Source organism: Delphinapterus leucas, chromosome 7, assembly GCF_059928025.1.
Source record: "Delphinapterus leucas isolate spDelLeu-1000000601 "Yukka" chromosome 7, BTC_Dleu_Yukka2, whole genome shotgun sequence".
In the NCBI taxonomy this organism is placed as follows: Eukaryota; Metazoa; Chordata; class Mammalia; order Artiodactyla; family Monodontidae; genus Delphinapterus; species Delphinapterus leucas.
The window spans coordinates 96,390,050-96,533,152 of NC_143135.1; the positions used below are offsets into that span (position 1 = coordinate 96,390,050).

Here is a 143,103-nt window from a genome sequence, read left to right on the forward strand (position 1 = left end):
GGGCTTCCCTGGTGGCGCAGTGGTTAAGAATCCACCTGCCAATGCAGGGGACACGGGTTCTAACCCTGGTTCTGGAAGATCCCACATGCCGCAGAACAACTAAGCCTGTGCACCACAACTACCGAGCCTGCACTCTAGAGCCCGTGTGCCAAAACTACTGAAGTCCACGTGCCTAGAGCCCGTGCTCCGCGACAAGAGACGCCACCACAATGAAAAGCCTGTGCACCACAATGAAGAATAGCCCCCGCTCGCCGCTACTAGACAAAGCCTGCACGCAACAATGAAGACCCAATGCAGACAAAAATAAATAAATAAAATAAATAGATTTATAAAAAAATAATAATAATAACTGCTCTACTCCAAATACCACACATACACACAAAAAAAACCACTGTGGGCCCTCACTCACTCACGCCAGCAGAGGCCGAGTGGGGAACCTAGACTTCCACCTTTGCAAGACTGTAACAAGGTGTCCCAGCACACCTGCTGGGGTTGAGCCAGAGAAGACGGAGTAGGAAGCTGGGACTTTCATCCCACCAGCTGGTAACAAACACCCCATCCCCCAACCACCACCACATGCAATGTCAGTGGAGATGACATGGGAGCCTGCACTTCCACCCCCACCCAGGAGTAATGAGGTGCCCTTCCCCTCCCCTGCTAGAAGAGGTCTACTGGAGAGTCAGCACATTCACCATTTCCTGCTGGTAACAAGGCCATACCCACCATGGTGTTGATGAGGACTGTGTGGGGATGTGTAAATCTCAACCCCAACCACCAGTAACAAGGAGCTCCTCCCCCTCCCCACACCCATATCAGGTGTCGACAAAGGCTGAGTGGAGAACCTGGACTTCCGCTTCCATGTGGCAGTAGCAGACAGAGAAACAGAAGGTTTAAATAAGATCCAGAATCTCATAATGTGAAAATATCCAGGTTTCAGTTGAAAACCACTTGTTACACTAAGAGCTAGGATGATCTCATACTGAATGAAAAAAGGGGACTAATAAATGTCAAAATTAAGATGAAAGAGATGTTAGACTTATCTGACCAATATTTTAAAGTAGCCATGATAAAAATGCTTCAATGAGCAATTAAAAACACACTTGAAACAAATAAAAAATTAGAAGTCTCAGTAAAGAAATCAAAGATATAAAGAATAACCAAATGGAAATTTTTGAACAGAAAAATATAATAATCCAAATAAAAGGCTCAGTGATGGGCTCAGTGAAGAATGGAGGGGACAGAGGAAAGAATCAGTGAACTGGGAGATAGAAAATAGAAATTACCCATTACAGACAACAGAGAAAATGATTTAAACTAAAAATGAATGGAGCTTCAGGGACCTGTGGGACTATAACAAAAGATCTAACATTCATGTCATTGGAGTGCCAGAAGGAAAGGAGAAAGAGGACAGGGCTGAAAAGTACTAGGAGAAGTAACGACTAAAAACTTTCCAAATTTAACAAAAGATATCAACCTAAAAATTCAAGAAGCTGAGTGAATCCCAAACAGGATAAACTCAAAGCAATTATGATGCAAACACATCATAATTAAATTTTTGAAAACTAAAGACAAAAATTCTTGAAAGCAGCCAGAAGAAAATAAATGACACTTTATCTATAGGGTAAAATCATTTGAATAACAGCAAATTTCTCATCAGAAACCATGGAGGCCAGAAGGAAGTGGCATAATATTTTTGAAGTGCTGAAAGAAAAGAAGTGCAACCCAGAATCCTACAGCAAGGAAAGCTATCCTTCAGGAATAAAAAGGAAATCAAGACATTCTCACATGAGAGAAAACTAAGAGAATTTGTCAGCAGCAGCCACCTAAGAGAATGGCTAAAGGAAGTTCTCTAAACAGAAAGGAAATGATAAAAGAAGGAACCTTGGAAGATCAGGAAAGAAGAAAGAACATGATAAGCATGGGTAGACATGGGTAGGTTTTCCTTTTTTTCTTGAGTTTTCTAAATTGTTTTATGGTTGAAGCAAAAATTATAACACTGATGTGGTTCTGCATGTATGTAAATAAAATATTTAAGACAATTATACTATAAATGGGAGAGGGTAAAGTGATGTAAATCTACATTTATAGAGCATTCCACCCAACAACAGCAGAAAACATATTTTTTTCAAGTGCCCATAGAACATATACCGAGATAGACCGTATCTTAAGCCATAAGACAAAGTTAACAGAATATGATTTCAATTCTCTTAAACATAATTTAAGAGAATTGAAATCATACAATGTATTCTCCAACAACACTGGAATCAAAATAGAAATCAACAACAGAAAGAGAGCAGGAACATCACCAAACAGATGGAAACTAAACAACACACTTCTAAGCAATAAAGGAAGTCTCAAAGCTAATTTTAAAAGTATATTGAGCTGTATGAAAACTGTAAATACAACATAGAAAAAATTATGAGATGCAGCTAAAGCAGTCTGAGAGGGAAATTTATACCACTAAAATGCATACATTAGAAAAGAGGAAAAAGCTCAATCAATAGTCTAAGCCCCCACCTCACGAATCTAGAAAAAGGAAAGCAAAATAAACCGTAAACAAGAAGAGAGGAAATAACGCAGATGAGAGCAGAAGTCAATAACACTGAAAAGAGAAAAATAATAGACAAAGTCAATGAAACAAAAAGTATTTTGGAAAGATCAATAGAATTGACAGACCTCTAGTAAGACTGTCATATTAAAAAAGAGAGAGAGAGAGAGAGAAATCACAAATTACCAACATCAGGAATGCAACAGGCAATATCATTGAAGATCCTACAGACCTCAAAAAGATAATAAGGGAATATTATGAACAACTCTACACACATAAATTTGACAACTTAAGCAGAATGGACCAATTCTTTGAAAAGGACAAACTACCACTATTTACCCAATATGAAGTAGAATTTCACTGAATAGCCCTGTAACTACTAAGAAAACTGAATTCATAATTTTAAAACTCCAAAAAAAGAAATATCTAGGTCTAGATGGCTTCATGGGAGAATTCTACCAAATACTTAAAGAAGAATTAATACCAATTTTATAGAATCTCTTCCAGAAAATAGATGAGGAGAAAATACTTTCCAATTTATTTTTTGAAACTAGTATTATCCTGATATCAGGCAAAAACCATACCAAAAAAAAGAAAGAAAGAAAGAAAGAAAACTATAGACCAATATCGATCATGAGTGCAGACATAAAAATCCTTAACAAAATATTAGCAAATAGAATTCAGCAATAAATAAAAGGAATTGCCATAAATTGGGGATATTTTATTTATTTATTTTAACATCTTTATTGGAGTACAATTTTTTTACAATGGTGTGTTAGTTTCTGCTGTATAACAAAGTGAATCAGCCATACATATACATATATCCCCATATCTCCTCCCTCTTGCGTCTCCCTCCCACCCTCCCTATCCCACCCCTCTAGGTGGTCACAAAGCACCGAGCTGATCTAATTGGGGATATTTTAGAGGGAGCAAAGCTGGTTCAATGTTTGAAAATTAATATGATCGACCATATTAACAGAATAAAGAAGAAAAATCAGGTGACATATTAATCAACTTGATAAAGAGCATCTACCAAAAACCTACAGCTGGGACTTCCCTGGTGGTGCAGTGGTTAAGAATCTGTCTGCCAATGCATGGGACATGGGTTCGATCCCTTGTCCAGGAAGATCCCACATGCTGCAGAGCAACTAAGCCCGTGTGCCGCAACTACTGAGCCCATGTGCTGCAACTACTGAAGCCCACACACCTAGAGCCTGTGCTCTGCAACAAGAGAAGCCACCACAATGAGAAGCCTGCGCACTGCAATGAAGAATAGCCCCCGCTCGCCACAACTAGAGAAAGCCTGCGAGCAGCAACAAAGACACAACACAGCCAAAAAAAAAAAAAAAAAACCTACGGCAATCTTGTGGTTTCTCACCACTCTTGCTCAACACAGCACTGGAAGAGCTAGCCAATGCAATGAGATAAGTAAATGAAAAGAATAAGATCAGAAAGAAAGAAATAAAACTATCCCCATTGGCAGGTGACCTGTCTATGTAGAAAGTCCCAAGGAATCTACCAAAAACACCTCCTAAAACTAATAAATGAATTTAGAAATATTGCATGATACAAGAAAAACATACCAAAAAATCAACTGTATTTCTGTATACTAGCAATGCCCATGTAGACATCAAAATTTTAAATACAACACTATTTACAATAACTCAAAAAAAATTACTTACCTGTAAAGCTAACAAAACATGCACAGGACTTGTATGCTGAAAACTACACAACAATGATGAAAGAAATCAAAGATCCAACTAAATGGAAAGACGTACTATATTCATGAGTTGGAAGACTCAACACAATAAAGATGTCAGTTCTCCCCAGAAACAATTTTCAGAAAAAATAAAGTGGAAAGAATCAATGTACCCAATATCAAGACTTACTATACAGCTATAATAATTAAGACTTTGTGATACTAGCAAAGGGATAGACACATAGATCAATGGAACAGAATAGAGAAGCCAGAATTCGACCTACACAATTATCTCCAACTGATTTTGACAAAAATGTGAGAGCAATTAAATGGAGAAAGAATAACCTTTCAACAAGTGGTACTAGAGCAAATGACATCCATAGGCAAAAAACTGAACATTGACCTAAGTCTCACACCTTATACAAAAATCAACTCAAAATGTGTCATGGACTGAAATATAAAATGTAAAAATATAAACCTTTTAGAAAATATCATAGACAGAAATCTTTAGGATCTATGCCTAAGCAGAGATTGAAGACTTGATACCAGAAGTACAACTCATTAAAAAAAAAATTGATAAACTGATCTTCATCAAAATTAGGAATTTTGGGGGCTTCCCTGGTGGTGTAGTGGTTGAGAGTCCGCCTGCCGATGCAGGGGACACGGGTTCGTGCCCCGGTCTGGGAAGATCCCACATGCCGCAGAGCGGCTGGGCCCGTGAGCCATGGCCGCTGAGCCTGCACGTCCGGAGCCTGTGCTCCGCAAAGGGAGAGGCCACAACAGTGAGAGGCCCGTGTACTGCAAAAAAAAAAAAAAAAAAAAAAAATTAGGAATTTTTGTTCCATGAAAGATACTGTTAAGAGGATGAAAAGACAAGCTACTGAGTGGGAGAAAATATTTGCAAATATTTGCTATTAGATATACCACATATCTGACGGGGGACTGGTTTCTAGACTACATAAAGAACTCTCAAAACTCAACAGTGAAAAAGCAAACAATCCAACTAGAACATGGACAAAGACATGAAGAGACATTTCACCAAAGAAGATCTACAGCTGACATATAAGCACCTGACATATAAGCACATGAAAAGATGGTCAACGTCATTAGCCCTTAGGAAAATGCAGATTAGAGCCAGTAACAATAAGGTACGACTTACTACACACCTATCAGAATGGCTAAAATAAAAAATAGTGACAATACCAGATGTTTACAAGAATACAGGGAAACTGGATCACTTATATATTTCTGGTGGGATTGAAAATGATATTGCCATTCTGCAAAACAGTTTGTCAGTTTTGTAAAAAAAAAAAAAAAAATTAAACGTGCAATTAATTACCACATGACCCAACAGTTGCATTCCTGGGCATTTATCTTAGAGAATAAAGATTTAAGCCCACACAAAACCTTGTATATGGATGTTATAGCAGCTTTATTCACCATAGTCCAAAACTGAACACTGCAAATGTCCTTCAACCAGTGAAAGGTTAAATAAGCCGTGTCATATCCACACCATGGAACACCTACTCAACACTAAACAGAACAAGCTGGGTTCACGTGACAACCTGGAGAATTATGCTGAGTGACAACGTGAGGGATATTTGTGGTGATGGAATCAGTGTCAGCGTTCTGGGTATGACACTGTACTACAGTTGCATAAGATGTTACCGTCAGGGGAACCCAGGTAAAGGGGACAAGTGTACATAGGATCTCTCTGTGTTATTTCTTATTACTGCATGTGAATGTACAATTATCTCAGAATAAAAAAGTTAATTTTTTTAAATCCCATGCTGTTTATAATTTCATAGTGCAAACTCCAAAGATTATATGGGCTTTTTAAAAAGTGTAAATTATCTGTATATGTGTGCGTATATATATATATATATATATATAATGTCTATAGTTATACACACACACACGCATACACAAAGACAGAAGTATGCATGGGTTTCTGCAAGTTCCAAAGTGACGGAAAGTAGAAAAGGATTATGGGAAAGATTGTCTGGACTTAGGGGTTAATAAACGCTCACCTCCCTGACGTCCCTGTAAGGGGCATCACGCGCACCCTTGGACATCTGTCTGCCACCTCCAGTCATATACAATGTCCCTGTTTCCTCTCTTGGTCTTCACTTGCCCTTTGTCAGTGTCCTTCACTCACAAAGCCACTAGAGAACTCTGTTAGCTAGGATAATTAATGGTTGCTGCTAGAACAAAACAACTTCCAAATCCCAGTGTCTTTACATAGTAAAAATTACTTTCTGCTCACCACACGCATTTGGGACGTTCCTGACTGGGCAGCTCTCCTGGGAGGTTCTCCTCTTAGTGGTGCTGTGGCTGTATGCTGCCACCATTCTGTGGCTTCACAGTCACCCCAGCATCGTCCAGTCAGCAGAGGAAAGAGAGTGTAGAAACTGAATTTAATGAGAGGGAGGTGAGGCCTAGGAGTGGAGCACATCACTCTGTCCACATTCTTAGAAAAATGGTATCACCTGTTAGGGGGCTGGGACATGTAGTCCCACTGGGTACCTTTATAGCATTGTTTCTGCCGTAGGCCCCTTCCTAGTTGGCCCTACCAGTGGTCCCCATCATGAGAGCACCAATGTCCACACAAAGATCAATCTCCTGATGCTCCCCACCATCCATCTTTGAGACACCGGAGCAGAGTTTGCTCCTTCAAAAACCATTGTACTTATGGAAGCAGCTCCCTCAACCTCAGGCCTCAACCCTCTCGCCATCCCAGTTCCCACTCCCAATAACCCATCCTCCCCACAATTGTCCCAATCACCTCCTTCCACTTGTCCCCTCAACCTCCCTGAAGACTCATTTTTAAAAAGAACTTCTCTCATCCTCTATTAGCATAAAAACAAAAAGCTTAGGGAGAATTAATATCCCCAGGGGCCCCAGTCCTCCAAACATCTAAGTAGCTGAGCCCTGCACCTAGCCTGGAGTGGCCTGGGAGCCCTGCTCCAGGTCACAGAGGTGCATGGGCCCAAACAGGGAAGGGGAGGAGTAGAGGGTGGTAAGAGGGGGATCTAATGTGTTCTGACTCAGACTTCTTGAGCTCACCATGCCATAGATACCAGGTGCATGTACAGGTTTGGAGCTCAGAAGAGAAATCTAGACCATATATCTTATATTTGATAGGATACAGATTCAACTACTGTTACAAAACCCAAAATAAAAGTGGCTTAAATAGGATGAGGTTTCACTCTCTCTCATAAGCATAAGCAATCCAGGGCTGATGTGGAGCTCGAAGGGGTCAGGGGCCCGGCTCCCCCTGTCTTGTTGTATGTGCATCGTCCAAGATGGCTCACTACCATCTGCATTCCAGCCAGTGGAAAAGGGGCACTGGGCAAGGGGAGGGCAAGCCCCTTCCTTTTAGGGACATAACCTTGAGAGATGCACACACGACTCTGCTCACATCCCAGAAACTGGTCCCACATCAGGGTTAAAGGGAGGCTGGGCAACATATTATTCCAGGCAGCCGTGTGCACAGTTTATTGTTACTACAGAAGAAGGGAAAAACATATATTCTTGGATGGCTAGGAATCTCTGCCACATACCGCATTAGTAAAACATTTTTGAGCACATACCCCCCCAATATATGTGTATTTGTACATAATTTTTTTTCAAAATTATGTAGTAACATATATAATTAGCATGTATGTCAATATGTATATTATATACTTATAAAGCTTATTTTCTTTCTTTTTATTTTTTTTATTTATTATTTTTTTTTGCGGTACGTGGGCCTCTCACTGTTGTGGCCTCTCCCGTTGCAGAGCACAGGCTCCAGACGCGCAGGCTCAATGGCCATGGCTCACGGGCCCAGCCGCTCCGCGGCATGTGGGATCCTCCCGGACCGGGGCACGAACCCGTGTCCCCTGCATCGGCAGGCGGACTCTCAACCATTGCGCCACCAGGGAAGCCCTCTTTCTTACTTTTTAGATAAAAATTAAAACAATATTTTCTTCTTATACCTCAAGAGATCATATAGCACATAGCTTCTTGCAGGCCACCAGTCTAAAGATCTAGATTTATAAATCAACAGCAAATAGGTAGTGGCTGAAGCTCTGCAGTTGGATAAAATCACATAAGGAGAGTATGGACATGGAGAGAGAAGAAAGCGCCAAGGATGGAAAATTGGGAAACATCAATATTTAAGAGTTGGATGGAAAGAAGTAAGCAGGAACGATCTGAGAAACTGGGCAGGAATTGAGGGGAGGTAGGAGGAGAACTGGGATAGAGTAGTCTTAAGGAAGTCCAGGGTGAAGAGAGTTTCAGCAAATGTAAGGACTGAAAAGGAACCATTGATTTGTATATGGGAAGGTCATTGGTAATCAGCTGAGAGAGAAGGAAATTAGATAATACACTGGCTTCTATGTACTAGAAAAGAGGGAGCCATGAAAGATTAATAATAGGGGAGGCACGGATGACAGCTGAATGCAAAGAAGATTCTTTTGGACATTTGTATGTAAAGTGGATTAGAGGGACCAGAGCCTGAAGTCTGAAGGCCCGCTAGGATGTAAACCCAGCCCAGGTTGACCAGAGTAAGAATGGCCTCAAACACATTGCTTAGGAGAAATGGAAATGACCTAGTGACCAACTCAATATGGAGACATGGAAAAGAAGAGAAAACTGACTCCAAGGTTTTGGGCCCTGGAAGCTGGGAGAAGGGAAGTGTTATTAAGACCACTGTTTGGTGAGGTTCTGATGGGTAAAGTGTGTCTGGTGGGGTTGTTCAGGAATGCTTTCTGGGGAAGGTGCTGTGAGAATGGCAATCCCAAAGTGCCTGGTCTTCTATCCCAGGCTCCTCCCACACACCTAGGCATATAAGCTCTCAAGTTCATAGTGCCACACCCCCCTTCCCCGCAGTGCCAAGGATGTGTTCATGACTGGATGGATGGTGTCCTAAAGACCCTCTGACCAGCCAAACCAACTTTAATCTGGTGCACAGGGGCTATGAGGTTGTCGCTGAGGGCAAAATGAGCTGCTCCTTCCCATGCAGGGTCAGCTCTGTGATGTGGCCAGCAGCAAAGGTTCTATCAACTGGCATTGAAGCAGGACACAGCAGGGCCACAGTGCAGCTCATCTCCAAGGCAACCACACACGGCTGACAGTCAGCATTTGCTGGAACCATACTCAGCCATGGACATGGCCTTCATCTCTTGCCCACCTCCCAGCATCAAGAAATGTGATAAAGAAAGAGAATGTAGTGGATTTCTTTAAGCACTTGAGGAAGGAGGATGCTGATCTCAACGGCAACAGTGTAACTAAATAATGACCCTCCACTGTGCCCTACCCCCAAGGGCCTCCCTGCAGGATTCTGGTCCACTTGGCTTATTGCCTATGTGAAACAGGACTGCCCCTCAGCACCCTCCCTGCAGATGCTCCATGTCTGCTTCTCTCTCAGGGTCCTCATGGGTTGGATGGGGTTGCACTGCAAGACAAAGATGATGAAAAGAATTTGGGAAACTGTTCCCTTGGACCTGGATGAATCTGGGCGCCAGGGGGCAGGAACACCATGTTCCCAGCAAATCTGGGCCTGGCCTCAGGCTGGACCCGGTGCTCTCCAGAGCCAGGGACTGCAGTGGACTGTGGATGCCGGGGAGGCCTCCCTTGGGGGTTAAGAGAGCCCCTGGGCTTCCATGATGTTTCTCACTAGAGACAGTAACGGGGGCATCCACCCACCTCCTCACTAGGAACAAAGGCTACAGACCCAGCTGCCTCTGAATTGACACATCCTCCAACAAATCATTTTAAAGATAAAATAGGAAACTATGAATCTCATAAAAAAGAGTTGAGCAGGTCCTGATATTTAAGCTAAATCATCAAGTATAAACTAGCCATATGATACCTTGGATACACTTGTGTGGTCGATCCTGAATTTTGGGGGCATCTCAGAGGGTGGGATTCACTTCACACTTAGTGAGCATATCCACATCTGCACCAGGCCCACCCGCTGAATCTTGGAGGATGAAGAGGAATAAAGGAAGATGGGGAAGGTGTTCCAGGCTGAAGGAACAGCAGGTCCAAGGAACCAAGTGAGAGAGAGCATTCCAGGCCAGGCCAGCAGGGTTAAACACGCAGTCAAATTTTAGATCAGTCTGGCCACAGCGGAGCGGGGAGGAGAGGGGTAGTACCATCTGGAGAAGTAAGATCTAGCCGAGATCGTGATGTTCTTATGTGGTGGGGGAGGCTTGGGTTTTATCCAGAGGGCAGTGGGGAGCCACTGAAATATTTTAAGCAGAGAGCAGACATGATCAGATTTGTCTTAGAAATGTAGCAGGGTGGTTTGTTAAGAATGTAATGTGGCAGAATAGCCTATTGAGAGACTAGCTCTGTCTTGTTTTCTCCATTGTAGGCTCCTTGGTAAAGAATGAAAGGTATTTCCACCCCTCTTCCTCCTCACTCCCACCACAGCAGGGAAGCCAAGCCATCGTACCTTTGAGGCCTGGGCTTTTCATACGCACAGGGAGAACTGACAATATCTGTGTGTTTTATGGCAGAAAAACCAGGTTGCCAGGTCAATCTGCCTGTTTGTTTTGGAAGGCTTTGGTCAAGCCAGGGAACGTCGAGGTTGTGCTGAGAGTTAAGGAGGGAAACAACTAGATTCAGAGAAGTTATGGGATGTGTGGGGTCTTCCAGAGAAGCCGAGGTCTCTAGCCCTTGGGTATGGGGGCTAGGAGAGGATGGAACCACGACAGTCTCCCAGGATTCCAGCAGGACTAATAGAAAGATGGATGGTGGGACTAGTCACTGAGTGGAGAGGAAGGTATCCCCAAAGATCTGGGCAGCAAACAGCTATAAGCATGTAACTGAGCAGGACCCTGTGGGGCCCTCCTGGGAACAAAAGCCTTTCTGTGTCCCCTGGTTCTTATTTGCAGGATAAAATCTTTAGCTTCCTAGACCTCTCTGAGTCCCAAAGAGCAGATTCAAACAGTGGCTACTCAGGGAAATAAGGGAATGCAGAAACAAAGAAGGAACAATCCATAAACTACAGTGCAGGGAATTAAAGCAGGATCTTGGTACCTTATCAAGGGATATACATAACTATATCTCTGAGTTCTTCTACAGGAACTTAGGTCCCCCCCTAGGTGGAGGATGGTAACTTCAGGCTAAGCACAAGGTTCCTGGAGCACCACCCTGTGGCCTCACTACCAACCAATCAGAAGAAAGTCACACACTCTGCAGCCCTCACCCCAAATTTTGCTTGTAAAAACTTTTCCTTGAAGACCATCAGGGAGTTCGCATTTTTGGAGTACAAGCCACCCATTCTCCTTGCTTGGCCCTGCCATCAACCTTTCTCTGCTCCAAACTCCAGCATTTCATTTTGTTTGGCTGCACTGTGCATTGGACACATGAACTTGTGTTTGGTGACAAGCACAGAGCCTAGACTCCCACTTCAACTGGGAGCTGACAACCCTGGGGAGGGAGGAAATCTCGTGGCTGCCCTGCTTCCACGGCCCTTTTGTTTTCTCCTGCCTGGGCAGGGCATTGACCAGTAAGAGGATCTCCAAGGCCAGTGCTGAAGGGAGCTGACCCCTCCTTGCACCAATGGGAAACAGCCGAGAGAGCTCTCTGGGACTCAGGTGCAGTGTGAGATGGAGCGCATCCCATGGACTCTCAGGCCTCCTTCTCCTTGTTGGTAAGACAAGTGCTTTGGACCTGATGTTCCACACAGCTCCTTCTGGCCAGCACATTCTGTGAGGCTGTGTGGATGCTCCAGTGCCAGATGGAGCAGAATGCATCGTCACGGAGCAGAATGCACGGAGCTGCCTGGGGACGTGACCAGACACCCCCCACCCCCACCCCCAGCTCCCAGGGTCAGCAGGGAAGGATTCTTAGAGAGCGAGCTTGAAGCCTGGCCATGGGTCCCTGGATTGTAAGTAAATTGAGGGCAGCCTCCATTCTCTCCACTGCCTCCTTCATCTCCTCTGCTGGGTGTAGGAGGGCTGCCTGGCATGGGGCAGGCTCTAGTTCCTGCTCGCTACTCGCCCAGAAAGCAGACCAGTGTTAATACCCCTTACTCTGAGCCCACAGCTTCTTCCACGCTTCCCACCACTTCTCAGGGATACCCTTACAATAAAAAGACACTTTCAGAGGCTGTGGCTCATTTTCCGTTCCCTTTCCCAACCAATTCTCCTCTCCCTCCCTGCTCTATTATCCACAAGTCTTTGCTTTCCTGATTGCTGAATTCTTTTCTGATTACCTTCCCCAGGGACTGAACTCCCCTGAGAGAAAAGAGACTATTTGACCTGTGGTCTGACGCCCTGGAGGGATGGGAAGGGAAGAAGTTAATGACAAGAGAAATGTAACTAACTTTTGAGCAAACTCTCAAGGGCCAGGCTTTACAATCTCCATACACAGGATAGCATATGAGGGACTGTTATCCCCATTTTACAGATGAGGAAACTGAGTCTCAAAGAGTGAAATAACTTGCCCAAGATCACAAAAGCAGTACGTAGGAAAGAAAAAAAATACTTTTCTCTACCCATTAGTTCTCCAGCTGCTGGGTCCCCATAATTAGACTGGCCAAAGACAGATTGACAAGAGAAAAACAAACAAGTGAATTAATGTGTACAATATGCATGCATACATGGGAGCACCCAATGATGACTAACCCTCAGGGGTGATTAGAACTTGGGCTTCTATACCATCTTAGTTTACACAAAGGAAAAGAGGGCTTCAGGGGGAGTGGGAGGAGGCAAGTTATGGGAAGGTGGCCAGCAACAATATGGTAAGCAGAGTTGTTTAGTGACGTTAGTGATGCAGTAAGTCAGTGCCTTCTCCACTGAATAATAAGAGCTGTTAAGTGTCCTCTTCCTGCTATAGGAGAGGGAGACATTTTTACAAGTGGAAATTTCCTTTCCAAAAGGAAAACTTGTTCCCTGTTTCTAGAGTTTTTCCTGCGTCTGCTGATTCTTAATGGATCTTAACTCTTTAATAAACCCTGTGCCAAAGAGGCATATCATGAGGTGGTATATTCAACCACAAGTCAGCATTTAAGCCCAAATATCCTTGGCTTTCTTTGTATTTCCCTTCCAGTCTCTCAAAATCTATTTATTGGCCGTCTACTTTGTGCCAAACACTGTTACGTCCCTGGGGAGTCAAATACAATGAAGCTATGTGTGCCCTTCAAGCACCTGCAGGATGGACAGGAGACAGACACATAAACAGTGAGATGGGTGGTACTCCAGTCATGTACAAAGTCTCACAGGACCTCAGAGCAGGGACAGGCTAAGCAAGGCTTTCCAGGAGAAGTGACATCTCAGGGGGTCCCAGAGGATGAGTTGCAGTCTACCAGGCAGAGTAGGGGTCAGTGTGTGTGAAGGTACCTGAGCGTGACAGCATGCAGCCTGAATGGGCTGAATGAATGCCTTTGCACCTCCTGGGCAGGGATGCTTCCCCTCCCACACCCCGCCCCAACCTGTGGATGCCAGGACCAGTGTAAGATCAAGGTGATGCCCTTCCGCCCCTAGCCCCTTCCCAAGAGGCCTGGGCTCTGCCCCAAAGCCTGGCTTCCTGGGGGATGGCTCTGCCAATGCCGGATGCCTTCCTGATAGCCACAGCCCCCTCCTTCAGCGGATCTTCAGTTTAGCTAAACAGCTATATCCTTTTGGGTTTGATACCATCTAATTGGTTGTAGCTAATCTCATATTAACTCTCCCCGAAGAAGCTACAGGGCCTCCCCCTCCCCGCTCCCTCACATCCCAGCTCCTACAGAGGCTTCTGTTATCGCGTTTCTGAACCGCCACAACCACAGACAGGCAAATTTACATATAAATAACCTGCCAACACAGGAGGCTGCAAGAGGCACCTGGTAACGACTCTGTTTATTACTCTGGAGAGAGAAGGGGAGCAAGAAGGTCTTGTGCGCTGGGTGGCCCAGGTGGGATGGCTACATTGCCACACGCTGATTAGCTGAGAGAGAGTCAGTGACCCTCAGACTGCAGAGGAACAAGTGTAACTCCCTTAACAACTCCTCTTTGGAAACCCTGCACCGTGCAGCCCAAGGCCTGAGATTGTAGGACCCACCAAGGCTGGGGCTGCCTGGAAGCTCATTCATGCATCCAGGTATGGCCCTGGGCTTGCTGCAGTGGGAGGTGTGCAGTAGAGGTCCTTGAAGAATAGACAGACTTTGCCTGGGTGGAAAGTAGAGAGGAAACATTTCAGGCCAGAGGGAATGAGGTCAGTTTAGTGAATGCATTGTTGAGTGGACTATGGGGGTTGCAGGGTGGAGGATCCGAGAGATAAAACTGGAAGAGCAGCAGAAGGTATGGCAGGAAAGGTAGGCTTGAGTCAGCCTCTGGGGTCCCTACATGACTAAGTTGTGACCTTACCTCCTAGACCTCAAATGTTTTTAAGTAACATCAGTGGGGGCAGCTCTGGGGGCTAAAGCTATAGCTGCTGAAACCTCCCTTAAAATGTGGACTGGCCTAACGGTTTCCTAAGAAGGCCCGGTGGGAACACCCTTAGCTGTGGTCTGACATCTATTAACACACCAGCAAGTCTTAATGCAGATCAGAGGCCACGCCCCACAGAATGAGAAAATGGGGGTCAGCGGGAGTCTGGAGTCTTAGAGGAGTCAGGGGTGAGAAGAATGGAGTCAAAATGCAGAAATCTATGATTGGAAAGACCAGGCAAGGCAAGGGGACTGTTGGGAAAATAGAATTAGGAAAAGGGATCTTCTCCCAACACAGAAAACCTCTCCACAAAGGCAGTGGAGACAGAAAACAGTTTTCTCATTGGGTGAGCATTAAACCAGAATGCGATGAGCATCATAGGCAATCCGCTAAGAGACGGCACAGACAGAATGAAATCTCACCCCCTTACACAGAGGACGGGAGGTAACCCTCCTTCCCTCTACCCTCCTACGTTCAATGGCTGGGGCCTGAGAATCAAACTGATAAGAGACAGATTAACAAGAGAAAAAAGCTTTAGTGACATACACACGCACAGAAACTCACCAAGAAAGTGTGGCTTAAAGAGGCAGCCAGAATTTAGGGGCTTATATATTATCTGAGGCTAGAAAAAGGAAAAGGGGTTTGGGGTTGGGGGGCGTGGAGGTGAAAGTTATGGGAAGGTGACAAATGAAAGTAGGGTAAACCAGGGTTGTTTAGTAAGATTTGTTATGCAGATTGAAGTCAGCGCCTTCTCCTTTGATAAGAGCTGTCAAGAGTCTCCTCTTCCTTGCTACTGGAGGGAGACACTTTTACAAGTGGAAATTGCCTTGACAAAAGGGAAACCTATGCTCTGTTTTTAGAGCTTTTCCTGCATCTGTTGTTCCTCGAAGGCTTTCAGCTCAAAAATGATCCATATGCCAAAAAGGCATATTTTGGGGTGACATATTCTGGCCCCGCCCTTGATAGCCAAGCGGATATAATCCATTACAGGCATAGCCATTGTTTGTACATCAAGATAAGCAAGAACTAGTCCCTGCCTGAGAGGTCTTGTCAGCACCGTTTGTCACACATAGTTCATCCTGCCTTTACCTGGCAACTGGGGTGACATCTGCTTTAGCTTACTGGCTTTATCTAGAGGAAAAACAAACTCATAACTATGACAGGAGGAAGCTTTGCCAATGGGAGAAAGGCTCCCACCAAAGTTAGGTGCCTACCCTCCCATGGGAACTGGGACAGAGGGTGCTATCTCTCTGGTTGTTTACATTTCAAAAAGATGGTCTTGGGTCCTTGAGGAAATACCTGCATTGTGAGACTGGTTAGAAACTTACTTAATCATTATAAAGATTTATGTACATTTGAAAAGGACAGAGAAAAAAATTCTGAAATTAAAAGGAGGGGGAAGGATGTCTCTCTCCTCCCTTAATTCCCTTAAGAGGATTAAATCTCTTAGTTTAATTTATATTCACCCTTCCGGGACCAATGGGCTCAAAAGTAGCTGGGTCCTCATGGGAAAAACGCTGAGCGCCTCGTCAGACCTGTTCCAATCCACCTCTGCCTTGTGCTAACTGGTGGACAAGTCGACTCTTGTCTCTGCGTTGGTTTTCTCATCTTTGAAATGAGGATTATAATTCCTACCTCATAAGGTCTTGAGGGATAAATGAGGTAATATTTTAAAGTCACCTGGAACACGGCAGGCACTCCGAAATATTCATCTTGGAAATTAAAGTATATAATATCATGAGGGTTGGAAGGGTGGGATGAAGAGTAATTCACCAAATCTCCAAATCCTGAACCTGGGAGATCCCTTTGACACCTACGTCAGATGGTTACAGGGCAGATCAGAGGGGAACACTCCTCAGACCAGCTGGGAATAAATTCAGGGACCTCAGTTCCCTAAGAAGTGTCACAGCATGAAAATACAAATAGGTTAGGGAAGGGTTTAGGACACTCATGAACGCTAGCTCTCAACGGGCTGTTAGGGAAGTGGCAGGTGTTGGGACATGACTCTGATGTTGATAGCTTCTAGGATAAAGCCTTTCCCGTGAAGTGGTCTGGGAAAAACTGTCACAGGCGAGCTCTGGCCAGACAGATGTATCACGGGTTTGGACTTAAAGGATAATTCTTCTATTTCTGTGCTCCACATCCCATGGGTCCCCCATACCCCCAGGACGACAGGCTGAATTTGCAGTGGCACCCCTCTACTGCCCCCTTGCCAGTTCTGCCACAAGGCAGCATCCTTCGCCCCCCCACTCCCAGCCCCCGCAGGACGCTTGCCCACTTGTGCTCCTGGAGGGCCACTTCCCTTGAGATGGGGGAGGAAAGCACAACACAGACAGCCACAGTGGTCAAGTGTTATGTCCCCCTGCACTCTGCAGGCCCCTACCCTCTGCACCTGTAGGGGCTGCCTTCCTGTTGCCATAGCAACCAGATTCCCTGGCAGGGCACATGGGGGCCCCCCGCGGTGATCTTGGGGAGCTGCTGACGACATACGTTCTCAAGATGGCTCTGTTTCTCCCAAGGCCAGATGGCACAGCCCCAAGGCGAGACTACCGCATTTACCAGGAGACAGTGTCCTAGAGTGAAGCCATACTCTTTGGGGTTTCGACTGTTTGAGGCTGGGGAGAAGCTGGGAGGAGCGGCAGGCCACAGTGACCCAAGGCCCCTGGGGATTTTCCCAGCTTGCTTTGCTGAGTTGACCCCACCGTGACCAGCACCTGAGGAGAGTCTGGAGCTGAAAGGAAGAAAGCCCCCCCGCCCATCCCTCCCACCTTCCCACAACCCTGACGTCCTGTCCTCACCCAGAGTCAGAAAGTGGCTAGGATGGGCCAGCCAGTCACGCTGGGTGGCAAAATCTGATGTGAGAGCGGGCGGGTGGGGAAAGAGGCCAGCGGGAGTGACAGCAGGCAGTCGATGTTCCCCTGGGATGGCTGCGGTGGGAGAGTGGGGGCTGGTGGAGCAGATGGCATGATCAGGGCAGGGTGAGGGCGGGTGAAAGAGCTCACGGGGAGGGCTAGAGCAGCGCTACACCGGGCGCTGAGAGCGGCTCGGGAGGGATTGAAGCCAGAGACGAAGGATTTGCTGCAGAGCCTCATGGAGCACGGGGGACACTTCGATGCAGGAGATAGCCGGCCGCGGCCCCGGGGGCGGGGGCGGAGGGGTGATTTAGCACCTTGGAAAACCGGAGCGGCAGGACCGGTGCTTCGGGGGACGGAGCCGCGGGGCTGAGCCCATCCATCCCGGCCGAGGGCGCAGCGACAGCGTGGAGACGTGCGGAGCTGGCTCCGGAATGAAAGCCCGCGACCACATTTTGCCCGCAACATTCAAAGTTCAAGGCAGATTTTCTCCGGGAAAAGGAAATGTGGTTCAAAGAGAACATAATGAATTGGCTGAAGTAAATGGCTAATTGGTTCCAAATAGCATCGGAAGCTCAGAGAGCGCGCGGAGCAGCGCGGCGGGCACGCAGCCACCTCGCCGCTGCTGGACAAGCCCTCTCGCGTGTGCAGGGTGTCATCGGGCTCAGCCCCAGAGTCAGTCCCAAAGCCAGAAGCCTCAGACAGCAGCCTGCGCAGACTACAGCTGCTCCTTAGCTGTCTGGACGGCCCCCATGGCCATCACTGGGAGGCCTGGTGGCATTAGGGAAAGAACTAGGCATCTGGAAACAGCCCCTGAGGGATTCAGTCCAGGCTTTGTCGCTGCCGCCTTAAACAGCTTGATTGGCTTCTCTGAGTGCCAGTTTTCTCAACTATAAAAGGTGATAAAACCAAACTAATCCTACCCTGACTGGTCCCAGGGCTTTTTCAAGAATCAAATGAGAAAAGGGTTTTTTTCCACATTTTTCACAGAACTAGAACAAAAAGGTTCACAATTTGTATGGAAACACAAAAGACCCAGAATAGCCAAAGCAATCTTGAGAATGAAAAACGGAGCTGGAGGAATCAGGCTCCCTGACTTCAGACTATACTACGAAGCTACAGTAATCAAGACAGTATGGCACTGGCACAAAAACAAATATAGATCAATGGAACAGGATAGAAAGCCCAGAGATAAACCCATGCACATATGGTCACCTTATCTTTGATAAAGGAGGCAGGAATGTACAGTGGAGAAAGGACAGCCTCTTCAATAAGTGGTGCTGGGAAAACTGGACAGGTACATGTAAAAGTATGAGATTAGATCACTCCCTAACACCATACACAAAAATAAGCTCAAAATGGATTAAAGACCTAAATGTAAGGCCAGAAACTATCAAACTCTTAGAGGAAAACATAGGCAGACACTCTATGACATAAATCACAGCAAGATCCTTTTTGACCCACCTCCTCGAGAAATGGAAATAAAAACAAAAATAAACAAATGGGACCTAATGAAACTTCAAAGCTTTTGCACAGCAAAGGAAACCCTAAACAAGACCAAAAGACAACCCTCAGAATGGGAGAAAATATTTGCAAATGAAGCAACTGACAAAGGTTTAATCTCCAAAATTTACAAGAAGCTCATGCAGCTCAATAGCAAAAAAACAAACAACCAAATCCAAAAATGGGCAGAAGACCTAAATAGACATTTCTCCAAAGAAGATATACAGACTGCCAACAAACACATGAAAGAATGCTCAACATCATTAGTCATTAGAGAAATGCAAATCAAAACTACAGTGAGATATCATCTCACACCAGTCAGAATGGCCATCATCAAAAAATCTAGAAACAATAAATAAACAATAAAGGGTGTGGAGAAAAGGGAACACTCTTGCACTGCTGGTGGGAATGTGAATTGGTACAGCCACTATGGAGAACAGTATGGAGGTTCCTTAAAAAACTACAAATAGAACTACCATATGACCCAGCAATCCCATTACATTACTGGGCATGTACCCTGAGAAAACCATAATTCAAACAGTCATGTACCAAAATGTTCATTGCAGCTCTATTTACAATAGCCAGGAGATGGAAACAACCTAAGTGTCAATCATCGGATGAATGGATAAAGAAGATGTGGCACATATATACAATGGAATATTACTCAGCCATAAAAGGAAACGAAATTGAGTTATTTGTAGTGAGGTGGATGGACCTAGAGTCTGTCATACAGAGTGAAGTAAGTCAGAAAGAGAAAGACAAATACCGTATGCTAACACACATATATATGGAATCTAAGAAAAAAAAATATCATGAAGAACCTAGGGGTAAGACAGGAATAAAGACACAGACCTACTAAAGAATGGACTTGAGGATATGGGGATGGGGATGGGGAAGGGTAAGCTGTGACAAAGTGAGAGAGTGGCATGGACGTCTATACACTACCAAACATAAGGTAGATAGCTAGTGGGAAGCAGCCGCATAGCACAGGGAGATCAACTGGGTGCTTTGTGACCACCTAGAGGGGTGGGATAGGGAGGGTGGGAGGCAGGGAGATGCAAGAGGGAAGAGATATGGGGATATATGTATATGTATAACTGATTCACTTTGTTATAGAGCGGAAACTAACACACCACTGTAAAGCAATTATACTCCAATAAAGATGTTAAAAAAAAAAGAAAAAGAAAAGGTTATGGTACAAAACTGGCAATGGTACGCGTTAGACACTAACCTCCATGAGAGAAGGGGGTCTGTTTTGCTCACTTCTGCACACCCTGCTTTTGACATAATGCCTGGCACAAGAATTTATTGAACGTTTTGAATAAATATGGACTATTCACCACCCCACTGGTACCCCTGGTCATTTGCAGGTGCACTGAGTCTAAGAAAGTTAGGGGTCCAACCCAGGGGTATTCGGTGTGATACTGCCCTAAGCCAACCTCAAATGCTGTTTGGATTGGCCTTCGTTTTGAGTTAACTATATAGCTCTGTTGTCCAGGAAGATGGAAAATGGGGAGCTATTTAAAGTTTAATGGAGAGGGAGGCCCATGAACTAGATTTCCCCTCCTTGGTCCAGGAGCCCCTGAGTCAGGAGCAGAGCTGGGCTCCTGCCCCGGGAGCTCCCTGTCTCCTGTCCCTCTTCAGCTTTCTGATTCACAAGCAGGGATGGGGAAGGACGGGGTCACTCTATGATCACCATACTCTATTCAGTCTGATAGTTGGGGGCCACACAGAACGTCAATCATCTCAAATTGCATACACATTTTACATTAACTATAATTTAGATATAACTAGGAGTTAAATTAAGTGGCACTTGGCTAGTTGACATGTTCTACAGACATGTAATCAAACATGTATTAATTTTGATTTTGGAGTTTTCTTTTGGCATCATGAGGCCAAGTAATTCCTTGAAAAGTTCAGAGGACCCAGGCACCCAAGCAGCTGGGGAAATGAGAAGCAGTGGAGGCGCCAGGACAACCCATGTTCCTCTAGAGAGGGGAGAAGCAGCCTGGCCTTTGGCTTCAACACTTTTCCAGGAAATAGGAGACCTGCATCTGTGCCCAGAAACAGCCACTATACACTGTGTGATCTTGGGCAAGCTGCGTGGCTTGTCTGGGCTTCAATTTGGGAGCCCTTGGAATAGGGCTTGAGAAACGGGGATGGAGTCTACAGGGGAAGATGGTCACCAAGGCTTCTCTCCCCCAAATCAGAAGGTTTGCTCAGGGCAGGGTGGTCTGGATGCCTGGAAACTAAGCTGAGGGTATGCTTGTTTCCCCCTGGGTGGCAGAGACCCTTTGCTACATGGGGTGAGCTAGCCCTCCCCCTACAGTCCCTGCAGACCAAGAAGAGGCCCAGTCAGACCCCAGCCCATTACACTAGCTCCCAACCTCCCCCTGTAAGTCAGTGACAGCAATGCCAAGGACAGAGTCCTTGCTTCACAGTGGTTTGTTGCCAGCACTCTGGGGTGAGAAAGAGGAGGGAATAACAAAAGACAACACGTATTCAGAGTTTCCTGTGGACCAGGCACTGCTCTAAGCATTTTACACATATTATCGTATTTAATTCTCGCAAAAGCCCTAAGATGCAGGTACGATTATCATTCCTGTTCTACAGATGAGGAAACCGAGGCATAAGGTGAGAAGTAGCTTGCTCAGGGTCATGCAACTATAAAACAGCACTGTTTCTGCTTTCAGGGAGCTCACAATTTAAGCAATGCGTAAGAGTGAATTGAGCACCAGCCTTGTACTAGGTACTATGGGAGATAAGTGAGAAGATAAGATTTTGACCCTGCCTTTCAAGGAGTCTGACTTGGGAAGTACGACAACCAATCGCTAAAATTCCCTGAGACAGAGACCCATCTGCCTGATCATGATTCCATCTCCAATACTGGCATGGTAAGCTCAATACATATTTCTTGAACGATTTATTGGAACAAATATATGTATTAGTTTTCTATTGCAATGTAGGGTCTTTTTTCTGATGCCAAATGTGTGTTTTCCCACACCGCAACCAATGCTGCAGTTCTGATACCAAGATCGTCCTACAGTTCAGTTCTCTTCTGACACTAAGTACCCGGAGTTAGCATCAGACCCCGCAGTTCTAAGGGTGTAGTTGCACGAGACTGCCCCCACTTCCGATCCCAATCACGAGTCCTGGGGGCCTCCCGTACTTCCAACTGCCTGGCTGTAAATCAGGGGTTCTCCCAACCTCCTCTCAGGCGCGATAATTCCATAGAATGACTTGTAGAACTCAGAAAAACATTTTATTTATGTTTACCTATTTATTATAAAGGACACAACTCAGGAACAGCCAAATGGAAGAGATGCATAGGGAAAGTTATGGGGGGAGGGGTGGGTGGCAGGGCTTCCATGCCTCCTGAGGTGTGCCAACTTCCAAGCACATCACTATATTCACCAACCTAGATGCTCTCCAAACCCTATGGATTACAGGTTTTGGTGGAGACTTCTTCATCTAGGAGCTATTGATGAAATCATTGGGTATTGGCGATTGAGTTTAATTACCAGCCCCTCTCTCCTCCCTGGAGGTTATCAGGATAGGACTGAAAGTTCTAATCTGATGATACAGACTGGGTATTTCTGGCCATCTACCCTCATCCTGAAGCTATCTGTCCCCCTCCCCACCCCACATCCAACCGAACTAGAGTCATTCAATTAGCACACAAGACACTCATCACTCAGGAGATACTCTGGGTTTTAGGAACACTTTGCTAAGAACCTGGTACAAAGATCAGATATGTATTTTTATTATACCACAGGCAACTTGCAGCATCATCACCCTGCAGTCCTTAGAGGGAGGACCAAGTGTGGGCTGAGCTTGGGTTTCTCCAAGATCTCCCCAATGCACATCTGTGGGCCACTCCGCGGACCCCAGGCTTCCTTCGAGTGGGCTGTTTTCTGGCCAGCCCCATCCTGCACACCACCTTGGTAAGCAGGCCCTTAGAGAAAGACCTGGAGAGACAGAAAGGAGGACAAAGATACTCTCCCATCTTCGCTGAGCCCCTTCATCGAGGATGAAAACATCTGTTCCCCTCCACTTTCCAGGCTGAATTTTTGTGTCTCAAAAGCAGGACCCACAGCCCCTAGTTGCAGTTTTTCCAGGAGCTCACCTGGTCTGGACTCAAGAAATGTATGATGAGAACCTCTCTCCATCCTCTTCCTACCCAAACAGGCAAACATCCCATCTCCCCAGAGGGTGGAGAGACCAGAACAAGCCTCTGGGAGCGTGTGGACAGAGAGATGAAAACAAACGTGGCCTTTGATGATTTTCCTCTCTGGAATTTATAAACCAGCACAGTCTCTGAGTGAAATCTGATCCATGTAGTCCTGATTCATTTGTACATTGGGAAAGGGTTTGTGCATAAGAGAGATAGGGGTCCCAGGGTCCCCTTTTAGTTGATTTAACAAATCCCTTTCAAGCTTTTATTTTTTCATTATGAAGGAGAAGTTGCTTGTTCCCAAACCACACACATACGTACATGCACATATACATACACCCCACTGGTTTCAGTACCTCTCCAAGCCCTGAAGACTGAAATACCCCCATGAATCAAGAGTTAGGGAACACTTTTCCGCCTTCTCCATTTAGCATCTGCTGGGAAATGGCCCAAAAAGGAGTCTAGGAAGAATTTGCCAGAACCAGGAGGACAGAGACAAAGTGCCCCTCCTGCCCTAGGAAGCCAGCAGCAACCTCTTTTAGCTGGCTCCAGGCCTACCTCTTGAGTTTGGGTTTAATTTTGGTTTCGGTGGGAGGGCCCTGGGCTAAGAATATAGATCCAAAGGAGTTTGGGTTTAATTTTGGTTTCAGTGGGAGGGCCCTGGGCTAAGAATATAGATCCAAAGGAGGTGGGGGGGCTCTGAGACAGGTTTCCCATCCTCTCTGCTGGGCAGAACCTTCCAGAGGCATCCACAGCAGTGTTTCACGTGCAATGCCAGACACAGCATGAGGTAGATGGAGAAGAAATGGGGTCCAGAGAGCTCAGCTGTGGCTCCAACTCCCCAGTTACTGGCTGTGTGACCGTGGTCAAGTCACTTAACCAATGAGCTTCATTCCCTTGCCTGTACAATGAGTATAATGGAATCTGATACCTTACTGGAACAAATGGGAATGGATTGAAAATGCTTTTAACCTGCCAGCTCCTATGCAAAGGTGAGCTATAGCGGAACCTCTCGGATGGTGTCAGTAACAGTCCTATTTGCAAATGTCTTCAGGAAAAAGAATCCTGCTGCTCTCCCCAGGAACAGCTGCCCTTGTCTCACAGCTGCTTGCCAAGTCCTTCCTTACATCCACCTGCATTCTTTCTGAAACAGCTACAGTTTAAGTTGTAAGTGGACCTGAGCTTGGTGAGGTGGAGGAAGGCAGGATTCCGGGAGCAACCCCGTTACCCCAAAAGTCACAGAGTGGAGCCAGACTGCCAGAAGTGTCTCTCCAGTTTCCTCATCAGAAGGAAGGTCATCTGAGCAGCTCTGACTGTTTTTCAAATGAATGGGTGTGAAAATCCACCCAGAACTTGGGTTATGAAATGTATCATTTTTACCTGTGAAATTTGCACCCACTGACCTCATATCTTCCCCGAAGATGGGGAACTTTCTCACCTCCTCCCTCCAATTTAATATGCATCTTATATGCTGGCAGACCTCAGACCCATCTGCATCTCTTGGAGTCATTTCCTTCCACTTAAGAGTTAATGACGGTTCCAAGGAGCTGGGCTGATGGGAACAGCACACTCACCCCAGGGAAGGGGTGGGGTCGTGCTCCTTCTCTCTCGGCCTTTCAGGACCTCACCTAGCACACACAGAGGCTCCAGCACTCCGAGATTTGCAGCCTGCCTCTGTACGCACCCACAGTTCAATCACACCACCCTGCCTATGAGCAGCAAAATGGATTTTCTCTCCTAAAGACTCCCTTAACTGAGCTGATGGCGGCTCTCCCTCAGGGCCCCGTGGGTAAGAGTGCTGGAGAATGTTGACCCCCTCGCCTCTGTGCCCCTTTCCCCTCCTCCCCTATGTCTCTCTGAAGCAAAGGTGCCCAGGTGGACACATTCCCCGGATGTGCCCAGAGCTGAGAAGGAGGAAAGAGTAGGCTGAGTGACAGGAGGTAGGCTGCATGGTCGCCAAGGGCTGTCCCTCTCCTGGCAGCTCTGTCGCAGTTCCATTAACCTTGCTCTGCATGTGCTACGTTAATGGACTGGGAAAGACAGATCCTGACCAGAGGAAGGGTCTGCTACTTGTTGCCAATCTCAGCATTGACATGGGTGCTCGGAGGGCTGCCTTGTGGCCTGTGTCCCCAGCTGCCTGACTTCAGAAAGGAGGGAGCAACTCCCACCCCTCTCCCCCACCCCCCATGGCTATATGATGGACAGCTGAGATGCTGACGGGTCTGGAAGGCAAGATGGTAAGCTGGGGGACTGGAGTCAGGATAGAATGGGCTGGGGCTTGGCCTCAGGCTGTCCCCTGTTTAGAACCACATGACCTGGTTGAACATGGGGTTGGGCACCAGACAAGGGCAACCAGTTCATAGGCTGACCAGAGGCCTCTGAAATGACCAGGTACAGAAAGCAATTAGCTCAACCAATCAGGCTCCCTCTCTTTTTGGAAAAGGAAAGAATAAAGCCACTGGCAGGCACAGGAGAAGTAAGAAGCCACAGAAGAGAAGACAGATGAATCCTGTTGGTGGTAGCGTCTGGAGGAAAGAGTCACAAACGCTGGCTGTTGTGGGTCCTCGGAGAACCACATCCTGAGAGCTACCTTGGACTCCCACCTCACCCCATCTTCCTGTCTAAGCCCCATGCCACAGCTTCTGTCCTGAGATGTAATCATGAATATCCTTGCAATAAATCTCCATGCTCTGGACAGGCTCCTGAGAAGCTGGGGAAACAGCACGGTGTGTCCTAAATTTACCTGATTAAAAATCACACAGGCAGTTAAACCTACAGACCCCTGGGTTCCTTCCCAGACCACTGAATCTGTATCTCCAGGGTGGGCCGGGATATGCACTTTTTACAAACACCCAGGGTGGACTTATGGCAAGTTAAGGAGACCCTGGTTTACTCCCATCCTCCTGTTTCTTCTGTGTGAGTCAGGTGAATTGAATATGCAGCACCACATTGCTTAAAAAAAAGAGGGAAAATGCCCATTTTGGGGTACAGCCAGGCAGAAAAGGCAGTTACACAAATTTCTTATCCCCTCCATTCATCCCAGCCCCAAGATAAGATATTCTAACAGTTGGAACAGTTTCCCTCAGGATGGATATGATATCAGTGACACTTCCAGGACCTTGAATTAGCTCCTGCTGGGCTATCATCTTCAGTGGTAGAAACCACTGCATTAACCCTGGCTGTTCCCAGATATTCATTTTTCTCTTCTTCTGTGGTAATAGAATTTTTAGCTGGACACATAGCAGCCCAAAATAAAGAATGTATTTTGCAGCCTCCCTTGCAGCTAGATGTGACCATGTGACTAAGTTGTGACCAATGGGATGTGAGCAAAAGTAATGTACACAACTTATAGATCAGGGCTTATGGAAAAGGCGTGTGCCCTTTCTACCCCTTTTTTCCCTTTCTATACTTGTTGGAATGCAGAGCTGGTGGTGAGACATCTTGGACCACACCAACAAGGTTTCTCCAGAGAAACAGAACCAGTAGGATGTGTGTGTGTGTGTGTGTGTGTGTGTGTGTGTGTGTGATATGTATATATTATATATTTATTTTATATATTTACATACTCACCTTCATATATACAGAGATATAAGGAATTGACACACTATTATGGATGTTGACAAGTCTGAAGGTCTGCAGTTGGCAAGCTGGAGACCCAGGAGAGCTGCTGGTACAGTTCCGGTTCGAATCTGAAGGCCTGAGAACTGGGAGAGCCAATGGTGTAATTCTAGTCCAAAGGCCAGCAAGTTCAAGGCCCAGTTCAAATCTGGAGGCGGGAAAAGACCAATGTTCCAGCTTGAAGGCAGTCAGGCAGGAGGAATTCCCTTATTGGGGGGAGGGTCAGCCCTTTTGTTCTAGTCAAGCCTTCAACTGGTTAGATGAAGCCCACACACATTTGGGAGAGCAATCGGCTTTACTCGGTCTGTCAATTTAAATGCTAAACTCACGCAAAGCACTGCCACAGAAACACCGAGAATACTGTTGACCGAATATCTGGGCACCCCATGGCCCAGGCAAGTTGACACATAAAATTAATCATCATGAAGGGCAACTCCAGCGATGCCAGAGCAGCAAGGTAGAGGGGCCTGGGTTCCTATACCATGGAGCTACTATTCCAGCCCAGTTGCAGGAGAGAGAAATAAACTATTTTGTATAAGCCACTATTATTTTGGATTTTGTTATAGCATTACTGCAGCTGAATCCATATCTTAACTGTAGGGTTTTAGTGCAATTTTCAACCAGCGGTATGTTCAGCACAGTTGTCCTACTTTATGGCAAGGCTCAACCCCACCCCTCTAGAAGATTCCCACACATCCCTTCTGTCCATGAGAGCAGGTCCTGCACCTCACAGGTGCTTGTTCTGAGGGGCAGGACATCAGAAGCAGGTGCTGACTCCCACTGGCTTGTGCGGTGGCATCCTAGCATACTCCACACTCAGAGTGCATTTTTTAAAAAGTCCTTTCCTCCATTCAGCAACGTTATTTTCAGTAATAATCATGAAATAAACAAATAATAATAATGGCCAGAAAAGAAACACAGTGAAAATGTTCTTTTATTAAACCTCATATATATAAGCATGCCAATAAAAAAATAATATTTTAGGTAAATAATTTTCTAATGATTAATAATTGAATTTTAATAAAACCCAAGCATTTGCAAATGGCACAATTTAGGCAATATTAAATTGCACCAATGATATTATATTTTATATCTTGGAATCATTCTTTAGTGTTAAAACAATTAGTACTTTTAAAAGAAAAATAAATTTTAAAGATATTATTTAAATTAAGCAAAATATTTCACATGTGAACGAAAATTTGCACTTAGCCGAACAAAAAGTTACAATTCATAACTTGCACTTTGTTTCATTGTTTTAAATTTTAAACACAAATAAAAATTCCAAGTGGTCACATAAACTGAAATAACTCAAGATCTGGGCTCTTCTGTAAAATTGCTGTGCTGTCACTGTTGATTGAGAGTCTACCGTTTAAGTGCAGGGATATGTCATACCCCAGGGGTTGGAGACAAACCCCACCTGAAGCAAACTCAATCCCAAACAATTATGAACTGACCTGTAAAACTGAGTCCATGTGTGTCAAGAGGTGACTGAACACTAGAAATTCTCCAAATTAACTTCCATGTGCATACAATGTTTATTAAAGAATAAATCATAAAATTGTGCTAATTTGAAGCTTACATTTATTTATTTATTTAGATATAACTGACATATAACAGAGTATTAGTTTTAGGTGTACAACATAATGAATTGATGTATATATATGTATATATATATATATATATTGCAAAATGATTATCAGAATAAGTTGAATTAACATCCATCACCATACATAGTTGTAAATTTTTTTCTTGTTGGGGAAAGTTTTAAGATCTACTCTCTTAGCAACTTTCAAATATGCAATACAATATTGTTAATTATGGACACCATGTTGCACATTACATCCCCAGATTTATTTATCTTATATCTGAAGGTTCATACTTTTTGACCACCTTCACCCATTTTGTCCAACCCCCAGCCCCAAGACTCTGATAATCACCAGTCTGTTCTCTATTTCTATGAGTTCATATTTTTCAGATTCCATTTATAAGTAAGATCGTACAGTATTTCTCTTTTTCTTTCTGGCTTATTTCACTTAACATAATGCTCTCAAGATCCATTCGTGTTGTAGCAAAGGGCAGGATTTCTCTCCTTTTGTAATGGCTGAATAATATATATATATATATGGATAATACATGTTTATACATTTTAAATTCAATCATCCATCAATGAACACTTGTTTCCATGTCTAGCTGTGGTAAATAATGCTGCAATGAACATAGGAGTGCAGATATCTTTTTGAGATAGTGATTTCACTTCCATCAGATAAACACCCAAAAATGGAATTGCTGTATCATGTGGTAGTTCTACTTTTAATTTTTTGAGGAACCTCCATACTGTTTCATATTCCCACCCACAGTGCACAAGGGCTTCCTTTACTCCACATCCTCACCAACACTTATTATTTCTTGTCTTTTTAATAATGGTCATTCTAACAGGTGTGAGGTGATATCTCATTGTGGTTTTGATTTGCATTTCCCTGATGATTAGTGATGTTGAGCACCTTTACATGTACCTGTTGGCCATTTGAATGTCTTCTTTGGAAAAATGAAGATTTTTTCTCCCATTCCATAGTTGCCTTTTCATTTTGTTGATGATTCCCTTTGCTGTGCAGAAGCTTTTCAGTTTGGTGTAGTCCCACTTGTTTATTTTTGCTTTTGTTGCCTTTGTTTTTGGTGTCAAACCCCCAAAATCATTGCCAAGACCTATGTCAAAGAGCTTACCCCGGGCTTCCCTGGTGGCACAGTGGTCGAGAGTCCACCTGCCGATGCAGGGGACACGGGTTCGTGCCCCGGTCCGGGAAGATCCCACGTGCCACGGAGCGGCTGGGCCCCTGAGCCGTGGCCGCTGAGCCTGTGCATTCGGAGCCTGTGCTACACAACGGGAGAGGCCACAACAGTGAGAGGCCCGCGTACCGCAAAAAAAAAAAAAGAGCTTACCCCATATGTTTTTTTCCTAAGAGTTTTATGGTCTCAGATCTTAGGTTCAAGTCTTTAACCCATTTTGAGTTAAATTTTGTGTATGGTTTAAGAGAGTGACCCAGTTTCATTCTTTTACATATGACTATCCAGTTTCCCCAACACCATTTATTAAAGAGACTATCCTTTCTCTATTGTATATTCTTGGCTTTTTTTGTCATAAATTAATTGACCATATACACGTGGGTTTATTTCTGGGTTCTTTATGATGTTTCATTGATCTATATGTCTGTTTTTATGCCAATACCATACTGTTTTGATTACTATAGCATTGTAATATAGTTTGAAATCAGAAAGCATGATGCCTCTAGCTGTGTTCTTCTTTCTCAAGATTGCTTTGGCTACTCTGAGGCTTACATATACATTATTAACACTCAAAAGTAACTGTTGAAATTATTTAGAACTTAGGCCAACAGGAGACTTCCCAGGGAGTATTTTATCACCAATGTTTAGAATTTCCGCTGCATGATGGTACTAGAAAGCTGACTGATTTTTAGTCGGTGTTGGTGTTTCTAAATTCTCTGCAGACAGCATGCATCCTATTGCTGGCATCTGGGATGACCACTACCACTGCCCCACCTTACCACACCACACCACAGTTTTTTGCCCTTTAATCCCCTCTTTAGATGTGAGGACCTAACTATTTTTGGCTCAACTGCTTTATCTTCCTCTGGAAGACAAAGTTGGGGCACACAAGGACTCAAAACACTCTAATTTTCAGGTCTTGCCAACCAAAACACATGTGTTATTTGTACTTTGTTTTAAATGGTAATACTCGCATTATAGGTATGAGCTGATGGTTAATTGCCCTTCTTTATTAGCCAAGGTGAATAACCACAGCAACGTGCATTAAAAATGACGGTATACACTCTGGCAGGAGCTTGAGTGAGTTTTTGTTAGAAATCAAAAGAGCCTTGGGAGGGCAAGAGCCCTGATTTGGGCTGAGGAGCCCAAAGTGGTGGGTGAGGAGCAGTGGAGACACACAGAAGAGTTGGTGACTGAGGGTGGGGGAGGGGGCTTTGATGGGACATGGCACCCAGGAGAAAAGTGGGACAAGCAAGCAGTCCAGGGTCAAGGAAGCCAGCCATTGTCAATAACAAAAGCTACTGTTTAGCTTTTTTTTTTCAATGTTTCTCTTTTTATGTCCCCAACAACTCTTCAAGATGAGCTCAGGAAGTTAATTAATATTTGTCTAAGGTCTCTCAGCTAGAGAGGTGGGATTTGAACTTATGGCCTTGCCACTTCACCACAGGGCCTCCAACACCAGTTCCTATGCTACCCTGTAGTCCAGCCCGGGCACTGGGACTCGGAGGTGGCCTCCAGGGGCCAGGCACCGTGACTGGGTCATGGAAAGAGTGAAACTGGCATGACTCCGTGTGCCATGCCAAGCATGAGATTTGAACACATGCCACAGCAAGCGCCTGGTTCTCAGATCTGAGGGGCAGGCTAGGGCCTCATTGGCAGCCAGCATAACTTGAAGCAGAATCTCTGGGCACCAAGGTGGAACTATTAATTCCCTCCAGCTGGGGTCAGGATTCATGTGAGGGGGGACTGTGTCAGGACTTGGAAGGATGCTGAGGCCTGGAGCCAGACCCGTCCAGGTCACACTGGGTTTCTCCTCTCGAGAACACTGTTGAGAGCACTGAACCACACAGAGTTCCAGGTGAGGCCCCAGATTTGACAACCCCGTGGCCTCTTAAGAAGCCCCTCCTCCCGAGAGTCGGACCTGGGTGAGAACAGGAGGAGGGGCATCTTCCCAGTGAATTTCAAATCACAGAAAAACTTTTGGATTGATTTTTTGAAGACTGAGAAGGCCAAATGCCTGTATTTCTTTGTTTCTGGCAGCAAGGGCCTAAAACGACTCAGGAATCTTTCACCATCAACATCCTTATCTACGGCACCAGTGTTCTATTTATTCAACAATTACCTGTCGAGGGCCTGTTATGTGCCCGGCACTGTTCTGGGCATGGACAACTCGAAGTGAACAAAACAGAAACTCCTGCCTTTGTAGAGCTCAGTGCTAATGGGGGAGAGAGATCATAAACAAACAGGAAAATATGGGAGTGAAAAGTGCTATGGAGAAACCTAAGTCAGCTAAGAAGGTGGATGGCACCAGGGGTGCTGTTTCGATGGGGTGGGGGGTCAGCGCAGGTCTCTGTAAGGAGGGAACTAGTTGCCAAGTACCCCATTTCCTACCTCCCCAGCTCAGGTGTCAGGCCAGATCTGAGCACCCGTCACTCGGAGTGATGAGCAAAAAGGACCTGTCTCCTAGTTTAGAGGCACAGTGTGGGGACACAGGGACAATGAAGAGACAGCCACTGCCTTCAGGGGGATGGGGTGAGAACACTAGGAAGGGCACGAGGCATGCACACAGAAACAGAACAACAAATGACAATTAGCATGAAGCACACTAACCAGCTGTCAGGCAGGCTGCTGGGGCCGGAGGGAGCAGCAGTGGTCTCCATGGCAGCTCTATCACAAGTGCATCCTGAGCGTCCCAGGCTTCCCCAGCTGGAAGGTGAAAAGCCGGTCTCACTAACATTTGTGCCGAAACCTTGGTGCTGCAAGTGCCCAGCTGTGTGGTGGCAAGAAGTCCAGTTTTCCAGGGAGTAACTTCTGTCTATTCCTGAGATGCTTCAGGGAGGTCCCAGGTGACACAAAGCCTCCCTGCCCTGTTGTTTACTCCCACCAACCAAGTACCAGGCCCAACAGCATCCCTGATGTATCACTTCTAGGACCTCATTGTACTCCCAGTATTTTGCCACTGCCAGGTCCATGACTCTATAGTGAAGCCCAAAGTCAGTGGCTGGGGAGGCTGTGTCTATGAGTTTGCCACTACTGGTGTTGTCGCTCTCGCAAAGTAAAAGGGAAATGCTCAGAGCACAGAGAGTGAAAAAAAGGCTGGTACCTGAAATGCTATTCAGTTGGTCAACAGCTCTTCTCCTCCCCCAAACAGGCTGGGGGTGGGCCTCCACCATGGCCAGAGCTTTCACAGTCCAGACTCCAATGAACCACCCCCTGCTTCTACCCCAAGGGCAACTCTGACTTTGCAACCAAGGAGAATGCGTCATCTCACGCAGACAAGGGTGTCACACAGCAAAGAGTTTTGATTAGCTACATGTTCCAGATTTTTCAGTTCACAGGCACACAAAGCCCCTTTATCTCAAACCACACAAGTCACCAAGGGGCTGGGACAGGAAGATGGGGTGCAAACACTCCCCTATGAAGAGTGCAGTCGGTGACTGGGCCAGGTTTCCTATTCTAGACACCCTTCTCAATTAGGTGAGTGCATTTTGTGTGCCCTCGTCATTCTCCCATGTTATCTGCTTTCCTGTGGCTCTCATCCCACCCACTGCTCCCTCCAGCTCCCCCTCCATCAGACGTGTCTATGCCCCAACAGTACCCAAGATTTGTCTTATAATTCCAGACAGCTCCCTGTTCCTCACGCAAATCAGCATACACACTGGGAGAGGTACTGCTCAACAACTCCAATTAGCAGAAACACCCGACCTTAATATGAGGGGTGGCGGGACTGACTCCTAGCTTATACCAAGATGCTCAGAACGTCCTGTGGCACATAATGTGCACTTAGCTTGCAAAGGTGGAGAAAGTGTCAACATCTTGAAAAATAAAATATCTTTAGAAGCAATTGCTTCCATACACTCTGGTACATACACACAGCACGATGCAACTGTAAAAAAAAAAGAGGAAGTCACTGTGAACTGATATGGAATGATTTCCAGATGTTATTAAGTGAAAAAGGCAAGTACAAGAGAGCACAGATGGCATGCTATCTTTTGTGTAAGAAATAAGGGAGAATAATAAAATGTGCCTATATCAGCTTGTGATTGCAAATAGGAACACAGGAAAGATAAAGCAAAAAATAATGACGGTTATCTACAAGGAGTAGGAAGAAATGGTGCTTTAGACTGGAATATTTGTACCCCCCCAGAATTCATATGTTTAAACCCAACATGATGGTGCTGGGAAGTAAGGCCTTTGGGTAATTAGGTCACGAGGGTGGAGCCCTCATGATTGGGATCAGTGCCCTTGTAACAGAGGCCCCAGAGAGCTCCCTCGTCCCTCTGTTATGTGAGGACACGAGAAAGAAGATTGCAGTCTATGAACCAGGAAGTGGCTTCTCTCCAGACATCAAACTCTGCCAGGGCACTTGGACTTCTCAGCCTCCAGAACTGTGAGAAATAAATTTCTGTTGTTTATAAGCCACACAGCCTATGGTGCTTTGTTATGCGAGCCCAAACAGACTGGGATGGAAATTCGTACCCAGATGTGGGGGCGCTGCTGTAACAAACACACTTTTAAATGTTGACGTGGCTTTGGAACTGGGTAAAGGGTAGAGGCTGTGAGAGTTTGAAGCACATGCTGAAAAAAAGCCTGCATTGCCGTAAATGGACCATTAGAGACTCATTCTGGCAGGAGCTCAGAAAGAAAAGAGGAGAGCTATAGAGAAAGTCTCAATCTTCTAGAGAATACCTAAGTAACCCTGAGCAGAGTGTTGGTAGAAACACGGCCGGTAAAGGCCATTCTCCTGAGGTCCCAGAAGGAAATGAGGAACATGTTCTTGCACAATAGAGGAAAAGAGATCCTTGTTATAAAGTGGCAAAGAACTTGGCTGAATTGTGTTCTGTGGAAGGTAGAACTTGTGAGCGATGAAATTTGATATCTGGCTGAGGCAATATCTAAGCAAAATGTTGAAGGAACAGCCTGGTTCCTCGTTACCGCTTACCGTGAAATATAAGAAAAGAGAAATTATTGTCTATATTATTTATACACATACACACACAAACGGGACATTATTCAGACATAAAAAAAGAAGGAAATCCTGCTATTTGCAACATGGTTGGACCTTGAGGGCATTATGCAAAGTGAAATAAGTCAGACAGAGAAAAAACAAGTACTGTATGATCTCACTTACATATGGATTCTTAAAAAACAAAAACAAAACAGAAACCAAACCCACAGATACCAAGAACAGATTGGTGGCTTCCAGAGGTACAAACTTCCAGTTATAAGTCCTGGGGATGTTACAAACATATGTATGTATGTGAAGTGACTATAGTTGATAATGCTGTAGTGCACATATGAAAGTGGCTAAGGCAGTAGATCTTAAAAGTTCTCATCACAAGAAAAAAACACTGTACCTCTATGTGGCGATGGATGTTAACTAAACTTATTTTGGTAATCGTTTCACAATATATACATATAGCAAATTATTATGTTATACACCTAAAACTAATACACTGTTATATGTCAATTATATCTCAATTGAAAAAAGAAAGAAAAAAGACATCCATTTGTTAATCAAAATGTAAGCAGAATTTAAAGATGTGTAATATTCTCAGCCTATCCATACTGAAAAGAATGAGAAAGGCTGTTAGGGAGAGAACACTAAGAAGGTGGCCAAATGACCATTTGATAAGGAGATTAGTCAGCTCAGGATAGTGGAAGAATGAACCCCCTAACCTCCAGGGTGATTTAGGCCCTGGTACAGCTCAGCCTTGGTGGCTGCACTTCTTGGAGGGCACTAGATACAGAGTTTGGCAGATTCCCCACAGGACCATCTGGGGCCTACACACTGAGTACACGAACCATGGAGGCATGGCTTCCCCCACCTAGATTTCTAAGGTTACCTGGCAGAGCCATAGGTTCAGAACCCCACCCCAGGAGAGCCACTGCTTGGGACCCCAGCCTGCAGGAACAGGGTCCAGACAGAACCACTGCAGGGACAAGGGCAATGCCCAGTGGAGTGGTGGGGCAGGGCTACCCAGAACATCAGGTGCTGAACCCCTGTCTAGCAAAGCTGCAGAGGCAGGACCCCTGCCCCAGTGTGTGCAGTAGAATGTGTTCTCATGCCTTAAGGGCTAATGGGCTAATTCCCTGTTGGGTTTTGGACTTGCTCAGGACCAGTCACTCCTTCCTTCTTTCCTATCTCTCCGTTTTGGAATGGGAATGTCTGTCCTGTCCCACCATTGTATTTTGGAAGGATATAACCTGTTCGGGTTTACACGTTCACAGCTGGAGAGCAATTTGCCTCAGGATGAATTGTACCTCGAGTCTCACCCATGCCTGACTTAGATGATACTTAGGTGAGACTTTGGACTCAGACTTTACAGTTGATACTGGAAGGAGTTAAGACTTTGGGGGCTGTTGGGATGGAATGAATGTATTTTGCATGTGAGAAGGAAATGAATTTGGGGGGGTCAAGGGTAAATTGGTATACACTGAATATTTGTGTCCCCTCAAATTCATATGTTGAAATCTAATCTCTAACGGAGTAGTATTTGGAAGTGGAGGGCCTCTGGGGTGGTAATTAGGTCATGAGGGTGGAACCCTCATGAATGGGGTTAGTGCCCTTATAACAGGACCTACAGAGCTCACTTTTCCCCTTCTGTCATGTGACATTACAGCCAAAAGAAAGCTGTCTGTGAACCAGGAAGCAAGCCCTCAGCAGACACTGAATCTGCACGGGCCTTGATCTTGGACTTCTAGCCTCTAGAATTGTGAGAAATAAATTTCTATTGTTTATAAACCACTCAGCCTATGCTATTTTGTTATAGTAACCTGAACAGACAGGGACACATGGGGTGGAAGGGATATGTGAAGAAGTGGTACTTCTCTGAGTATATCTTTTAAAAATAATTTTGACTTTTGTAAGCAAGTCAGTACTCTATAAATTCTAAAAACAAATGAAGTTGGTAAGACTGGAGACAGAGAAAAGATGGAAAGTAAACTGAAACAAATGAAACTATATATTTCAAGTGAGGATTATAACCACACAGAAGTGGGGGAGGGAAAGAACTAATCCAAGTGACTTAGGAAAGTAGTATTTGACCACATACCCTCAGTCTGGGGTAAGATAGGGCGTGTATATATGTATGCGTGTATTGGGGTGGGGGGAAGGGTGGGAGGGGAGGAAGTGCAGACAAATCCTGGCTTCTTTAGAGGAGATTTGTTTATTGTAGTGGAATGAACTGCAGGGTTCTTACTGATGAAAAAGGGATGTGCAAATACGGGAGGGGTAAGGCAAGAACCCCGTGGAAATAGACTTGAATGGGAAGTACTGGTGTGAACTCATGATTTCTAAAGTATGTACGTATATGAATGTTCACATGCACGTGTATAATCTAGGTACGTGTGTATGTGCATCTGTATACGCATGCATATATTTCCTAGTTCAACCACTGAAATAGCCAAGAAGCAAAGATACCCCTGTAGCAATGAGTACACTTAGCCCCCGATCTTGGTCTCTAATACTATTTTCCACTAAAAGGAACCATGACTCCCCAAAGAAGTAGCTGATTCCAGGACGAGGGCAGAGTAGCTACAAGCCTGGAACATCTTATGCCACAAAGTAAAGGATTGCTCCAATAATAATAATGATAATAATAATGGGGCATGTCACAGAACAGAGGAACCACATTGAAGGGGTTCCCAATGGCCAAATCTGGGATAATTTAAACAACAAAATAATGAGCTAGAGTAATGGATTATAAACCACTGAAAACATAGGAATTTATGAGCGCATAGCAAAAATATATATTTAGATAGATAGGTAGATAGATGATAGATAGATAAACAGATATGAAAGGAGGGCTCTTGCTTAGAATGCTGAGGGCAAACTGGCAAATGCTGGAGTCGGGAGATTAGCATCATGGTAAAGATTGGGTCAGTCAAGAATCATCAATGGATATTAAATCTAGCAGAAAATTTTGATGACAAATGGTAAGCTGTCTCCCCACAAACTGCTTACTAGTTGCAGCGGAGGGAGAAAATGGTAATTAACAGTGGAGAAAGCAGGTAACACCTTGACTGGACAAACAAAATTAAGATCACCTGCGAGGGACAGATGGACATTACATGCCTCCAGATGTGATACCCCAAGAAGTATACATCATCACCTACGTTGTATTGTTACTGAGAATGCATAACCCCACTCTAATCATAAAGAAATATCACACAAACACAAAATGAGAAACATCCTATTTTAAAAATGGAGCATTGTATTCTTCAATAATATCAATATCGTGTAAGACAAAGGAAAGGCTGTGGGAATGTTTCAGATTAAAGGAGGCTAAAGAGACATGAAATCAAAACGCTATACCTGACGCTAGACTGGATCCTACACTGGAGCGAAAACTTCTCTTATTAGATCAAGTGAAAAAATTATAATATGGCTGACAGTTTAGATAATGTACATCAATCAGGTTGATAACTCTACCGTGGTATGTAAGAGAATATTCCTATTCTTAGGAAATATACACTGAAGTGTTTAGGGATAAAGAGCTCTGATGTATATAACTTATTGCAATGTTCAGAAAAAAATTATGTATAGACATATATAACTGTGTGTATGAGAGAGAAAATACAACATAAAGTAGATGGGGTAAACTGTAAACAATAGGTAAATCTGGGTACAGTGTATACAGATGTTTTTGTGTGATTTTTAGTTTTGCAACTTTTTGCGAGTTTGCAATTCTTTCCAAGTAAAATGCTTAAAAATGCCTTTCCATTTGCCTTGCACTTGACCGTTTTCTAGCATGTTCATATGCACTGGTACTTTTGATCCTCCCAGCAGCCCCATGAGGTTGTCAGGACAGGCATCGTTATTACATTTCCCATTTTATAAATGAGGAAGTTGAGGCACAAAGATGTTGAGTAACCTACTAGGTATCACATCCCAGACACTCACCTCCAGGTGTCAAGTCTAGGCTTCCCTCTCATAATAACCACATATGCTCTCCCGTCTATCAGAAGCCGTGTACAATTCCTGCTAGTAATCTCTCCAGGAGGTAATGAGCTCCATAATTCTATCTCCATGAGTTTATTACTCAGCCTTCAAAACCCACCGTAAGAGTCAGTTTCGTCCCTGATCCCCTGCTCCAGAGTCCCAACGGGCTCTCATCCGTTCTCTGCAGCATTGGTACATACATTTACTTCAGAACTGATGGCACATCTTGTTATTTCCTATTTGTTTCTGTTTGTCTCCCTAAAGGGCAGGGACCAAGTATGGTTCCTCTGACCCCCGGCCCCAAGCTCTGAGCCTGGCTCCGATTGTTTGATGAATAACTGACTGTGGAGCTGAATGAAACCTCCTCTTATTTGACCGAAACTCACCTCAATCAAGTCTCAAAGTGAGCCTTTCATCATGGAATTAGAATTAAATAGGATTAAAGTTAACGCTGTCCTGGCTGGCATACCTCCCCGGCCCCATCCCTTTCTTTCACAGGGTAGCAGATGAAGAGAGGGGACAGGTCATAGGGAAGCAGTGTGGTGTTTTTCCTAATACAATAAAGAATAGCTTCCTATGAACGTAGCTTAGTGGGGAGGTCCCCAATCTGGCCGACATGCAAGAAGCAACAATGTGGCCAGAGTTTAGGGGAGGGAGTAGACAGAGGAGCAGAAGCCTCCTGGGGGTGGGAGTTAGTAGGAAACTACTCCTGAGTCACAGATTCCAAATCAACTCATGTTCAGTCCTCTAGGGAAATGAGGAATTTGGGTGCAGCAAAATTTAACACAGTTCAAGTGACCACCTGCCCCATGTAAGTAGCCCAGAAAATAAGCAACAAAGGGACATTGCACAGCCATCTCGGGAAACCTGATGGATATCTACCTTCCTGATTCATCACACTCAGGGCACCGGAGGCTATGATCTTTCCAACACAGCTCTGTACAGAGTGTGAGAAGATAGAACTTCCAAATAAACCCCTGGATTTGAGACAAGGCTGAAATCTGCTTTGAAGGGATTTGCTTCGATTTCATTTTTTAAAATGCATTTTTAATAACAAGCCTATTCAATCAAACAGCGGCATTAGAGTGCTTGGAGCAGCAGTGAGATCCTCCTCAATGTAATTTGGACCCTTTCCTAAACCCACTGCCCTTGATTCTGCCAGCTCAGATCTCTCCTCAGTCAGTAACTCACAAAGCCTTGTCATCAGTGGTGTGGAAGAAATGCAGTTAGGAGCATCCCTAAATACATCTCCGGACCCATCCCTGTAAAGCAGGAGAGTGAGTTCCCATTCACTGGTCACCAGTGAGTGACATTATGCATATGCATTTAATGCTATAGGGGGACGGATCCTGGGTCACATGGGCCCAGCCCCTCTCATAGCATTGAGACCCACATGGCCAATCCAGATTGGGCCAAATCGGTCTCGCTTTAACTTTGCTCATTGGTACAAATTTATGACATATTCAATTCACTGTTTTCCTAGAAATATTCCAATCCTAGTAGAGTTTAATCTGATAATCATGCAGACCGTCTCCAGTCCAGTGACAAGGACAGAGTGAGGACCTAATCTAAGGAGACAAGGTCTAAAATTTAAAATATTCTCAGCACAGCAGCCAGAAGGATCCTGTAAGAGCCTATAGAGTATATCCCTCCCCTGTCAAACCTCCCCATACCTTCCCATTGCACCCAGAAAATCCCTACAGTGGCTGCAAAGCCCAGGGCGATCAGGCTCCTGGTTACTTCTTGGACCTTGTCCTCTGCGGTTCTCCCCTTCTTCACCCCGTTCCAGTGATGCAGACCCCCACCCCTGTTCTCCCAGCACACCAGGCCCATGGGCTCTGGGCTTGCTGTTCCCTCTGCCTGGGTCTTCCTCTCCCAAGCATCCCCATAGCTCCAGCCCTCACTCCTTTACTTTTTCACTGAAGCATCATCAAAAGCCTGCCCTGCCCATCTGTCTTAAACTGCAGCGCCTCCACACTCCCTCTGCCCCTTTCCTAATGTAGCCCTTATTACCATCTGACACACAAAGTGCTTCAAAGATCTGCTTACTATCTGGGGCCCCCAGTAGAAAGTAAAGCTCTTGCAGTGTCGGCATTTTTGTCTGTTTCACTCACCACTGGCTCATGAGGAGCTAGAATAGAGCCAGACACAGAGTAAATACTCCAAATAGGTTTGTGGAATGAATGAAGGGGAAGAAGGTGGAGACTATTCGCCCCAAATCCCACCACCTTCTAACAGGACTCCTGCCCTAGGCTTGTTTGCCTCAGCCCTGGCTCCTGACCTCCCTACATGCCTTCTGCCTCTCCCATTGCCCGGCTCAACTTTGACCCATGCCGATGACAAGAGAGGGGCCAAGACGTGTGGAAGTAACCTCAGCATTTCCCAGAGCAGTGGATTCACTTGTGTCTATAACAATCTCCCTTGATTTGGAGACTTTTAATTAGCTCTCCAGTCCCTCATTGCTTCTCTGTTTCAGGCAGAGAAACCCCAATATCTAAGAGAGAGAGAGGGAGAAAGAAAGAGAGAGAGAGAGAAAGAAGGAAGGAAGGGAGGGAGGGAAGGAAAGAAGGAAGGAAGGAAGGAAGGGGAGGGAGCGAGGAAGAGAGGGAGGAAGGAAGGGAGAAAGAAAGAAAGAAAGAAAGAAAGAAAGAAAGAAAGAAAGAAAGAAAGAAAGAAAGAAAGAAAGAAAGAAAGAAAGAAAGAAAGAAAGAAGGAAAGAAAGGATGAGAGAAAGAGAGAAAGAAAGGGAGAAGAGAGAGAAAGAAAGAGAGAAAATCCCTCGTTATTTTATTTAGGGAAATAAGCCATTGGTTTGGCCAAAATAGGTGATCCTGAGGCACACCCAGCAGAGGGCTTGACGGGGAGGCAACATTCCTCCTGGTGCTGGGCCTCCCTCGTAACCCTCGCAGTGGGCAGCCCTGGCCAAGACCTCCTCTCCACACACTCACCACAGAGCCAGCTCGAAGAAGAGCCCCTCTTTGAGACTCAGTCAAAGACGTGTATGCTTTCAGAATCGTAAAGTACTTGTAGACACGGAAGAGAAATTCACCAGACAGTCCCATTCCGCCAAGGCAGTTCTTTCGAGCCTCACTGACGTTAACATCAAGAGCTGGTGCCTAAACAGCCCCACACAGACACGAGGATTTCTCAGAGCAATAGCGCAAAACAGAAGCTCCAGCCATCTGTCTCTTGAAATTATCAAGGAGGGGGCACCCCTTAGCTGGGAAGATGCATTGAGGCAGGTTTCACGTCTGAGATACATCACACCAGGTTATGGGACAGAACTTTCAAGAGGCCTTCCCTCTGATGCCATGAGTGTCAAGTGGGCAGACTTCCCACCCACCGCCAACACCCCTCCCACCAGTGGCCACAGCAGTTCTAGAAACCCGTGGGAATAAGGATGGCGGTGAGAATGCTCGCGTGAAGGGTTGGGCCACAAACCCTGCCTGGCAGTGTTCCCAATCACTCTAGACCAAATTCTGTTGAAATGAGACACTTTTCAAAGACAATTTCTGGGTAAGTGGCGGAGAAAATAAGATCACCCTGAGTACATGGAGGAAAGGAAGGAGCCGCCCCCGGAGGGCAGAGATGGGTCCTGGTCCACTGGTGGGGCGAGCCAGAGGATCGTTTCTCACATACCTTCGCGAGAGGCATCGGTTCAGACGGTGACTTGTGTGGGTTGCCATGACAATGAAATTGAAACTGGGGTAAACAATAGCCACTCAGCCAGCAGCCTAACCTAAGAGCTGACCCGTCATTACGATGGTAGCCACCTGGGCCTCACGCAGACATCAGGGGATGAGCATCTCTGGGCAGCTTTCATAACAGGTGGCTAAACAGGACGCTGGAAATCAACTAGCTCTTTTTGCCCTTTCTTGAGCTAAACTAGGGGATCGAGTGGCATCCTAGGAAAGGTCCCTAGAGCCTGTGGAGGGACAACAAAGCACAAAAAGCTAATGGAGTAGCCCCAAAGACCCACAGCACACAGGCAGGAAAGGCTAAGCACTGGTTCCCCATCCTAAGTTCAGATCCCTCCGAAATCATTGCTCACTGGGGGTAGCACTTCTAAAGCCCGTTGGGGCTTCCCGGCATTCCTCACCAAATGGACCAATGCAAAACTGAACTATTGTCTCTTTTAGAACTTGAACGTGCCTTTGCAGTTCCAAGTCAAATGCAAATTGCCCGGCTCCTGTGGCACTCTGTGGCATCCTCCCTTCCATCTCTGCTAGCCTCAGACACGGAACCTAAGCCCCTCTCCATAGCCTCAGAAGCAGAGCATCAGGAAAGAGAATAGAATATGCCCCAAAGGGCCCAACTTGGCTTTAAAAACTGGTATTGTTATTTATATTTAATAGCAGCTTCAGATAAAGCTGCAAATCCTAGGGCATGGCAGAAATGTAAATGCTAACTGATTGTTATTCTTACAGAAACTTAGAATTCAAAAATTTAATCATCCTCATTAGCATAATTTGGGCGACTTCAGTCCATAACCTCACCCTGGAGTTGATTATTTATGGCGCCTTGAACAGAAGTCAAAAATTAACATTGATTTAATGTAACAATTCCATCCCCAATATAATTCATAACGCAGATACGTTTGTCAAAAATAAATCAGGCTGCTTCGCCCATCTCAGAACAGGAAATCAAGAAAGGAATAGAAAGAGAATCCGTAATCTTTCGTTTCTGTGGCTGTTCCCGCGCAGCCTTCCCCTCGTCAAGTCCGTGCCTGCCCAGGGACGGCTTTGGAGGTGGCTGAGAGCTTCAGAGTACACAGAAATCTATGAATCAAGACAGGCCAGGAAGCAGTAGGGTTCCCCAGGGATGGACTCCTTGCTCCTCCTGAGGGTTTTATCCAAGTAAGCAGCTTTCTAACAAAATCGAATGAGAAAAATGATCACACGGCGCTGGTCTGGTGGAAGGCTGCATGTGGAGAGCCATCATCTATGCCTTGCCTGTGTTTGAGGTTTCTCAGTGTATAGTTTGCCTTCACCTGCATCACCGCATTCAATCCTCACGACGATAGATAAGGCCTGTGGAAACTGAGGCCCGGGGAAGTTAAGCAGCTTGTCCACATTCCACACGGTTTGTGCCAGGCAGTGCTGCCCTGAGATGTCTGTCTCCTGGCTCCACACGCAGTGCCCTCCATCTGCCAGCAGGTGGAAAGAAAGGCACCTGGCTGAGCAGCCTGTGTCCCAGCCAAGGACTCCATCAAGGGCTTGGGGTGACAGTGGGAGACAGTACTCCTGGAGCAGGCAAGAAACATCCTTAAGACATCACCAGCTCGCCAATTTCCAAAAGTTCAGAAATGGCATTCGTTACCTCAGCTGGAAAGGCTCAGAAAAATGTAGGATCCCCAGGCACTCGGCAAAATGTCCCAGGAGGAAACTCCCAGATGATTGGGGTCATAGTCATGCTGGGATCCTCTTTACCCCACGTCATATAAATTTGCGACCAAGGAAGAGAGCATGGGTAGCACCACGGGTGCTTTCCACAGGGAGTACCAAGGAGCCAGACCGGCGTTGCGGAACAGGCACTTCTCCTGTGCTAATTCTCTGTCTGGACGGCTAAAGCCGCTCAGACGCGCCAAGTTTTAGTGGCAACAGGTTTGCCTGCCAGGAACCAGCCTCCTCGGCCTCCTGCCTCAAGCACCTACCTGCTGGACAATGCCAGCTCTCCCCTTCCCGTGCCAGGCCGAGTGGATGAGACCTCACAGTGGACAGTAGGGTACAGTGCCAACAGCCAGAGCCTTGCCCAATGACTGGCAGGAAAGGGACCAAGCTCAGACTATGCCATTTGGCTCTTCGGCGTGTGCCGTGGAAAAGAACTGGCTGAGAAGAGGTAAAAAGCTGTTGGCAAAACATCAAGTTCGGGTTCTCTTGGTCCCAGCTCAGCAGCGATAATCATGAACTGGCTTGGCTTCTGTGTGTGTGTGTGTGTGTCTTCACGCTCAATCACATGTTTTTAACAGTTATAAAATGAAGACAAAATCAGGCCAAAAGTTCACTTGTGAAAGAGAAAGCCCCCGGGGTCTTGGATAAAATCACGACCATTCTTAGATTGGGTCACCAGGATGCCGGAACAATGAACTGATTCATCCAATTAGAACAACCAATGGGTTCCTTCAATTCAAACAACCACCTGATCCCACCAATGAAAAAAATAAATGTCAGTTGTTAGAGCCTTTGTTGACCAAACACTCAAGGAGCTGGCTGAATTGATCTTTTACCAACTAAATGTTGTGACGCAGTACAGATACAGCTTTGGAATCACCTCTTCCAGGGTGTCACTTTGCTGAAAGAAAGGTTTCCTGCTTCTATTTCTAAATGTGTAATATTCACGATAACAATAACAATAATGCATACATGGGTACATCCACCATGAGTCAGTACTCCATTGTGTACTTCATATACTTTCTTTCAAGTCATCTTCACAGCCCTATGAAATCAGTATTATCATCATCTTGACTCTGAAGATGAGAAAACTGCAGTTCAACACAGTTAAGTAACTTGCCCAAGGTCACACAGCTAGCAAATGACACGTCTAAGGCTCAGACCCAGATCTATCCAGTTTTCCTCTTTATACTTGTTCACATGTATGCCCTTGCCTCTCCACCTAGATTGTAAGCTCCATGACACAAGGGACCTCGATTCTCACATCTAAAACAGTGCCAGGGACTTCCCTGGTGGTCCAGTGGTAAAGAATCCACCTTCCAATGCAGGGGATGCGGGTTTGATCCCTGGTTGGGGAATTAAGATCCCGCAAGCCTTGGGGCAACTAAGGCTGCGCACTACAACTACTGAACTCGCATGCTTCACCGAAAGAGCCCACGTGCCGCAAACTACAGAGCCCACGCGCTCTGGAGCCTGTGCACCATAACTAGAGAGAGAAAACCCACACACCCCAACCAGAGAGAAGCCCGCGCGCCGCAACGAAGAACCCGCGCTGCAACGAAAGATCCTGCATACCGGAAGTAAGACCTGACGCAGCCAAAAAAATAAAGAAAATAAATATTTTTTAAAATAAATAAATAAAACAAAAAAATAAAACAGTGCCAGCATACAGGCGGAGAAGAGGCTCTCAATAAATATCTATTGAATAAGTGAATGGTTGAATGAATGAATGAATCAGCTCCACCGTAACTGTATCATGAAACCAATCAGCTCCACATCCACCCCCTGACCTGAAGCCCCAAACACAGAGAGTATCCAATGATGGGCATCGGGGCATGGCACTCCCAGAGGGCAAGGGTGAGGTATGCCCATGTTCTCTGCTGTCAGCAGGGGACGGGAGAGCAAAGACTGCCTGCCTTGCTGTCTCCTGGATATTTACTTTATCCCATCCCAACGAGAGTTTCCCATCAGTCACATGTCTCCCTGATAGGCCCCTGTGCTGGGAATGCCCTGTGCCACTCGGCACCCATTACCATAGCACTAGCATCCATGCTCCATCTTGCCAAACAGCTGTCAGAGTCGGGCAGTGGGTGGCCACGGCAATCTTGGCAATGCAGGCAGACAAGTTTCTACCTGAACTTCGGCTCTGCCAGTGACTGGATGGAGGACCCAGAATGGAGATCTAGGCAAAGGAAGGTGCCTTCTCATTTCTGATTCCCAACCATACAGGACCAAGGGAAAGGGATGTGCTAATGGTGGTGGGGAAACACCAATAAGAGGAGACATTCTTTGGGCAGATAGGAGCTCAGATCTCCCCATTCATCCCCTTGCTGCCAGGCTCGCCTGCACACAACTCACCCAGGACAGACCTGTTCCTCCACGGCCCCCAGACAGAAAGCTCCTCTGATAAAATGTCTCATCAGCCACATTCAGAACTGCAGACCTTCCCAATGGGCAATGGCACAGGAGTGGAGAAAACCAACAGTCTGATGACCTTCTCCTGCCACAGGATGGAGAAAGCACCAATCCTCAACTTAGCCTCTCAAATACATGTGCTGTTACTGATGCTGTTTTCAAAGACCCTGGCCCTACTTATGCCTTGTCCCGTGCACTTCCCTCTTAGGACACGAGAGACAATAAAAAGGAAGGCGGGCTTAGCCCTTCCCTTGACAGGGATAGGGGCTTGTCAGAGATGAGTAGGAGTGAGTTTGCAAGATAAATACCTTGGGCTTGCAAAAGGCTTTATATTTGACAAAGCTTTTTCTCATTTGAGCCTTACAGCTGTGAGGTGCTTAATACAGCATAAGTCCATATTACAGATGAGAAAACAGAGGCTAGGCCAAGGCCACAAATGCTGTTCTAAGCCTCCTTTCCTCTCCTCATTACCCAGGTTCTAGGTCCCTGGAGAGTAGGAGAAGAGAAACGCTGGTACTAACAGGCCATGTTAATTGCAGCATTGCCCAGCTGGTAGAAGGTTGTGTGTTACTCAGTCTGCTGCATCCTGTTCTCCTTCTGCTCTGTGACATGAAGGGCCTGTGATGGTTAATTTTATGGGTCAACTTGACTGGTCCATGGAGTGCCCAGATATTTGGCCGAACGTTATTCTGGGTGTGTCTGTGAGGATGTTTCTGGATGAGATGAACATCTGAACCTGCAGACTGAATAAAGCAGATTGCCCTCCCTGGTGTGGGTGGGCCTCATCTAATCAGATGAAGACCTGAATAGAACAAAAAGGCTGAGTAAGAGGGAACCCCTGCTGCATGGCTGTTGAACTGGGACATTCATTTCTTTCCTGCCTCTGAACTTGAATGGAAACATCGGCTCTTCCTAGGTCTTAAGCCTGCTGGCTTTCAGACTGGAACTGCACCACCAGCTCCCCTGGGTCCCCAGCTTGCCGACTGCAGGCCTTGGGACTTGTCAGCCTCCATAATCACATGAGCCAATTACTTATAATAACTCTCCTTCTATATCTCTATAGCTATAGTTATGCATATATCTTTTGGTTCTGTTTCTCTGGAGAATCCTGACTGCTTTCAGACAGGCTCTGATTTAGGAGATGAGCTGGAAAACTGGGCTGGACTGAGGCAGGAGGCCTCCCATCCCCACATCAATCGAGAAAGGAAGGGTTGTCTGCTCTTGCACAGACTCCTTGGAGAAGTTGCCCTCCCTCCCACAAAGAATTTCTTCAAAAATATTTACTTACCCCTACCTTGTGGCAGACACTGTTTTGGGAGTGTGAGTATGTCAGTGAATGAAGCAAAGATCCGTGCCCTCGTGACACTCAGTTTCCATTGCAGATGTAATCAGGAAATTAGTATATTACAAGGTGGGAAATACTATGAAAAAATTAAAAATTGATCAAGCGGGGTTGGGGGGGATCAGGTGCATTGGAGTGGGAGCGAGAGTGTTGAATCAAGGACGGCCTTGATGGGGAGGTGAGATTTGAGTGGATCTGAAGGAGGTGAAGGAGCGAACCAGCAGATGTTTGAAGGAAGAGCATTCCAAACAGGAAACAGCCAGTGCGAAGTCCCTAAGAGGCGAGGTGCTTGTGAGCACAAGGAACCACAAAGAGGCTAGCTCGGCTGCCTCAGAGAGAGAGTAAAGAAGGGCAGAGCGGCAGGACACAGGGATGTGGTAGCAGGAGGCTGGGTCATGCAGGGCTGTTGTCGAGATTTGAAGGGAAGCCACGGCAGGGCTTCTGGTAGAGGAGGACATGATCTGATTTTGTTTTTTAACAAGATCCCTCTGGCTGGCTGTTGAGAAGAGACTGTAAAGGGGGCAAGGTTAGAAATGGGGAGACCAGTTAGGAGGCTCTTGTCAAAATCCAGACAAAGATGATGTTGGCCCCTCCCAAGGTAGTGTCAGAGGTCTGATTCTGGATGGAGTCAGCCAACAGGTGGAGACACCCCGAAAGCAGAGCAGGCAAGTTCCAGGGTCTTGGGTCCTTCCTCTCTCTGCCCAGGGATGTGTCCCAAGGACAACTTCTCTCCTGGGGCGCAACTAGGAATCCACCTTCTTTGGAGGGGGCTGTGGAGGAGGACGAGACAGCCAAGTTCTAGCTCCTTCCTCCACACCTGGTGCAGCCATTAAAGGCTGATGACACCATACAAGTCCTAGAGCCAGAGTGAGGGGCAAAGAGGAAGGGGATGAGGGTCTCTCCCATAAGTGCAGTCAGTGGTGTGCTGGTAAAGGTTTGACAACTGGCTCTGCAGGAAAAAAGAAAAGTGTGTGAATATGGGTGTTTGTGACTTTACTGATATAAAGGGTGCACTGCATATATTTTACAAAAATAATAAAATATACAACCCTCTTTATTGTAAATTCCACATATCCAATTGGTTTTCACAGAATGCTTCTGCTGATTTTTGCAGAACTCTTCTATCCGTAGCCAACCTATGGCTGCAATTGACAAACGAGTGTAGTTCTCACATGAATTTTGGTTAATATTTGCATTTACATTAACGGGTAAAAGGAAAGTGAAACGACAAAGACACTTGTGGGAACCTCCTTCGTCAATGATGTGGCTTCTTTGCTGCAAGAATATTTCCTCAATTTTTTTGCGCTATTTACAATGTAGTAGCTACACGCACCACATACTTTTAGGTTTAACCTGCATCAGTAAGATCCCCTCCATCACTGTTTTTAAGTCTAAACAAATAACAGAACAATGAATGAAGTCCTGACTTAACGGCATTTGCCAATTTCCATGTTGCGAATCCCCCCACTCTGGCTGATTTCAAGCTACCAAGGTGATGTCATTGAATGTGGAGTTGGAAAGAGATGCTTAGCAGTGAGTCATTGCACAGCATTTCCAACAGACAGATACAATCGACGTAAATAACCTCAAGAGCACAGATAATAGTAAAGTAATTAAGAAGTAGTGAGTTTTGAGTATTTATTACCTTTGTGTTCAATGTAACTTATTTAATTGTAAGTTTATATAGTTTAATTTTTAATAATGGCCATGTTTATCAACCAGCTGGCAAAAATCACTGAAAGTTTAACAACTGACTCTTGTGAGTCGATACTAGCCGACTCTGGCACCCTACTGACTGTATGGTGCTTTCACAGAAATCACCCATCTTCTCAACTGGGAGACCAAAAATGGAGAAACTGAGGCTCAGAGGGGTGAGGTGATTTGCCCAAGGCACCTGGCAGCTGATGGCCTTGAGCGAGGGTGGCCTTGGGTGTCGGGTACGGGGTGAGGGGAGGATGGTGGAAACCCCAGGGAGCCAGAAGAAGTTTCATACAAGGGCAGGGAGGGTGGATAGAGGCTGTGGATGGGAGGGACCCTCAAGTCCACACCCCCATTGCCACCACCTGCTCCCCCAGCTGCCAGGCTAGCCTCTCAGGATGGGACCTTGGTGGATTTCCATGGAGAGACAGCCACACCTAAGTTGCATAGCCTGTGGTTGATTAACAAATTAGCTGTTAATCATGCACCAATCAACGTAAATAACAAGTTTGTCCACAGGATGGAAGATGTGACAGGGCCAGCCTCTTTGGTTGGGCTCGTCATGAAGTCAGCATGTGGGGATCTCAGGCCAAAGGGAATTAGGTGGAGTGCCCGCTGGCCCAATGCACTAGTGTTTCATTGTCCCAGAAATGAGCTAGGGGCCAAGGGAGCGGTTGAGAGGCAGGAGCTAGCCCCCAAAGATACCAGCTGCGCCTGGGAGGACAGCCCCCTTTACCCCCTTAAGTCATCAGCATCCTGTTTTTGTTCCCCAAGTTCCTTCTCTACCAATCACTGCCTCCAAAATGCCTACTTGACCCTCTGGGTCCCAGAAGTGAGAGTTATGATAGCAAGGCCAGGCCCTCCCCAGCCTCCCCAGGCCCACCCAGGTCCTGGATGTGGAGGGAGGGGCAGTGTGTAGTCCTAAACCCCAGGGAGGCCTTTGGTGGGGTCGCTCTGAATTTGACCCAGCTCAGAAGCTGAGGGCAGAGCAAGCCTCCTGAAGTTGGGGATGCTGGAAGGGGCAAGGGCAGCAGGGAGAGTGTAGCCAGGGACTGGCCAGAGCTTGGCCCACACCCTAGCTTCTGTGCACAGGACGGAGAGCCCACCAGCCTAGAGCTGTATTTTCTGAATCCATTAGCTGTGTGACCTTGGGCAAGTTAAAGAACCTCTCTGAGTTTCCATTTTCTCAATGTCAGAAAATGAGTTAACAATACACTAAATTCCAGGTTTTCATAAATTTTCTATTGTTTTTAACTTAATGATCTGGATGTTTTTCTGGGCAGTACCCCCTCGTGGGCCCTGTTTGCCTTCCCAGAAGCCCTTGGTCTCCTGCTTCACTAGCTCTGATAGGAGCATGGAAAGAAGGATTCAGTGTCTGCTTCTAGCCTCCATCCCCTGACTGCTCGGTCCAGAAGCTCACTCCCCCTGGATTTTCCTTTCCCGCAGGATCTAGAATCTGCATTGCGGCAGCCGGTGCCTTGCAATTGGTGGCAAAGCACCAGGACCTCCGCACAGGGGTCTGCATGGCCCTAAGGGGCCAGTTATGCCCCCAGTCCCAGTGTCCAGGCTTTTTCAGCCCTGGAGATGGGGAAAACATAAGCCTGGGAGTCCCACAGACCGAGGCTCAGAGCTGGTCCTGCCACTGAACAGGTGACAGGAAGCGAAGGCTCCAGGCCCCCTTCCCTCCTTTTCCACCAAGGGCCTCAGGGCAGCTCTCCTGGGACCACGGGAGAGGTGGGGCAGGGCAGGGGGAGCTCCTCATTAGCATTTCCCCCACCCTCGGATCTCTCAGCTGCTAGGGACAGCTCAGCCCAGAAAGGAGTTGAAAGTAGGCCCAGTTCAGCCTTGGGCAACTCACTCAGGGAGGGGAGAACCAGTGAGAGGTGAGCGGCAGCATTGGGAGAAACAGGTGAGAAGCTGAAATGGGGGTTGGGGAGAGACCAGAGTGGGAGGCAGGAGGGGAGGGAGGCTCTGACACAGCACTGGCTGTGCACATTGCTGCCATAAATCACTCTCGGAGAGGCCTAGGAGCCCTCAGAGCGGGAGGGAGAAGACCAGAAATCCCAGATCCTATGTGAAATCTCCATTCCCCTGGAGGCCTGGGGCACCTGGGGCCGCCCTTTGTTCTTGCCAGGGGCCTCCGTTTACCCCACTGCAGAATGGGGAGCACGATCCCTTCCTCTTAGACCCTGGGCAGAGACTGTGTCCTGGGGACATCGAGGTCCCCATGCAGACGTACGTGGACAAGCAATGGGCTTATTAGTAGTAATTCTCATTCCTAACAGTATTAATTTTAAAAAAAAACAACCTCATGCGGAGCTCTGGGACAGGCCTGCTCTGGGGTGTGGAACAATAACTAACGTTTATGTAGTGCCTCACAGCATGAAAACCAGGGTGTATTTCTCTCCTGTGATTCCCACAATAAGGTAGGAATGCAGGTAGGGTGGAGGGCATTCTCCTTGTTTTACAAGCCAGGAATTCCCAGTTCAAAGAAGCCCCGGGCTGCCCAGGACCATGGAACCAGGTAGCTGCGGGGAGCAGGAACTACACGCCAACCTTGCCCTTTCTGTGGGTCACACGGGAGAACCCAGTTAACATGACCGAATCCTGGGAAGGAGAGAGATCACAGGATGTAGGGGTCTGTGCCACTTCCTTGTTATAATGAAGATAATACCCACCCCCTAGTGTTGCTGGGCGCATTAGGAGAGAGAATGGATTCAAAGGGCTTAGCAAAGCTCCTAGCAGAGAGTACGTGCTCAATTGACGTGAGCGATGGATTTATCATTCCTAAGATTTAAGGGAAGGGGTTTTGCCCTGATGGTTTACCTGCCACTCATTGGCCAAGAGATGGACATAATGACCCCCCAGTTCCCTCCCAGGGTGATGGGCCCAGAAAGTCATTTTCAGAGCCTTTCTCATTTTCCCCTAGAGTCCCCTGCCTGTGCAGCTTTTGGGGCTTAGACGCCCACAGCCAGAGGACATTACCAAGGTGTCCTAAGCTAAAGCGAAGGAAACAGGGCTCTAGACCCTGAGGAGTTAAGCAGCTTCTGCCCTGACCTTGGGCTTGGAGCCCACCTGAGCCCAAGGCAGACCCCGGATAGATTTGTTCTTCATCAAAGCTATGACCGGGGAGGAAGCTTGGGGCAGTGCGAGAGCGTGGACTCTGGATCCCAACAGATCTGAAACCTAACTCTGCCTCAGTTTCCTTATCTGTAAAGTGGGGTTATAATAGCCATAGTGGGGATTGAATGTGGTTACCGTGGTTAGGAGTTCCCCTCCCTCTCCCTTCCCTCACTGTGGAGGCCAGAATAAAGCCTAGGATGCCAGACCACTGGGCAGAGCTACCCGACGCTCTCTGTGTGGACATCCTGGGGTCAGGTTCCCTGGGAGGCAGGACTCTCATCAAGCAGGACCAGCAGGTGGGATGCTGGTCACAGGAGCATCCTGGCCTCTCCATTTTCTTCAGGCCTGGAAGCTGCCCCAGCCTTCCAGGATGTACCACCCACCTGAGGCTATGGACCCTCGGAGACGGCCCTGCCTGAGTGCCCCGGCCCCCGGCCCTCCGCCAGGGTCCCCCTGACGCCTGTGCCGCACATGAGCATCACTCGTGGCCTCTTCCTGCAGCAGGTGAGCAACTCAGGTGACACGTTCAGAGGCTCTGAGGGCCCCGCCACTAAGTGGTGTAATTTAGCTTGGGTTCTGTGTTTTGATTTTGCCCAGCTGCGTCTGTGTGCATTTAGATTAATCCTGTTAGCTAGCGGGAGCGGGGCTACCTGCTGTTTATCAAGAGTGCTTGTGTGATTCCCGTTGAACATGCAGCCACCTTCCCTGTGCACAGAAGCCTCCTGTCTCCTCCCTCCCGCCAGAACAGGGAGAGGCGGACAGGTCCACGGAAGGGGCTGCCAGAGCTACCCACACTTGGCCTAGCACAGACCCACCTCTCGGCCTCTTCCAGCCTCAGCACCTCCCCCCAGCTCCACCTTCATTGCAAGGCCTTTAATCTGCTGCATCTTGGAGTCTAGAAGCCTCCAGGATCATGGGTGTGATGGCTCTAAAGCCAGCAGGAGTCCGGGTGCTCTGAATAATGTTTGGAGACACATCCCTGACTCTCAGTTTTCTCACCTGTAAGACGGGGCTAGTGATACCCATCCTACTTACACAGAAGCTTGTCCTGAAGGTGAAATGAGAGTATTTGCCCACAGTGCTTTGCGAGGTGTCAGCTCTGCTGCGTTGTCAGGTGCAAGGCATCCCAGAGGCAGGGTCCAGTTCTGCCCTCCCTCTCTGCAATGTGTCCTTTGACGAGTCACCAAGACACGTGACCTCTGTGATACCTCATGTAATACCGGCCCCATCTACTCACAGGGTTGATGCCAAGACCAACTGAGATCAGTTTTCACCCATCACTGGAGCTCCTACCAGGTGCTTTCAACACAGCATCTAATTTCATGCAGGGCAACCCATGGAGGGGGAAATGACCACCCCAGACTACTGATAAGGAGCCTGAGGTCAGAGAGGTCCTCTGCCTCCAAACTCAAGCTCCCATCATTTGTGTTTCACCCACGGGGACACTGACTGGGTCAAGTCCTGTCCCTCTGCACAAGGTCACATCAGTGGTGTGATGACCTCCAGCTGGAGGTAGATGGGTGGGCAGGGCCACTGCTCCTTGGAGCTGCAGGCACCTCAGCAGAGCCCCAGCCCCCCTACCCAATACCGACCAGCCCTCTCCTGCTGGAGGGTTTGAGGGCCGCCAGAGGTCACCGGTTCAGCCCTCTGCCCAGCACTTCCCAGGGGTTCACCCGCCTGAGTGACACCTCTTCCTCCATGAAGGCATTCCCTCAGGGTCCATCATCCATCCCTTGGGAAATGCTTCCTGAGCAAGGTCATCCCCCCACCAAGCTCTCCGTTAGCAACTCCCCAGCCTCTGTCTCCACCCATACCTCGCCCCTCAGCCTCAGTTTTTTTCTATGGATTTATTTCTCTTTTTTGAACAGCTTTATTGAGCTACAACCCAAATACCCTGTAATTCACCTATTTAAAGTCTACAATTGAATGGTTTTTACTTTATTCACAAACGTGTGCAAGCACCACCACAGTTCTCTTTAGAACATTTTCATCATCTCAAAAAGAAACCCCGTACCTTTCAGCCATCACCCCTCCATCCCCCCAGCCCCACTCAAGTCCCTAAGCAACCATTAACCTACTTTCTGTCCCCACAGATTTGCTTATTCTGGACTTTTGTAGGAACAGAATTGCATACTAAGTGGACTTCTGGGACTGGCTTCTTCCACCTAAGGTTTTCGATGTTCATCCACATGCTAGCATGTGTCAGGATTCCATTCCTTTCACGGCTGGATGATATTGCGCGGATACACACATTTTGGTCACCCATTCATCACTTGGTGAACAACTGCCTTGTTTCTACCTTTTGGCTATAATGAAGAAAGCTGCTATAAACGTTGGCATACAAGTTTCTATGTGGATATATGTTTTCTATTCTCCTGAGTATATACCTAAGAGTGGAAGTGCTGGGTTATACGGTAACTATGTTTAACCATTTGAGGCATTTCACACTCTTACCAGCAGTGTATGAGCTTCTAATTTCTCCACATCCTTGACAACACTTGCTATTATCCGTCTTCTCGATTATCACCAACCTACTGGACGTGAAGTGGCGTCTCATGGCGGTTTTGATTTGCGTTTCCCTGATGACTAACGGTGTTGAGCATCTTTTCATGTGCTTATTGGCCATGTGTAATTCCTTGGAGAAATATCCATTCTGATACTTTGTCCACTTTTTAATTGGATTGTCTTTTTATTATGGACTTGTAAGTGTTCTCTATATGCTCTAGATGTAAGTCTCTTAGTCTCAGATTTTAACACCTACCTAGCTGGCAAAGCTTTATGGTCGAGGGGGAGGACCATGGGCTCTGAAATGAGACCAGCTTGGGTTCAAATCCCCACTCGGGCACTGAGTCGCAGAGAATTTATTTAACTCATCTATAGAATAGCGGTAACGGCACCTGGGAAATAACACGCGCTGCTCGTGTTTAGCTGGTGCTACGCATGGGGCTGAGAGTCTTTATAGTTTTCCCACTGAGATAGGTAAGGAGCTGTTATTATTCCTGTTTTGCAGGGGCGGCAACACAGGCACAGAAAACTTGCTAAAAACTGTGGAGTGGCAGAGCAGGGAGACCCCACATCTGGGGGACTCTAGTGCTGAGAGCCACAGCGGTGTACTGCCTTCCCGAGGCAGACAATTGACAGGGGTTAAATGAATGAGTGAATGCATGCCTTCCCTGACGGGGACCTCACTACTCACAAAGTCGTCTGCTCTACTTTTGGACATTCCTAGTTACTGCTAATTCTTTCTTTCATTGAGTAAAACTTGCCTCCCTCATCAGAACCTCTCCCACTGGCCCTGGTTCTGCCCTCTAGCAGACTCCTGATGTGTAGGGGCTTGGGTCACTGCTGCTAACTCCAGCCCTGGTCCAGAAGAGGCCCCCTGTGTCCCACACTCATGCACGAGCCCCAGCCCTGCCCTGCCGACCACGCTCCAGGGTTGAGTCTGGGGAGTGACCACTCGCACTGGTCCATCCGGCCCTCCCACTGGATACAGAGAGAGCCAGATTCCCCTCCCCAGGAACCAGGGGCTGAGCCCTCCACAGGGAGATGAGGCCCTCGTCAACTGTGATGTGGGAGCCATGTGGCTTTGAGACCAGGTCGGGTTAAGGCAGCAGCGAGAGCCAGGCGAGAGCCGAATGAGCCTGTGGCTGGCTGGTGGGAGGGGTGTGCACGGGGAGCTGCTCATTCCAGCAATCTGAGCAATCCCACGCTTGGTTAGCTCTGCGAGTGACGTTGCTTCAGAGCTGACCTGTTGTGGCCTCAAGGCTGACCCAACCAGTGGGCTGGGAGGCCTCGGGGGTAGCAGGGGTGGACTTCAGTGCAGGAGCCCCCCTCCCCACAATCCACCGAGAAGCGCAATCAGCCTGTCGTGCCGTCAGGCGGGACAGCGTACCTGAGCCCCTCTGCCAGCCCCTCCAGACAAGGAGGGAGCCCCACCTCTGTCTCTTCGCCACAGCAGGGGTCCTGGGGTGGGGTTCCCTTATGCCTGCTCTTGAGAATTCAGGCTGCGCTAGACAGGCTAGGACCTCCAGCTGTGTCCTGGATGCAGAGGGAGCTCCCCTGACATGAGCAGACACGAGGGCTCTTGTTTCCAACAATTCCTGCAGCTCCGTATTGGCTGAGAGGCTGGCTTGGGGGTCAGGATGACCCAAGCTTGAATCCTGCCTCTGCAAGTTACTTCCCTGGCCTCAACTTGCATTTCTATGAAATGGGAATAGGGATGCTTATGTTGCTGAGGTGTGGTGAGGATTAAATGAGTCCTTCAAGCCAATCCCACAAGATTACACGCTCTACGATTCTATTCATTTGGCATTCTTGATACCAAAATGATAGAAATGGAGAACAGATCAGTGGTTGGCAGGGATCAGGAAAGAGGGAGGAAGGGGGAGGTAAGGGTGCCTATAAAGGGCAACAGAAAAGATCCTTTTGCTGATGGAAATGCTCTGTATGTTGCCCATATCCCTGGTGTGATACAGTACTAAGGTTGTGCAAGATGGGGGGAACTGGACACAGGACACACGGGCTCTCTCTGTTATTTCTTAAAACTGTATGTGAAACTACAGGCATCTCAAAATTAAAAGTTTACTTTTTTGAAAAGAGAGTTACCTCATGAAGAAGATATCTGTAGAAGAATAGCATCTATAACATTTGGTATTCTTGCTATCCGTTCCTCTGGCTTCCTCTATGAACTGGTATGGCCTGGGAATTGGCATTATATGAAGCTGTCACAGCAAAAGAGGGAAGGAGGTGAGAAAAGCCTGACTATGTGTTAGCATCTTTTACTTCTGTGCCTGCCATGAGTGCGTAATAAATGCATGAGTGAGTGAGTGAATGGCCGTTACAGCCAGTGAGCTGGGAATGAAATGGGCTTAAAGCAAGTGATATCTGGGGTAGACACAGGGCCAATCTTGCAGCCACTAGGATGGCCAGCCCAGGACCCTACCTTGGCTGGCCACCTCAGGCTGTGCTGTGGGGTGTGCCGGGAGCAGGCTGTGTGGCTGCATGGACAGCACTTTAATTAGTGCAAGAGTCAGTCACGTCGGACGAGGAGAGCCCCGACTTCTCCCGGCAGCGTGGGGAAAATGGAAGCCTAGCATTTTCAATTTAAGGTTTAGTTACATAATGCCTATTGGTGCTAGTAGATTACAGAGTGGATATTAAATCCTGCAGGATTCGGAATCGGAGCATACAAGTGGAATCCGTTAACTAGGAGGAAGCCGTCAGAAGGAGCTGGTGGCCTGCCGTCCTCAGCTAAAGAGAAAGCCTCTCTGTGATGCACAGACCTGGATCCTACAGCCTCCACTCCAGGACCACAAGGGGATGGTAATCACTGAAGTTCTAGGGGCTGGAATCGCTTTCCTTACTGGCTCCCCGAGTGGATTCTTCCCATGTTACAGATGGGAACGCTAGGGCCCGAATGCACCCCAGGGTTTTGCCGTCAGAATAGGAACTCACACTTCAAGCCCGTCCAGCCCTTCTCTCTCCTCTCCATCTGGTGGACTCCTACACTACCTTCAAAATGGCCCAAGACCCCCTCCTCCAGGCAGCTCCTGAATTACCCACTGGGGTTCGTCCATGAGCCCGAGGGCTTTCAGGCATTCCATTCACCACAGTCATTATCATCCAGGACTTTCCTCACTCCCCACCCCTTCTTTGAAGGGAGCATCATGACTTACCCTCCTGCAGCCTCACCACCAGGCACACCAGAGTATCCGTAAAACATGCTGGAGACAAACGGGGCTTTTACATTACATTTGTATTTGTTGTCGAACAGCTGACGCTTTTTGAATATGTGATGCATTCACAGTGCTCAAGACTCAAGAGGTACAGAAGGATAAGGGTGAAAGTCTCCCTCCGCCTGCCTCGCAGCCCAGCTCCTCCCTGGGGGCAGCCAGTCTCCTGTGTACCCATCCAGGCTTTATCCTGCAAGCAAACACGCACATGCTTCTCTCCCTTTCTTAACAGAACAGAATAGGATACACGTTATCCTCCCTACACTAGCTTTACTTCACCACCTTTCTTGGAGGCTATTTCTTATCCCTGCCCAGAGGATGTCTTCATGTCCCCCGTCATCTTTGTACCAGACCCCGCAGCTCCAGGAAGGGGAGCCTGAGGGGCTGGGGGCTGCAAGGATGGACTGCCAGGTCTCCCTTTACTCCCAGACAGGTCTGAGGTTGCTTGGGCACCTTGAGACGGCCTCTGAGGCTGACCTGGACCAGCACGCTCAGAAGCGTGGACACAGGGCCTCCAAGCCTTGGGCCCAGCCCACGGGATGGCAGTGGGGAATGTGACAGCTTCCCTGGGGCCAGGATGACAGCCCAGCATGAAGGCTCAGGCTCAGGCTCAGTGGAGAAGGAGGATATAGAAGCTTATTAGTTTAAGCAGGATGAAATGTGTAAATTAATTACCCCGGCCACTCATGCATGTAGCGGCCGGCCCCGCATGCTGGGAGGAGACGCACTAGCCTCCATCCTTCCCGTGCGCGGTTGCCTTCCCTGCCAGATGCAGCCAGAGGACCCGTGGCTGCATGCCCAGGCGGAGAAGGAGGGGCCCAGACTCATCTCGTCCCCAGAAACCAGAGTGGGTGGTCTTAAGGGATGGGCAGGCCCTCCCCTGGAATGGTGAGGTTGGATTCTGCCACCAGCAGCAGCAAAAGCAGGGTCAGAAAGCGAAGCCCGACACCCACTCACTGAACATTTATTTCTCGAGGGATAAGGTGCCAGGAACTGTGGCAACGCTTTACTTACTTCCTTTCATTTAAGTCTCACAAAACACACAGGTGGTTGTGATTACTAGCCCCATTTCACAGATGAGAAAACTAAGGGCCAGGATCTTGGGATGCCACGGATCCTGGGAATGAGCGAAGGAGCTCCCACCAGTCCTGCTGCCACACGAATCCTCGTTCCCGCCCCTCTGCTCTCACCTGGATCTGCGCCAGGTCATCTAGTCCAGATCCTACTCTAGGCAGGTCCCCACCTAAGCCACCAAAGACCCACAACCTCACCTCTCGAGGAATAATCGTGAGTCCCACACCTTCCACTGCCAGATCCGCCTTCAGCAAGTTGCCAATCAATCATGGGTTTTGCAGCCCACTGAGCGTCTTAACATGAGGAGGCAACCAACCTCAGAGAAATAGTTTGCTCCCCAAGGCCAACCGCAAGGTCACTGGGGAAACAAATTATCAGTCTACTTGGGATTAATTTCCTAATAAGCATGAGCTAGCCGAAGACCTCCCCCTCCCTCACCTGGCTACTTGTCCTCCCTGGAGAGGCTCAGGGACACAGGGCATCTTTCTCATCCCCTGGCGAGGGAGTCCTGGCTCACTCACCCACATCCTCTTGCAAGAGGGTCTAGTAGCTCCCAGGGTCCTAGCCCCAGCGCCTCCTCCTTCCCTTGCTTCTCTCAGCTTCAGCCTAGGCAAGGTGACGAATTAGGAGCCAGGAGTTAGCACATCCATCCAGCAATTAGCGTTTATCTCTCTTGATCCTGTGCCTGGACAACAGTTCATTTTCAAACTTAATAGTCAACACTCAGAAAGGTAAACCTGCCTGGGTCACTCCTGGGAGGTGATGTGAGGGTTTGGTGGGAAGACGAGGATAGGGTAGGAACTCAGCCCACATCTTTGCCTCCAAGCTGCCACCCCTCCCCAGAGTTATTCCTGAGGCCTCTGCCCTCCCCACATAGTTGATCAGGAGGAATGTACAAGATCCCCCCCATTCCATGTGGGCAGGAAGTCTGAGGATGACAGACATCAGTGGGCTCTGCAGTTTGCAGCCCCTCGTTTTTTTCTCACTTTGGATTTCAAGGGCTCTGACTTTCCATCTCGCACTTCACTTGGGGGTCTGCCTTGTACAGAGTCCCGCCTTCGGGGGCTGCAGAAGTGACCCTGACCAGCCCACCCAGCCCCCTTCCTCAGGCCCACAAAGACGGTGCAAGGGCAGCAGTGCCCACGTGGAGGGGACCCTCCCCGTGCACCACGCTGCAACCTTCATGCCAGGCTGGACAGGGTTTGATGGGGTGAACAGCAAGCCCCTCCTTCCTGCTCAGCTGTCGTGATGCATTCCGCAGCCTAGGACCTCAGGGTCTATTTAGCTAATGCAGAAAGAGGGAAGAAAGGGGCTCCCTTTGAGGGGCTGTTCCTGACTGCAGGGCTAGGGGAGGGAGGCTTAGTGCCCATTAACTTGTGGTGAAATGCTGCCACCTGCTGGCCATATCTCAGAACTGCAGGGAGCCCTGGGGCTGGTTAGGAGACCAGAAACTGCCCAGCACCTGCCAGTAGCCCCTGTCCAGTTGCAGAAGGTTGAAAGGACCAGAAACCCGAGCTTGCTCTCAGGTTTGGATGTTGATTTCACAACAGTCATATTATCGTGTATCAATTATTGGGCGCTTGCTGTGCCAGGTGCTTTTCACACATTCCCAACTATCCTGTACGATGCCTTTACGGAATTTACCCTCCTAGAGGCCAGGGAGCTCACCAAGGTCACACAGCGGCTGAGCAGTACCGTCGGGACTCGCTCAGGCAGCCTGGCTCCAGACTCTGTACTCCAAACTCCGAAGCCCACGTTTCGGTTCCCCACCCAATGGAATATCCCAGATAGCCCCTCACTGGACCTCTCCCCAACTCCCCTATTTTTTTTCTTTCATCTCCCCGCTGCCACCCCCTCCCCCCAGATAGATGCTTCTCCACCTCCAAGTCCTGTCCACATGCCCACTTTCCTCTAGGAGAACAAAACAGAGTAACCCCTGATATCACGGAGTCCATATTCCAGTGGGTCCTGAAGATGCAGGTCCAGAGCAGAGCTCCACGCTTCTGAGGTCCCCACCTCCCCGCTCCTGACCAGGAAAGGCATCTCCTCAGGGAAGGCCCAAGCCCCATACTGTCGGGGTCTAAAGGTGAGGTGGGGCAGCCGGGTGGGTAAGGGGAGGCGTAGGGAGTCAGGAGTCCAATCCACCTGGCTCTCGACAAGGTCCTGATCAGAGCCCTAACCTGGTACCAAGCTCCATTCTTCAGTCCCTTCCATCCAACCACTCACGCTATGATCTTTGCTGCACTGAGCTGGGAAAGGACCCCAGGAACGATCCAGTGAAAACACCTCAGTTTTTAGATGGGGAAGGTCGGGACCAGAGAGGGCAAGCAGATCACACAGCCCAAAGTAATAGAGTCAGGAAAAGAAATCCCAACTACTTGGCCCAGCTCCCTGCTGAGCCCCAGCTCTGCCGCGCTGCCTCCTCCAGCCCAGACCCCATAGGTCCTCCCCCCTGTGCCGGCAGGCTACCCACAGCACCCCCGGAATCGCCTAAGGCACAGAGCTTGTGAGCACAGGGCACAGGGGAGCATGGATCTGAGAGAAACTAGAATAGAAATGGAGTCTTGCTTCTCTCCTTTCTCTCCCGTTCTGGGGAAGGACATGTCCCCTCCCATTCCCTGAGCCACGTGGGGCCTGCGATAGTCCCAATGTTTTCATTCACGCTGAGGAGGGAGGCTTTCTAAGAAGTGGGAAGAAAGTATTCCCTTGATTGCTTTATAATCACAGCTCTGGCGGTAATGGAACTGGTGGGGATGGATGTGGGAGCACCGTGCTTGGGGGACGTCCCCACCCAGGTCCCAGCAGAGGGCCCAGGGCCTCCAGGCTGCAGGTGGCCGCTCCTGGGGAGGCCCAGGCCTCAGACAGGCAGGGGCCAGCCACCCCCATGGCTCTCAGCCCAGAGAATTCAGCAGGACTGGGGTGCATTTCCCCTCCTCGAGCTGGTGGGCTTGGGGAAGGGCCCAAAATGTGGGCAGACAGGCCCTTTCTCAGAGCATCTGGGAGCCCCTGGAGCCTGGGAGCGGGGGTAGTGGCCCTCTTCGCCAAGACAGCCACAGGGACTGCAGGTCCTAAAGAAGGTAGGGGAGGCCACGGGGCACTGGGTGCCACTGAGATGGACCTGCTGGGAGGGGAACACTCCTCAGAGGGCATTGCTCATGGAACCAGCACCCAGGGCTGTGGGGAGTGCAGCCAAGGCCGAGGACACTGCTCCCAGACCTCAAGGGAGGGCACCAAGGTGGCAGAGCGTCCCACGCGCAGTCGGCTCTGCTTCCTGATGACGGCAGAAGGTTCTCCCTTCACCTTCTCTTCCTTCCTTCCCCTCTTTCCTCCCGGTCATCCTCTTATCCATCTCTCCTGATTCCCAGGAGCCCCCTTCTGGGAAATCTGGCTGCTGGCTGGCATCCCAAAGCTGCCTGACCCAGCAGGGCAGGGAGGGGAAGAGGAGGGTGTTGCCCCTCCACGATGGACCAGCAGTGAGCTCACTGAGGTTCTTTGACTGAGGTGCGTGGGGCTGCTCCCCTGGGATCATTTGGCCCCTGGTGGGGAGCAAAGAAGGACATGAGAATGGAAGGGCCTGGGGGGGGTGTCCCAGCCATACTGGGGCAGGGGTGTAATTTTCTTGCACCCTATTTCCCTCCCTCCCAAGTCATGCATCCTTCTGTTTTGCTTGCCTCTTCCAGGGAGCCTTCCCTGACTGCCTCTCCAGGCCTCTCTGGGTTCCCAGGGACTGGAAGGCCTCATCTCCTTTCCCCATGGCCCAAATTCAGGATGGCGCTGCCCTCGGGAGCGGGGCTCCCCTGCCAGGCCTCAGCTGTGGGCTCCCCTGCCCAGGAAGCCCTCCCCCTACTAAGAAGGCTCTCAGGTCTGAAGCCTCTGCTTGGCCTCCACCCCAGCCTGTGGGTAGCCACTCCTGGGCCTGGCTCCCCTCTGGGGACTCTGAGGTAGGCTGGCCAGGGGCTCTGAGCTCACAGCCATCGGGGTATTCAGGTGATCCCCCGGACCCCACCTGCACCATCCTCCCTTCTGCTCACTGTTAACCGAGGCCGCTTCAGAAAGGTCCAGTGTCCTGCACTGCCCACTAGGGACTCAGGTGGGTGTGGGGAGGGGTGGGAGGGAGACCCAAAGGAACCATGTCTTCTGGAGGAAAGAGGGGAGATGACCACATACTCATCAGAGGTGGAAAAAGTGCGCTCAGTAGAACTGCAGCCAGCCCCTCTGGTGACCCTCAGGGAAACGCTTGTTCAATACAAAGAAGTGAGTAATCAGTGGTTTATTCAGGAAGGGAAAGCCCAAGCTGAATGTCTCCCTCCCTCCCTCCCCCACCCCTGCCAGCTGGCCCCCTCCCCGTAGCCCCCATAGGCCCTTGGGAGGGGGACAGCGAGAAGAGGGATGACCCCACCTTTGTGCTGCTGGTGTGAGCTCATCTCAAGGCCCTGGGCCCCATGACAACATGTAACATGGAGGGTAGTCAGAGGGAAAAGGGAGACCCTAGGGGGGGCAGTAGATGAAGGTGAGGGCAGGGTGTAAGGCACATTGTAAAGAAGCACCCGCGGCTACCAGCCCAGCCACACTTTCGCCAGCCTGCTCACTTCCCATTGTCAGGGAGAAACACAGTTATGAAACCAATGAAACATTTCCCTTGGAGCAGCTGGGCTGGTAGCTATTTTCACGGGTGGAGTGTATCACATCAAGGGAATCGCTTATCTCAGCAGGTAGAAGAAAGGAATATCTTGGTGAAGATTATCCTGCCAAGCCAGGAGAGCCCGTCCTCAGGGACCACAGATTCGCGGTGGATGTGGGGAGACCCAAGGCCGGGCAGGGTGATGCCAAGACACTGAGAGCTTTTCCTCTGTGGTGGCCGAGGGCTGCAGGCCCCGCCAGGCTGAGCCTGGGTAGGTAGGACCAGAGCAGGGCACATGGGGCCAGTCTTCTCCTAGGGGGCCAGGCTGCTGGGAAGAAGTGGGCCCATGTGGGTGGGAGACGGGCAGCTGTCATGGCCAGGCACCTACTGACATCATCATGGGGTAAGGGGCCTTGGAGAGAAATGGCCAACAGGCCTGAAAGACAGCAGGGGCCTGGGACAGGGAAGCAGGCTGGTACCATGTGGGCACCCACTACTGGCCCCAAGGATCCCACCCAAAAGGGGGAATGTGGCGTGTCAGGGGGGAAAAGCCTTATCTCTCACGCGCATGAGGGTTGGCCTCTGAGCACAGGAAAGATGGTGATCCTTAGTCACAGAGCAGGAGGGGGCCTGGATGGAGCTGGCTGATGGGGAGGAGGGGGAGGCCAGGCGGCCCTGAGAGAGCAGGGGAGGGCGGGGCAGGGCAGGGGGAGGGCCGGGCCCCCTCCCACCCAGATGAGCAGAACAGCAAGAGCAGCAGGGCCGCTGGGGCGGGCAGGGGTGGTGGCGCCTCGTTCCCGCCGGCCTGGCACTCATGGGGCCTCGCTGGACCTGATCTCGTTGCCTTTGTTGACGCAGAAGGGCCGGTAGTGCGGCTGCGGGGGAAACAGGAGTCGTTAGGGAGGTCGGAGGGCACTCGAGCTCACCAGCCAGATGCCCACCCCCTAACCTCCACCAGGAAGCAGCAGTGGTCTGAACCCCGATAATTCTAGGGGCCTGTGGCCTAACCCACAAGCTCCATCTACCCTGGGACTGGAGTTGGGCCCCAGTATTATCAGAGTCTCTGGGTTCACATCCTAATTAGAATTCACTCCATCAGTCGACTGGTGAGCTTGAACTTCAGCCTGGTCAACCGGTCTCTCCACTCCCAGGAAGCCCCACCCAGCACCAGCGTAGCTCCCGTTAATACGGTGTTCTTTACTCTACAGAACTGGTATGAGGGCTTTCCATAGGTGGACTCAATGAATTTTCACAGCTACCCAATTAAGTGGGTTACTCTTATCATACCCATTTTATACATGAACAAACCAAGGCACAGAGAGGCTAAGCAACTTGCCCAAGGTCACCCAGCTGGCAAGCAGAGGAGCTGGGATTCGAGACACAGCAACCTGGCTCCAGAGCCCAACCCCCAGCCCCACCCGTGTCAATGCACCTCTTCTGAGTCTCAAGACTTGGTCTCTGCTCTCTCTGCATAATTCTCCCTGACAGAAGGGGTGCAGAGAGGGCAAACCACCGCCCCAGCCCAACACCTACTGGGAGCCTCCCATCCCAGACCTTCCGCCTCTCTCATCCCAGAACCCTCATAGGGATTCAGGGCGCATCTCTCAGGACAGAGCCGGCGACAACTTTCTTGACAGCCTGTGTGTTATATCCCGCAGCTATTTCACAAAATCAGCACTCCCTCCTCTTCCCAATCACTTCATCAGGGCCCTGAGAAATCGCCCTCCAGCCTGCAATGAAGAGCACATTTTAGCCGCTGCTTGCCCCTGCGAGCACCCTTGGCCCCTAGAGGGCCTCCAGAAGTGGCTTTGCCCTTGAGCTGGGTCAGAGTCTGGGCCCGCCTCACACCTCAATGACCCCAGTACAGGAAACCCCAAGGGTGATCCCAGCCCCTGCCCTGGCCCTGCCTGCCTGGAAACCTGTATCTACAGTAGCTCCTTGCCTACATCTGGTCCACAGCAGGACTGGGGGCCTGTGGAATGTGGGGGCTGAGGGAACTTAGCTCAGGCCTTGGTTAAAACACTTATTAAACAACTTAAGAGATGGAGACCCAGGGCGGGGAAAGACATAGCCAAAGTTACTCAGTGGCAGAGCAGGGCCTGGACCAGGTCTCCTGATCCCCAGGTGCCAGCCTGGACCCCAAAGGAGTCAGTAAGGCAAAGTGAATAGACCCAGAAATGGCTGAAGCCTTTCTTACAGGAAGGCTGGGTCAATCAAATAGATCACAGGTCAGTGAATGGTGCTGTCTTATCAAGAGTCCAGGGTGGTAGGCGGGCACAAAGAGAGCACCTGGGCAGGGTGCTCCCTGCACACACACACACCCATCCCCTGCCCCGTTCCCTCCCTGGCTCAGGGTCACAGCACATGAAAGTTGGAAGAGCTATGAAAGCATCCAGGCCATCTGCCTTATGTTACAGATGGGGAGACTGAGGCACAGGGGAAGAATGACTTGCGTGGCAAGCTGGTGAGAGGACTGGGGCCAGACCCCAGGCCAGCCTCTTCCTACACTAGCACCTGCCTCCATTCCCCGAGTGCTGGGTGCCAGCTGGGGACCCCAGAACCCCACCCTGCCAGGCATCTCAAGGCGATGATGAGCCGTCTCTGCTGGGATCAGAGCTCTGGGAGGGAGGGAGAGTAGTGGGAGGGAGGAGAAGGACCGAGTCCAGGAAGAGAAAGCTTCCTTTTTCTCTCCATATCTGCTTTTTGCAGCCCTGCTGTTGCGGTGGGCCTGGACCTGGCTCAGATTACACACACCGTCACTTAGCTCCATCGCCAGCAAATTAAAGATTCTCTCCAATCAAACCAGCCCCAGTCACTCTTTGTGACCTGAAGCAAATCACCTCTCCATGCTCTGACCTCCAAATGCAAAGACAGAAGGGAGCCGGGGGCTCCAGACCCTGGGCCCAGCAGATGCCACCCCCATCCCAAGGCAGCTAGCCGACCCCTTCAGCAGGGCCTGGCATGGGCCTTGGAGGAGAGCGTGCGGGGAAGTGAAAGCACAGCATATGAAGGACAGCCCCTGATCGCTGAGGTCTCGGGCAGGGCTCAGGCATGTCGGGTCTACAGGTATTAGAGTCCAACCCCATCTCAGCACCGCATTATAGAGTCCCAGAGAGGGCTCTGACTCACTCAGGACCCCACAGTCAGCAGGTGGCTGGACCCCAAGACCACACTTCCTCTCATGCTGCTCTTTGATGCCCCAGCTCAGGGTCATTAGCTATCGAACCCTAAATATATCTATTCCTAACTTTGCAGCCTCTGCCTTACCCACGCTATCAGCCCAAAGGCTTCTATGCTGTCAGAGCTGGCTGCCAGGGAAGCGAGACTCATCTCTAGGATGCCCGTCCCCTGGACTCAGCATTTTGGCCACCATTCAACAAGCATAGGCAGCAAACAACCATTTGCACATAAAAAAATCCTGGGCTGCCCACTTTACAGATTAGAAAACCGAGGCCCAAAAAGTATATCTTTACCCAGGCCCCCTGCCTATTAGCCCTGGGTCTTTCTTTACTACCCTTTGCTGTACGCAGGTATTCAGGCCACTGCCACCTCCATCCCATGGCCCAGAGACGTCACCATCCTCCCACAGGCCCTGACCAGCCACTCCTGGGAGCCCCATTCAGTGCCCATTCTGCACATGCTCATGCCCAGGCAGGCTCTCCTCACTCACCAGATAATTCTGCTTGCTGGATTTCCAAGTCTGGGGCTGGGCCTTGGGGCTCTGGCTCCTGAGGAGGGAAGGATAGCCTGGGGAGACAAGAGGCTCTGGTCAGAGGGAGCATGGGCTGTCCGGTCAGGGGCCCAGGGCCGGAGCAGCACAGACACCATCTCCAAAGTGACTGTCAAGCTCCATCCAGCCCATGACCAAGTGCAGCCAACCCTGAGGAGGCATGCAGGAGCCAGGAGGGTTGCCATGGAAAATCCTGGGCCAAAGGGAGGGGGCACCAAGGCAGACAGAAGGAGGAGGAACGGGCCAGGTGGGCTGGGCCAGGCGGCAGGGGAGTGTCACCCCAAATCCAGGTCAGGATCACACCACTTGCTGGCATTTCCCCCACCCACACTGAAGGCTCACCCCACAGACCCCTCCCCTCCCCAAAGCCCAGGGAAGCCACTCTATGAGCACGACCTGCCAGGATTTCCACCATTAGGCACTCATCCCAACTCCCCCCACCCCTGCCGACTGTGTGCACGAGGCTTCCCATGTATTGGCTGCACTCGTGGCAGGCGCTGTGCTGGGACTCGCATAGGTCTTCCCTGTTTCTGTTGCCCTGAGCTGCACAGCTAATAATCAATGGTCAGTATTAGAACCCAGGTTTGCTGGACTCCAAAACCCATCCTCGCGTTCTGTCTGCCTAGTTTGGCTCCCCCTTCCCTGCTTCACAAGCAGGAGGCTGGGGCCCAGAGAGGGGCAGCCATGTGGCTGCGGTCCAGGGTTAAAACAGCGAGCCCAAGGGGGCCTGGAGCACATGGGCGTCATCTGGACCTGGGGTCCTCGAGGCGCTGGTCCGGGGCAGCGCTGCCCAAGCCCACCTCCCCAGGCCTCCCCCTCAGCCCAGCGGGTCTGTAAGGAGCTCCAGTCCACAGGCCTGTGAAAAGCGCTCTCAGTGTCAGACCTCAGCCTGCAGGGACTGGCGGTGGTGCCTGGCCAGGAGCAGGCTGTGCCCCAGCCATGGAGGAGCTCAAGAAATAAGCAGGGTCTGTCCTTGGCAGGGGCAGGCTGGAGCCCTGGGCAGGCTGGCCTGCTCAAAGGCGGATGAGCTGGTCAGGCCCAGAAACCACCTGTAGCACTGCCAGGCTGCCGGCGAGGCCGGCCCTTCCCCGGGTTGGCAAGGGGGTGGAAATAGAGCAGAGAACCCGGCTGTCTCCCTGCATCTGGGAATGGGGGCAGCCTTGGAAAGAGAGGGATCCTTAGGTCCTGAGTGGGAGGTTGAGAGGGGGGAATTCAGGTCTCACTTCTCAGTTCCCAGAAAGAAAATCCCAAGCCAGCCATGAGAGAAGTGGGGACGGGGATGCGGCAGGGCTGTGGTCCAGGAGACCAGCCTGTATAGCAGGCAGCATCCAGGGGCAGGTGGGCTAGGGATGGCAGGGGGCGAGGGGCATGCATCCTCTTCCAGGGGGCTCTGGGGAGGAGGGACCAGGATACCCTAGAAGTGGCAGAGAGCCCCATAGGGTGTCCCATTTGCCCTGCTGTGGGAGGGGAAAGGTGGTGGGGGGGTGTAAAACAGGCAGGTACCAGGATGATACTTAAACAGCCCACTGCTGTCCAGTGGTTTGGAAAACTCTGTGGTAGCCTGTCCCAAGGTGGTGAACTGATAGGGGACTTTTCCAGTGCCTGCCGGGAGAGAGAGCCATTAGCACTGGTCCCAGGAGGGGCCAGAGGGAGTCACACGTCCCATGGGCACGGCCGCTCTCAAAGCCCTCACTCAGTCCTCCCTGGCAGCCTGAGTGTACTCCCTGCCTCCCCCCGCCCCAGAATAGGTGGGGTCAGTCCTCCCAGGCAGGCAGCCCCTGCCCAGAACCCCCATACAGGCCATTCCCAGCAGATCTGGGGAGCTGATCTGCATGAAGGTGACAACAGGTGTCCCGAGGTCCTGGTGTTTTTGAGGAGAGGCTCTCCTAGGACAAGGCCTTCGCCTGGGGAGACTGCAGGCCAACGGGGAGATGCTAGGGAGCGTGAGAGCTCCAAATCACACCTAAGGGTGGCCGTCTTCCCTGCCGGGTGGCCTTTGATCCAAGCTTGACCAGAGAGCAGGGATGATCTGTTGGAAGCCAGACAGGCCAAGGCGAGTCCCAGAACTCCCCAGGCCTGGGAGTCCTGCAGGCTGGGACCCTCTAGTCATATCTCCTTGCTGGTAGATCCAAGAATCCCAGCCCTGGGTATAGGCTGGGATCCAGCCCAGAAGGGAATGCTGGATGATAAAGCCACCATCCGAGGCCACTGCCTGGAGGTCCGCCTGCCCCTTTCCCACCCCCTCCGCCCGAGCTCACCCAACCTGCTTATCCTGTCTCCCAGGCCAGATGTCTCCAAGCCAGAAGGCAGACAGGCCTGCTCCCACCTCAGCCCACCATAGCTGCCCCATGCACCTTTCAGAAGAGATGGGAGGTCCGCGGGCCCCACTGTGAGCTGGGGCCTGGCTCAGGCCTGCCCCTCAGGGTGACCCCATCCCCAGGGGACAGGAGGCATCGGCTGCTCAGCCTTGTCAAAGAGCTCTGGGGGGCAGAATCAGACTTGGGAGGCCTTAGAGATCATCTCATCTGCCTCTCCCAGCAGGAACTCGGCAGGACTCTGGTTCCATGGGATACTCACAGGTGCTATGTGGTCACAGGGTTCTAGAGTCAACCAAGGCTGGGACTCACTGGGTGGCTGAGTTAAATAAACTTTCTGCAGTAGGAAGATTCGGTGCCTGATGGAAGCACCCTGGGGATGTCTGGCGTGGGGGGTGTAGAGGGTGTCGTGTGTCCGCACCTCCCTGACACCGAGGCCTGTATCATAGCACATCCTGAGGGACTGGCGTGTGGTGGCCCAGCCCTCCTGACAGCAGAGACGAGGAGGCAGGGCTCTGATCCTTACAAGGTAAGAGCTTGTGAGTAGAGTCCAAGGCACTCTGGATGGGGTGGGCTCACCTTTCAGGGAGAAGGAAGAGCTGCCTTGCACGGCAGGGAGGTCATCGGAGCTCTGGACGGGGGAGGAGTATTCCCAGGCCCGGGAGGTGTAGTTACCTGGTGGGGAAAGGAAGAGGCATTAGCCCTGGACAGCTTAGCATGGGGGATGGAGGCCGGGACGTGGTCATTTCTGTGAATCTCTCCAGCCCCTGCACGTCTCCAGCCAGGATACTGCTGGGCCCTCGTCACACTTCTGGCCAATCCTTCCTGCCATCAAGTTGTCCTTCTCAACTATCAAGTGTTGTCTGGTCTTCGCCCTACCTAACAGCCCGCTGCCCTCAGATTAAGATACAAAGTCCTTAGCACAGTCCTCAGCTCTTTCATGAGGCCCTCCCCCCTCCCCAAGGTCTCCACTTTCTGCCTTCGCCTGGAGTTGGGCCTCCATCACTCAGCGTTCCAACCAGGCTGCACTCTGAGCTCTTGACACACACCAGGCTCTCGCTTGCCCCAGGCTCTTTGCACAGACCAGATCCTCTGCCTAGAATAGCCCACCTGCTCCCCCATGCTTAGCAAATTCAGGTGTCGGGTCTTCAGGTGTCAGCTTCCGTGTCACCTCCCCCAAGTCTGCTTGTGTCTCAGCCCCATGCCCCGCATCGCATTGTAACTCCACATTTAATGGTCCACGTCCCCCACTGGGCTCTGAGGGGGCAGGTGGGATGCCCATCTGGCCCAGCATCACACCCAGTGCCTGGCACCCAGCCTGCTTCCTGGAAGGTGCTCATTGTACAGCTGAGGGATGGATGAATGAGTAAAGGAGCAAATAAATACAAACACAGGCTAAAACTTGGAGGCGGAAGCAGCTGACACAAGCCCTGAAATTCTGCTTGTCAGGTTGAACAGGCTGCAAGTGTCCATTTGCAGGTGGACAGAAAAGAGGCCGTGGGGACGGTGTGGCAGGGACAACAGGGGCACCGCGAGGGCCTTCAAGAGCCCCTGTGGGCAGCGCACCCTCTCAGCAGCCCGGAGCGTGGGGGACCCCCCCTTGGTTGAGCTCACTCCGCAGCGGATCCCACCAGCCCTGGCGATTTTCTCCTGCTCCTGCCTGCAGGGTGGAGCCGGGTCAGCGGTCGCATGGGGCTGGGGCGGGTGGCCTGCCCCGTCGTGGACCCCCTCCCACAGGGACCTCGGGCAGAGTCTGCAGCAAGGCCCTCACTGAGTGCGCCTGCCAAGTCTCCAAGGGGCCATCCACCTTGCCCTTTCCTTCGCCCATTCATTGGTCCCCTCTTCCTCTCATTCAATAAATGTTTGCTGAGCCCCGCCTTCTTCTGGGCCCTGGGGTCGCAGCGGGGAACAGGGCAGACCCAGCGTCTGCCCTCACAGAGCTCACAGTCTCCTGTGCTTGGTGGTGAACCCAGTCCTGCACCTAGAGGCCTGGGCACGGCCCTGCCCACGGTGCCCCTGACCTTCCAGATCTCCGGGGACCTCGTCCTCACTACCGAGCCCCGATTCCCTTCCACGTCTCTTCAGACGTCCTGGTGCTGTGTCCGAGGGGAGCTCTGGCAGAGCTGGCCCGGTCCCCTCCCCCCACCCACATGTGGCACCCCCCCCGCAGGAGCCCCCAGAAGCTGGGCTCATCGAGGCTCGGCCCTGCCCTCGGCGCAGCGGTGCCTTCAGCGCTGTGGGCAGAAGGGACCCTGCGCTCAGCAGCTCTCCCTGGGGAAGCCGTGTCTCCACCCCCACCCCACCCCTCCCGGGTCTTGAGGACGAGTCGCCCACACACCTCCCTGGCAACAACACCTCCTGGGTTTCCAGGGATGGCCCATTTCATAGCATGCCTGACTTCCCGCTTCCTGCTCCCCTAGCCTGTCTTAACCACTGTGTGGCTTTCTGACCCGGGAGTACACAAATCAGGAGAGGTCCTCTGTGCGCCCCTGCCCCGACATCCGCCGAGGGAAGTCCCCACACCTGACCCCGGTGTTCACTGCCCCCTGCCTCAGACTTCAGGGAGAAGATCCTATGGACACAGGGATTTCCAGGGATGCCGAGGTGCCCGGCTGCCTTTCCTCAGCCTGACGACGTCACACACACGCATACACACGCACACACATGCCCGTACACGCGCATACATGCGCACACGCCCTAAGCCCACTAGGACCCCTCGTCAAGCGTCTCTGGGTCCCCAACCCCACCCCAGCTCCCCACATTCACCTCACGTGAGGAGCCCAGTCCCCTTGCCCATGAGCCAGCCCACAGCCCCTCCTGTGTGGCTCCCACACAGGCCCTGCCCACCTCCCAGCTGAGCCACCTCCTACCTTTGGTGCCATACAGATTGTTGAAGGTCTTGTCCTTGGAGAGGCGGCTGGGGGACACCGGCTGGTACGACGTCCTGGACCCACCTGTGAAGCACACGAGGAGGGGCTGTCATCACAGAAAGGGGGATCTGGCTCAGTCGGGGGCCTGTGGCTCTGACCTGAGGGGTGTACTGCAGGATTCCTTGCCCCCAGACAGCGGCCTCTGCCTGTGCCAGGGCCTGTTCCCCCACCAAGACAGCTCCCTTGGGTCTAGGATAAGGTGACCACGTAAGTTACCCTTCCAATCAGAATGGTTCTGAGCGTGAAAGGTCGCTATGAATAGTCATGCTGAGAGTACCAGGTATAAACCTGGAGAGTCCTAGATGTATGGTTGCCCTAATTAGGGGCTTTGAGGGTCACCAGAGCCTTCCTGAGCCAGGCCCTGTGTGACTGAGACCCCAGAGGCTGGGAAATGGGGTGCCCATGAGGAAGTTGGGCCACGGCCACCGTGGGGCAGAGGTGTAGGGCCCTTGACCAAATGAGGGCGGCCACCTGCAGGGGCCTGATGAGCTTGTGCCAAAAATACCTCCCCCACTACAGGGATGCTTTCCCCAGGGGTGAGCTCTACATGGCACAGGTGTTTCCCTCCCTCCCCCATTCGGGCTCCACACAGTCTTGGGAGGAAGGCAGACAGAACGGGCTCCACACGCGGCTGCTTCACAGATGCAGACAACGCGTCCCCCACGTGTGTCTGCGTGGGTCAGAGTCCTCCATCGGCTTCTGCCCTCCGGCCTAACCAGCCCCACTCCCGTTATGGCCGAGCACCAGCTGGTCCTTCTCTAAACCCGCACCCCTGCAGTGCATCCCTCTCGCCCTGCACCCTCTGTCCATCACAGCCACGTCCTCTCTACCGAGCCCCTGGCCCCTCTTGCAGGGAGCCTGGAAACTAATCTCTCCTGGAAGTCTCACTGCCCAGTCCCACTGCCCCAAAGCTCCCAGACTCAGGCCACTGTCCCTTGGTGGCCTTGCTTCTTGATCTCCTTGCTGACTCCGTTGGCCCCTCCCCTGCCTCTACCCTGAGCCCGGGGCTCCCAGATTTCCTCCCTCCGGTCCCCAGTGCAGGGGCAGAGACACTGGAGGAACCTGTTTCTTCTCCCTACAAATGTCACAGCCTGACTCACGGTAACAGAGCTGGAAGCTCTCCTAACAGCTGAGTCCAAGCTCCTTCTTCTCAGATGAGGATACTGAGGGGGCAGTGACCAGCCCAAGGTCACCAGGCCCGGGCTCTCGGGTGACATCTGGGCGGGTCCATGCTCTTTCCTCAATCCCCCATTATTGCTCCGCTCCCCTCCGCCTTCTACAGAGCAGGCCAGCCAAGCAGGGGCCAGTCGGGGGACTTGATACCACCCCAGGGTCTGATCTTCAGAAGCTGGGGAGCCAGAAGGGTCTGGGTCAGGGCCAGTAATGCTGGAATGGGGCTGGTTAACACAGCTCACCCTCTCACAGGACTAGACCCAAAGGAGAGCACCCCGGGGGAGGGAAGCGAGCAGGACCCGCCGGGCCCGGGCCCCCACCAGGAACGTAGGTCCGGGTACTCAGGTCCAGCTTCCTTGCCGGAAGCCCAGGTGTTGTTTTCAAGTTGGGTGGGGCATCCAAGGTTCCTCTCTGCTGAGCTCATCTCCCCTGGGCCCCTCCCACCGGGTCGGTGTGTGTGTGCGCGTCTGAGGCATTCGGATCAGTGCCCAGGGCTTCGAGGCTCCCCGCTCCAGGCCCTGGCGTCTTCCCCACGTCTCCTTTCTCCCCCTTCTCTGCACACCCTCTCCTGTCCTGACCCCGGCCCCTCACAACACACGCACACGCACACACCCCTCTGTCCACTGGGCACACCCACCCTTACGTCACGGGCATCGCTGTGGTTTGTTGCTGGTGCCAAAGAACGTGATGGGCTACCACAGGGCAAGGACAGCCAGGCGCTGGTCTCTACCCACGCCCAGCTGGGCTGCCGCCCCTCAGGCGGCGCCTCGCCAGGGCCTGGGAAGGAGGGCTGAGGGGCTGGCATGCATGGGGGGGTGGTGAGGAATTTAAAAGCGCAGCCGTCAGTCCCCCTGCCTGGACAAGCGGGATGGCTCTGGAGAAGCCGGCCCTCCCTCAGGACCACAGAAACCTCAGCAGAAGCAAAACCCAGCTCAGCCCGGTGGATGGGAGTGGCTGAGGCCAGCAGCCAGGAGTCCCTCCGGAAGGAAAGAGGAGGGTGTGGGCTGGAGGCGCGGGGGTGGGAGGGGTGGGCACAGGGCAGGGAAGCTGAGAGGCAGGTGCCAGATGGAGGGCGAGAGGAGGTGCTGCTACTTGCACTGGGAACCAGGTAGGCACCAGGACCTTCCCAGGCCTGTCCACGAGGGTCACTCCCCAGGGGAACCTGGCTGCGTCTCTCCTGGACCATCCCCTCAGTGGAGGATCTGCTCCCTTCCCTTACCCTTGGATGTGAGGTACATGGAGTACTTCTTCACGGTGTCTGGAGCACCCCACTCGCTGGTGTAGTTGTTACTGTAGCTGTTCACGTAGCGCTGGTCACCCCCTGGGAAGCAGAGAGGTCAGGTCAGCAGAGGGGTAGGTGGGGGGGATGAACTCAGCCACTGAGGGTGTCGCCGAGGCAGCCTATAGCCCCTCTGTCCCAGGGAGAGGCGAGGTCCCCAACCTTGGAGAAGGGGGCTCCCTGCCCAGCATCCCCTCCGGCCCTGAGCTCCTGGGGGGCGAGAGAGGGTCTGTGTGGTGGGCCATCCACCCTCCCTGGGACTGGCCCCCGTGAGGAAGACATGTGCAAGGCGCTTTGCAGTTTACAAGGTGCTACTGAGTTTCATCTCTTGTTTGATGTGTGCGTCAAGCCTTGGGCTGATATGAAGATGCCCAGGTGACAGATAAGGAAACTGAGGCTCAGGAGGTGAGTGAAGCCACTGCCCCATGTCACATGGCCAATAAGGGCAGATGTGGGGCTCGAGCCTTCACCCCCGTCTCCTGGCTCTGTCTCAGCCACTGCTGGCAGCCCAGGAAGGAGATGGAATGAAGTCCCAGCATTGGCCTCCATGGCCAGGGATCCAGCTGCGGAGCTGTGCAGGGGAGAGTGAGCTACTCAGGAGGGGTAGCTAACTCTAGCTGACTCCCCCTGACACCCACCGGCAGACCCCCCTGAACCCAAACAAATCTGTGGCTACAAGTTTGCCTTTCCCCAACTGCCCTCTGCCCCAGTCCGTTCTCCTGCTACTTCCTCATCTCCTACATTCCCTCTGCCCTTCCGTCTCCCTCTCTCCCGGACAAGAGGAGGAGTGAGGATGCTCATCCTTCATCTCCGTCACGTGTGCCAAGCAGGGTCCTGGCACGCAATAGGCACTTCACGACAAATAGAAATACTTCTTGATGTTGGCCCCGCCCCGTCCCCACCAAGCCCAGGATGAAGATGCTCCGGTGCGTCTCAGACCCCACACCTTTGATGGTGGGGATTGAGTCCCTGGTCTGTCCGGTGGGCAGACTGCAATCAAGGGAGAGAAGACAGTCACTCCAGGGTCTGACTCACCGGCCACCCACGCCCCACCTCCTACAGCCAGACACACTCCCAAGCACACAGCAGTGCCAGAACGCCAACATGGAGGCCCGGGGCCCCAGGCACAGGTGCAGGGCTGCTGACATCAGTAGCACCCATCCTCTCCTGGCAGCTGCTTCCCGGCACACCTTGGACAGGGCACAGGGCCCCACTTGCACAGAGGCCATGGCCAGCACTATTATGACCTAGAAATGGCACAGTGGGCAGGCTGCAGGCGGAGGGGTGGGCACCCCAACCCGCTCGGGGCTGTCCTCATCTGTCCGACCAGACCTCAGCAGAGGGGCTCCTGTACCAGGTGTGTACCCCAGGGCTCATGATCGTCACACTCCCAGCTCCTCTGCACGGCAGCTGCTTCTCAGATGAGAGGACACCGGGTGGAGGCGTTGGACAGCGGACCGTGAAACCCAGCTCGCCCCCTGCTTAGCCGTGTGCCCTTTGAAAAGTTTCTTCTCTAAGCCTCAGCCTTTTCATCTGTGACGTGCAATTCAACCCACAGGGAGACTAAGATAATGTAAGGGAGGCCTTCACACAAAGCCAGCGTCCAGGGAGCACCCAATCGCTGTGAGCCGTCCCCTCAGGATGGTCGCCATGGTCATTAGGAGGATTTCAGGACCCAGGTGCCACTTGAAGCCCAATGATGGTCTTGCTGAAATGGCTCATCTGTCCTCAGGTGTGACTGAATGTCCCTCACATCTCACGGGGACACTATGCGACATCACCATCCCCAAGACATACAGACGCTGCCCCCTGAGTCCCAGCCCTTCTGCACACTATCACCCCCTTCTCATCCCCCAAAGAATCACATGCTCCCTTCGGAGACCAAAGACCAGGGTCGCTGCCTTCGGGGTGCTGGGGCTAGAAGTCATTAGTTAGGCTGCAACCTCAAGGCCTGGGCCACTGGGTGGGGCTTGGGGAAAGTGTCCAGCTTCAGGCCCTAAAGGGACTGGGCTGGGACTGGTGGAAAAGCACTTAATGGGGCAGTTTCTCATGTTAGGACGCTGTGAGATGATTCAGTCGCCTCTGCAGAGGACAGAGTGATTCAGTAGAGAAGCTGACTTCAGGGGAGCTGGTGAGTCACCGAGACACGCTGTGCCCAACCATCTCCAGCCGGGCCACCAGGCCAAGTCCACCTCTGGGCTCAACACTGCTGAGCACGGCCATGGTGACAGGCAAGTTCTCCCCCCAAGCACACATGCAGTTCTAGGTCATGTGCACTGGAACCTGCAAAGCCCCCAGGTTGGAGTCTGGCCCTTACAAGCTGCAGCACCTACACAGCTGCTGGATTGGGTCCGCCAAGCAGACGCAGAGCTGAGTGAAACCAATCCCTGAGTTTGACGGACAGCCCAGAGAGGACATTTGTGCGGCCAGTGCCTGGGATGCTTCCTGCCCTGGAGGCCCCTTGTAAGTAGCTGCATAACCGTGGCAGCAACTTCAAGGGAGGGGGCACCGTCCCTGACTCCTAGTCCAGACGCCCTTAAGTGGGATGGGGGGCCGGGGACAGTGAGGGGCCAGCTGGCTCGATGTCAGCCTGCACCAGGCAGCAGGAATTGACCTGGGAGGAAACACCCACGGCCTTGGGGCCTGCCCACAAGAGGGGACTCACCATTCTCCATGTGGTTCCTCTCGATGAAGCTATGGCTCAGGTCCCCCTTGCACATCTTCTCAACGTGGCGCATGCATACATTGAGCAGGTCGTCCTTGAAGTTGCCCAGCGACTGCCCCAGGCCCTCCCCCTCCAGTAGAACATGGTAGGTGGGCAGGGGCGGGGGGAGGGAGTAACTGCTCATCAAGGCACCAAATTCCTACCAGGAAAGGAAAGAAGCCATTAACTTTCTGGGTCTTTGGGAGCTATGGGGACCTTTCTCTGCACGGGGCTTTCATGGTCCAGCTGGAAGACCCAGCACAGGAGGCAGAGGAGCTGGGTTCCAGATCTAGCTCTGCTACTAGCTAGTCCCACTTTTTCCCACTCGGCACTCGTTTCTTATTCTTCTGTAAAACGAAAGCGTTCAACTAAAGTCCACTAGATGCTAATATCCCTAATTGCACTAGCACCGAGACCTGTGACTCCGTGGTTCCTGTCTCTTAAACTGGGTGCATTGTGACTACCTCATAGGGGTTTATGGGTGTGACACAAGCTGTGAAGTCTTTGGGCATGAAAGCACCAAAGAAAGGCAAGGAATTACTAGCGTATGGGTCAGTCACGGTGGTTTCTCCCCCTGCACATGCCCACTCACTGCCTCTACACTTTGGCACTTCTCACTTCCCTTCGCTCTCACTGGAGAATCCCTTCATCTCAAATCCTAATGGGCCTTCAAGACCCAGTTCAAATTCTACGGCCTCCACAAAGCTGTCTCCAGCCTGTTTGCCCATCCCAGAGCTTCCACAGGCTCTTATCTCCTGAACCATAGGCTTTATCACTTAATTACACTCTCTTCTATATTGTTCTCTAATTGTACGTGTCTTATTTCCCAGCCAGATTGCAGCTCCTTGAGGGCAATAACCATGTCTTATACCTCTCTATTCTCTGCTGCGTACATGCAGTACCCAACACAGTCTAGCAGGTGGAAGGATGGATGGAGGAATTGACAGACAGACAAGATGAAGGATAACAAATACGCAGCGCTCATATGTCACACACCCCCATACCCAGTGCAGGCATCACTAATCGATCACAGAACTGTTTCCTACTGAGCCTGGAGCACTATTTGTACTTACCAATTGAAGTTGGGACAAAGTGATATTTGTGTGCCATCTTTAAAGTAGGTAAGGAAATGGCTTGGATGGAAAAATTAAATAGACAGAATGGAGCTTAGAGGGATGAATGGATGGATAGATGGTTGGATGATGGATGGTGGATAGATGGATGGATGGACAGATGGACACTGGATGAGGGTCTGGGTGAGTGGATAGAAGGAGTGAGGGATTGAATGACAGAGGAGCTGCTTGTTACCTGCAGAAAGAGCACCGAGTCGCTGATGTCGTGGAGCTGCTCCCTGGTCTGTTTGTCGTCCCGCAGCACCTTGGCCCTCTCATCCAGAGCATCCACGATCACCTCCACTTGGTCTACAGCGTCCTGCTCCCGCTGCTGCAGTGCAGCCTTCACCTCCTCCTTTTGCTTCTCCAGGTCCTGCATCAGGTCTCGGAAGTTCTGCTCCAGGGCGGCCTTCTCATTGGTGGTGAAGCTCTGAGTCCAGAGTGAGGGGAGAGAGGAAGGATGGTTTCAGTAATTAAAAATCCCCCTAGAGGGTGCATCTTTAGGTCCCCAACATAGAGTCAGGGCACTTCTACTGCCCTGACCCTGCAAGCCTGTTCAACCAAGAATCTCATTCAAAGGCATCACTGAGGGATGCCATCTCTTGATAGAGATGGCCAGGGTTTTTTTTAACAGCCCACCTTTCCTTATCTATCAGCAGCTCCTCCCCCTTGGTGGGTTGACATGAACCATCATTCTACCCTTGGGTAACTCCATGGGCCCAAAAGTTCCCAGATGAGTCAGGGTGTGTCCACTGAAACTTCAGCCAGACCCAAACATCATTCAGGAAGTGAATTAATGAGCTGTTTATGTAGCCAGGGTCAAGAGTCAGTGATTTCAGGTTGTAGTTTACAAGCATTCAAACCACGACAGACAGACATCTAGCCACACTGACACAAGTAAAGGGAAAATAGCACGCATTTGGTGGCTGGGTAGCCTGGTGGGCAGAACAGACATCGGTGGACATTGGAAACCACACTGGAGGACAAGTTGGTCCAGGGTCTTTATTTGCTGGGATGTGTAAAATGAGCATTAGGTGCTGGACAACATGGATGCCTGGCCCACACTTAGAAGGGGGCAAGAGAACCCAGAAGAAACGAGTGTGGGTTGTAACTGAGACCTCGAGCTGGAGCACAGGCCTGCCTCTTCCGGGCAGCTCAGGCTGGGGAGAGCCCTGGGGGTGGCTTACCTTGATGCGGTCCTTCTCCTTCTGCCACTTCTCAACTTCATCTTCGATCTCAATGATCTTGAGCTGCAGCTGCTCCTTTTGCAGTGACAGCTCTGTCTGCAGGGAAGGAGCCGGGGTTGGAGGAGAAGTCGGGGGAAGAGGTGGAAGAGAACCAGAGAGTCAAGGAGTGGGCCCACCCAGGGGGCAAACTCGAGCAGGGTCCACCACGCAGCCCTTCAGCCGTTCATTCAGCAAACACTCATCAGGCCGTCGGATATGCCAGGCACCACACCAGTCACTGAGGATCCAGCAACAAGTCAAACGCCATCTCATTGTAAACTCAGGCCTCTGGGGCTGGGCAGCCCAGCCATGTCTTCGTAAGGCTGACCCTCTGCCAGGCCTTCCACCCAACGTGAGCAGGAAGGAAGCTCATTTATGGGGTTCCCACTCCTTTCAATGGATCTGGGGCCATCAGGGAGCAGCTTAGGGGAGAAAGGGGACGCAGCCCAGCTCAGCAGAGCCCAGCCCAGGGAGTGTCCCGTGGCAGTACCAGTGTGCAGCGTTTCTACGATATGACGTGAGGCTTGTGTTGCAAGCAGGAGCCTGGGTTGCCACCAGCGGGGACTCTGTCTGGGCAGGCACAGCTATAAACCTGTTTATGGGAAAGGGAGTGCCGTCTGCAGTTTGGGCAAGATCGAGACTTTATTCAGGGTCCCTGGGGGAGGAGAGAGGCCAGCAAGTGAGGCAGTGAGGGTGGATGGGACAAGGAAAGGATAGGTTCTAGGCACCCCTGCTCAGGAAGAGAACGTGGGCTGGCAGGGTCTGGGGTGGGCTGGGAAGAGGATCTATCAGGAACGAGCTGGGACATGAGCTCTGATGGATACGGAAAGTATGGATAATAGTTTCCTTCCAGCGGAGGAATGTCCTTCTCTGAAAAGCAGCTACAACAGAGACAAAAGTGGAGGCGTGAAGCTAAGGTCAATCCAGTTCAGCCAAGAGGCACCTCTTTTGTTCTGTGGGTTCCCCACTAGTGCTCCCAAAGCACCTGCCAGCTTGGAAGACAGGTGGGTGATCTCCACCTGAAGGCAGGAAGACCAAGCCATCTGAGAACACCCCGGAGCGCTCACCGGTCTCCCCACCACACTGGGTTTTGAACACAGAGTCCCACCCATTTCCAGCCGTCTCCTCGAGGAAGCACAAGAAGAGCCAACATGTGGAAGCCACAAACCACCAGGAACGTGAGCTCTCTTGGCAAGGAGTCCTGAGCAGCTGGGCGCACACGTCACAGCTCCTGGATACTCTCCCAGGCCAGGGGGCTGCTGGTGGGTCCCTGTGCAGACACCCAGGGAAGTGGATCAATGGAGGAGAGAGTGTCCTGGCTTTCTTGAAAAAGTGCCCAGAGAGCCGAGAAGCTGGTGGAGAAGGTGGGAAGGCCTAGAGCAGGAGATGCAGAGCCCCCAGCCAGACAGCCCGGGATTCCAACCCCGCCCGCTCTGCCCACACCCCTGGGCTCCCCAGGCCAGAGACTCTAAGTTCTTCTCAGAAAGCATGTGCCCCACGAGCTACGTGCTGGAAATCTCACAACACGGAAAATGCCATCGCCAGGGATGGAAAACGTTTAAGCGGAGGAGTAGACGCGGATGAAGGTGAGGGTTTGGCCTGGTCTCTGGACAAAGGCTGGGAGAAGCCAGCTGTCAATAGACACAGCGGTGGGAGGTTGGAGAGTCAAGGGACCCAGACGCCACGTGGGCAGCGGAGACTCTGCGGGGGCAGAGCCGAGAGCCCCAAACTCCGAGGTTGGCGGAGCCGGTGGCCTGGAGGGTTCCTGAGAAGCCTGGGACTGGTAGGTGGGTCTGAGCTGTGAGGAAGAAGCCTAAAGGCCGGACAGTGGGTCTGTGCTGGGCAACTTTCCCGTCCCTGGAGAGCCCCTCACCCCCAGCAAGCAAGGCCCCAAGGGGATGGGACGTCGGAAGCCGCCTCACCCCGCAGCTGAGATGTCCTCACCAGCTCAGTGATAGAGCGGCTGGCGTTGGGGCTTCTCACCTGACCTCTGCACCCAGCACAAGGAAAGCAGAGAACAAAAGTACATTCACTCCCACCCCCAGGTCTGGGGGGCCGGGGGGCAGGCGCAGGGCAGTTCTTCCATGAAATGATCCTGGGGGATCCAGGAGGGAGCCCACCCAGAGCCCAGGACTGGGGCTCCAAGGCTTTGAATCCAGTTACCACCACCTCTAGGCAGGTGGCCTTCACAAGTCACCAAACTTGGTGCCTCGGTGACTCCATTTTTTGTGGAGGTAGTATGAAGGCCATCTCCCAGCCAGGTGTGGGATGAACTGGGACCAGGCAAGTGAGGCTCTCAGAGAGCACCTGGCACAGAGAAAGCGCTGACGAGTGGTCCCATCCCCACTGCTGGGTGGGGCACGTTCCATGGACCGGGACCCGAGCTCGGAGGGCAGAGGACAGGGTGGCGGGCAGGCCCACAGGGCACGGGTAAGTGAGGGGAGTGGGCAGGTGCAAGCAGTGTGGATGGAGTGTGCCGTTGTGCTGGGGCCCAGGGGTGGTGCGTACACAGTCGGGATACAGAGTGAATCGTCCGGGGGTGAGGGGAGGGAGGCAAGACACTGGGCTGCAGATGCAAAGTAGAGGCTTAGATGGTGGGGAACTGAAGATTGGAGGATACTGGGGAAAGCGGAAAGGTGGTGGGATAAAGGGGGTGGTGCAGGCTGGCTAACCCCCTGCGCGAGGGGAGAAGGTTTGCCTAGAGAAGGTGAAGGTAAGGAACGAGCGGAGTGAGCAGAGGTGCTCGGGGGACCTGCTGGCAGCTGTGGGGCATGGGGCATTAAGGTGAGGAAAGGTCTTACCCGCAGAGCACAGACTCACTGGCCAAGAGGGAGGAAGAGGCACTGAGTACAGAGGAGGGAGAGTCCAGGGGCTCTAGAACAATGAAGAGCCTCGGCCAAGGGTAGCGGGAGTCAGCCCCTGGGGTCCATCCTGAGCAAGAGAGGCAGGGAAGAGGGAGGCTAGCGGGGGGTGCACAGAAGAGAGCCAGAGGTGTCGGCCAGTGACCTGGGAGGGCCGGAGGGAGAGGCAGCCGATCTGGAAACAGGCGAGAGAAGGGTCAAAAGCGGAGCCGCCCTGTCTGCAGCAGTGGGCGGAAATATCAGTCAGGGCGGAGGAGAAACTAGGCTACTGGTTTCTTTGGGGCACCAGGGAAGTCAACATCAGCTGGGAGGGCGCCTTGCAAGGCCAGACTTGCAGGGCACCAGGGACCTTGGGCTGGGAACTCTGTGCTACTAGAAAGGTCTGCTCTCACCTCTGGGATGAATACTACCCTGTCAGGAGAAGAGGGTTTGGGGTGAGACCTCTGGGGATATGTCCAGCATCTGTTTAGCCCTTGGCAATTTTTCCCTGCTGGCAGGGTTACACAAAAGCCAGAAAAGGCAGGATATAGGAAACAAAGCATAGGAAGGCTCCAAAATACTGCAACCTTAGAAGGAAGGGCCCTAACTGCTTTACTGAGCATCCACTATGGGCCCGCATTTCTCCTTTCATCTGCAAAAGCCTCCTGGGGAGGCAAGCCGTGTTATCCCCATTTTACAGATGCAGAAACCGAGGCCCAGAAACATTGAGGAGCTTGCCTGAGTTCTCCCAGCGAGGAAGTGGGAAGACCACGACACAGCAACAGGACTCAGCTCTGTTACATGGCCTCAACCTCTGGGCTATTCTCTGTACCTTCCAGGACATCATCCGTGCCCTTCACCCCTGCCCAAGCTCCCCCACCTCACGGATGGGGCAATTCATCAATTCTGCCTCTTTTCCTCTCCTCCCCACACCCTCCCCATCACCCCCTGAGGCCCCACTTTCTCCTTCTTTCCCTCCTCCCTTGAAATCTGATTAAATCTCCTGATGTCTGACAGGGCCTCAGCTCCCCTCAGCTCCACCCCTGTCTACACCTCCTTCCCGACTTCCTCCTTCTCCCCAGCTCACTCCCTACACCCTGCCCAGGCCTGTTCCTAAATGCCTTCTTTGTTCCCTTCTCCCACACTCCTCCATGACGATTGCCTCTCGCTCGGTTGCCTGGGACGGGCCCATGTAAGCCACACAGTCTTGAAATCCTTCCGGCCTTGGGGGAGCAGAGGGGTGGCCAGTGGCTGGTGGTGTCTCAGCCCGGACAGACGGGACCTTCAGGTGCAGACTCACCTGAGCACTCACCTGGACAGTTGCCTGCGCTGCCCCCAGAGAAGAGGAGACAGGGCCCCGAGGGATCCTCCCCTGGTCTGAATTAACCACACAGGCCGTTGGCTGTGACATTTGCCAGATGAGCCAGTTAATTGCCAAATTTGTACTTTCAGACAAATGGTGATTCTATGGATAAGAATCTGAAATGCTGGAGAGATTTCCCCATTTCCACACAGATGTCAAACAGCCCAGTATTACTCTGCTTAGCTGGGGCACACCGCTCCTTCTACTTCCTTGGGTGTCAGGACGGGGCAGGGGCAAGACAGGGTGGGAAGAGCATCACCCAGACTGTCTCCAGACCAGCATCGGGCCCTTGACATGTTACCCCACCTCCCAGGCCTCGGTTTCTTCCTGGTAAAACTGGACTAGATTCCTGATTTCCAACCTGACTACGTATTCGAATCCCTGAGGGTAACTTAAAAGTACAGATCCCAGGCCCTGACCCCCTGAATCAGAACCTCCCAGGTGACCCCAAGGAGCCACTGCCAACCCTATAAAAACAACATTTAAAATGGTGGAGAGAAAACAGGCTGGGCTATGGCCACAATGAATCTGAATCCCAGCTCTGCCACCTCCCAGTGCTGTAACGTTGGGTAAGTTTCTTGGCATCTTTGAGCCCATTTCTTCACCTATAAAATAGATGCAGTTACTCCCACCCCGTGGGACCGTCGTCAGAACTAACCGTGTAAAGGCTCAGGCTAGCACCTGGCACATAGCTGTACTCCATAAAGACAGGGGTGTCTCCTGCCTGCCTCCCTGGCACTCTCCTTCCCTGCCTCCTGTCTCTGTACCTCTTTTTATTTTGTCCTTTCCTCCCCAGCACCCACAGAGTTCATCCCACCTCCTGTCTCACCCACCCTGTCCCAGAGCAGAAGTTCTCCCCTAGGATCTCTGGGGAGGATGGTCCCAGCACCTGCCACTGCACCCTAGGCCTTTCGCCTGGCTCATCCTCCCAAACCCCGGTCATGGCTGTCCACCCAAAGAGTCCCAAAAGCCCAGACCAGCACAGCTCCCAAAACTCAATGAGCAGCGACTGCCCATGCCCAGCAGCCCAGCAGTTCAGCCTTCAAGGAAGAATTGGGCAATGAGACCAGAAGCAAAGCCACAGGCCATGGTGACAGAGAGGAACCGAGCCAAATGATGGCGTCAGGAGAACGACCGACGCACGGAATCTGAGCTGCGCTGACGAGCTAGGACCTCGCCCTCCAGAGCAATGCTTGGCCTGAGCACTCCTCCCGGCGCCTTGCCAGGCTGCCAACCCAGAGCCCAAGAGGACCCACGACAGGCAGGCCGCCCTGCAGCAAGCAGCCATGGCCAGGAATCCTCCACCCTGACCCGGTGCAGCAGAAGGCACTCGGGATAGGCAGAAGGAAGGGCCACGAGACACAGGAAAGGATGGTTATGTACATCTCATCAGTCTGATCCAGCCTGGGAAATGCCCAGAGGCGGAGGGGTGGACCACAGGACATCTGTGGACCATCCTTGCGACATTCGGAGTAGAATTGGAGACCTTCTGATCTTGGGTCAGCAGAGGAAGGATTGTCATGCTGGCACACCAAGTGGCCTTTCTCCAGCACTACCTCTGCTCGGAGTCTGTAGCGAGATCTGAGGCCCAAGAGATGAGCACCGCAGCCCTGGGTGTTGTCTACACTTTTGTGCAAGTAACCAAGATAGGTCAGCGATCACCTCACCTGGGCCTCACCAACCAGGCTGCAGAACAGGTTCTGGACGGGGCTCCTTGCAAAAAGCTGTGTGGGGCCCTAATGTTTGAGTCTGCAGGGGCTGCCTCCAAAGGATGCCAGGATTGACACACCAGTCCACTTTGATCTGTCAACCCATCTAACACTGCTCTGTGCCAACATCCCTCACGCCTGACATTCCAGCTGAGCCAGACCGGGACAAAGTGCCCCACTCCAGCTCCAGCTCCACTCAGCTGCTCGGCACCACCCACCCTCGCCTACCTACACTGCTGGTGCACACACACGCATGCACGTGCGCGCGCGCACACACACACACACACACACACACACACATACAGTCTGAAGCTCCCACCCCTAAAGTCACTCCAGTGAATCAGACATTTTCCCCTGAGTCCCTGTAATCCCATCCCCCTCAAAGGAACCCTAACCCTTCCCCTAAGTTGCTCCCCAACATTGGTTGAGGACTCAGGGAACTTCTTCCTCAAACAGTGAGCTTGGACAGGTCTCTTCCTTTCTCTGGGCCTGTGTCCGCATGCAAGGTGGACTAACAAGATTGCTAACGCTCCAGTCTGATGTTCTGTCCTCTGCAAGTTGATGTTTACTTACAGCCACTGCTGTGTAACTGGGGGGATGCGCCCCAGACTGGTTTGTGAGTCTGAGCTCTGCCTCTTGACCTACATCATGAGCCTTCAAGGGTGAGAACTGTGTCTTTGAGTCCTGTCCCAGTACTAGAACATGAAGTCCGAGTCCCAGGTGCCACCAGAGAAAACTGCCCAAGACCGTCCTGTCCTCCAGGGGCACTCAGGCTTTTCTTAAGTGGAGATACCCTTGTTTCAGATGAAATTTGGGGCCAAACCTATAGATAAATAAGCGCATGCACTGCTTGCACTGGGGGTGGGAACAGGGGTCCCCTGACTTCTTGGCACCAATTAGCCCCCCGCCTCATCCCTGATGCCTCAAAGACATTCCCAAGAATCCTAGGGCTCCAGGGGTCATTTGAAAACTTACAATCTAGTCCAATCCCTTAGTTTCACATGAAGGGAAACCAAACCTGAGAGAATGGAAGGGACTTGTCCACCATCTCACAGCTGGTTAGAGGCGAAAACCAGGACTAGAAGTCAGGTCTCCTAAAACACAGCCTGGGGCTCTGCGACTTCCTGGTTGCGGTGGCTGAAGGTGATTGGCCCTCGTTCTGTTTTGATTTCCTAGGTGAGGTCCTGGAGGCGGGGACCATGGCCCCTGCCCCATCTCCATCTCCCTATCTGAAGTTGAAGCCAGACTGGGGTCAGGGAGTTAGGGAAACTGGGGTCACCTTTTTCCTGGGCCAAATGAGGCTTCTGAAAAGGATCTTTGAGTCTTTTCTCATCGCTGACTCATCCTTCCTGCCCAGGGGTATGGGTAGGAGAGAGTAACCTACAGACTCCCGGTTAGGAAGGCTGGGCCCAGAGGGTGTCCTGGGCTGCCCCGTTCTGCAGGGTGCAGAAGGTCAGGTGCCCTGCCTTGACCACCGGCTGGAGACCGCCCATGTCACAGAGCTGTGTGGCCGCGGGGGCACCAGCCCAGCATCTGTGGAGTCAGGAGCGGCAGCCACAGCTGAGCCTTTGGTCCAGCACACCCTCTCCAGGTGTAAGGTGTCCACGTTCACAGGCTTCCACACGCCCCTGCTCCTCCCCACAGAGGCACATGCAGGATCACGTACACAGAACACAAACACACTTAATGTATCACATATACAGTCATATGCAAACATCCACATATGAATATAACACACCCCTCCCCCCCCAACTCCAACCCTCACCAAGAGTGTCCACCTACAGGCAGAGGTATGTCCACATACAACCACACACACAAAGCACACGGGGCCTAGCGGAGGGAAGGATAAAGGAGGCCACTGGGAGAGTCAAGAGACTGGCTGGGGGATCAGATAGAACAAGAAGGAGCCACTGGACTGCAAAAGCCAACTCTGAAGCTAGAAAAAAAGGGCCTTGAAGCGGTCCTCAAATTCCCTTCTCCTCACCCATGACTCATCCCAGGAGCCAGCCCTGCTCAGGTGGGAAAAATTCTCTCTCCCTTAAGTAAAAAAGAAAGAAAGAAAAGAAAAGAAAGGAAGGAGGGAGGGAGGAAGGGAGGGAGGGAAGGAAGGAAGGAAGGAAGGACGGAAGGAAGGAAGAAGGAAGGAAGAAAGAAGGAAAAGACCCAGCTAGACACAGAGCCCAGGACTGCATGCTGATTCCCTAACCTGACTTGAATTTATCCTATGACCTTGGCCAAGCCCCGCATCTTTACTGAGCCCCCATTTGCTCATCTAGGAGATGCCTGGTCTCCTGAGGCCTTGGAGGATTGGGGAACCGTCTCTGACTCCCAGCCTGGGGGCGGGAGGGGAAAGAACTGTTTTCTGAAAGGACAAGGGACAGCAAGAGACTTGAGCCCCAGACCCTGGGAAACCCCAGTGGAGAAGATGAGGTGGGAGGACGCCTTGAGGGAGGAGAGACCTGGAGGGGCCCGCTGTTACCTCCTTCTCGGCTTTGGCCTCTTCCACGGTCACGGTGCTGTGGTTCTTGTGCTCCTGGAACATGCAGAGGTAGCAGATGCAGGTCTGGTCCGTCTGGCAGAAGAGTTCCATGGTCTTGCCATGCAGGGTGCACTTGCGGGCCTCGAAGTCCCGGATGGGCTCGAGCAGCTGGTGGTCACGGAAGGCGGCACCCTCCAGGTGGGGTTTGAGGTGCAGCTCGCAGAAGGAGGCCTGGCACACCAGGCAGGACTTGACGGCCTTCTGCTTGTTGCCGATGCACGAGTCGCACAGGACCTCCTCGGAGCCCAACTTGGAGTGCAGGTGGGTGCTCGAGGCGGCCCGGGGGGAGATGTTCTGCTGGAGGTCCCCAGGCTCCATGACGGCCACCGTGGGCTTGCGGGGCTCCAAGAAGATGGGCCTGCGCGGCTCCCCCTTCTCAGCAAAGGTGACAGGTGGCTTCTTGGTGGCCCCCAGCTGGAGCCTGGCATAGGGGGACATCTTGCCTTCTCCAGAGTCCATGCTGAAGTAGTTGGAGCCCTTGTCATCCACAGACTCAACAAACTGGATGATGGGGCACCGCCCCTTGTTGCCCAAGAACAGGGAGCCCTTTCCCTCGCCTGGCTTCAGGGAGCCACCTAGGCTCTTGCCCTCGGCCGCTTCCCTGCCGTGGCTGTTGGTGATCCTGGCCTCTTTGCCTTCGGCCTTGGCCCCATTCTCCAGGCTGCCTCTGGGGCCCAGCAAACTGCGGGCACCCCTGGCTTCCGGGCTGGCCCCGCCGCTCCTGGAGGCATCTGCAGCTTCCATTGTGGGTCGCCTGGCTGGTCTGTGTCGGGCTCGCTGGAGGTGCAGTGGGTGACCTCTCGCGCTGCGTCTCGGCAGGAGTGGGACAGGCAGCCGCAGAGCCCGAGACACACCTACGGGGAGAGGGGAGAAGGAGTGGAGAGGAGGGGCCACAGGCGAGCCTACTCAACGGGCCCGGGCCCCGGAGAGGCAGGCAGCTCCCAGAGCCAGCAGAGCAGCCAATCACACAGGGGGCCACACCCTACACATTCATACCTAGCCTGATTTCTTAAACAAGTGTTTTTTCTCTCCCCCAGTTTAACTATTTTCCACGGCTCAGCAGCAAGTTGGGCTGCTTCCTCCTGACTCACTTTCTTCTCATCAGGAAATGGGAGCCTCTGTCCTCACAGGTTTCACTGAGGTGAGCAGTCCCCGGGACAGAAGGCGAGGTGCCCGCGAGGCCCACAGGACAGAGGGCTATTAATTGGGTCACACAAGCCAAATAACCTTGTAATGTGAGGGCCCAGGTTTCAGAGGAAGATCCCCTGCCGCCCTGAGACAATGGAGCTGCTTCTCATCTTGAAGGGAATGATGGGTTCAGTTGGATTTGGATTTTAGGATTTGGAGGGAAGTGGCTACTGATCATTTAACCCTGTATGCCAACTTCCAGGCACTGTGTTAGGTACATTACCTGTATGAGCTCACTTAAACCTTACAGCAACCTGTTCAATTATCCCCATTTAATAGATGAGAAAACTGAAGCTCTAAGAAGGTAACTTGCTGGCCTAAGTCTGCTGAGTCCTGGTGGAGCTGAGATTTGAACCCAAGGCCTTTGAGATGCTAAGGTCCCGTCAGCCACCTGACTATTGTAATGGAAGACAGCTTCGGAAAGTCACGTCTGTCCCAGAAGCACGAACAAGGTGCATACAGCCTTATGTTATTTCTCTCAGAGCAGGTAGAAATAAACTGCTTGGATCCAGAGGACAGAGAAATAGTAGTGAGGGACAGGAATGCAAGCAGTGCCAGGACAGGGGGCTGCATCCTCGGGGCCCAAACACTTCACTCTCATCTATCTCCACAGTAGGTATGCTGTGTGGCTCAGAACAAAATCTGCCCGCCCTCTCTGTTCCAGGCCACAGGCAATACCCTCCAAAAAGAAGCCAGTGAAGTGTGGACTCAGATACCCTCAGAAGTGAGACGTTTGGGTACGACTGTCATATAAACACAGACCTCAGGGGAAGAAGTGAGAAAAAACAACTCTAGCCACTTCCTCTCTCTGACCTCCTGCAGGAACTCTGGGGACCCTCCACTCCTGCCAGGACATGCCACCTGGTCCCCTCTGGGCTACGACCCTCTACCATGGTCCAGGGAAGCCAACACCCCTGCACAGAGTAAAGGGCTGTGCCTCTCCCAGGCTGGGCTGGATGGCGCAGCACAGGAGATGGGCGTGGCTGAGGTGGCAGGTTCTGGACTGCGTGCAGGGGAGTGGGTTCCCCTCCCTTCCCCTCGACTCCAGGTCGGGCTCTGGGAGCCCTACAGCCCCTTTGGCTCACCAGGCTGAACAGCAAACCCTTTGCAATAACAGCCTCTGGGAACGAGAGACAAGCTTGGTTCACAGAGCAGCCAGAGCTTTAAGGGGCGGGGGAGTGCTGGGGACAGAGGGTGCTGCTTCATCATGGGGCTTCCCTCTCACCTCATGTCTCTCTGTTCTCAGGCCCCAGGGGAGCCCCATCTTGTTTGAACTCACTGGTAAGTTGTCTAAGAGCTCGTGGGGACTTTGGGGGCAGGAAACCCTTTCTCAAAGTCAGGCCCAATTCCACTGGGCTCTTGCCTGAGGTGTGGAGGGAGTGAGAGATGGGGACATGCCTCTCCTTCCCCTGCTAGTGTCTCCTGGACCCTGTGAGAACAGGCTATGAGGGGCAAAGAGCAGCAGAAGGGGAAAACCAGAGTGTTCTAGTTATGAACCCAACATCAGTGCCGGCTGACCCTGGGGTGCTGCACTGGGAGACCTCTGCTAGTCCTTGTAAGGACTAGTCCTTCATGCACCTATCTTCCAGGAGTCTGGGAAAGATTCTGAGCCTGGGGAATAGGCCGACACAGAGAAGATGCTCAGAAAGCATTTGTGGGTGGATGGATGGATGGATGGATGAATAAAATAAATAAAAGTTAGATGGATCCAAGTGGGAAATGGATGGGTGGATGGATAGTAGATGTGTGGATGATAGGTGAGTGGGTGGCAGGATGGTGGATTGATGGATGCATGGTGGATGGATGGATGGATGATGGATTGATGGATGGATGGATGGATGGTGGCAGGATGGAGGATGGATGGATGGATGTTGGATTGTTGGATTGATGGATGGATGGTGGATGGATGGTGGTTGGACAGATGAGTAGGTAGGTAGGGAACTGGATAAAAGAATTGATAAAAAAGGAAGGGAAAAGGGAAGGAAGGAAGATTCGTGGGAAGGAGAGAGGGAAGAGGAGGGAAGAGAAAGGAAGGAAGGAGATGGACAGGTAGTAGATGGACAGGTCGTAGGTAGGCAAATGTGCTGGTAAACGTTTAGCAGCTGACTTTTCTGGCACTGGTTTATAGTGTTTGCCAATTTCTCCCTCCCTGGCCAGTTTCAAGCTACTAGCGTGAGGTGTGCTGGGAAGAGATAAACACAGTCAGCTCCCCCAGGCCACTGTGAGTCACTCCGGCACATCACGGAGAGTCAGCGGGTGACTGGGGTAGACGAATTAATGTAGGAAGGAGGATAGAAAAAGGGATGCTGGAGAATTCAACTCTCAGTTGTCCTGAGGGAGCAAAATGGGCTCAAGTGATTTTAAGGCAATAGAAGACAAGGCTACTTTATCTCTTCCACGAGGCTTTCCCTCTGCCCCAGGCCCACAGTGATGGCTCCCTCCTCTGAAACCCTGTTACATCGCTGTCTGTCCTACTCAGAGGTATTTAGCTCAGACCACCCAATGGGGTTAATTACTCACTCATTCCCATTGATATTTCTCCAGCCTCCTACCATATGCCAGGCTCTAAACAAGAGACTGATCACACAGGCGTAAATGAGTCCCAGATCTCATGGCTGGGGAGCTCACAGTCCAGTGGGAAAACAAACCAGTGAGTCAGTCATTTGAATCTAGCATGTCCGTGAATGAGAGAAATCCATGTGAGAGTTTTGGCCTGCCCAGAGTGGGGAGGGAGGGCCCAGGCCTTGCTGAGAGAGGCTGGTCCCTCCCACCGGGCTGAGCATGGCTCACTTCCCATGCACAGAAGCATCCTCCCTGGCCAGACAGAAGCAGCATTTAATTTGACTCAGCAGATTTATTCAGTTGAATTGTGTCAGTGCTGGTTTACCGGCGTTTTGGCCCTCCCGGATAAGGGCCTCAGGCCCTTCCTTCCCTTGGTGTGGGTGCTCCTTCCAAAGGCACGGTGGACTCCAGGTAGAGTCTCCTGGCAATCTCCAGAATCCAAGGGCTGAAAAAGGGAAGAAGCCAAAGAAATGATTGTCCTTCCAGGGACCCCATGACTCCATGCCCACCAGTCCCAGGGCTGAACTAGAGAGACAAGGATTTCTAGCCTCTGGAGTACTGAGGTCTGGTGTGGACACTGTGGATCATCCATGGGTGAATGATTGCTCCCAGAGCTCCCCCGAACCCCTCACTCCAGTTCTGCCATCTATACTCTACACTATCTGTGGGGGTCTGCCTGCTCTTCAATCCCAAATCTAGTTGCACAGTTTCCACGAAAGGGCATTTCCTGATGGCTCACAGAACCTGCGTGTTACGTGCAAACTGGCAAAAAGCCCCCAAAGGCTGTCATAGCCATCACTGTGGCTTGGAGGTGAGGGGGTGCTGGGAAAAGAAGAAACCTCTTTGTTTTCAAAGGCCTTGAAAGAAAGGGGCCCCTGGAGCCCCTCTGTCACTCATCTCCCATCTTATCCAGTTCCCCCTCTGGTCTAGCTTAAAGCCTTCCTGCTGCAACATTTCTCCCTATACCAAGTGATGGTGGAATGTCACTGGCTGCCATCCCCATCCCTTGCAAGGTTTAGGAGGTAAGAAGAGCTGACAGGTATGGCTTCCAGAGAAGGACTCCTGTGAAGCTGGGGAGAATCCTGCCTGTTCAGACTAGGCCTGCCCTTCCAGCCAGCCCCCACCAAGTCCCTTCCTCCCATACCCACCTATCAGCCAACTCCAAGCCTCCTCCCAGGCTTGTTTCATGAGGCATCTCCAAGCCATTCCCCTCCTGGAAGCCTCCCTTGATTCAGCGGGTGGGGCAGCCTCACCCACCCACTGCTGTGCCCTGGCAACACCTGATTCTCTCACCAACCACCTCCAGATGAAAGAGGAAACCCCTTAAAAGGAGAAAACTCCTCCTGTTCCCTTGGAATCCCAGGGTTGAGAGGGAGCGGCCAGCTGGTCCACTCCCTGCCTCTAAGAAATGCTATATCTAGAAACATCTTCTAAAAGACCTGCAAAGAAAGAGACTTCACAAGATCCCTTAGCTATTTGACTTCAAGCTTTAGGACTGTTTGCTGCAGGAACTTCTTCTTTGAGTCTTTCTGAGCCTCAAGCCCTGCGAAAGACAAGATGAGGGGCAGTTGTGTCTGTGAGAGGAGGGCTCTGGTCCAACCTTAGTGCTTGCATGGGTCTTCTGAATTGCTGGTATCTCTGTCCTTTGGTGTGCCTCTAGTTGTAAACAGCAGCCAGAAGGCTGTGGTGGTTCAAACTTTAGAGCAACAATAAAATCTCTGAAGTCTAATTTACTCATTTCTGCTATCCTAGTCCTACAGAGTTTCACCTGAAACTGGGGGGTTTTGATTTTATATTGAGAAGAACTCTCTAATTTTTTTTCTTGTGATGAGAACTTTTAAGGTCTACTCTCTTAACAGCTTTCAAATACACAATACAGCATTATTAACTATTGTCACCATGCTGTACCTTACATCCCCAGGACTTATTTATTTTAAAAAGAAAAGGTTATACCCTTTGACCAGAAGAAGAACAAGAAGAAGGAGGAGGAGGAGGAGGAGGAGGAGGAGAAGGGAGGGGAGGGGGAGGAGGAGGGGGGAGGGGAGGGGAGGGGGAGGAGGAGGGGGAGGGGGAGGGGGAGGGGGAGGGGAGGGAGAGGAGGGGGAGGAGGGGGGAGGGGAGGAGGAGGAGGAGGGGGAAGGGAGGGGAGGAGGGGGAGGGGGACGGGAGGGGGAGGGGGAGGGTAGGGGAGGGGGAGGGGGAGGGGAGGGGAGGGGGAGGGGAGGGGAGGGGAGGGGGAGGGGGGGGAGGGGGAGGGGAGGAGGGGGAGGGGGGAGGGGGAGGAGGGGGAGGGGGGAGGCGGAGGAGGAGGAGAACTCTCTAAACTGGGAAATACTATTTCTGTTATCAGTAAATGTTCTTATTGGAAGAACTTTAAAAACAGGTCTGATTTCTACCTGCCTAGAATGTTTTAGGCACCTACCAGGGAGGCTGATGAAGGGAAAGGAACAGACATTTGTAGCACGTCTCCCGTGGGCCATAGTCCCAACCCTGGGATACAGAGAGATAAGACGCAGTCCGCACCCTCAAGGGCTCTTGGCCTACCTGGTCCCTCGGACTCAGGCAACAGTCCTCTTGCTCCTACTCCGAGGATTGCCCTTTGCTCCTTCTAAGCCTTCTGCCCCCTGAAAAGTCCCTGGATCTTAAATGCAGCTCTCAAGCAGACAAAGGCAGCACATCCCCAGGGGAAAGCATTCTGGTGTGGATCTGGTGGGACAACCCTGACCTTGGGACCTAGCACCTTCATAATGGGGAGGTCCACAGAGGGCTCTGCCCTCCTTGGCACCTTCCCAGCACTTGCCTGGGACTCTGGGGAAAAGGCCTACTGGATCAAGCCAACTTCTCCCCATCGACACCCATAAAGGAGCATGTGATAGGTAGCTTTTTGTGTCAACTTGCCTAAGCTATAATACCCAGTTATTTAATCAAACACTAATCCAGGTATTGCTGCGAAGGTATTTTGTAGATGTGGTTACATTACAGTCAGTTGACTTTAAGTGAAGGAGATTACCCTCTTTAATGTGGTTAGGCCTCTTCGAATCAGTGGAAAGGCTATAACAGTAAAAACTGAGGTTTCCTGTTGAAGAAATTCTGCCTCGAAAACTGTGCCATCAAATCCCGCTTGATTTCCAACCTGCCAGCCTGTCCTCTGGACTTTGCACTTACCAGCTCCCAATTGCATGAACCAATTCCTTGAAATAAATCTCTTCATATACAAATAAAGATATATAAATGAATCTCTTTATATAAATATATATAGATGTATAAAGATATATATATATACATATATATATATATAGAGAGAGAGAGAGAGAGAGAGAGAGAGAGAGAATCCTGACAATTCCTGCCGCAGCCCAGCTCTGGCCTCCCTGGAGCCTGACAGACTCTCCAGGAGAGAGATGCTTCCATAAAGGCCAGTGGGAATTGACTCTGTGGGAGCCACTGGGATTGGGGTGACTGTAGCAGGAGAAGGGAGTTTGGGTGGAGGGGCCTGCGACTTTCTTCGTGTGTGAATTTGGGTAAGTTACTTAATCTCTCAGAGCCAGTTTCCTTGCCTACAAAATGAGGCTCCCCGGCAGGACAGTGGAGGGATTAAGGAGGTCACAATTTTGAAAATGCCTAGACAGCGCACAGCTCACCAGAACGGCTCAATCAATTTTTGCTTTAAGGACAAATGAGCAGGGCTCTCCCCTGCTGGAAGAGGGACGGGGAAGGGCATCGTGAAAGGGAGCCTACTGGGCTTCCTTCCCATTCCGGCGACTGGGCAAGGAGAGGCCTGAACCCTCTGCATCTGGCTGTCCTCCACACCTCTCCTAGGAACCTTCCAGCTCTGAAATTCTATGATTATAGGGTGGCATCCTAAATTACAGAGAGGGCAATGAAAATAATTAAAGACTTGGAAAACAGAACCTGAGAGGAAAGGGTTAAAGGCACTAGGATTATTTAGCCTGGAGAAGGGATGCCTTAATAACACCCTTCTTAACCTCGGGAGGGTTATTTGGATGTAGGCTGGCCAGCTTCTTTCCACCTCTCTAGAGGGCCAAACAAGAGGGCACAGGCTAACAGCCCAGCTAGAGGGACTGAGGTCAGACAGACCACAGGCTGTCTGCCTCGCCCAAGATACTGTCTCCTTTAGAGGACTTGGGGGGCGCGGGGCTGGGGGAATGGAAATGTGTTGGATAATCTCCGGCTTTCCTCCCGGCTGTTTGAATTCTAGAAACTAATTTCCCCAGAATTGTAAGATAGGAGGAAAGGAAAAAAACAAACAGGAGAGCAGAGACGGAACAGGTGTGGCAGGGCTGGTCCAGCATCGCTCAGCTGCCCTGCATGGACTGTCAGCCGGGGAGGCCTGGAGGGGATGAGGGGGTCGGTCAGCACAAGCCCCACAAAGTGAGGTGGGGGGTCGGCTACAGAGAAGCCTCTGCTTTGGGTTTGCTCCTAAGACCTCCAAGGTCACCTTCCTTCCCCATCCCTTCCACACAGCTTGAACGTGAACCTGCCCAGGTTCAGGCAGTGCTTACATCTCAGGAAGACATGAAGGAAAACAAGACGCACATCTCATTCTAAGGCTGCGACAAGTAGCTCTCTCTCCCAAGGAACACCTAGATCCAACCAGTTCCCTCCCAGAAGCAAGCAGTTCCCTCCCAGAACCCTGAACTTCTTCCCCACCTTCATCATCAGGATAACAATACTAGTGACTAGTTTTTACTGAAGTCATACTCTCTGCCAGGCACATTACATAGATTATCCCCACTTTCACAACTCTCCCTGGTGCGTAGTACCAAGAAACAGAGGTCCAGAGAGGTGAAGCAATTTGCCCAAGTTCACACAGCAGAGCTGACACTCAGCTCTGTGCCATCCATCCGTACCATACAAACTTTACTACTCACAAGTGAGATAGCATTATCCCCATCTCACTGATCAGGAAATTAAGACCAATTAAGACCAGGAAGTTGAGCAACTTGCCCTCCATCACTCAGCTGTTAACCAGTGATGGCATACATCCTAGCAGAACCCCCATTCTGCCACTCTCTCATCCCATGGTGGGGGGAGGGGGGAGTAAACCCTTGTGAAGCCCCCAGTGGGTGCCAGGCCAGGGTCACTCGCCCATCTATCAGAGGGCTTGCAGAGAATAATACCAGTAAATAGCATTATTTTTTTTAATTATTATTATCTATGAAGCCTTCACCATGTAACAGGCACTAGGCCAAATCCTTAATATGAATTATCTGATTCAACCCCCCCCATAATCTTACCAGGTGGGTACTGTCATTCTTCCCATGTTACGGTGGAGGAAATTGAGACACAGAGAGGTTAAGTAACTTGCCCAAGGTCACAAGGTTAATAAGTAGCAGAACTGAGTTTTGAATTCTACATAATCTGACTCCAGAGCTCTCCTCCTAATCCCTTAAACTATACTGCTAAATTTTTTTCTTCTGAGCCAAGCATGCTAACTGATTTTAGAGTCTAACAGCTACCTTTGTGATGTCACTAAAAATTCCTTCCATATCTTCCATGTTTTTCCAGCCTCCACTTCTGGGAAGTTCATCCACAGTCTGTCTCATCACCCCATGGCCGCCCTTGCCCCCATCCTGGCTCAGGGATGGAGGAGGCCCCTCCCCAGGAGGAGGCTCTGAGGTCAGAATCGGCTCTCCTGGCCCTGGCAAGGCCTGGCTTCTGTGTATGGCCTCACCTGTGGGTACAGCTGAGCCCAGAACCAGAGTCGGAACCTGAACAAGAATTGGAACCGGAACTGGAAGGGAAGCCAGAGCATTCCCTGAAAGGCAAAGAGGACAGAGGAGGCTGCCTGACCCCAGAGAGGCACAAGGCGTGCGTCACATGGAAGGAGGCGAGGCCAGCTCGGCCTGAGTCACTGAGGGCTTCAGGGGGCGAGGACCGCTGAGGAAGAGGGGGAGCAGCTGCGGAGCACCCAGGCCCCTGCTTGGCACCGCCCCACTCACGTCCTGTGCTGCTCAGGGGAGGCCGGCGCCAGCCACCTTGGAGTCCTCCTGGCCCAGGCAGAAGCACCACCGCCCGGGGAGGGGCGCCCGAGGAGGCTGGTTGGCAGCCCTGACCGGGGAGCAGGGGGGCCTCCAGTCCTCACGTGCGGGCTGGACCCCCCCTCACACCCAAAGTCTAACCAGACTGAACTTTCTGCAGCTCCCGGAAGGCCCTGCACGGAGCACTCACCCTGGGGCTGTTTCACACGCTGCTTCTTTGCTGCTCCACCCACTCTGGGTCTTCGCTTAGTTGGCGTTTCCTCCAAGAACTGCTTCTTGACACCCGTCACCCCAATCCAGGCCGAGCGATCCCTCCCTTCCCGCTCCCCCCAACCCCCAACCCCCCTCCTCCGAGTTCCCTGGTGGCTGACCGGGTCACGCTCGCTGCCTTGTAACCTTCCGTTCCTCCCACCACCAGGCCAGCTCTACAGCCATCAGCGTCTCACTCGGTGCCCAGCACACAGTGGGGGCCTGATAAATATCTGTTGAGTTAACGGGTGATTAAAACAGAACAAAAGAAAGAGCAGACTGTAGGCATCTTGTGGCTCCTGCCCCGAAGCCCACAGTTTCCGGAGCATCGCCAGGCACTCAGCTGGGGCTTGGCAAGAACAGATCAAGGTACAAGCGCTGAGATGTTGACGGCAGCCGGAAGGCAGTTACACCAAGGAGGTCGGAGTAGGGCAGGGCGGCTCCAGAAAGGAGATGAGCTGGGGTTTAGGGCTTGGGAAACTGGCTCAAATTTCCCTCCAAGGGCTTCCCTGGTGGCGCAGTGGTTGAGAGTCCGCCTGCCAATGCAGGGGACACGGGTTCATGCCCCAGTCCGGGAAGATCCCACGTGCCGCGGAGCGGCTGGGCCCGTGAGCCATAGCCGCTGAGCCTGCGCGTCTGGAGCCTGTGCTCCGCAACGGGAGAGGCCACAGCAGTGAGAGGCCCGTGTACCGCAAAAAAAAAAAAAAAAAAATTCCCTCAAATCTGACACTTTTCAGGGAAGCCAAGTAGAGGAGACGTTGTCAGGGCAATGGCAGCCTGTCCGTCTGGTTAGAGTGCTGGCTGTCAGGCTGCAAGGCAAGCAGAGCAGCCTGGGAGACACAGGGTGGCCGAGCTTGCGGGCTGCAAGAGGAGAAAGCAAGAAGTAGCACCTTCCCTGACCTCCCCAAGCCGGCTGCTGCTGTGCGGCCACATCTTCAAGACACCGCCCTCACCCAGTCTGCAGCCACCAGAGCCCCAACGCAGCAGATCTGGAGGCATCAGTCGACAGAGGGCGATGGGCAGGCAGGGGAAGGGAGGGAGCTAGGCAGGTGGGAAATGAAAAAGAAAGCAGTGAGGTGGATGGACCTAGAGTCTGTCATACAGAGTGAAGTAAGTCAGAAAGAGAAAGACAAATACCGTATGCTAACACATATATATGGAATCTAAGGGGAAAAAATGTCATGAAGAACCTAGGGGGTAAGACGGGAATAAAGACACAGACCTACTAGAGAATGGACTTGAGGATATGGGGAGGGGGAAGGGTAAGCTGTGACAAAGTGAGAGAGTGGCATGGACATCTATACACTACCAAACGTAAAATAGATAGCTAGTGGGAAGCAGCCGCATAGCACAGGGAGATCAGCTCGGTGCTTTGTGATCACCTAGAGGGGTGAGATAGGGAGGGTGGGAGGGAGGGAGACGCAAGAGGGAAGAGACATGGGGGCATATGTATATGTATAACTGATTCACTTTGTTATAGAGCAGAAACTAACACACCATTGTAAAGCAATTATACTCCAATAAAGATGTAAAAAAAAAAAAAGAAAGAAAAGAAAAAGAAAGCAGAGCGGCAAGAAGGACAAAACAGAACAAGAGTGCAGCAGACAGCAAGAACTAGAGTGAGTAAATGAGAGGGAGGGGAAGGCAGATCTGGTGGAGAAAGCTTGTGTCAAAACATACTTCCCAGACTCCAAAACCCTTTCCCCGGCACTGCTTCAATGAACGCACAACAGCTCCAGAAGGTATCATTATCCTGTTCGTTCCTTTTATTTTATTTTACTTTTTATTATGGAAAACTTCAAAAGTACACAGAGTAGACATAATGGTATAATTTAAATCCCTATGCACACATCGCCTCGCTGTAACAATTATCTCACTGTGCCATTCTTCCTTTCACTATATTTTCACCCACTCAATTTTTATTATTTTTTGACATGACTACTTTTAGGAAAATTTACATACGTTAAAATGTACAAATATAGCTGTATAATGTTGATAAATGTTTATATCCAAGTAACCCGCATCCCTGTCATAATATGACATTACCATCTCACGGGCAAGTTCTCCATGTTCATTCCCAGTCAATCCCACCACCTACCTCCACCCCAAACTGATCTAATTGGTAGCTAACAATAGTTTTGCCTAATCTAGAACTTCACATAAGTGGAATCATACCTTATGTGCTCCTGAGTGCGTTGCTCCTTTCTCACGGCATATTATTTCTGAGACTCTTGTATCTTGATGCATACATCAGTAGTTGGTTTCTTTTCCATTGCTGACTAGTGCTCCACTGTAGGAATGTGTCAGAATTTGTCTAGCGATTCTCCTGTTGATGAGCATTTGGGCTGTTTCCAGTATGTTACTACTGTGAATAAAACCTCTATGAACATTTGTTTCTGTGGGCATATGTTCTCACATCTCTTGGATAAATACCTACGAGGGGAATTACCGAGTCAAAGAGTAGGTGTACAGGTGTATGTTTAAGTTTATGAGAAACTGTCAAACTCTTTTCCAGAGCAGTTGTACTGGTTTGCATTCCCACCGGCAACGTGTGTGTGTTCCAGTTGCTCTATGGTCTCGTCAACATTTGGTGGTTGTCAGGCTTTTAAAATTTAGCCATACTGGCTGCTATGTACCGCTTGTAATTTGCATTATTCTAATGATGTCAAGCAATGTTTCATGTGCTATTGGCATTCCTATGTCTTTTGTGAAGTATCTGTTCAAGCCTTTTGCCCATTTTCAATGGACTTGCTTGTCTTTTCATTATAGAATCATAGGAGTTCTTTGTTTATTCTTGTACTCAGTCCTCTGTCGGTTATATGTTTTCTGAATATTTTCTCCAAATCGGTGACCTGCCTATTAATTTTCTTAATGGTGTCCTCTTATCAGATTTATCAAGGCGTAATTTAGATAAGATTCACCCGTTTTCGGTATACGATTCAAAGAATTTTGACAAATGTGTACAGTCATATAACCAGCATGAGAAGGATAATCTAGAGTAGCTCCATCATTCTGAAAAGATCCCTTGTGCTCCTCTATAGCGAATCCCCCTAGGCTCTGGAAATCACTGACATGCTTTCTGGCACCATGGTTTCGCCTGTTCCAGAATTTCTACAAATTGAGTCTCTCAGTTTGTAATCTTTCCTGTCTGGCTTCTTTCACTTAGCATAACGTTTTTGAGATTCATTAACATTGTTGCCTATATAAATAATTCCTTTTTATTGATGAATAGTATTCCATTGTATGGACATTCTACAATTTATCCGTTTACCACTTGATGGACTTTTGGGTGTTTCTGTTTGCAGCTGTTATAGATAAAGTTGCTATGAGTATTTACATAAATGTCTTTATGTGTTTCTTTTTTATTTCCCCTGGGAAAATGCTTAGGAGTGAGTTTGTTGAGTCATGTAATAAGAGGATGTTTAACTTTATAAGTAACTATCAAAATGTTTTTCAAAACTGCCATGCCATTTCTCATTCCCACCAACTCACACGACTTTCAGCTTCTCCTCACCCTGCCAACACGTGGTAAAATCAGTCTCCTGAAGTCCTAGCCATTCCACTGGTTGTTAAGTGGTATCTCAGTGTAATTTTAATTTGTGTTTATCTAGTGGCAAATGATGTTGAGCTTCTTTTCACATGCTCATTTGCTCTGTTTACCTTTATTGGTGAAATGTCTCTCCAAATCATTTGCTCACTTTTTAACCAGGTTATTTGTCTTTCTACTGAGTGGGAAGAGTTTTCCATGTATTTTCTGGATCCAAGTCCTTTATTAGATATATGATTTGCAATATTTTCTCCCCCATTGTGGCTTGCCTTTTCACTTTCTTAACAATGTCTTTTTTAAAAAGCAAAAGGTTTTCATTTTGATGAAATCTAATATACTGATTTTTTTTTTCTCATTAGAGAGAGGTTGTGCTTTCTGTGTCCTATCTAAGAAATCTTGGCTAACTCAAGAGCACAAAGATTTTAGGTCTTTTGCCCCACCATTTCAAGTTGTTGTTTACGGTGTGAGACAAGGGTCATTGTTTTTTCTTGTATATAGACATCCAATTATTCCAGCACCATTTGTTGAAAAGACTGCCATTTCCCTCATTGAATTAGCTTGGCACCTTTGTGAAAAGTCAATTAACTGTATATGTGTAAGTATTTCTAGACGCTCTATTCTGTTCCACTGATCCAAATCTCTATTCTACACCATAAAACACTGTCTTAATTACTGTAACTTTATTGTAAGTCTTGAAATCAGGTAATAATTCTTCCAACCTTGTTCTTTGTTTTTCATAAAATTTTTTTAGCTATTATTGTCCTTTCCATTTCCACATGAATTTTAGAATCAGCTTGTGAAATTCTCAAAAAACCTGCTGGGATTTTGACTGGGAATACATTAGATCTATAGATTAATTTGGGGCAGAATTGAGATCTTAACAACATCAGTGGTTCTGGTTCATGAACATGGCCTAAATGTTTCATGTTTTTATGCTATTATAAATGTTATTTTTAATGTAAATATCCAGTTGTTAGTTTCTAGTCTATAGAAGTACAATTCATTTTGTATATTGAACTTGTATCTTGAAATCTTGCCAAACTTACTTATTAGTTCTAGTACCCTAGCTTTTCTGTAGATTCCTTAAGATTCTCTAGATAGACAATCATGTTGACTGTAAACAAAGACAATATTGAATCTTCCCTTCAAAACAACAAGCCTTTTATTTCCTTTTCTTGAATTATTGCATTGCCTAGGATCGTCAGTACACTGTTGAATAGAAATATTTATAAAAGGGGGGTGGGCATGGGAAAAATGGGTGAAGGTGGCCAAGATGTCCAATTATAGTATTAATAAGTTCTGGGGATGTAATACACAGCATAGTAATTATAGTTAACAATAATGTATTGTATATTTGAAAGTTACTAAGAGAGTAGATCTTAAAATTCTCATCACAAGCAAAAAATGTAACTATGTGAGGTGACGGATAAATTAACTCAATTTATTGTGGTGATCATTTTGCAATATATACATCGAATCATTATGTCATACATCTTAAACTAGTACAACCTTATGTGCTAAGTATATCTCAATAAAACTGGAGGGGGGAATCATTTTTACAGATTTCCTTGCCTTGTTTCAGATCTGAGAGGGAAAACATTCAGTCTTTCACCACTAACTATGATGTTAGCTGTAGGTGATTTTTTTTTGTTTGTTTTCTTTTTTTTTTTGGTTTTAAAAGAAAATTTTAAACATCTTTATTTGGGTTTTTTTATAGACATCCTTTCTTTTCAGGTTGTGTAAGTTCCCTTCTATTCCTAGTTTGCTAAAATTTTATCATGGGTCTATGTAGAATTTTGTCCAAAACTTCCTTTGCATCAATTGACACGATTGTATGTTGTTTCTTTTAAGACTGTTTAAATGATGCATTAATTTTCTACTTAGTTTCCTACTGCTGCTTAAAAACAGTGGCTTAACAACAATACAGATTTATTATTTTACCAGTGTGGAGGTTTGAAGTTCAAAATGGATCCTACTGGGCTAAAGTCAAGATGTCAGCAGGGCTATCTTCCTTCTGGAGGCTCTAGGAGAGAATCCCACTCCATCTCAAAATCCTTAAATTAATCACATCTGCAAAATCTCTTAAGCTACAGAAAGCAGCATATTCACAGGTTCTGGGATTAAGAAATGGATATTCTGTCTATCACATATGATAAAGCATAGATTGAGTTTTGAATATTAAAACAACCTTGAATTCCTGGGGAAAAGGCCATTTGGTCATGATTTGTTATCCTTTTTACATATTGCTGAAATTTCTTTGCCAAAATTTTGTTAAGTATTTCTGTATCTGTGTTCTTGAGTGACGGTGGTTTGTAGTTTAAGGTTTTTTTTTCTCCTTATAACGTCTTTGTATGGTTTTGGTATCCAGGTAATGCTGGCCTCCTAAAGTAAGTTTGGAAATGTTCGTTCCTCTTTTATTTTCTATAAAAGTATTTATAGAATTGGTATTATTTTTACCTTAAATGTTTAGTAGAATCATCGGTATACCAGAACTGGCTTGTACTGGCTCATGATAGCCTACTGTTAAATTTTTAGGAATTTTGTGAACCGTTGTTAAACACAGCCATTATTTAAAATTAAATAAATTATATTAAAAACAAAGGTAATAAACCCTGAATGACCGTGCATCACTTCGTAATTATTTTTGCTACATTTTATTAGTAGCAGTGCTCTTGAGAACATTTATGACTATTTTATCCGTGCGGTGCTCTACTGCACATCTCTCCCCAGTTCCATGATCAGTGACATCACATTGGTAACCTGAAATTGGTCATGGTGGGAATATTTACACCATGGAAACTGGCAAATGCTACAAACCAGAGAATTTTTTTCCCTTTGGAAAATCACAGGTGAAACATTTACCAGCACACCAATGGGTAGAATTCACTAGTGAAGCCATTCCTGGAGTTTTCTTTATAGAAAGGTTTTTTTTTTTAACTATTAATTTAATGTATTTAATAGATATAGGGATAGTCAAATTATTTATTTCTTATTGTGTGACTTGTGTAGCTTGTGTTTCAAGGCATGTGTCCACTTCATCTAAGTTGCTGAATTTATTGGTATATAGTTGTTCATGATATTCCCTTAGGTTTTTTAAATGTCTGTAGAATCTATAGAGATTTTCACTCCTGATGTTGGTCATTTGGGTCTTCTCTCTTTTCTCCTGATCAGTCAGGCTAGAGTTTTATCAATTATGTTGATCTTTCTATGGTGTAAGGCCTAAAATTCAGGTCCAATATTATGTGCTGCCTTGACACCTAGTGAAATCAGGAGGGCCTCATCTGGCCCAACCTCGACTTCCCCTTCCCACTTTGTTCCTGTGAATGAGGTCCTCTAGCCAAACAACCCACCCTATCAAGAAGACCAGGTGCACTTCCTATTTGTCCCTGAATAGTAATTTTCAGTTTCCTGACAGCTGGTGGAATTATTCAAACACACCAATCACATCCTAGGAATGATGGGGCACCTCAACCTCTTGGTACTACAAAGCTTGCCTCCCAACAGCCCCTGGTGTCCACTCTGTTCCCAAGCGCAACCCCTATGCAGCCCTGAATGGCATGCAGTGTCCTCCTCCCCCTGACTGTGAGTATATGTGACTAATAAACTCCTGCCAGTTGCATCTGTCTGGTGTCAGGTGTTACGTGTTCCACCATTTTCCTAACTCATGGGCAAGAATCCCTGTCTCACCAACTGGGTGAATAGGGGGAAATCAAAACATTTTCCAAAGAGTAAGCTTTAGGTTTCTTGGATTTTTTTCTTTTTATTTCAGGAATTTCTGCTCTCATTTTTCTTATTTCTTGCATTGGGTTTAAACTTTTTCTGCCCTGCCCCACTCTCTCCTTATGAGATTCCAATTACATGAATATTAGATTGCCTGACATTATTCTGCAGATCATTGAAGCTCTGTTCATTTTTTCCCCCAATAGTTTTCTCTCTGTGTTTCATTCTGTATGATTTATATTGCTGGATCTTCAAGTTCATTACTCCTTTTTTCCACAGTGTCTAACCTGCATTTAGTTCCTTCCAAAGTATTTTTTATTTCAGATATTACATTTTCATCTGTAGAAGTTCCATCTGGGTCTTTTATATAATCCATTTTTCTCACATTACTTTAGTTTTCCTCTACCTTCTTGAATCTATGAAGCATATTTATAATATGCTTTTAACACTCTTGTTTGTTCATTTTATTTTCTCTGTTTTTCTATTGGCCAATTTATCTCCTGATTATGAGTCATGTTTTTCTTAATTCATTTCATGCCTGGAAATTTTTATTAAATGCTGGGCATTGTAAATTTTATCTGCTGGGTGCTGAATTGTGTTGCATTCCTTTAAGTGCTGGACTTTATTCTGATGCACAGGTAAGTGATTTGTAATCAGTTGAAGCCTTTCAAGACTTGTGTCTAAGCTTCTTTAAAGTGGGTCCACAGCAACCTTTAGACCAGAATTGATTTAGCTCCACTCCTAAGGCAATACCTTTCTGAGCATTTAACCCAATGTCCCATGCATTATATGTTTTCTCAACTCTGGTTGGTAAGAACACAAGTTCCAAGTTCTATGTGGGCTCTAGAAATTGTTTTGCCCACTCCGTTCTGGGAATCCTTTCCCTAGTTTTGGGTCATTTCCTCTCACACATTGTAAATCAATAACCAGTCAAAGACTCAAGGGACACCTCTGAAGGTCTCCAGAGCTCTCTCTCCTCTGTAGCTCCCTCCTCTTTTGTACCCTGCCCTGCAAGTTTGGCTCCTTGGCTTCCCTGACCTCCAGTCACTTTCTCCTCAATTCAATGAGATCACCAGGCACTGCTTGGCTTCTCTCTCCCTGTTCTGTGACCTAGAAAATGCCTCCAGGCAATAAAGTAAGGTATTTGAAGGGCTCACTTCATTTTTTCCATTCTCTCAAGGATCACAGCCCCGTGCTATTATCTAATAACTGAAAAGCGTTTTTCCGTATATTTTTTCCAATTTTCTACTTATTTAAGGTGACAGGGTAGATCTGGTCCCCATTACTCCATCATGATGAAAGCAGAAGTGTTCATTGATGAGCAAAAGTTGTCTTTTTTTTTAAATTTTAATGAAGCCTACTTTATCATTTTTTTCTTTTTCGGTTATTGACTTTTGGGTCTTATTCAAGACCTCTTTGCCTACTTTTGGGTCTCAAAAATATTCTCTCCTATGCTTGCTTTAACAAAACACTTTGTAGTGTTAGCTGCTACATTTAGGTCTATGATCCAACTCTAATTTTTTGATATATGATATAAAGTTCAGGTGTCAAGGCTTATTCTTTCTGGATAAACATGTACAGTTGTTTCAGGACCATTTGTTGAAATATTTTCTTTTCTCCATAGAATTGCTTTGACACCTGTGTTCAAAATTAATTAACTGTGTGAGTGCAAGTCTATTTCTAGAATCTCTATTGTGTTTTATTGATCAATTTGTCTATCCTTATGTCAATACAACACTGTCTTGATTGCCGCAGCTTTTTAAAAAATATTTATTTATTTATTTATTTTTGGCTGCTTCGGGTCTTATTTGCAGCACATGGGATCTTCGCTGCGGCGTGTGGGATCTTCCATTGTGACATGCTGGCTCTTTGTTGCAGTACGCAGGCTTCTCTCTAGTTGTGGCTCACATGCTCAGTAGTTGCAGCACACGGGCTTAGTTGCCCTGCGGCATGTGGGATCTTAGTTCCCGACCAGGGGTGCAACCCACGTTCCCTGCGTGGGAAGGCAGATTCTTAACCACTGGACCACCAGGGAAGTCCCTGCTGCAGCTTTATAATAAATCTTAATCTACCATAAACTCTTCATCTTTGTTTTTCTTTTTTAGGATTATTTTGGTCCTTTGAACTTCCATATATATTTTAGAATAGCCTATAAAATGCTATTAGCAAACCCTTCTAGGATTTTGAATGGAACTACATTAAATCTCCATATTAACTTGGCAAAAATTACATCTTATCAAGATTGAGTCTTTCAATTATAAATGTTATATAGCTCTCCATTTATTTAGGTCTTTTTAAATTTCACTCAGGAATATTTTGTAATTTTCAGTGCACAGTTCTTGCATATTTTTTGTTAAAGATGTTCCTAAGTATCTTGTTATTTATAACACTAAGTGGAAGTTTTCAAGTTGTTTGCTGCTTGTATGTAGAAATATAGTTTATGTGTATATATTGACCTTGTATCTAGCAACTTTGCTAAATTCATTCATTAGTTCTGGTAAGGTGTTTATCCACATAAACTATCTTGTCATTTGTGAAAACATTATTTTACTTCTTCTTTCCAAATATTTGTGTTTTTTATTTATTTTTCTTGCCTTGTTGCAGTGACTATGATCTTCAGTACAACGTTAAGTGGAAGTAATAAAAGTAGACATCCTGATCTTACAGGGAAAGTGTTCAGTCTTTCACTAATAAGGGTGATTTTAGCTGTAGGTTTTGTATAGTGCCCTTTATCAGACTGGGAAAGTCTCTTGTTTTCCTAGTTTTCTGAGAGTTTTTATCATGACTGAGTGGAATTTTGTCAAATGCTTTTTGTGCATTTATTAAGATAATCATATGAATTTTCTCCTTTATTCTATAAACGAGGTGGATTATAATAACAGATTTACAAGTATGAAATGGATAAACCTCATATAGTCAGATATATGATCCTTTTAAAATATTGTTGGATTCAATTTGTGAATATTTTGTTAAAGGTTTTTGTATATATGTTTATGCAAGATACCGGTCTATAATTTTCTTGTCTTTGTCAAATTTGGGCTCAAGGTTATGTTGGACCCATGAAAAGAACTGAGAAGTGTTCCTTCATCTACATTTTCTGAAAGACCACAGGCACTATTTCTTCCTTACATATGTAATGAACTCAACAGTAAAACTACTTGGGCTTGGAATTTCCTTTGCAGAGCAGTTTTATATAACAAATTCAATGTACTGGATAGGTATAGGACTGTTTTGATTTTCTATTTCTTTTATGTCCGTTTTGGTCTGTTGGCTTTTTTCAAAGAATTTGCCTGTTGCATCTAGGTGGTCAAACTTATTGGCATAAAGTTGTTCATAATAGTCCCTTATTATCCTTTTGATGTCCTATAGGATCTGTGGGGATATTCCTCTATTATTCTAGATACTGGTACTTGATATTTTCTCTCTTTTTCTTGGTTAGTCTTGATAGAGTTTTATGAATGTTATTAATTTTTCCAGAAAAAACTTTTGGTTTCATTGTTTTTCTCTGTCATCTGTTTTCTATTTTATTGATTCTGCCCTTTATTATTTCCTTTCTTCTACTTATTTTCAGTTTAATTTTCTCCTCTCTTTCCAGTTTTTGAAGGTAAAAATTTAGGTGATTGATTTTAAGCCATTTCTTAGCTAATAGAAGAATTTATAACTGTAAAGTTCCTTCTAAATACCATGCTACAAATTTTGATATGTTGTATTTTCATTATTATTTAGTTCAAAATACTTTTAAATTTCCCTTTTAGTTTTTTCTTTGACCCACAAGTTATTTAAAACTGTATTTTTAAATTTTCAAATATTTGGAATTTTTCTAAATATCTTATTGATTTTTAAATTAATCCCATTTTGGACAGAAAACATCCTCAATCTTATTTCAGTCTTATGGAATTTACTGAGATGCTATTTTATCTAGCATATAATCCATCTTAGTGAATGCTCCATGGGCATTTGGGGGGAAAATGTGTATAGCAATTGTTATGGGTAGTATTCTATAAATGTCAATTCAACTGAGGGAGTCTATTGTGTCCTTCAGATCTTCTATATTCTAACTAAATTTTTGTCCAGTTGTTCTGAGAGAAGGGTGATAAAATTTGCAACTATGATTGTGAATTTTCTGTTTCTCTCTTTTCTTCTGTTAGTATTTGCTTCATGTATTTTGAAGCTCTGTTACTAGATTTAGTACAGATTATAAACAATTATTTTAAGTATTATTATATCTTAGTACAGATTTATAATTATTATGCTTTCTTAATGTTTTGACCGTTTTATCATTATGAAATATTCCTTTTACTTCCAGTAATAATCTTTGACTTGAAGTGTATTTTGTCTGAGATTAATATAGTTACTCCAGCTTTCCTATGTGTTGTTTAAATGCTGCCTTAGAGACCTAATAGAAATAGAACCTACTGGAGATCTATAACAATATTTCTTTATCTATCCATGTTTTCTTATGTGTAAAAAGAAAAAGAGAGATGGATAGAGAGAGATTTATTTCAAGCAGTTGGTTGATGTGCTTGTGGGGGCTGGTAAGTCTGAAATCTGTAGTGTAGGGCAGGCTGGAAGGCTCGAAACTTTCAGACAGATGCTGAAGCTGTAGTTCATAGGCAAATTTTCTACTTTCTTTAGGAAACCTTAATTTTGCTCTTAAGGCCTTTCGACTGATTGGATGAAGCCCACCCAGATGACAGAGGATAATCTCCCTTACTTGAAGTCAACTCATTGTGGATGTTAATCACATCTACAAAATACCTTCACAGCAACACCTGGATTAGTGTTTAATTAAATAACTGGGTACTAATCAAATTGACACATAAAACTAATTATCACAAATGGTATATATTTTTCCATCCTTTTACTTTCACTTTGTCTCTTTGGGTTCAAAGTACACCTCTTAGAGTCAACACATATCTGGGTCCTGTCAGACCCAGTCAGACAATCTATACCTTTTCATTAAAATGTTTAATCCATCAATTTCATCAATAATTCATAAAACTACATTTGATGTAATTATTGATAAATTTGGGTTTAGGTCTGCCACTTCCTATTTGTTTTATATTGATTTCATCTGTTTCCTTGTTCATTTGTTCTTCCTTTCCTGATTTGTTTGGAATTAATAAAATATTCTAAAATATTTTGTTGTGATTCCTCAATTAGTTTTATAGCTATATATTTTTCATCTGTAGGAGCTGTTCCAGGTATTATAATATACATCCTCGACTTACCACGATCTACTCAGAGTTAATATTGTACTGCTTCACATAAAATATAAGAATCTTGCCACAAGACAGTTCCATTTACACTTGCCATCATAGTTTTCACTGCATGTCCTATATATTAATCTACATATGTAATAGACCCCTCACTACAGTGTTGTAATTTTTGCTTTAAATAGTCATGTCTTTTAAAGAATTGAAGAAAAGACAAAATATGTATAGTCTTTTATATTTACCCACATATTTATCATTTCTGATGATTTTCACTTTTCCTATAAATCTGAGTTAACATCTGGTATCATTTCCCTTCAGTCTGAAAATTTTCCTTTAACATTTTTTGTAGTGTTAAGTGTGATGGCTAAGGAATTCACCTCGTTTTTCCTAAAATTAATTTATCTTCATTTTTGAAGATAATTTTGCTGAATATAGAATTCTGAAAAACAAAGATCAAAAAATTATTTTTAATTCTGAGTTCACAGGGATTTTTTTTCCTTTTTTTCTTTTGCATTTTGAAGATGCTGCTCAGTTGTGTCCTGGCTTCCATCATTGCTGTGAGGTTGGCCATCATTGTACCATTGTTCCTCTCTGGAAGCTTTCAGTATGTTCTCTTTACCGCTGCAGTTTGACCATCTGTGCCTAGGTGTGGTTTTCTATATGTTTACTTTGCTTGGGGTTCACCGGGCTTCTAAGATCTCTAAATTGATGTCTTTCACTAAATTTGTGCAGATTTGAGCTATTATTTCTTTAAATAATTTTCTTACCCATTCTGTCTCTCTCCTTTCCTTCCTGGGCTCCAGATACATTCATGTTAGATTACTTGATGTTGTCCTACAGGACTCTGAGGTGCTCTTCATTTTTCTTTAATATTTTTCCTCTTTGTCCTTCATATAGGATAACTTCTATTGGTCTGTGTACAAGTTCACTAACTCTATTTCCTGCCTTCTCCACTCTGCTGTAAGCCCACCCAGTAAACATTTTATTTCATTTTTTGTAACTTTCAGTTCTAGAATTTCCGTTTGGTTCTTTTATTATAGTATTTTTTTCTGCCAAGATTCCCTATCCGTTAATTCATAACCCAATTGTTTTCCTTTAAGTTTTCAAACATACTATAAAAGGGCTTCCCTGGTGGTGCAGTGGTTAAGAATCTGCCTGCCAATGCAGGGGACACACGTTCGAGCCCTGGTCAGGGAAGATCCCACATGCTGTGGAGCAACTAAGCCTGCACACGAGCCACAACTACTGAGCCTGCATGCCACAACTACTGAAGCCCGAGCGCCTAGAGCCTGTGCTCCACAACAAGAGAAGCCACCGCAATGAGAAGCCCACGCACCGCAACAAAGAGTAGCCCCCGCTCTCAGCAACTAGAGAAAACCCGCGTGCGGCAGCGAAGACCCAATACAGCCAAAAATTAAATAAATTAATAAATTAATTAATTTAAGAAAACATATTATAATAGCTGCTTTAAAATCATTGTCTACTAACTGCAACATCTGGATCATCTCAGGATGGGGGGTGTGGGTTGACTGACTGCTTTTTTAAATTGAAAATGGGTCATGTTTTCCTGTTTCTTTGAATGTCTACTGAGTTCTGATTAGATACTAGACATTATGAATGATATGGTATGGACTCTGGATTGTGTTGTATTTCTCTGAAGGGTAAATTTGATTCAAGCTGTCAGTTAACTTAGCTGGACCGAAACTCCAAACTCTGTCTCCGCTATGGTGAGTAACATCTGACATCTTTGCTCGGTTCCTTCAGCTTCTAGCCACTGCTTTTTTGCCAGGCTGCCTGGAATCTCCTTAATGCTTGACAGTTTAGCTTAATAACTTAAAATCAACAGAGAATATGAACAGATTTTCCATGTAGATTTGGGGGTTCACCCCTGCTACCGTTCCCTCCTTTTCAGGCCCCCCTCAGTTTTCTGGTTGCTCTGCCCTTACCAAATTAGTGAGGCTGTAGATTCTACCACTAGATCCATGTGGGTATTAGAGTAGTCATTAGAAAATGGCTACAAACTCACTCCTTGCAGTTTACTTTTTTTCAAGGGTAGACACCCTTTCAGTTTATGCCTGCTTTTAGTCATTCCCCAGTGTCTTAAAATAATTTTTTTTAATACTTTCCCAGATTTTATAATTGTTATCTGTTGCCGGTGATTGTTTGGGGGGTGGGTGGATGGGTAAGTCCCACAAAGCTATTCTTCCATTATTAGAAACCAGTACTGTATTACCCCTTTTCACACAGTAGGAAACTGAGGCACTGAGAAATTATGTGACTGGCCCAAAGTCTTGTGGCTAATAATCAACTTCAATACCCAAGTCTTACCACAGTCGGCTGATGGGGAGCCTCCCCTGAATCTTTCTAGTTTGAAATGTCTCCATACCCCTCCCTCTTCTCACCCTACAAACAGCTTTACCCTGAATTTTGTGTGAGGGGCTGGATGAAGGGCTGAATCCCACAACACTTGTCATTCATTGAATTCTGCACTTGTGTGACCCTGTCCCCATCACCAGCCTGGCCTTCTCAGGAGCTTCCCGCTGCTCTCCCCACAATGCCTCTGGCTCACTTCAATGCATTATCCATGCAGCAGCCAGGGGGGGTCTTTCTGAAACACAAATTTGAACTTGCCATCTCCTCCCTTCTTCACATGCTGGCCCTACCTAAATTCTTCCAGTGGCACCCCACAGCTCTCGGGAATAAGACCCCCGTCCTTAAGATGGCCCAACGCCCTGCAAAGTCCAGCCCTGCCCTTGTATCCTCAGAGCTTAGCACACAGCAGGTGCTTACTGAACAAAGGAGCCACTTGACAGCTCTGAGTGGCCCCCTCATGCCTCCTCAGTTTGTGATGCAGAGCAAATGACTCAACTGGAGTGAAAGGTGCTCCCCAAAGCTGTAAACGTGCAACGCAAGTAAGAGCGGCCTCATCACTGAAGTTAAAAGTGGGAGGATGGAAACGGAGGAGGCAGAGGGGCGAGGACGCGTGTCTGGAGAGGCGCGGCGGTGCGGCGGCGCCCGTGGGAGCGGTGGCCGCGGTGGGAACCAGCGGCGCCCAGGCTCTCAGCGCTCCAGGCTGGCCCCGCTCGCTCGCTCGCTCGGCTTTGATAGCTGCTCCCGCCAGGCACAAAGGCCTGTTTCATGCCCAACGATGCAATGGGTTTTGTGTCTGCCCGCGGGTTCCCCGCGACCGGAGAATCGGGGACCTGAGTTTGCTGCCCAGTGAGCCTCTGAGGGTGGCAGGGACCCGGGCTCCAGGACGTTCTCTCTGGCCCCCCAGGGGTTGGGGTGAGTGAGGGGAGGGACCAAACTGAGCAGCGAGGCAGAGGGCGCTTCTGAAGTCCAACGTCCAGCGGGTCACCGGGACGATGCCGATCATTCTTGTTCTAAAGGGAAGTCCAGCAGGTTATTTACTGGTGGTGCGTTTTGTATGGGCTCTGTGCGCAGCCCCATTTATTAAGTATCTGGGTTTCTGTCTCTGGGTCTGTTTCCCTGCCCCTGGGTCCCCTCCTCTCTTTGCCCAGAGACGCTGCGGTGCACTAACTCACTTCCCATCCCTGACACCAGCCACTGCCCGGCCCAGAGCAAGATTGGAAAGCCTTGCTGAAGAGGCACATGCGCTCATGTAATGCTCACAAGCACCCTCTGGGGGGCGGGGCGAGGAGGCGTTTATTATTTTCATTTTCCTGATGAGGAATCTGGGGCCCAGGGAGGTCACCTGCCCAGGACCATGCAGCTAGAAGCAAGCAGGCTCAGAGGCACTGGATGGACGCATGAGCTTCCCACGGGAGATTCCCTGAGCTTCGTGGGCTTCCACCAGCCAGCTCCAGGTCAGAGAGCCCAGCCTGGCAGCCAGGCCCATGCCACCCCACCAACAGGTCCCCAAGCACTCCAGTGTAGGGATGGCTCTCTGTGCTTGGCCCCGGACAAGCAGTACTAGCAGCTGTTGAAGCAGCATCTCATGTTCTGAGCTCGTGGAAGGATTCAGAGGCCGCGTGAGCTTCTGTCTGAGACAGAGCTTCCCAAACTTTGTCACAGCACGGCACATGAGAAAAACGACGACATGGCATGGCACGACCCACTGAAGTAAATTGAGGGGCTGCTTTCAGCCGGAGGCTACAGCTGGGGGAGGGGGTGGCAGATGCCCCGGAAACTGGGACCATCTGGAGGATCGGATGGAGGAGAGCTCTGTCTTAGAACACCTGTAACTCGTTCCCAGCACATCAGTGTGCCCTGCCCCCAGATGGGAGCTCTGCTCTTGGGCAGGTGGCACTGTACAACCTCTAGCCCTTCTGAGCAAGCATGCTTAGCCTCTCACAGGGAGGTCCAATGACACGGCTGGGTTTCCCCTCCTCACAGCCTGCCCCCATCTCCCTAAGCCCTCACACCCCCCAGGATCTGGAGCCCCCTTTCCTGCTCCAACTCTACCCCCACTGACCTCGCAGCCCCACTTTCGGTCCAGCCCGACCATCCTACCCCTTAGGCAGGTGTAATGGTGACGAGAGTGGGCTGTGGAGTCCAGTCGCCTGCATTAAGATCCTGGCTCCACTGTGTTCCAGCTGTGTGGCTTTGTGCCAGTTCCTTAATTTCTCTGTGTCTCACTTTCCTCACCTGTAAAATGGAGGAAATGACAGATCTACCACATAGGGTCGCCGGGAGGGACTGTGGACACACAGCTGCTGGCACGAGGAAGATGCATGGTGAGTCTTAGCTCTTGTTACTATGACCCACCACCCCCCATAACCCACATGGTTCAGCAGCCATACCCTCACCCAACATGAGATGCCCAGCTCTCCCCTAATAGTCAGTTCCCAGCCTGAGTCAGTGTCCTCAGCACGCCCGTGGTGCAGGGACCCTGGAGGAGCCTCACTGGCTACACCAAGTTGGCGCCGAGGACGGCTGGGGTTTGGCCTGGACATTTAAGAGCCGAGGACTAAGCAATGCCCACATGACCTGCTGTGTCCACTTTGTCCATCAGAACAACAATGTCAGGCCACTGGCAATGGGACCAGCCTCTGAAGTGGTCATCTGAGCACCCTGGGGAACAGTCTATCCCCTTCCTTTACCTTCTGTGACTGAACTCGGCCTGGGCAGAAGGATTTCTGTGCCACCATGGAACAATCTTCCACCCAGTAAGTCCCTTCTGGTATCCGACTACAATCCCTCCTGCTGTCGTTAGCTCACTCATTGAGCTCTGGCCTGAAGGGTGGTGAAGGCTGGATCCTCACTCTCCTTCCTGCCCTGGGCCCAGGGAAGTTTGTCTTAAAGCTGAGGAGAGAGGAGGTGTTCTTGAACACCAGCGTGAACACAGAGGAGAGGGCAGTTTGGGGACTCAAGGGTCAGCTGGGGAAAGCACCTGCCCAGTACAGGTGTAAACTCAAGTAAGCCGCATCACCTTTCCGAGGGAACCAGACTGTGGTTCCTCATTCCCACCACAGGGTGTCTCCACACCCCGCTCAACCAGCCACCCAGGCCGCGGCTCCCTTTGACACAGCCCTTCGTGGGTCTGTCCTCAATCCTTCCCCTACTATTTAGCGTGTTTCCTCCTGTTTTGCCTTCAGGGGAGACAGGCCCTGACTGTTGGCAAGTGCAAGGCCTGTCACTACCCACACCTCCGCCTCATTGGGTTAAGCTGAGTGGCCTGGAGCAGGAATTGCTTCCCTTGTGGACCCACATGCTGTGGTCCCCTGGGTGGTGTTTAGGAAATCCTGGCCCCTCCCACAGAAGGCCTTGACCGGCGTACAGCGAGGCTTGTGCCATCTTCTGTGGAGACCCCTCCGCAGTCTGGCAGGGTAACTGGTGACCTAGGTATTGCTTCCTAACCTCCACAACCCACCTTCTAACGAACTTCTCCCTGTGACGGTAATTAGAAGAGGCATAATTATCTCCTTTTGAAACATTAAATGGGGCTATGTAGGTGAAAAACATTTTGAAAGCTCTTTATTAAAATATAAATGTTGGTTGCCAAAGACAGGGCAACTGAGGCCCCACAAGGTTAAATGACTTTCTGGAAGCCACACAGCAAGTCAGTGGTGGCCCGAGGGGAGGAGCCCTGGCCTCCTGATCCCAACCTAGATTCTTTCAAGACATCACACTTGGCTTTGGAATGGGCTCCTCTGTGTGACCCTAGTCCAAGGGGGTGAAAGGGCAGCAGAACAGAGATCCTGGGGGAGAGAAAGGAAGCCAGGGATGAAGGGGTTAAGGGGGCGTGGAGCCAGGAGGGCTGAAGGCTATTCACAGACCAGTGGAAGCGAGGAGACCAGGGACGGGTCTGGCTTTGATTAGGTCCCAAAGCTATCTGCAGGGTCAGACCCTGGAGATTGGTTGGTTTTATGGGGGGCAGATGGCATGAATTATAGGGGCTTTAATGGGGCAGCAGGGCTCTACCCACAGTGCCTTTGGAAGGTGTTGGTGCAGGGCCTCTTCCCTAGCAGCCTGGCCCAATTACATCAGCTCCAGCCACTGCTGTGCTTCCAGCCCCCTCTCCACATGCCCCACCAAACCCACCCCTGAGGAGTCTTGGAGGATGTGCCATCACCCAAAGGAGAGAGACCCTCTGCTTCCTCTATAGAAGCCAAATCAGGATGTGGTACTAGCCTGGAGCCACTGTAGGATGGGTTTCACAAATCATGAAGGGCCAGCTTGCCCCCAAGCTAACTGCAGGCCCTTAGATAGTCATCAAACCACGTCCTTGATGGGGAGGGGCTGGAAGACCATCCCATCCAACTGCTTCCACAGAGGGTCACCCCGCTAACACCTCAGTGCTGAACTTGAACCCGGGGGTCCCAGCTCACGACCCAGTACCTTTTCATGACCACACTCCCATCACGCAGCCTCTCTGGGTCTGTTTCCTCACCTGACCTAAGAGTATTTGTTTGGCCTCCCTCACAGCTGAAATGGAATGAAACATTGGCTACAAAAGTCTTTGAAGAGTTAAATCCATCAGGCAAATGATTGCAACATTATTGCAGTTTGGTGAACAGGCTGGGAAGCCCGGGGAGTTCCCTGGGGGCAGACCAGCTGGCCCCTCTACTCTGTAGGGAGCCCAGCTGACACCCCCTGAGTCTGGCAGTCCCTCTGCAGTGCAGCGCTGCTCAGGGAAAGCAAGAAGCCCTCCACCAAGCAAACATCATGAAGAGGACAGACTATTCCAAACAGACAAACAAAAAAACCAAACAGAAAACACCTCTCTTCCTGCATCCCAAAGCCAAACAGAGGTGATTTCTCAATCATCCCCTAGGGCATTATCCCACCCGGGGGGTCACCTTATTCCCAGATGAGGTGGGGGAGAGATGGAAGGTTGACAACCAATTCTCCCCGCACTTTGGATGCAATCTTGGCCAGAAAGCAACCCGAGCGACGTCTGTCAGCTTAAAGGACACGCCTCTGACACGGCAATTCCTCTTCTAGAAATGTACCCCTCAGTTATATTTGCACAGACGTGTATGTATAAGGCTGTCCACTGCAGTTTTGTTCATGATAACTAAAAACTAAAAAGAACTTAAGTATCTATCACTAGAGGGTGGGGTAAATAAATTATGGTCCATCTATGCTATACAATACCAGCCAAAGAATGAAGTAGATATGTGTGTATATAAAGAAATATATGTGCATATAAATGAAGTAGATTTATATGACGATCTGTAAGTTATATTAAGAACAAGTCATATATGGCAATATAAATATGAATATAAAACATTAAAAATAAAATTTTTAAATTAAAAAATAAAAGAGCAAGTCATATATGGAAGAGTGGATATCATATGTTCCTGCTGATGGCAAAAAAAAAAAAAGAAGTAAATGCATTTAAGCATAGAAAATTTCTGAATGATACACAAAAAGCTGTTCATTGCAGTGTAAGAGGCCGTTTAAGAGGCAGGTCGTCTGCATAATTGGGGACTTGCTTTTCAGTATCTTCCTATTTTAGCATTTATATATGTGCTAATTTTTTCAGTTAAATGAAGGGGAGAAAAAGAGTCTAGAAAAATAACTGCTTGGGCTCAGTCCCATTTCTCAACTCCATTCGCCTTCCAACTTCCAAAGTCTTAGCCGTGCTTGCTTCCCACCCAGCCCTGACCCACTCCAGCCTCCAAGCCTGTCTGCACTACAGCCACTGCCCCCGGGGTGGCTACTCTTCACTCTGTTAGGATCAAGGCGTCCCTTTCATGCCCAGCTGCAAGAAGCACACAAGGGCCTCAAATGCTTGGAGGAGGGAAATCGCCCCAGATGGGAGCCCTGTGCGCAAGCCAAGGGGCTTGGTTTCCTATTAAGTGTGGAAGGAGTGGCAGTTAAACACCAAGCTTCAAAGAGTCTAGGATTTTCAAAACTTGCTTTTGGGGAATATGCAGCTTTTATCGGAGGTGTCAGACATTAATGGGAGCTCTGGATTGGATCTTTCCCAGCCTGAAGAGCGCTCTCCCTCCCTTCTCCTTCCCCACTCCTTCCAGCAACCAGATAGCCCCTCTTTGATGAATCAAGAGAGGCTCTGAGTTCAAGGGGTATTCCTGTCCCACTGCTCAGCCCACTTCTTCCCCCCTTCGCTTCTATAAAGAAGTGTGGAAGCTGAGAGGACCCGAGAGGAGGGGAGTGGGAACCCAAGGGAAGGGCAGGGAGCAGGTTCAGACAGAGGCAAAGAAGGGCAGGCTTGCTCACCTGCTCCTTTGGAAAAGGTTTCGTGGCTGGTTAGGAAATCCGGGGCCTGCCCTTTGCCAGCTGCGATGAACCCTCAGCAAACAATTGCTCCTCTGGGCGGTGATCATGCTCTTAGCTCTTGGTCTCCTCAATTCCCCATCCTTCTGTTAAAAGTCCCTTCTTTCAAGTTCCCTGGACCAGTGTCCCTACTCTTTCTCTCCCCACAGAAAGTCCCCTTATTTATGGCCTAGAGCTTGGCCAGATGCTCATGGAGCCTCTGCTCTTGGCAGCAGTGGGTGGGCTCCCTGACTCCACTCAGCCTCCCACTGGCTGAGTGTCCTCATTAGCCAAGAAGCAAGCCTGCCTCCAGTCATGGGGAGCACTCACGTTTCCCCAGAGCCAACACAGCCTGGTCTCTTCCTGGGAAGGGCTATTTCTCCTCTTCGTCTGACTTTGACCCTGCCCTTTATAAAACAATAACCCCAGCATTAATTCATCTAAGAAAGCATCACTCATTCCTGAGCTTGGCTCACAGTAGAAGCATCACCACATCAGTTGTTAAGTGTTCTGGAATGACTCTAATTAGATTTGTCCTAACTCCTAACACCCCCTTGATGAAAGGGAGAGAGGCCACCAAGTAGTTCATTCCACCATAATAAGAATTATCATCAAGAAGTGTCCATCCAAGTAGGTCCTGTCTCTGACAAGGGTGTGGAGAGGATGCTGGTCTCCTGATGTCACCGTCAGAATGACACGGGAGGAGCGTGTCCAAACATCCCTGATTCTCTGGGTTGACATTAGTGGACCTGACCCTTTACAGTTTACCAAGCATGATAACACACAGTATGTCTTCTAATCCGACTCCTGGGAGGCTGATAGCATCATACAGTTAAGGAAACTGAAGTTCAGAGGGTCATACAATCTGTAAAAGGCCGAGTCAAACCTAGCACACAGGTTCCCTGACCCTCCTGCTTTCTCCACTTTACATTTTTAAAAAATTTTATATTTCCGCCTAGAAGCCAAGACTGGTGCCAAGACTGCCGCTATGCCAGGGAAGAGTAACAAAACCACCTGCCTCTTCCCGAGACAGGGCTAGATGCTGGGTGTCCTGAAGGTGCGGAAAGACCAATGCCAGCGTTTCTGATCCTTGTAGACGTGGGAAGAAAACACATCATGAACACAGACAGCCCATTACATCATCCAGAAGGGAGAAAGAGAAGAGGAAAGGGAAAAAAGGAAGGCGGGAGGGAGGGAGGGAGGGAGGGGAGAGAGGTCAGTAAACAATCCTCCAAGGACTTCTGGGAAATCACACGCACATGAACACATAACACACACACACACACCCTGCACATCTGTATGAGGGTGTAATGGAAGGAGCACAACTTCGGAGCCAGGTGGACCTGGTCATTTTTTCCAGCTCTAACATTGTTGGCTGTGGGTCTGTAAGTAAATCACCAGATCTCTCTAAGTCTCCGTTTTTCCATCTGCAAAATGCAGGAATTTATACCCATCCAAAGACTGCAGAAAGCTCCAGAAAAATGTTGAGCCTGAGGCTAGAAGTGAGTGTAATAGGGGACTTGGATCAGAGGGGGTCAGGGAGGCCGGAATGGGAAGGTGTTTGAGAGCCTCGGATAAGGATCGAAGAGGTCATATTGAAGAAACCACACTCTAGAATTCAAACCCCAGAAGAAAATTCAAATTCTTTTCTCCTTATGATTTGATACCAAGCCCAGCTCCCCTCCCTCTTCGGAACCCTTTCCATCCATCCCACCCTCACGCGTCCTCCAGACTTGGCGGGAGACGCTCCCAACTGCCTGTCCTCCTCACCTGCCCCCCACTCCCGGCCCAGAAAGCCAACCCACGTGCAAACCCAAGGCGCACCTGGGCCTCCTGGCCACAGCTGGCCTCTCTGCAACACACTGCCCTGCTACAGCAGCCGCCGAGACGAATCAGGCTCACAGGCAGGGAAGCTAATGGCAGGACTTGGAGGACTCAATCTCGAACAAAGATTTGAAAAAGGTCCACGTGGGGAAAGGGCCAGGCCCGCTGCCTTCACGTTACGGGCTTACACAAAGGTCAAGGGCTAGACTGAGAGTCAGATACTGAGGTTATTGAGCAGATATGCCTGGTTACGTCCAGAGCCACGTTCAAAGACAAAGGGAGAGGGAGTTGGTGTCTGAGGCCAGAAAGGCAACAAGGGCCAGAGAGAGAAGCTTGGCATCGATGAGATGGATGGTCTGCAGCCACAGGCGTCCTTGGACGTCAACCCAATGGCCTGAGTCAGCAACCCAAGCCGGAGGTGTTGGTTGAGATCATGACCCAACTCCCAGGACTGCTGCAGCTTGAAAGGGGCTTTGAGATGCTGGGATGAAAGGCACTGGGTTGAGTACAAAGCACAGTGCGAGTTGTCCTGGGAGTGGGAGACCTGGCCCTGGGCCTTCCCCAGCCCCTGTGCTGAGTCACTTCCTCCATCCTGGCTGGATTTCGCCTCTGTAATCCAGAGACACCAAACTCCCCTTTCAGGACAGCTCGGGGAGGGGGCAAGGGGGGATGGGGTGTTCCCAGAGAGTGTGTGCAGCACACAGGCCAGGCATGACCCTCCATTCACTGGGAGGGGAGGGAGGTGCTCTGGCCTTGATGCTAGTGGGGATGCTGCCACGCATTTACAGCTTCGTGACGCCCTCTGAATGTGGTTGGGAGAGGGAGGTGGATCACTGAAGAAAGTGAGGAACAAAGAGCTGGAGAGGTTTCTCAAGGTCTCGGGGCACATCTGAGGGGAGAGCAGATCTGAAGCCTTCTGCCCCCTAGCGTCCTCCTCGCAGAGGGCAGCCAGACCCCAGTTACTCATTCTTTTAAATCTGAGGCTCTCCTAGGAGCTTCCCAGCCCTGTGCTTTGTATTGCCGGGCGCTGTGATAGAGGCACCGCAGGGGCATGGCCTTAAGGAATGTCTTCTCGTGCTCAACCAGTACCTCTTCAGCGCCTGGAAAATCACTGGATACTTCAGGGTTAAGAAAAAGAACAGGAGATTGAGCAAGAGAGTGAGGTCTTCTGGAAGGTCAGAGTGGAGAGGCGAGGGCTGCCAAGGGATGCGCTCCAATGCTGGCCTCTGCCAGCGGATTAGAACCACCAAGTCCTCCAAGAAAGTCTCCTGCTGGTCTTCAGTTGGCCTCCACGAAAGGGGGCTCCCCAAACCTCCTTCACCTGGCGGGCCTCAAAGCATCCCCCTCCAGAGGGACTAGGGGCCCATTCAGCATTCCAATGGGTAGACAACGGTTAACCTGGCCCCAGCCTGGCCGTTCACGGGCCCCAGACAAAGAAGACACGGTTCCTGCCCTCAGAGTCAAGAAGAACACGTGCAGCCACCCAAACTGAAAGGGACGCGAGCCGGGATGCAGGAGGGTCCAGGCAACGTGCTGTGCGGACTGGAGGTGGAAGGGGAGGTCTGGTCAATTCAAAGCACAGAGGCTGCTCACTGTACCTGGGAATCAAGACCTTCCGCCGTCCATCGGTCAGGCATCTCCCCCAGTTCAGGGCCCATCCCTTGAACTAGCCAGACCTGGCTAAGCGCAAATGAAGCAGGTGCTTCCCCTGGGAGCTTTCTCATGCCTGGAAACCCGAAAAGTATTGATAAGAGTGGTAGTAGTACCAGCACAGACACGAAGGCTTGGACCAGCCCAGCCCAGAGCAGACACTCCTGGAGTACTGGCTGCTTTACTCCTGTTGCTTTCAAATCCACGTTTATTAGAAAGTGCTGGGAAGCACCGTGTGAACTGTGGAGAACTCCCCAGAAGCAAAGGTGGTTACAACCCAGAACCACAGAGTGAGGGCGACCCTGTCAGGCCTTCAAGGGAGGGCTTCAATGCACTGGCTTGTGTGCGGTGGTTTGGGTGGAGTCTGGCTGGAGGCAGGGGACTCCTTGCAATGACCTCTCAGGTTCCTTCTCATCTCGGGTAGATCTGAAGGCCCAGGGAGGGCTCAGAACAGAACAGAGCTGGTGTGTGAGGATCCAACTCTGGCTTTGTTTTTCCTATTTCTCTGGGCGCGGGGCTCGCGCCTCCTGGCACTGGTCCTTCCTGGGGCCCCAGCTCCAGCTTGTTAGTTTTAACTGGAACAATTTCCTTTGAACTCAGCTTGAATTAGCATCACCATGGCGATGGATCAGAGTTTTCACAAGTCGACCTGGTCTTCACCCCTTAAGCAATTAGTTTGAAGGAGAAAAGCAGAAGGAAGAGGAGGAAGAAGAGGAGGGGACGGTGGGGGGAGAAAACAGGCAGGAAGGGAAGGGGAGAGGAGGAGGAGGGGGACTTATTGGAGCAGGGGAGGGGGGAGGGGGGAAGATGGGGGGAAGATGGGGAGGGGAGGGGGAAGATGGAGGGGGGAGGGGGAAGATGGAGGAGGGGGAGGGGAAGATGGGGAGGGGGAGGAGAAGATGGGGGAGGGGAGGGGGGAAGATAGGGAGGGGCAGGAAGAAGGCGCAGAGGTACAGGAGGGGCCTCCTGACCTGCCAGCTCAGCCACGCCCCCGGGGACACCCCCTAGAGCTTTTGCATTCGCAACCCAGCACCAGACCTTCCACAGGTCGCCCAGGAGGAAAGGGGCACTGTTCCACTTTCTCAGGGGAGACCCAGCAGCCCAACCCCACGAGTGGTCACCCCCAGGTAGCCAGCCCACCTTCAACCCCTTCCTCCTGCAGGGACCAGACTGGTAAGAGCCAAGAACAGGGTCTTGGAGCCTGAGAACTGAGGAAGGGTCACACACAGATCCCCTACTTATTTGCCCCATGACCTTGGGCAAGCCACCAGCCCATGTGAATGGCAGTGGGAGGGAGGGACAAGTGACAGGGCTGCCCTGGCTTGGACTCCACGGTGGGCCCCGTGGGGGTCACTGCTTGCCTGCTTGTCGGCTCTCACTTATCTGGGAGCTTCTGGCCAGGCGGTGACTAGCTCTTAGTCATTGCTGAGTTCCCAAGACTAACACAGGGCCTGACACACATCAGGCCGGCAGTATTTTTCAAATGAATTAACAAATGAATGAACTATTGCTATTTTTTTTTAATGGATGGTAAGAGTGGGGAAAGGGGAATAGAGAATCAGAATCCTCCAGAATTTGATGGAGTTGAGGATCTCTCTTTCTTCAAGACTCTTTTCTGTCCACACCTCGTCCAGGAAGCCCTCAGGGACTTGCCCTCCTCCCTCCACCCCACCCCATCCCAGGCTCCTCACACACTAGGGCCTCTGCCATCATCTCCATCACCAGGCTGTGTAGTCACTGATTCACTCATCTCTCTCCCCAGCTCTGGTCTGGTGCCCCTACAACAAGGACTATGTCTCATTCCCCAACTCCTTGCACTCTCCAAGCGCAGAGTGGATGCTCTAGAAATGTGTGTGAATGCAGGAACCTGAGTATTTGTGGAATGCCCGCACCGTCATTCGTCATTCGGCTGTGTCCGGCGCAGGGCCAGGCGTCGGGCTTTCAGTAAAGGCAGTCCCTGGGGAAAACAATGTGTGAACAGAGGACTGGCAATGAGGCAGTCCAAGTGGAAAACACGGGCGGGAGAGGATGGGCTCACGAGGCAGGAGGCCTCATGATGTCTGCTCTACAAAGAGCTAAGGAGGAAAGGTGTTTCCTAGGCCCCCCACAGCACAGAGCATTTCAAGAAAAAGAAAAACAGTTTTTTCTCAAAGGGAGTCAGATGGTGGAGGGACATGCTCGCGGGCAGGAGGGAGATGATGCATCGTGTCAAAAGCTACATGAGACCTTCTGAACTCACCTGAGGAAGGACCAGGCGTGGAGTCTACAGCTGGAATTTATGTATCGTCTCCGGCCAGGGGGCACCTCAAGCGTGCTCACCACCCCTGCTTCTGTGTCTCTGTCACCCCTGATTGCACCACGCCCCACCCAGCAGCATGAGGCACCCAGGAGCTCTGCAGGCTCAGCACCAGCACCATGGCTTCTTACCTGGCTGACGTCACATTAGGTGTTAGTAAGGTGCCCGGTTTCTCAAAGTTCCTGCAGAGTGGGGGTGATTACAGACCCCGGGCCACGTGTGGTTGTCGTGAGGATTAAATGAGCCACTGCTTGTGAAGCCCTCAGCACGATGCCCTATGCCCGGTGTGGTGCGAAGGCTCAGTCAGCTTGGCTACCAACTCCTGCATCTCTTTGGAGGCCTGATTTTCCCACGTGTAAAGTGGAGGTAAAACCCTCTCTGGGCACCTGCATTTCCTCCACCCCTCTGCCCCCAGACACAAACGCCCTTTCTCTTCAGAAGCTCTCTGTTTCGGCAATGTGGCAATTTCCATCTGTCCTAAGAATTGCCCTGCTGGGCCCCGTCTCCCGTTTCTCGAGCTGTGCTTCCTTTTACATTTCTCCATGTGCTCTTACAACCTCCCTCCCTGGCTCTCCCCTCTCCGGCCCTCCCCCCTCCTCCTCCCTCCTCTTTTCCCAAGTCCTGCCTTTGGCCTCTCTGTCTCTCCCTTGTCTCTCCCACTCTGCTCCTCATTATAAAAAAGAAATCTTTCCAAATACGCCAAAAATGCACTCATCCCCCAAGGACCCCAGTCCGGCACAAAGGGCTGGTTCTTTCGGGCTGCTCTGGGTGGCCTCCGTCTTGCCCACTGCCTCTGACTCGTGGTCTCATTCGCATGACTGGGAGGGCCAACTGGAGATTTTCCCATGTCCTTGGGTGGGGAGGAAGCTGGGAGGGTGTGAGCTGGATGAAAGAGGGTGAAGATATTTAGAATCTTCCCCAAATTTTGTTTATCTACAGGGGGAAAAACAAACTGATATCCTGAAACCTAAAGAATTCTATCAGATTGGCAGGAAAGATTTAGGTTACAAATCAGGAAGACTGTGCAGACCAGGACAGCCTCCATGTGGAATGTTCTGTCTGGAGGACAGAGTTGGCCTGCTTCCTGGGGTAGGTGGGGAGTCCTTTGGCCTGGAGGCAGTGGAGGGGCTCCCTGACCCCGGGAGACCCTCTGATGGGAGCACACCGGGGTTCTTCAGGGAGCACTGTGCCCTCTGTGCTCTGGGTCCCACCAACACCTCCACCCTCCGCACCTAGTGCCCTCTGGCCAAGTCCCTGCTCCACAGGGGCACTGACCTAGAGGCTGCATAGCTCCTCCCCTCCAAAGCCAGAGTGACCTCACCCCAGCCAAGTCCAGAAAGAAACACATCTGACGCACTCAGCGTTGGGGGCAGGGAGCCTGGGACAGAGGAAGGGAGCATAGGAGCCGTTTCAGTCCCACAGGAATCCACCTTCTCACTAAGGCTCCCGGTGGAGTCAGTGCAGGGCCTCAGCCTCTGCCCCTGGGCTGTGGCCTTCCGGGGCTGCAGAGGAGAGATGGGAGAGGGCGTTGGCACAGCCTTTCAGCCCTCAGGTCCTCTGAGGATTTCTGAATTTTTTCCCTCAACAACATCCCCTCCCTTCCCCACCCCATCCCACAGCAGCTGGGCTGCTGGAAGCCAGTGGTGTTCCCGAGTTAATCAAAAACTCCTGTACTTTGCCCTTGAATGGAGGCCATCGTTCCTTTGTCCCAGGGCAGTGGGGTCAGCTTGCTCCTCCTGGGCTTGAATGGTGTCAGAATACTAAAAGGGGGTGGGGAGGAAGGAGAGGGGAACTAGCGCTGATCAAGGGCCTCCTGCTATTATCAGGCACTGGGCTGGGTGCCCAGGAGACACTGACAGCCCAACTGTCCTACTGGGGGATGGTGGGGGGGGGGTCCCTATTTTGCCTGTAAGAAACTGAGGTGCAAAGCCTTGAAGAAACTTGCCCCAGACCTCACAAATACGAAATGAAGGGTGGAGAATGCCTCAAGGCTTCCAGTAGACTTTTGTGGGGGGAGGGGCGGTTAATTCATGATTGAGTTAGAACATTCCAGAATTATTCATAGACTATGGACAGAAAGCTGAATATAGCTGTGATGTTCCAGCTCAGAAGGATGAGTGAAGGTCTGTGTACAGCCTGGGCTCATATGCAGAGGGAGGGTCCCAAGGGGAACTGGGAAGGTCCAAGAAGTTGGATATTCTTTTGGACCCGGAAGCCACCAAGATGGCCTTGTATATGGATGAAGGGCGTTAAAGTGCACCCCAAGCCCAGGACACACCTCCAAGAGTCCCGGAGAATCCTGCTCTGGCCTGAGAAGATCAGGTCTTTGGGATACATTGCTGGAGAGACCAAGGACACAGGTTTTGTCCCCATGTGGAGCAGGCAGTGCCTTAAAATGGGTCCCCAGCAGAACAAGGGAACTTGAAGAGCTCGGTCCCTACTTCCCCCCACACCTGCTGCCTGGCCACGCACACACTGGGCATCCTGCAGCCACACTTAACTCGCCCCTCCTTCCTTCTGAGACCCAAGCAAATGTCAGTTCTTTTCGTCTCCTTCCACCTTTCATTTCCCATTTGCCCTCTCCCCGTTCCCCCTTCCTTGGCCTGCTCCCCCCTCCCCGCATCTGCCCTAAAGAGCAAATTCTTATCCTGACCCTTTACTGGAATCTGGGAGGCCTGGTTTGGCTAAGGGAGAAGAGGCAGTAGTGGCTGCAGATCCAAGAGCAGGACTGAAGGAAGGAGGGGTCATAGCAATGGGGAGAGGGGAGCTCCCGGCAGGGGGAGGGGGGCTGGTGGGACGACTGGCCCCGGAACCCGCCTGGCTTCCGGAGAGATGTGGAGTGGAGGATAGGGGGTTCTCAGGTTCCCTGCCCTGCCCTCCAGCGGGGACCATGGCAGTGGGGGGCAGCTGGGGAGGCACTCCCGCCTACGCCAGCCTCCAGTCCTGCTCAGCGCCCCCAGGGCGTCCGGTCTAGGCTGCCATGGATAGCAAAAGTCAAGAAGAGGGGCCCAGCCCAGGGGAGACCAAAACGTCAGTGGCAAACCGGCAGCCTTGGGCCTTGCCAGGCACGGCAGCTGCTCTGACTCGGGGTGCTCACTTGGGGCCCTCACCCTCTCCAGGCCTGCGTCTAACAACACTCTGAGGCCCCATCAGCAGGGCTGGCTGGCTTCCCCCTCCGCCAGCCCAGGTTAACCCTTGCACAGCTGGGCGGCTTCCTCCTGTTTCAGCCCCCTCCCTCGCACACTTCCTAGCATCCTGGCACATGGTGGCCTTCTGCGGCCTGCCCAGCCAGCTCCTAGAGGCTGCCCCCTTCCCTGTCCCCAGTTTCCTCCACACGGGCAGGTCCCTGATTCCAGTCCTCCCAGAGAGCCTGGCAGTCCTCTCTCCCCAGATGGCCTGAGCACTTGGCCTGGGAGGGTGGCCTGTTCCCAGCCCAGTCGGGCCTCGAGAAACTGGCGTAGAGCCCAGGGTTAGATTGGACAGGACTTAGCAGTCCTCCAGTCCAGCCCCTCCTTTGCAGGGAGGAAACTGAGGCCCAGAGCCACACAGGGGCAGCTCCTGATCACCTGGTGAGGAGGAGATCCAGGGTGCAAAAGGCTCAAGAGGAGGTGCGGGCAGCCTCTGTCGGGGAAAGGGCAGAAAATGGGGAAGGACAGAGACACTCGCCGGGTCGGGAGTACCCAGCTCTCCCAGGGGAGGGCAGGTCTGTCCACCTGAAAGGGCAGGTGTTGCCTGGGTGTGGAGGGCTTTCCAGGTGGCTGAAAGTGAATCACACCTCCATGTGCATTGCATGTCCGCCTCTGGGCGTGCTGAATCAGAGGGAGGGAGGCGTTGCACGTGTGGGACAGGCCCCAGGGCACCGGGCCTCTATATCTTGAGGTGGTTCTCAGAATGTTCTGCTCACCTGTGTGCTCATGTGTGTCCTTGTCCAGCCTCCGTATGTCTTACGGAAATCTGTTGTGTGCAAGAGCGTGTCTGCCTACGCGGGTGTGTGCGTACAGGGAGCAGGGAAGGGCTAGCTGTAGGCACATGAACTCACTCTGCTGTGCTCGTCGTGCAGAGATGGGGAAGCACTGATGTGCTCCGAGCTTCGGCCAACTCCAGTGCCTGGGTTTCCAGCTGTCCCAGCTGAACTGTGCACAGATGTGGGCTGCTCTGCTGCAGTCATAAGCAGACCTCCCGGGATTTTTCCAGAGGAAACGCAGAAATATTTTGGTGTCTGTTCTGGATAGTAGGATAGAGAATGGGGATGGGGCTCGAGGATAAGTTTCAAAAAGGAGGGACTACAGGTCACAGGGAAACTGAAGAAGAAAGACCATCCCCCAAAGGCCAGTGTGGGGCCTGGGGGCAAGGCAGGAGTCTCTGAAGGCTTTCAGCTGTAGGGCCCCAGGTACCACCTGGGAGAGCGATGTCTCCAGCCACCAGGGATGCTGGCCCCCAGCTCCCAGTCCACTGCCACTCCGCCTCTCCTGACCCCTCTCCGTGAGGGAGCAGGGTCCCCGCAGGGCCCTGGGCAAGTACCCCACTGTCTTCTGGGAGAACACACCAGCACACCTCCATCCCCTCCACACCATGGGCTGTGTGCCAGGGATGCACCTCGCATATACATGCACCCAGGCACCACGGCACCGCCACCCACACACCTGGCCACACACACACACACACACACACACACACACACACACACACACACATCCTCCCTCACATCCTGTGCCAATATTTCAGAACCACAATCACAGACACCACACAACCCCCCCACTGCGCACTAACGCCAGACCACACTCCAAACCATACACGCCCACCTCCACAAGCAGTGATCCTGCACACCCACTCCCCACTCCTCATCAAAGTCTGCCCCCATACGCAGTTCCAGACCTTTCCAAGCCAAGGAATAGGCCTGATACTGTTTCAGGCTCTTCATCAGAGCAAACCATTTAAAGCTTTACAAGAATTTGACTAGTTCCTGTCCCACAATTACCTGCGCTGCTTTAAACCCCCTCCCCCAGGGATGAATTCTCCCATTCAACTATACCCCTTCCTCGTCCCTCTCCAGGGCACAGAAGTGGCTCTCTTCTAGGCATTGACCCTGAGCTGGGCCCCCTCTGCCTTTGCCCTCTGAGGTGGGAGACATCCTTGCACATCTTACGCAGCAAACTCTCCTGGAGCAGTTACTCTGTGCCTTGCATGCGTGGGGCAGGTGAGAGGCACAGGACCGGAAGAGATGCTTTCCCTACCCGTAGGGAGCTTACAGCTCAGCAGCAGGTGGGGCATGGACTGTAATGAAGCCACAGGACACCGTGTCAGAAACAGGGATAAACTCCACAGGTGGGAGAGAACGCTGCCAGCCCCCCAGAGCAGATGGACTTCCTGGGGTAGTGGCTTGTGGGCAGCCTCTACCCATGGGCGTTTCCCTCTGCCCGCATAGGAGTAGGTCAAGACATGTAGCCTCACTCCCACCCCACAGAACTCGCACATCACCCTGTTGTAGTGTATGCGTATAGCACTTCTCTAAATTTACTTTGTGTATTTGAATATCTATTTTTATCTGTCCACCCCTGTAATGTAAGGGAAAGCAAGTCCATTGCACTTCAAAAGGGGTCTGGTGCTCCTTAAAACATGGAAGGAAGATAGAAAGGGAGGGAGAGAAATTGGGAGATTGGAACTGACACATATACACTAATACATATAAAATGGATAACTAATAAGAACCTGCTGTATAAAAAAGTAAATAAAATAAAATTCAAAAAAAAATAAAAAAGAAAGAGAGGGTAAGAGACTCATGCCAGCGCACAGGGACACGGAACACATGGTGTGACAGGAGGAAGATGGTGCTGGGCCTTGAAGGCCAGGCTGAGGAAGCCGTTAGGTCTGGAGCAGGGCACTGACGTGAACAGACCAGTGAGCCTCCGTGTTACAGAAAGTGGCGTCCAGCTGCTCGCCACTCAAGAGCCAATAAAGAGGCAAGGCTGGAGGAAAGGAAAGTTTGCTTTATTTCAGAGGCTGGCAACCTCAGGGGGAGGGCGGACACCTGTCCAAAGGCCGACTCCCCCCCGCACCCCGCCACTGACAATCAGTGGGCAAGAGCTTTTATAGGCGGAGGGAGGGGGCTACGTGCAGAAACGGCAGGGTCAGCTCTGACAGTCGTCTTGAGATTGGTCATGTGATCATCGGATCAGCGTCAACTGGATCGTTTTTTAAGTACAGTTAACTTCAGTTCCAGGGTCGGTTTGTTCCCATTTCTTTGAGGCCAATTCTCAGAATTGTGGCAGCTTATGTCGTGGCTACAGTCTGCTCATCATGTAGTAACTTCTTCCACCTGATGGGGGTTTCAGTATCTATGACAGCTCACAGGATGTGGCTCAGAATATCATCTATAGCCCTTGAGGAGGACCTAAAGGTCCTTGACTTTGCTTAATGACTAAACTAATATTATTTAATCTTGTTGGACTGTTTTCCTTTGTTTCTGCATTTTCTCACTTCTCCGAGTAAACTTATTCTTTAGCTAAAGTTCTTCCACAGACAAAAGGCAGGCTGAGGACATGGCGGGCAAGGACCACAGGGTCCTGCTCTGTTTCACCTGGGCCAGCTATGGAGAGTCCAAAATGATTTTGACTGCGGGGCAGCTGGGTCTCAGAGGGAGCCAGTTGACACGTAAACTCCATACAGTAGCAGGATTCACGTGTATGACCTTTAGCGTTATAGCGTTCTGTATAAACCTATTACGGCATTACAATTTACATTATAGGGGTAGGACAGACCAAAACAGATTATCAAATAAACAAGATAAACTCAGGACTTCCCTGGTGGTCCAGCAGTTAGGACTCCACATTTCCCATGCCGGGGCGGGGGGGTGTGGGTTCGATCCCTAGTCAGGGAATTAGGACCCTGCATGCCATGCAGTGTGGCCAAAAAATTAAGAAATAATAATAAGATAAACTCAGATAAGTCTTCTCTCCTTAGCTTCTCCCTCAGACCAGCCAACAGAAATCAGTCCTAGGTGGAGATGGATTATGATGCAAAAGTCCTGTGTTGGAGAAAACACATTTCTATGGAGCAGCCATATCATTGTCTGCATCTAGAGCACAGGAGGAATTCGGGCATTCTCCGAGAGGAGAGTGGCTTAGTCACTCATCCTGTCCTAGGAGCCCCTTTCCACCCTTTAGAGTGTGGACCAAGCCAGCACCCAGGGTCTTACTCTCGCTAGGGAACAGCTCGCTCGATTTTAGAACCAGAAAGGTAGGTGGGAGCTGAGAGAGAATCCTTTTGTGAGCCACCTGCCCACTTTCCCAAGCGGGGCAGGACAAATGCTCTGGGGAGGTTTCACTCTAAACTTTCTCCCATTGGAGGGAGGTTTTATCTCAGCAAACATCACCCAGGAAGGCCTGGAGATGCAGGAGGGGGGCCCTTTGGCAACTTCAGCACGTTAGTCTGCTGTCCTGTGTACTGAAGACCCCCCAGCCCTCCTGCTTCCCGTCCTAGAGCCGAGAGGTCCAGCACTGCACGGGGAGGCTGCACTGTCTACAGCGTCCAGGCCCGGAGCCAGGAGGAGGGATCCTGGGTTCTCGTCTTGACCCCCAGGACTCCCCTCTGAAGCAGGGCATCTCTCATCGCTCTCATCGGAGCCAGGGCAAGTCAGAGAACCCAGGGTCCTGGAGAGAAGGGGCAGAGCAGCAGAACAGACCAGACAGGAGAGACAGAGTGGGTGAGGGCGCAGGCTCTGGACTTGTCAGATAAACGGAACTTCAGCCCCAACTCTAACCCCGACCAGCTCTGCTGTCTTGGTCAGGTCAGTTCTGCTTTCTGCACCCCTGTTTCCTCACCTGTGACATGGAGACAACCATCACCACCTGCCTGCTGCAGAGGGATGCTGTGTAGGTCAAAGGAGACAGGAGAAGAAAGGCATTTGTGCTGCACACACGGGGCAGATCAGGCTGCTCCCTCCCCTCTTCTGCACTGCACATGGTAGCAGGACAGACTAGAAGGCCCCCCACCCAGAATTAATTAGGACGCTCTTGTTTCTCAACACGTGCCTGGAGTCTTGAGTCCCAGCACCACCACTCACCAGCCAGGGAACCTTGAACCAGACAGCTCGGCGCTCTGGGCCTTTTCTTTGACCTGAGAGAGGAGGAGCTGGTGCCAGATGACTGCTAAGCCCTGCCTTTGTCCCCCGGTCCCTCCATCCCAGACTCCAGAATTCTCCCTTCTGTCCTATCTTGCTCTCAGCCCAGGGGAGCCTGCGGAAGAGGAAACTGGGTTTCCAGTGAAGGTGCCGGCTGGCTGGCAGCTGAGAACGGCTGCAGATAGCACAGGGGATGGGACAGCAAAGGACCAGAAGTGAGCCTTCCAGCGCTCCTCGTGCAGATAGGCAAAAGATGGGGGGCTGGGGGTGCCAAAGGGGAGCCCCATTTGTTACCCCGGCACCTTGTGCTGAGCATCCTTTCTTTCTTCCATCTTTCATGTTCATTCATTCACCTGTTTCTGCAGCAAACATTTATACAACGTGCCAGGTGCCATCCTGGGTGTGGGGAATACAGGAGTGAGTCCGCTCACAGCCTCGTGAGGAGACCACACGAGATGTAAACAGATGGTTCCCAGCTGGTGTGAGGAGGGCTGGGAGAGCAGCCGGGTGCCCGGGGCACAGGATGGGCCTGCCCCGGGCCACATGGGACAGCTCTTACCCAGACACGCAGTCGGCTTGCTGCAGTGATGGGAAAATACAGAAATTGCTTGGTGCCCAACAGCTTAGGGGGTGGTAAAAAAAAAATGCCAGAGAGAAAGGTTACCGGGTGGGGTAATTAATGTCTTGCTAAGGAGGAAAATATGAGTGTGCGTTGCTCAGCGTGCAAACACCTCAACTAACAAAACGGCTCCGAGAAAACCAGTGGAACCACAAGGGTTTTCTCACAAAAATTAAAAAAATAGAAGAAAAGAAAAAGCAGTCACAGACATACCTCCTCCAGTGGCTGAAAGGACATTCCCCGCCAGGTGAGAAAACCAAGGCCTGGCGCTGGGCTGGGCAGGGCCGGGCCGCCACTCTTCCCTGGGTGAAGGCTGGCCAGCACCCAAAGCCCGCACCGCAGCTCCTGACCCAGGCTGCTTTCTCATTTCAAGGCACTCATCCATCACTGAGGCGAGGGGAGTTTCTGCCCACGCTGGTCAAGCATCCTAGGGAAATTAGAGATTTTTAATTCCCGAGGGAGTATTCAGCCGGTGTCACATCTGGACGCCTGGGGTCCCACTTTCATGGGAAGGGTTGCATTGTCTGCGGCTCATGGTCACAGCAGAAGGACCTGGTTAATAGGAGGAGATAAGTTATTTTTGTTTCTACTTGTATGAACCATAAAACAAAGTTCAGAATCTCCAGGCGACAGTACCGGCCCAATGAGCCTCTCTCCGGTTTGATGTCAAAGCTGACAGGGGCTGCCAATTAGCGCCAAGAAAATGAGCCAGAACCAACGTGCCTGCTCTCTTTCCCAGGTGCGATTCCAGGGCCATTGCCGCTCAGGGGGATGGCTCTAGCTTTAAGCCTCCCTCTAGAATCTGGTCCAGGCCTCAAGAGACAAAAGTTCAGGGAGGATCCTCTTCCCACTGTCTCCAGATGCTTGGGGGCTGGAGCCCAAGGGAAAATTTATAAGACAGGCCTGTTGCTGCAGCAGCAAGCCAACCTGGAACTCCCTCTTCTGCCCCTGACTACCAGCGGATCAGCCCCAGAGTCCAGGCAAGGGTGAGCCCTCGGCTGTGTGGAGACAGGGGAGAGAGCATCGCACCCGCAGAGAAGCCCAGGGAGCCCCCGTCCTCCACTGGGACAGGATCGGGCCTGGGTCTTGCCATCCAGCTTGGGCATGGGTGACCCCTCTTTGTAACCCCAGAGCAGATGCAGAGCCAGCAGTCCCCACCATGCCTGGCCTGTGGGGAGCGGGTTTGGGGTTTGCCATTGGCAGCGGCTTAGCGTTGATTGTGGCTCAGCTCCGGGACCCACGGTCAGCCTGAGGTCTTCCTCCGCCTGAGCTTCCTGCTGCCCCCTTAGACATCAGAGACTGCCACGTGCGGCCACTGATCTTCCTCCCTTGCTTCTCCCCAGTTGGTACCCAAGGTGTGAACGCCCCTCTCGCGGGTGTTTACATCCCTGCTGAGCGTGTTAGGCAGGTCTTTGGTTGGCCAGCTCTTTCCACTAGAGACCCCACAGGTCAGGGTCCCTGGGCACTTTCAATGTCAAAGCGGATCTGGCTTAGAGTCCCAGCTTTGCCAGATATGAACTCTTCGGTCATTACAACAATAAAATAGCAAAAATATTATTTTACAGATTTATATTAAATAAGACAGTCTAAAAAAAACCCAGCACCCAGTTGTTGTCGCCCCCTTCTTCTTCTGCCTTAAGGTCCTAGGAAACAGACTCTAAGAGATTGGTACACACTTACTGACGTGCTCTTGGGATGAAGCTGGTGGGTGAGTGAAGGATGCAGGGCTGGGTAGAGGGAGAAGTTGGTCTGTGATTCAGTGGCATCCAAGGCCTCGGCCGACCCCACTGGGAGCTTTGGAGCTGGGGTGGCCCTGCAGAGATGACCCACCTTGAGGCAAGAGGGCTAAGCCTTGTACCCGACGGCAGCTGGTCATTGGATGCAAGGTATCCCCCAACCTAGGAAGGGGCATGACCTTGGGCAGTGCAGCCCCCTTGGGCTGAGGGCAATTCTGCAGGGACTTGACTCTGGACAGCAATGAGCGCCTCCGTCCTAAAGGGGGCGCTGGGCTGCGCACCGCAACACCTCGCCCTACAGCCTCTCAGCTCTCTCCTCCTGCCCCAAACCTAATACCAGTTTCCAAGAAGTGAGTTAAATTCACTCTAGTACAAACACAGGCTGGGAATGAGAAGGCCGCCATTCCTCTTTGGGCCCAAACTCTTAAATGTGGGGCTTTGGACAAGTTCTTTCATTTCTTTACCCTCAGTTTGCTCATCTTTAAATAGGCTCTGCTCACCTCTCTGCCTTTCCTAGGGGGTTGCGGGGAGCTTAAAAGGCCATCGTGCAAATTGTGAAATGCTCTGAAGCCGGTGGGATTTTTGCAGCATGGTGCCCACACAGACCATAAATTCAGAGTCAGTCCTAATTCCAGTTACGCTTACTTGTGCGCCCATAAGCTCATGCCTTCCTGTCGGGCTGTGTGTCCTTCTCTGAGGCGTGGAGCATGGATCACCCCAGCCACGGCCCACCCGGAGGGCAGCGGAATGACAAAGGTGTTGCTTGCAGGACCCGAATTGGTTTGGGTGCGCGGACAGCAGGGCCCTGAGCCCCTGGACACTGTCCTTTGCTGGGGGGTTGGGCTCAGGCCTGGCTTTTCCAAGAGGCTGAAGAACAGTGTTGTGGTGCCCAGACAGGAGGCAGCAGATGCCGTGCACTGGGGCGCTTCCTCGGAGTGCCTCGTTTCTTGGTCCTGAAGGTGGAGCAGGTGGCCCTCCTGGTCGGCTCCTGACCGCTGGGAAGTCTCAGCCACCACCTGCATCCGTCATCAGCTACCCTCCCTGGGAGTGAGATGCACCCAGAAACATCCTTTAAGTCGGCAGGCTGCTTCTAGCCACACCGTGTCTGTCTGGCCCTCGACAGAGGTGAGTCACATTTTCTCCCCCAAGCCCAGCTTTGGGCATCATTTCTAGGTGTTTCAGAAGCCTGGTTATAATGCTTTTCCTTTCCACTGATTGTGCCTGGACTCCTCCATCTAAGCCATTTTACCCAATTGAGTTCCTGCTTCTTTTCTCTCCTCACCCCCTTTTTCTCTAAGTCTTTGTGGTGGGGAGAAGGGAGGGGGACCCTCAAAGGACACTGAATTTCCAATGCCAGCGCCCTCTGCGGCCGAGGAGCTTGTTAAAAGTTCAGGATCTGTGTTCTGCTAAGGGCTCCAACACCAGCTCTTTGCGCATCTGTGAAGGCTGGCCTCGGAGGGACCCAGGTGACTCGGAAGTCTGCACACTGGCCTCTGGAGTCCGCCTCAGCTGCCCATTTGCTTCAGCTGCAGGTCTGCAGTAAGAGAAGAAAGGAAGCCTGAATTCTGGCAAGACCACTCCAGTCAGCAACAGCAGCGTCACCTGAGAACTTGTCAAGATTCCTGGGCCTCACCTGAAAATTGCTGAAACAGAACTTGGGTAGGGGGACCCCGCCACCTGTCATTGAACAGGCCCTCCAGGTGACTCTGATGCCCTCCGAAGAAGACCACGCAGGAAGCCCCCTTCATCAACCTCAGGAGAGTATGGTTGGCCTTGACCCTACCTCAGAACAGGCCAACCATTAGCACCACTGCCACCGGGACTGGAGAGCAAAGGTGGGTGTGGCCTCCCAGCAGAGTGTCTGAGGTTCCTGGTGTAGTGGTGAGGAGGGAGTCGAGGGGAAGGTTCTGGAATGCAGCCCAACATTCCTAGGGACCTGGAGACCTGGGCCATTCCACAGATCCCCAAGGCAGCACCATCCCCTACCCCCCAGAGTCAACATCTTAAAACCCCTTCATTTCCCAGGAAACACCCAAAGCCTTGGAAAGTTAGGTCGCTTGCCCAAAGTCTTTCAGAAAGTTAGTGGCTGAACCCAAACTCAGGCAGAAGGAAAATTGATCTGAATGCGAATCCCAGCTTCTGAGGCTACAGGGATTTGTCAGTTCATTCAGTCATTCAACAAACAGCACCTACAGCCTGCCTGACTCGGTACAAGCTCATCTACACCCAAGCCTGTGTGGTAGAGGTGACTGTTTCCATTTTTCTGATGGAGGGAAATCGAGGCTTCCAAGGGCGAAGTTACTCTCCCAAGGTCCACAGCTTGGAAGCAAGCAGCAGAGTCAAATTAGAACCCAGACGGCCAGCTACAAGCCCAGAGCTTGACCCATGACTGATCTTTCCCATGAAAAAAATCCTAATGGCCAATGCCAACAGCTCCTCTTGTCCCCGAGAAAGCCCATGAACAGTGATATGTCCCCAGCAGTTCTCCCAGGGACACAAGCCAGCTCTGTTCCGAGTGCCAGCCCGAGAATGGACAGAAAGGGCAGTGGAGAATCATTACAGGGAGGAGCTTTGGCTGCGCCCTTTAACTTCACTGAGACTGAGCCCCCGCCTCAGGACCCTCAGCCCTCCTCGGCCGGGGAGCCCCTCCCACCCCCAGTTCAGCATGGCCTTGGGCAGGGCTCCACCATTAATTCCAGACACCACGTCTCCTCTATTTATGGGTTTTTTCTTTGCTCCTGCGGTTCTCCCTGGATGAATGCCCCCTTTCCCTGGATTTACAGCATCCTCCTGCGGTGGGGTTGATGTCACTTTAATGAGAGTTACAGCCGCCTTCAACTGTGACTGCTGCATTCCAATTTATGGCCTGGCCTCCAGGAGTACAGCAGGACTTCTCCCTGGCAGGAGGGGTGGCCTGGGATGGGGGTGGAGGGTGGAGGACTGCAATCTCCTCCTCGTGCCTGAGGACAGCCGGCCCCAGCATGGAACTAGGGCTCCAGGCTGGAACTGGGACAACAGGGAACAGTAAGGATGGGGCCCGGGGAGGGCGTGCACTATAGGTTTGGGAAACAAGATCTCTCAGATTTTCTGGCCACTTCTCCCCTTTCCACGCCTGTGAGAACCATAGTTCTGAACTGGAGGACCCAGGGCAGGGGAAGGTAGAGGCATTCACAGAAAGCCTATTGTTCTCTAGTTGAATCCAGATGTGGATGGTGGGAGGGGGGAGGGAGAGGGGGGAGGGAGGAGGGGAAAGGCGGAGGGGAACTGGGAAAGCGGAACGCCCGGCAGGAGTGCCTGAGATGCCCTGGAATTATTTCTGGATTTCAGTGCCTTCTGATTGGGGTCTAAAAGTGTCACCCCAAATTGGCCTCCATTGTCTCCAGTTAATAGATAGGAGGCGACATTGCCAATGGCTAAGCACCTATGGAAAACCTGCTGCCGTGTGTAGAGGACTATCAGGTACCTCTTGCTACGCAGCCCAGACCTCCAGCTGTGTGGACTTGCCCTCTGCCCAGCACCTCTGCTGCAGGCCCAAATGCAGAGGTGAATGCCTGGACATAGAACACAGTACTTCATTACATTATCACAACAACCTGGGACTTCCCCGGTGGTCCAGTGGTTAAGACTCTGTGCTCCCAATGCAGGGGGTCCGGGTTCGGTCCCTGGTCAGGGAGCTAGATCCCACGTGTCACAACTAAAGATCCTGTGTGCCGCAGCTAAAAGATCCCACACATGGCAACGAACATCCCTCATGCTGCAACTAAGACCGGGCGCAGCCAAATAAATAAATGAATATTTTTAAAAATTATCACAACAACCCGATGAGATAGGAATTATTACTTTTGAGGCTCTCTGTCTCAGAGGCTTAGCTACACATCCAAGGCCATACAGCTGGAAAGTGGCAGAACCACAGTTCAGACTTGCGGCTGTCTGATTCCACTGCCCATGCTCTACCACCCACTTTGGAGCCACGGCATTTGCCCAAGACCCAACGTTTCTTAGAAATCTGAAGTTGGCTCAAGTTGGCTCAAAGTTGCCCCAAAGTCATGCTGAAGACAGGCTCCCTGGGGCAAGACCTTGGCCATGTGTTTATAATGCTCCAGCCCGCTTCGCCCTCCCCCGTGCCCTCCTGGGAGGTGGAGTCTGCTCTCCAGTGGCCTTAGAGAGGGAAGCTGCACTGTCCAGGAAGGCCCAGGGTGTAGATTCCCCTAGAGGCCCTTGACCCTGGAGAGGGGAAAGACCTGTCCCCGCCCTCTCCAACTCCCTGTTGCCTCATCCTCCCCAGGAACAGGAAGTCCATGATCAGGTCCAAAGGCTCAGCTGGGAGTGGGAGCCAAGGGCTGCAGCAGTGGGGACATCACCCCTGCCCTCCCCATCTGGGGCCGAGCACACAGGGCACATCTGGCCCTGGGCAAGAGGCTGTGGCTTGGGTGGGACCCAGGGCTGTGTAGCACAGAAGCCCCTGGAGAATATAATTGGGAGCCCAGACTTCGGAGTCAGATGGCCTGGGTGTGGCCCTAGTTCTGCTGCACTAACTACGTGACCTTGGACAGAACACCGTGTCTCACTGTGACCCCTACAAAGTGGGGGGCACCTGGAGTGCAAGTGGGTATTGATGGGATGCTGTATTTAAAGCTTTTGTAGTGAGCTCCAGAAATGTTACCTGGTACGTTTCTAGATTCCACTTCCCGTGCCACTGCTGATTCCAGCTTCAGTTTCCTTACACTTATGATAGGTAGAAAGATCCTTTCAGATGAACCATTCTGTTTCCCCAGGTCTTCCCAAACCTTTCATCCCAGGGACCCAAGGGACCGTAGAGGTATTAATTAGCAAAGCCTCGGGACAGGCCCAGGCAGTGAGGGAGCCTTGCTGGCATTAACTGATGCTATCAGATCTTTGCCTAGTCAGGATGGAGTGGTGCAGGCTGCGACAGCCTCTCTGCCCTTGAGATTCACCATCTGCCGAAGACTATACCCCCAGAGTGGCTGTGGTGGTTGGATGGGTGGGCAGCTTCTCCCCTCCCTCCTCTTCACAGGGCCCAGCATGAAGAAGGGCAGGGACGAGCCAGGGGAGAGGCAGGGATGGGGCTACATCTCCTATGAAAGGGTCGGGACCATGTTCTCAGGCCAGCTAACACACTTCATGCTATGAATGCCAAGGGCTGTGAGAGATGCCAGTCTCTGGCAATGGCTCTCCACTAATTTAATGAGCCCGGGGAGCCTCTTTGAAATGCAGAGTCCCAGGCAATGCCCTCAGTGGTTGAGGTCCAGGGACCTGTTTTTTTTTTTTTTTTTTTTTTTGCTGTTGAGGGATATTCATTTTAATGACAATTATTTATGAAAAATAACATTTATTTATTTATTTATTTTTAATCATTAGAAAAGATAAATTTTTAAAATCCAGAGATACTATGTAACATTATTATAGTAACAAAATTGCAAGGACACAGCATCCAAAGTTGATAGTATTATAAGGAATCTGTATATACATATAACACTTTTGGAAAGCATTTATGAGTAGTGCCACAGAAAGTTCTTTCCTTTAATTTGTTAATCTCACTCCTGGAAGTTCACTCTTTTCTTTTTTTTTTTTTTCACACACGCACACTGTATTTTATTTTTACAAGAGTTAAATAAACTGACACCAAGCATGGGACCTGTGTTTTTTACAAGCACCCAGGGGATTCTGATGAGGTTGGTCTGCAGCACCACACTTTAGAGAACGCCGGTCTGATGTCTGTATGTCCAATATTACTTAGTACAAAGCCAGGCACACAGTAGGCAACAATAATAAATGCTGATTGAAGAATAAAATGAATGAGTGAGTGAGTGAGTGGGCAGAATAGAAGGAGACTGGGTATCTGTAGGGTCTATAACCGAAGATCTGCCTTCCTCTAGGAATTCCCTCCCTCACGGAAAAGTGGGCCCCTCCTCTCTGGCTCACTCCCTTTTGTGGGACCAGATTTCTTCCGCTGAAGTTGCAAGTGGCTGTCCAAGTTCTAAGGAAAGTTCTAGTCCACGCGGAAGAAACCCACAGAGTCCTTTTCCCCACCTCAAATCTAACCAGAGAGGTCAGGGATCCCTGAAGATTCTATTTCCAGAAAAATGCAAATACATGCAAAGATTTGCCTGTAATATCCAGAGCTCTGGATCCTGAAGCTCTCCGTGGTTAAGGATCCCTGCTGGGGCATCCTTTGATCTGTGAGTCATTGTTAACTGCTGGGAGGTGGGCAAGGGGAGGGGAGGGCCTGGAGGAGTGTCTGGACAGAGGGAGAGGCATTCAGGGCTCTGCCCCCACCCGGGGAGAGGGGTGGGCAGGAAGCCAAGGTTTGGCCTGGGTTTCTTTGCTTCCTTCTCCATCTCTCCAGGAGAGCTGAGGGGCAGCTAGGGCAGCAGGGCCAGGGCTGGGGGCCTGACAGACATGGGGCAGGAAGCAGCTGAGGTGACCCAAGAGTGTCCCAGGGAAGGCAGTAAAGGAAGGAGAGGAAAAGAAGTTTTTCTAAACTGCAGCTGGTGCAGGCACCAGGCTAATTGTGCATCTCATCACATTTAGTCCTCCATATAACCACTAGCAGGAATTCCTATCCCCTTTTCACGTGTGACAGAGGGCCCGGAGACTCACTGGGCGGTGGAGGGGTATCACTGGCTCAACCTCACACAGCCCGGAAAAGGCAGAGCCAAGATTTCAAAACCAGGCCTAACAAACACCAAAGCCGCGATGGTCCTTAAACGATGGCACTGGGACAGTCTCAAACTGCAAACTCAAGGGACAGTTTTGCTCTGTCCTCCTCTGGTGCCACTGCCAGCCCTTTCTGAGCTTCCCTTCGGTTATTTGCAGGAAATGAGAAGGAGGT

At 50.1% G+C, this 143,103-nt stretch overlaps 1 protein-coding gene and 1 long non-coding RNA gene across 9 annotated transcripts; one reads left to right on the forward strand and one right to left on the reverse strand.

The window, feature by feature from the left end:
- Positions 1 to 8,584: 8,584 nt before the first annotated feature.
- On the reverse strand, positions 8,585 to 89,749 carry TRIM29 (tripartite motif containing 29). Of its 7 annotated transcripts, XM_089915703.1 has the most exons (11): positions 88,781 to 89,749; positions 80,351 to 80,446; positions 79,360 to 79,593; positions 78,013 to 78,211; positions 75,288 to 75,389; positions 72,836 to 72,919; positions 70,545 to 70,640; positions 69,914 to 69,916; positions 69,154 to 69,252; positions 67,591 to 67,667; positions 63,555 to 64,795 (listed from the first exon to the last, which is right to left on the reverse strand). In XM_089915703.1, exons 1-11 carry the CDS (start codon positions 89,582 to 89,584, stop codon positions 64,733 to 64,735), a joined length of 1,857 nt encoding a protein of 618 aa, XP_089771829.1. In that variant the 5' UTR covers positions 89,585 to 89,749; the 3' UTR covers positions 63,555 to 64,732. The 7 variants fall into 7 exon arrangements, with proteins under 7 accessions (XP_089771823.1, XP_089771824.1, XP_089771829.1 ...); XM_089915697.1 differs by lacking the exons at positions 63,555 to 64,795; positions 69,154 to 69,252; positions 69,914 to 69,916 and adding an exon at positions 8,585 to 48,621 and having other exon boundaries at positions 67,591 to 67,685; XM_089915698.1 differs by lacking the exons at positions 63,555 to 64,795; positions 69,154 to 69,252; positions 69,914 to 69,916 and adding an exon at positions 8,585 to 48,621 and having other exon boundaries at positions 88,781 to 89,712.
- LOC149748823 (uncharacterized) lies at positions 89,714 to 100,232 on the forward strand. 2 transcript variants are annotated; one of them, XR_016393944.1, is made up of 5 exons: positions 89,714 to 89,981; positions 90,308 to 90,480; positions 90,693 to 90,765; positions 91,275 to 91,309; positions 98,117 to 100,232. It is a non-coding gene; the product is annotated as an uncharacterized LOC149748823 (long non-coding RNA). The 2 variants fall into 2 exon arrangements; XR_016393943.1 differs by lacking the exon at positions 90,693 to 90,765.
- Positions 100,233 to 143,103: the final 42,871 nt, after the last annotated feature.

Coding starts and splice junctions, on each gene's coding strand:
- TRIM29 (XM_089915703.1), bottom strand. CDS start 89,584: ATGGAAGCTGCAGATGCCTCCAGGAGCGGCGGGGCCAGCCCGGAAGCC. Junction 78,212..79,359: donor ACTCGGTGCTCTTTCTGCAG/GTAACAAGCAGC, acceptor CTTTCCTGGTAG/GAATTTGGTGCCTTGATGAG. Junction 70,641..72,835: donor CAATCTGTATGGCACCAAAG/GTAGGAGGTGGC, acceptor TTTCCCCACCAG/GTAACTACACCTCCCGGGCC.